This window comes from Mustela putorius, unplaced genomic scaffold (assembly GCF_011764305.1).
Source record: "Mustela putorius furo isolate JIRA1106 unplaced genomic scaffold, ASM1176430v1.1 tig00001118_pilon_pilon_pilon, whole genome shotgun sequence".
In the NCBI taxonomy this organism is placed as follows: domain Eukaryota; kingdom Metazoa; phylum Chordata; class Mammalia; order Carnivora; family Mustelidae; genus Mustela; species Mustela putorius.
The window spans coordinates 2,326,850-2,448,745 of NW_025421577.1; the positions used below are offsets into that span (position 1 = coordinate 2,326,850).

Below are 121,896 nucleotides of genomic sequence, written 5' to 3' on the forward strand. Positions count from 1 at the left end.
TTCAACTTTTTTGACTTTTAATTTTTTATTTTTTATAAACATATATTTTTATCCCCAGGGGTATAGGTCTGTGAATCACCAGGTTTACACACTTCACAGCACTCACCAAAGCACATACCCTCCCCAATGTCCATAATCCCACCCCCTTCTCCCAAACCCCTCCCCCCAGCAACCCTCAGTTTGTTTTGTGAGATTAAGAGTCACTTATGGTTTGTCTCCCTCCAATAAAACTAACAAGAGGGGCACTTTGGTGGCTCAGTCAGTTAAGTGTCTGCTTTTGGCTTAGGTCACGATCCCAGAGTCCTGGGATCAAGTCCCGCATTGTCTCTCTGCTCAGCTGGAAGCCTGCTTCTCCCTCTCCTGTGCCCCCTGCTTGTGTGCTCTCTCACTCTCTCTCTCTCAAATAAATAAAATATTTTTAAAAATAAAACTAACAAGAATTAGAATATTATATTTACCATTCTAATTATCTTCTCTTTTGAATTTCTAAAATTGCTTCTTTTATTTTTTGTCTGGAGAATTTATTTTAGCCACTTATGGACAGACTTACTAGATATTCAAGAAGACACACACAAAAAATGGAAATATATTCCATGTTCATGGATTGGAAGAATTAATATTATTAAAACTTCCATACTGTCCAAAGCAATCTACATAGTTAATGCACTCTCTATCAAAATTCCAATATCACTTTTCATAGAAACAAAACAGCCTTAAAATTTGTATGAAACCCCAAAAGACTCTGAATAGCCAAAGTAATCTTGAGAAGGTTGGAGATATTATACTCCCTGATTTCAAACTGTAGTACAAAGATATAGTAATCAAAAAAATATGGTATTGACATAAGAACAAATAGATCAATGGAACCAAGTAGAAAGTCCAGAAATAAACCCGCACATATACAACCAATTGATTTATGACAAAGATATCAGGAATATACACTGGGAAAAAGTCTTTTCAATAAACCGTATTGGGAAAACTTGACAGCCACATGCCAAAGAATGAAACTGAACACTGTCTTACACCACATACAAAAATTAACTCAAAATGTAACTATATATATATATATACACATACATATATATGTATGTATATATATACATATATATACATTTGTTTTTGAGACCAAAAACAAAGAGAATAGAAGCAAAAACTGGGAAGTGACATTATATTAAACTAATAAGCTTTTTCACAGCAAAGGAAACCATCAACAAAACAAAAAGGTAATATACAAAATGGAAGAAATTTGCAAATTGTATATATAATAAGAAGTTCATATCTGAAATACATAAAGAACTTATACAACTCAACTGCAAAAAACCCAAACAGTCTAATTAAAAATGGGCAAAAGATCTAAATAGACATTTTCCCAAAAGAGACATACAGATGGTCAACAGGTACATGAAATGGTGCTCAATATCACTAATAATCAAGGAAATGTAAAATCAAAATGTAATCAAAATAAAAAATGTAAATCAAAACCCCAATAAGATATCACCTCACCGCTATGAGAGTGGATGTTATCACTAAAAGACAAGAAACAATAAGTGTTGTCAAGGATGTAGAAAAAAGGGAACAGTCGTGCACTGTTTGTGCAAATGTTAATTGGTGTGGCCACTAAAGAAAACTTTTATGGAGAGTCCTCAGAAAATAAAAAATTAAAAAAAAATAACTACCATATGATCACACCAATTCCACTTCTGGGTATTTATCTGAAGAAAATGAAAATATAAACCCAAAGAGATATATGCTTTCCTATATTCATTATAGCATTATTTTCAATAGGAGAGATGCAGAAGCAACTTAAGTGTCCATCAATAGATGAATGGATAGAGATGTGAGATAGATATATCATACATGTATTATATATATAGAATGAAATATTATTTATCCATAAAGACAGAACGAAATCTTGCCCTTTGAGGGAACATGGATGCATCCAGAGAACATTATGCTAAGTGAAACATGAAATAAGTTAACATTAAATAAGTTAGAGAAGACAAATACTATATAATTTCACTTTTATATGGAATTTAAAACAACAAACTCATGGATAGAGAAAAAATTGGTGGTTGCTGAAGACAGGGCAGGGAAGTGTGGGTGAAGTGCATAAAGAGTGTTAAAATGTACAAATTTCCAACTAATAGAATAAATAGGTCATGGGGCTATAATGTACAACATGGTGAATATAGTTAATAATACTGTATTGTATATTTGAAAGTTGCTAAGAGAGTAGATCTTAAAAGTTCTCACTGCTAGAAGAAAAACTTATAGCAAGGTATGGTGACTTATTGTGATAATTTTGCAATATATACAAGTATTGAATCATTAAGTTGTACACCTGAAACCAATATGTAATATATCAATTATATCTTTTAAAAAGAGACAGACTTGCTAAGGATATTTGTTTTTCTTGTTTTCCTTTGTTAAAAATATTTTTTATTGCTTAATCATTCCTGAAATATATTTTGACACTATATATAATTTGTGATGGACCGTTCTTTTCTTTCCATACCTGAAAAAATGTTATGTGACCTTCTGTCCTCCAGGCTTTAAATGAGAAATTCATTCTCATTCAATATAGCTTGTCATTCAAACAGACAGTGAATTTCCCAAGTAACTAATGTGCCATTTCTCTCTATCTGTTGTCTCCCCACCCCCACCCTGATGACACTAGGAAAAGGAGGGAAATGGAATGCCAACTAGCTCTGCCTCTCAGCACTTTTTTCTGCCTCAATGATGCCAGGTGTGAGAGGAGGCTCATTAAATCACTTGATCTCACTAATACAGAAGAGGATAGAACCCTACTTCCCACTACTTCATTCAGTCTCTCTTTTGTCATGTTGGTGTGGAGGTTCAGGCCCTTAATGGGCCTTGATGACACCAGAGGTAGGAGGAAGCGATGTGCTTATTACCTCTGACATGCAGCATCTTGTTTGGTCTTTTTGATGTTGGGTTTTTGTAAAGGCTGAGTTCCTCACAAGCTCCACTAATTCCATATGTATGCACAGGGGACAGGAGTGAAGACTTCTGGAGATGGCCTCATTAAACCTCACCATTTCTAGATAGAAGAGAAGGATCAGAGCACCATGTAGTTCTGACAGGTAGGGGATGGAAGATCAATTGCCCACAAGGTCCCACAAAAATCATCTGACTGGGAAATTGGAGCATCACTTGCTTCTGTGAGAAAGAGGGATTGATTGAAAGATCAACTCCCCACTTGGCTCTCCGAATTCTTACAGGAGACAATGCAGCTTTTCTGTAGGTGTTGGCTGGAATAAAGCAGGTATCAGAAGATTATCTGTTGTTAGGGTCTTGGAGGAGACTTTTCTCAGAGTGCCTTTTGTCTATGCCTGTGGTTTTATTTTGGAGACTATTGCAACACCCTGTCTGGGATACATGGGAGCTATTAACAAAATCCAGTAAAATCCAATAAAAAACCCAACAAGAAAAGATCCAAGATCCCTTCCATGGTCCAATTTCTTCTTTCCACCTTTCAGAGTCTCCCTATGCTTGTTGGTGTGTGTAAAAGCTAAAGATTTTTTTCATTGTAAAAGGTAGAACATGGGAGGAGTGTGGATCCTCCTTCTTGATGGACTGGAAGTCTCCAACACCATTTTTCTACTGTTAATTATACATTGTTTTAGGTTCCCCCACTTCTGATATCCTCAGTCCCATTTTTTAGCCTCCTATTGACATGAACATGAATCAACAAACAGATTATACATACCTCAAATATATTTTCATATGGATAGATACCTTAAAATATATACTTGCATTCTGTGTGTTTTGTGTGTGTGTTTAGTACATTTACGTTAATGATAATGTGTTATGTAGATCATTGGGCTTTTAGTTTACTCATTCACAATTAATTTTGAAAATATTGTATGAATCAATGACTAAAATTCTTTTATTGCTGTATAACACAGCAGAAGAGGAAAAATGTGCTTTATTTATACATTGAAAATTGATATTCAATATGTATTTGATTTTTTCTTATTTAAATAAGAATATCCTTATAAATATTCCTTATAAATATTTATAAATATTTATATCCTTATATCCTTATAAATATTCTTATAAATATTCCCTTGAGTATTATTCTGAGTATGTTTCTGGATATAGAAGTGAAATTGGTGGGCTGTGGGACATGTATATATGCAATTTTATAGGATACGGTAGCATTTTTCTTCAAAGGAGTGGGTGGTTACACTCTGGTCACGTGCTTTTGCCAGACTTTTTGGTTTATGCTTAATTTTAATAATCTAAAGGCTGTATCCTTTTAAAATTTGCATTTTTCTGATTTCTAGTGGATGGGTCAACTTTTTATGCACAAATCATTAAGTTGTCTTGGTGTACACAACCATTTTATATGTAACTTTCCCATTTTCCTTTTCATGTGAGAGGCATATTTGTTTGTTGTAGTTAATGGGTTCCAGGAGGTTTCTGTGTGTGTGTAAATATAACCTCAGTATATGAATATAGTGTATTTCCCCTGGTCTATCATCTGCTTTATATACTTGTTTATAATGTCTCCTTCTTTCAATGTCTTTGTCTTTTTTTTTATAATTTGCATAAGTTTTTATTGAAGTACAATATATTACATACAAATTGTTTTCTCATATAGAGTCAGGTCATTATTTTCCCATTGTCATATAGTTTTTATTGTATGACTACAGTACAACTATTTTTATATTACTATTAATGTTTGTCAAAAGTTTTGGGGATTTTTAATATTGTTTCTACAAACTGTCTTGGACATACTTTTCCAAAGTGATTTTATTACACACTCTATTATTAGTGTATCAGAGTCTGTGTGTGTAAATATTCCAAGTATTCTAAGGTTCTCACTATTATATCTTAAAATAAATCCTACCTTGTTAAAACTTTTGTTTTTTCTATAAGCTTTGTTAATTTTGGTTTAGTAGGATTTTTGTTTAGGATATCTGCATCTACATTCAAGATGGAATATAATAAATATCTATATTATATATAGATATTAAATATAGTGGCTAGTACATTTCTTTCTTGAGTTTGATATCAAGTTAATAACTTCAAAAGTATTTTATTGATCTTCATTTTTCTATCCTATTTCTAGCCCTTGAATGTTGGGCAGAATTAACATAAAATATTTTGGGACAAGTTTATATTTTGAATTATCTTAGTGAGGAATTTTATTAATTCTCTTTTTTTAATAAATGAGAAACATTAAATTTATCTTTCCCCCATATTTTCCTAGAAAATTGTCCATTTTATCTAAGTTTTTAAAATTTAAGGTATGAATTTCTTAGAGAAAAAATCTTAAATGAAGAGATAATAGAGCCCTTAAATAAATGGGTGTTCTAGAATAGAAGAGCATTTGTTTGCATAGAGTGGAAATGTGATTTCACATTATTCATGGACTAATACTGGAATTTATTAATGGAGATTTGAATATATAATTGTCATTTACCAATACCATTTCTAAAACACATGGCAGACTAGCACTTTTGTGATTTATAGATTTGAATGTTTTGTTTCCGCAAGCTAAATATAAGTTGATATTTGATCAAAGTGTATCTGGGATTGCAATTAGATCTGTGTGGAAAATGAGAGAATTATGCAGATATAAATAAGAGCATTTCAATATGAATAAAATTACAAAGGCAGGTTTGCATTGATAAATCATAATCATTTCCAGCATTTGACATGCCGGAGTCATCTCTTACTGGGCTGCTATCCCAAATAAGCATTCTTAGAAAAAGAAAGGAATGGTTATTTCCTGAATACACACACACACGGTGGGGGGGGGGGGAGTCAGTGATCTAAGACATTATTTAAGAAAAATTACATTAGAGGTTTGTGATGAAAGTTAAAATTCTGCCTGTGAAAAAATACTAATTAAAAAATACTGAAAATGAGACAAGTCTTCCTCAATGAACGGAAGAAAAATCTAGGCTCTCTGTAACCTCTGAGCCCTTTTTTCTCATTTGAAAAATAATAATTTATGCTAAAAGATGTTTTTTATTTTAAATTTTGAAAATCTGTGACAATGAAATTATATTGAATCTAAAATATTTAAGATCAAAATATATTTGGACTTTCTAGAGGATTTTGCATTTGTAGAAGAAAGAAGTGAGTATTAGTACATAGGATTTCATGAAATAGGAGCTAGGGACACTGGCTGATAAAACATAGAATACTATAAAACTTCTGGGCTGTTGTGTACCTGAGTGGCTCAATTGGTTAAGCATCTGATGGACTCAGGTCATGGTCTCAGGGTTCTTGTGCTCTCTCTCTCCCTCAAATAAATAAAAAACAACTTCTGGGCTGCACAATGTGAACTACTACCACATATCTAATTCAAATTAACCTATCTGCCACGAACTGGTTCCCTGGTTGTATTAAAAGGTATTACTTTTCTTTCTTTTTTTTTTTTTTTCTTCTTTTTTTAGGCAGAGAGGGAGGAGGAAGCAGGTTCCCTGCTCAGCAGAGAGCCCCATGCGGGACTTGATCCCAGGACTCTGATATCATGACCTGAGCTGAGGGCAGAGGCTTAACCCACTGAGCCACCCAGGCAGCTCCAAAAGGTATTAATTTTTAACCTGAAATCAATGCCAGTTAGAAAACAATCCAGAGCATAGCTTAAAGTTGCATAACCTCACCATTTCCTATGTGCTCCCCCAAGTCTTTCATTCTTCCCTTCCTGACATTATCTTTCGTAATGGAATTACTGAATGCTCTGTCTTACAGTGTTGCACATCATGTAAACTATGAATCCAACTATGGCTACACAAAAAATGAGCAAAACCCCACCTCTGCCACCCATGTATAATTACCAAATTTCTGTGGTGTTCAAGGCAGTCCTATTTCATTTCCTAATTTATCTCATCCCAATTTGTAGGCTCTAAGTTTGTTTGAGGCTTTTAAGAGACCTCTTTTAGTTATTGAGATAACAACCAGACCAACGAGAAATCACTGAGAATATGGGAGATTTGCAAATAACCTTAAATGACTTGACAAAATAGACATTTTTAGAATGCACATCAAACACTGCTTAATGCATATTCTTTTCAAATGCATGTGGAACACTCATAAAAATAGACCACATTTTGGGCTATAAACATCAACAATTAGAAAATATTGAAATCATTCAAGTACTTCCTCTAATTTTATAGAAATTAAAGTAGAAATCAGTAATGAAAAGTTAATGAGAAAATGCCCAAATATGTGGAAACTAAGCAAACATAAGATAATCTGAGCCTAAGAAGTAGAAGAGAAATAAGATAATATTTTGAATTTTTATAGAGCAATGGAAATATGACATGATGGAATTTTGAAGTGAAGCCAAATGAGTTGGCAAAAAAGAAACTTATACCTACAAAAACACATATTAGAAAAATGGAAAGCTTAAAATCAACCTAGTTTTAACTAAGAAGTTAGAAAAATAACAACAAAATTATTTTAAAAATCTGGAAAGAAGAAAATAGTAGACATGAATTACAAATCAATGAAGTTTAATTTCTACTGCTGGCCATGTTACTGACCTTGCATCAAAAAGAAATAGGAGGGACGCCTGAGTGGCTCAGATGGTTAAGCAGCTGCCTTCGGCTGGGGTCGTGATCCCGGCATCCTGGGATCGAGTCCCACATCAGGCTCCTTGCTCCGCGGGGAGCCTGCTTCTCCCTCTGCCTCTGCCCGCCACTCTGTCTGCCTGTGCTCACTCTCGCTCTCTCTCTCTGACAAAATAAATAAAATATTTAAAAAAAAATAAAAGAAAGAAATAGGAAACTGGATGCTATACATGAAACTGCAATTTCCAGGCATTAGGATACAGCAAAGGATTATCATTATAAAATAAAATGCAATCAAATGAGGTCATGTTTATGATGCACTTGACAATTCTGTAAGTACATAAAGATGGGGAGACAGAACCAAGGAGAGCTCTTTACTATTGCACAAATGAGTAAAATAGATTAGAGTTTCAGGATGATGAGTTAGGTGGAATTTACAGGGAGTAATATGGGAGAGGAGAGAGCTATATGGAGAAACTTCTCCAGAAATTTATATAAAAGTTCCCTCGAATCTGTTACTAAAGAATTATCTGCAGATATGTTGTGTGAAATCCAGCAGACCAGGCAAAGTACTTCTGAGAGCTGTAAACTAAGGAATTCCAATCCACCAGAAAGGAGAGACCTCATGAAATGCCCAGGCCATTCAGTAGAGGCACCAGAGAGCTCATTCCTTAGTAGGAGAGCTATTGTACCCTAGAGTAAAGGCTAATTTACACCTGTCCTAACAGCTTAAAAATAAAGCTTACAATTATTGAGATGATTTATAAGTTAGTTAATTTTCTGCCAAAACAAATTTAATACATAAAATCACTCAACAAAATTTTAGTTACAGTTTTCAGCATCTAATACAAATTACTAAGCCTGAAAAGAAGCGGGAACATGACTCATAACCAAGAGAAATATCAGTCAGTAAAAACAAATGCAGAGAGGATAACATTGATGGATGGGCAAACAACAGTTCTAAAAGAACTATATAAACATATGTAAGGGTTTAGAGAAAAAAACAATATATTAAAAAGTCAAGTAGAACATTCAAAAACATCTATCACAAATGAAAAATGCAGTCTCTCAAATGAAAAAAAAAGTACTTGATAAAATTAATAGCAGATTAGACATTGCATAAGGAAAAAAGATATCTGAGTTTCAAGATATACAAATGGGGGGGTGCCTGAGGGGCTCAGTGGGTTAAGCCCCTGCCTTTGGCTTGGGTTGTGATCCCAGGGTCCTGCGATCGGGCCCCACATTGGAGTCTCTCTGCTCAGCGGGGAGCCTGCTCCCCCCACCCCCACTCTATCTCTCTGCCTGTCTCTCTGCCTACTTGTGATCTCTGTCTGTCAAATAAATAAATGAAATCTTTAAAATAATGTATAAATGGAAAATATCCAAATTGAATTGCAAAGAATAAAAAGAGTAAAAAATTAAACAGTTACCAGTGATCCCATTTTCAGGCAATAAATACGTATAAAATTTGAGTCGCAGTGGGAGTGTTAGAAAAAAATACACTTGAAATATTAACAATTTTTACCAAATTTGATGAAAATTAGAAATCCACAATTTAATGATCACCAAATGGATTAACTACAAAGAAAAACAGACCAAAGAATATCATAATCAAATTGTGTGAAAACAACTGAAGCCAACAAAAAAAGAAACACAATAGAAAGAGAGAGAGAGAGAGAGAAAAAAAGAATAAAAGAAAAAAAAAAGAATGAACAGTACTCTTAAAAGAAGCAAAGCAATCCAGAATATTATGGAACCACATGTGACTTTTTTGCCAGCACTTTTTTGGCTTTTCACCTCACAATTTAATATGACAGAACATATCCTTCAAAAATAAAAGTGAAATAAGGATATTTTTATTCAAACAGAAGTTTAGAGGAATTGGTAGTGGATCTGAACTACAAGAAATGAAACAAGAATTTCTTTAGGGGTGGGGTACCTGGATGGCTGTCAGTTAAGCAGTCAACTCTTGATTCAGCTCAGGTCATGATCTCAGGGACCTGGGACTGAGTCCTACATTGGGCTCCCTGCTCAATGGGTAGTCTGCTTCTTCTCTCTCTGCCCCCCCTGCTCTCTCACTCATCCCTCTCTCAAATAAATAAATAAAAATCTTAAAAAAAAAAAAAGAAGCCAAAGGCCATTTCTTTTAATAAACACAACATGATAAAAACCAACAAGACAATATTGTATATCTTCAAAATTATATATATCATGGTCTCTCCTTATCCATGGGGGTATATCTCAGGGCCCCCAGTGGATGTCTGAAACTGAAGATAGTACCAAATCCTACATATACTGTGTGTTTTTTTTTTTTTTTACCATACATACCTATGAAAAAGTTTAATTTATAAATTAGAGATAGTAAGATATTAACAATAACAAATAGTAAAATATGGCACATATAATAATCTATTGTAATAAAAGATACATAAATATCTTATTCTCTCAAAGTGTTTTATTATACTGTACTCACCCTTACTCTTCTGGTGATGTGAGATGATAAAATAAATGCCTATATGGTGAGATGAAATGAGGTGAATGACATAAGAATTGTGACATAGCATTAGGCTATGATTGACCTTCTGACCATATGTGAGAAGGGGGATCACCTGCTTCTAGACCACAGTTTACTGAGGGTAACCAAAACCACAGAAAGCAATGCTATTAGATAAGGGGGGGGACTACTTATCTGTAGACATATATATAGAGAGAGATATGTAAATATAAACATAAAATATATATTTATATAAATATATTCATAAACATATACAGATAAATATGTATATTTATATAAAAATATACATGTATCAAAATATATAATACATATAAATATGTAATATATTTTATATATATCTATACACTTTGAGATATTTGTGTCTCCATAAACACTGCAGATGTGAATTTCTGAACATTAATAAAGAAGCAGCAGCAGTTGGATAATAATGTTCCCCAAAATTGATGCATATTAAAATATTTTCTCTAATTTAGAACTATTCCTGTCTTTCAAAACCACTAGCTCTGCTACAGTAAAAGAAATTAAAAACCAGAGAATAATTGACTGGTTCTTAAAGACTATGACCTCCATAAATAAAATCTCCTGCCTAAGAAGGAGGAGCAAAGTACTGAAGTATTTATTAGTCTGGACAAAGGAGGATAATACAGGAATTCAATACACTGGCTTAATTACCAACATCTACACTGATTATTCCCCTCAGCCAACTCTGCCTCATTTCCTCCTGTCTACCATGATTTTCAGGGACATTACCCCAGGAACAGATGAAGCAAAGGAAGTGATGTAGATAGTGCTGGAGATTATGGAAAACAGTGAGCTGCACAGTGGGTCTAGAACATATAGGTTGCGCCACTGATGAGAGCTTGTATCTGTAGAAAGGGAATCCATTCTACTGAGCAGGAAGAGATGAATTAGGACACAAAGAGAGAGATGGTTAAAAAACATTCTAATGTCAGGGAATGATTGTTAAAATCCACCACAAAACAGATCCCAAAGAAGCTGATTTTTCTACCACCTGAGGAGACTGTGGATCAAGAAGGCACTGACTTTGGAAGCCACCTGCCAAACCTAAAACAATGCTGCCTTGGTCGGCCATGATCCATGCAAAAAAAGAGAAAAAGGATACATGCTGTGATCTCCTTCTAGCAGCTCAGTTTCAAATTATAGACTTGGGTTTATGCATCTCCAAACAAATCTGGGCCCCTGGCCACAAGAGAATCGTTAGAAATCCTAATTGCAGGTTTTAGCTTTAAAATTTGTCTTCAAAAGAAATCCTAGAAAGCACTTGAACTCAATGTTTAATGAAGCAATTTAAAGACCCTGGAAGCATCACCAAGGAATTCAACAACAAAAGTTTGCAAAAATTTTAGGGTCCATTTATATATTTGTTAGAGTGGACTGTAGTAGCACATAAAGGAAGTAGCTCCACACAATGGAAGTTATTTCTAGATTATGTAATAGACAGGAAGCTAAGTTTACAACAGATATCAATAACTATGTGTACATTAGTTCTGATAGAGACCTAAACATGTTAGTCTATAAACAATAGCTCAATATAATAGGAGACGTTTTACTTATTTTAACAGATCAGGATAGTTCTAGATTTATAGGAACTCTGCAATTTCCCATACGTGTGTCTTCTGGTCTTTCATGTGTTATTTCTATCTCAGCCAACTGAAAGAGAGAGAGAGATGGAGAAGCACATGTTGGAAAGATTTATGGGCTGGAAAGACCTGGGAGGTATAGAGCAGTTTTGCTCACAAAGTGTTGCTTAGAAATCACTGATTTGGCCACAAGGACTACAAAGGGGATTGGCACATTTGTTTTAGCAATGTGTGCAGAAAAAAAATGGAAATGGATTTCAATAAAGCTAGTAATCTCTGCCAAAATATAAAGAAGGATTTGTGCAGTTGGCCAGTTCAAGAACAGTTTAAATGGACAACGTGAAGGTTGCAGTGAATAGCTTAGGAAAGGCTGGAAATGCATAATTAGTAGGAAATATATGATTATAAATAAATTTACAGATGAACCTAGCAAAGAATATGGCTTTTGATGGGCACTATCATCAGCTAGAATTATAAAGCACTTAAAACTTATGGAAATTATTAAAGACTTAATCACAACTCATACAATTAAAAATCCACAATTACTAATGCTATAGTGAAATTTATAATACCCTACTCAGTGTTTTGTTTGAGCCTAAGGACAGTTTTCAGATGAATCTGGTTGGGTTAACTTCTGTTGGGTGAGGAGCCTAAGAAGGAGAAGATAAATGGCAGGCAGGACCTTGAGATCATGACCTGAGCTGAAATCAAGAGTTGGACACTCAAGGAACTAAGCCACATGGGCATGCCTAAAAGTTCCTCTAAAGAAATAAAGACTCTAAGAAACACTGAAGGGAAAAAAAAAGAAAAAGGCTGATTATATCCACTGTAGAAGCACTTCTTTACAATTATAAATGAAATTGTATGTTGGGGTCAACGTTTGAAAAGTAAAATTCTGCAGAAATTTTCTAAGATAATTCCACTACAAAAATATTATCTTATAGATATAGCTATATGTGATAAAAGATGACAAGATATTTTTATTATATCATCATTAATAGCAATAACTAAAAACAACCTAAAATATCCAACAGTATGGCATTAGCTCAAAAGATTATGGTAATAATGCAATGGAATTCTATGCAATAATAGCAATTATATAACAAAAAGCAGGTCTGTATGCACTAAAGTGGAAAGGTACGGAATACTGTGCACATATGATTCCATCATGTATCTATCTTTAGTGTTTTAGAGAAAATACATGCAAATATATCCAAATATATGCATGAAAACTATGGAGACAGTAAAAATATCAGTGGGTGCGGTGCGGGGGGATAGGCAGGAATGAATGGGTAAGGCACAGAGGATTTTTAGGGCAGTGAAAACACTCTGTATGATACAAAAATGTGTGATAGATAGCATATGATATAATAATGACAAAATGATAGGTGTCATTATACATTTGTTCAAATTCATAGAATATACAACACCAAGAGTAAGCTGTAAGGTAAACTGTGGGCTCTATGATTATGATGTGTCCAAGTGGGTTAATTGATTGTAACAAATGTACCACAGGGTAACAAATGTACCAAGGGATACTGCTAATGGGGAAAGCCATGCATATGGGAATTTAGATGGTTTATAGGACGTTTTTGTACCTACTTTTCAATGTTGTCCTGGCCCTTAAATGGCTCCAAAAAATTAAATCTTAATAATAAAAAATAAGTGTGTGCTATTTATATTAAAAATTAAAAATGTTAATTGAAACAGATTTTGGTGTATTTAACTGTAAAGTGTGTAGAACAGTCTTGTGATTGCCTTGAAAGGTGTTCTCTAAGACATTGGCTTTTCCTTCTTTCCTTTTTTTTTTCCTTTGAGAGAGAGAGACTATGGGGTGTGAAGGGGCAGAGGGAGAGAATGAGAGAGAGAGAGAGAGAGAGAATCTGAAGCAGGCTCCGTGCCCAGTGTGAAGCCCAACACAGGGCTCAAGCTCACCACCCTGAACTGAAATCATGAGTTGAATGTTTAACCGACTGAGCCACCTAGGCACTCCAGTTTTTCCTTATTTTCTAATGGAAATTGCTATATATAACTCTCTTCTTTCATTGCCACCTTTGGGTAAGCTATATTTTCATAAGAAAATATGTTTTCACAGAATTGTGTGAATTAGTCTCTTGTGATCTGTAAAATTTCTCTTGTCTTTATTTATTTTTTCTTTGTGTTTATTTCTATATCAAAATTTCTTACTGCATATTTTCAACTATTTGTCATTTTGCTTGTGATTTATTACTTTTATTGTTTTTTTAAGGACCTAAGCAGTTATATATTCTATTATACAGTTATGTATTTAAATTTACTAAATTTTTCTTCAATTTATATTAATTTCCTTTTGGTGCCATCAGTTTTGGTTTTATATTTTCCTTCACATTTTTAATCCAACTCTTAATTTGTTAATTTTCATGTTCTTATAAGTAACTATTTCATACTACAACTTTTCTTCAGGTACTGTAGTAGTTGTGCTCCATAGGTTTTCTATGTAGTATTTTCAATATTATTGTTTCCTTAGAATTCCTTTTTGATTTAAAACATTATTTAAGAGGGAAATAGAGCTCTATATTTTAAACATCCAAGTTGAAGAAAATTTTTTATTTTCTATTTTTTTATTTCCATTGTGGTCAGAGAATATGTTATATTATTTATACTATTGGGGTTTATTGAAGTTTCTTTTTGACTTGATATATTATTAGCTTATATAAATAGTCCTTGTAATCTTGAAGCAAAGTCTTTGTTTCTCTAATCAGAATAAGATGTTCTATATAAACCCATTACACTGCATTCTTTTTTGCTTTGGATTGTCAATAGTTTTTTGTTTTTTTTGTTGTTGTTGTTTGTTTGTTTTTTTCCTCTGCTTGATTTAACTTGACCCCAGAGGGGTTAAGAAAATTTAAAACTTGTGTTATTACTATCAGTTTTTTCTTGAATCTCCTGTAATGTGTTTCCTAACATTGCTGCTCATTTGTTGCATAGATATTTCTAATAGTAATATCTTTTGTCTTGAATCAAGTCTTTTGGTACTAGGAAATATCCATTTTAGATACTTTGGTGTGAATATGCTAGTAATTCATTGTGTTTCCATTTAAATACTGCTTTTATATATTGTCTTCTTCACCATTGCTCAACTTGTAATTTTTGCTTTTTTGATTATATTGTTTTAGGGTGTCTACCAAAGAATTGGGTTTTGCTCTTGGGTCTAATCTGAGAATCTTCATATTTTAATGGGTAAATGCTATGGACTGAATGTTGCATAGTCCCACCGCTCCCTCACCCGGATTTATATGTTGAAGCCTTAACCCCCAATGTGATGGTATTAGTGGGTAGAGGCTTTGGAAGGTAATTAGGTTTAGATGAAACTGAAGGTAGAATCCCGGTGATGGGATTACTGCCTTTTGGAAGAAACACCAGAGACTTAGCTCTCCTCTGTGAAAATGAAAGCAGAAGGCAGTCATCTGCAAGCCAGGAAGAGAGCCTTCACTAGGAACCCAGTCAGAATATCTTGATCTTAGACTTCTCAGCCTCCAAACTGTATGAAATAAATAACTATTTATTTATATATTTACTACTCAGTCTATATTATTTTGCTATAGCAGCTTGAGCAGACTAAAACTTTTTAAAATTGTATTTACTGATATGACAAACATGATTATTAGTTCTGTCATATTATTTTATATTATATTTTCAGTTTATATGCATATATGTGTACATGCATGAATGACTAATGAATCAAAACATAAAATATTTCCCATTTAGTCTCTCTTTTAAAATTTGTAACCTGTTCTGGTGATAATTTCTATGCGTATTTTTTACATTTATTTCATTATTTCCCTGTTTAGCTTATAGCCTTACATCATTAGTTTCCCCTTTTCGATCCTTTTATTTTACCACCCAATTTAGGAAGACAGTACCTTCTCTTCTTTTTATTCTTAATTATGCTTACTATTTGATTTGTCAGTTTTAAATATCATTGAATATTTACCTTTGCACCAATGAACAAGCTTTTTCTGCTATCCACTGATTCTGTCATTGTTGAGTCATACATTTTTTTCTTTAATTGTCAATTAAGTTCCTTTATGTATCTTACACTTTCACAATTGAGTAGAATTAGTGTAAAGTAAATGTCAATAAAATTAGACATGCTGTGTGGCCACTTAATCCTCAGTTTCCTCAGTGGTCAGATGGAGCACTCAGCTCCTTTAACGTGTTGACGTGAGGATTAAGTAAGGCTTCTGGAGAAGAAAATGGTCCAGCATTAGCAGGCTAAACAAATCTTAGTTTCTCATTCATTCTAAATTACTGATTATAAGCCCTAGTAGATTCACTTTATGAAGATTTATTCCATAATAGCATAAATTTTGGCATATAAACAGAAGTGATTCAATATATATTTACACAAATTTGTGATGTAATATATCACAACCAAATATTTTCCTGTCAATAATATTCTTGTTTCTCAGAACACAGCATGTATGTTAGCACATTTTAGTACACCTAATTTTTTTTTTAACCCATTACAGGAGAAAATACTGGGAAGACATTTCAGAGTCCTATGTACCAAAGTAATCATTAAGTTCACAAAGATGCTATCACACTGTTTCCCTTGTATTATTTATTACTCTGTTATGCAATATATCTTTTATTAAATTCAATAAATTCTGGTTTGTTGAAGTCAAATATAGTTCTAACTTTTCTTGATCTATTTTGCTACTCCCAGCTTAGATTTTATTCTAATTCTAATTCCTGTATCTCCTTAAAGTGAAGTAAGAGCCTTTTCAGTATCAAGTTAAAAGATCACTAAATGAAAAATAACTCACAAAACAGTCTTATGGACAATAATAAAGTCTTCCTTGGTAAGTCACATTAACATTGTCTTTCAATAAAAGGCTTATGCAACTCTGCCTCTTTCCATGTTGTCTGTGTTTCCTCCCAATAGGAAGAGAGTATTTCTGCTCCATTGTCTTGTCATGTTACTTACTTGGACCAATAGAAATTTTCCTGGAAGATGCCGTATATTAATTCAGAGCAGAAACTAAGAGTCATCTGTCACTTCCATGATGTCTTGCTATTTTCCCTCTACCATGACAGAAGCATGACACAGATAGGGCTCCTCCTACAGCCTGGGACCTGTGCTGGGAGGATGTTATCATGGTAGCTGATACACCACAACCTCTATATAATGTGAATAAGAAATAAATGTCTGTTTCAAATCACTGATATGGATCAGAAAACCTGATACAGTTCCTATAAACATCAGTGCTGAAATTCCTATCTAGTAACTGAGTGTTAGTCCTTGTAACAAGACCAAATTGGGGATTTGGTATCACTTGATGTATTTCCCTCAAGTCCCACATTGAGAAATTCCCCCATCTGGCCTATAACCACTCATAAAAAGTATACAATCCTTGTCTCAGTATACTCTGAATCTGGAGATGACTCTAAATGCAGACACTTCTGACCTTCTACCATGTTCTATTTTAGCTCCACCATTTTAACTTCTTGTGTCTTCAGTGATACACAAATTTGAAGATCTTGGAGCCATGCTCTTGCTAGCATGAAGTGAAGGAGGTAATAATCCCAGCATTCTTTCTAATGATCAGATTTTGTCTGACTAACACACTTTAAAACAAAACAAAACAAAACAAAACAAAAAAAACACCTCTTCAAAATGTCCTCCATTTCTTTCCATTCCGACCCATTATATCCTTTATATATCCTTGACCTGTTACATCCTTTATCATGCTGAATAGTCCAAGGGTCAAGGAACCAGTTCCTGAAATATTCCCTTTTAATTTCTTCATATAGAAAACTCTCTCAAACTCTTTTTGGGAATGAATAGCTATCATACTGAAACCAATGCAAGGACAGTCCTGCCTTAAAATCCATTTAGGTGAAATAATGATGGACTTCATTTCCAAACTGAGATATTGCCAGCATTTTTAATTTGAATTTTGACCACCCATTTTAGTTAGAAAATATCTACAAGCATCCAAATAAAATCTTCCAGAATAATTTATCCAGGATTTATCGTAGTAATTAAAAAATATTTGGAATATGTGGAATATGAAGCAATTTATTTTTATTTAATTGTATGCAGCTTAAAAGTTTACCAAAACTGGGGTGCCTGGGTGGCTCCATTCTTAAGCGTCTGCCTTTGGCTCAGGTCATGATCCCAGGGTCTTGGGATTGAGCCCCACATCAGGCTCCCTGCTCGTGTTCCCTCTCTTGCTGTGTATCTCTCTGTTAAATAAATAAATAAATAAAATCTTAAAAAAAAAAAAAAAGGTTTACTGAAACTTCCAAGCTATGGTAAGCATAGTATTTCATACTGAAAAATGTATGCATCTAATGAGAGTCTTATAGTACTTAGCCTCTCTCCTTCAATCTTCTGGCAAATCAAGGTGGCAAGAAAAAAACAAGGAAATACAATTGTTAGGCTTAATCAGATGGTTTCCAAATAATATCTTTTCTAATGAAAAGATCTGACTATACATTATCATTTGACTATAAAATAATAATCACTTAGGAGAAAGCTAGAGAAAACAGAAAAAGACATCACCACCAATTTAGCTAATAATATGTTATTTTGGTGTATTTATCTCCCATAACATCTTAAGATACCTCAAAGATTTAAAACCATCCCATATATCTAAATATTTCATTTTATATCCTCATTAAAAAAATTCAACATTTAACTAAATGTCTTCCTTTGCTTTTTCACAGCTTCATAAGGGTCATTTGGAAAAGTTGTGCACTAGCCATTACACTATCAGTGGCCTGTTTGTTTAGTTGTTTCGTAATTTGACCACATTTCACCTTTTAAATTACAGAATATTATCTATTAAAAATTATAAATCTTAAATCCATCAGAAAAACATCAACTAGAAATGGAACCATAAACATCTGATTTTGAGGAATTCCTGAAAGTATGAAAGGAGATCAATACAGAAGCAAACAATAAGATCAGTACAGAAGCAAAGCTGCATGAAGGCCTGAGCATAAATATATGCAAGAGAAGACCATACAGAGGTAGAAAATAGAGCAACTAAAGCCCAGAGGAGGTATGATCTATGGAAATCTCCAACAGAAATGTCCCACAATAAGGAAGCTGTTCTGTTCCTCTTCTTTCTCTCCCCAAGGACTGTGGATTTGGATGTTGGAACCAGAGTCTGATCACTTTCCCAGATAATCATACATTTCAGAAAGAGAGAGAAACAGTATGCCCAGAATATATATCAAATGAGGAAACATATCTAACCCCTTTCTTCCAATACCTTGAGCAGACCCTCAAGCGATACATTTCATGTATAAAGATAATCAGAAACATTTCTTCAAACAAAAGTTAAAATCTGAGAAAGTAATATGGTTAAGAGAAAACTTGAAATTAAGTACAATTATATATGCTGAGAAGAATTTTATATAATTTTATACATAATAAGCTTACATAAAAATAATTGTATGTTCTGAAATAGGACCAATTAAAACTAAGAGGAGACCTTTGAAATTCAAAATCAATTTGCAATAAACTAAAACAAAACAAACAAAAAAGGAGATGCACATAAAAAGTGAATAAAACCAGGGATTAACACTAATGAAGTAAGATATTGAAATTATGAGACAAATGGACATAGAAATACATCAAAAGGGTCCAATTTCTTTTACAAGGAATGAGTTCTAGAGTGTGAGAAAAGAGAATGAATCAAACACAGGAAGAATGGAAAGTATTACATGGAGCACTGGGTGTGGTGCATAAACAAGGAATTCTGGAACACTAAAAAGAAATAAAATAAAATAAAATAAAAAGAAGGGAAGGGATGGAGGGAGGGAGAGAGGAAGGAAAAAATAGAGCATTCTTAAGAGCAGAATTGAAATCAATCTTCAGTCTGTTATAGGCTCACCAAGTGCTGAGAAGAATGAATGAAAATAAAATTAATAATAGTAATAAGAAGAAGAGGAGAAGGGAGTTGGGGGAAATTGGAAGAGGAGGTGAACCATGAGAGACTGGACTCTGCAAAACAATTTGAGGGGTTTGAAGTGGCGGCGGGGGGCGGGGAAGTCAGGGGAACCAGGTGGTGGGTATTAGAGAGGGCACGGATTGCATGGAGCACTGGGTGTGGTGCAAAAATAATGAATACTGTTATGCTGAAAATAAATAAAAAATAAATTTAAAAAACTAAAAAAAAAAAAAAAGAACAATAATAATAGTAATAATAATAGCTAGCAACATCCTGGAGTAATTCTGAACTCCAATTAAAAGAAAATCTGTAACACTTTGAATCTGGCCATACAAGAATGCTAATGAATTTTCATCATCATATTTCTCATTAGTAGTACATGATTTCAGAAGAAGAAAAATTAGCAATATTTTTAGGTTCTGAAGGTGTATCTTGTGTTCTGTTAAACAATTGCTCAAGCACAGTGGGAAAAAAAGAAGTTAAAAAGGTAATGACTCTGTAAACAATCTTAAAACCTTTAAATACTTTCTGATTAAAAATCCAACAAACAAGGGCCAGTAAAATAGTTATTGCTATACACCTACTATAATGGACAAAATGACAACACCAAATACTGTCGAAGCTGTTGAGCAACAAGAACTCTTATTCACTACTGTTGGGAATACAAAATGGTAGTCACTTTGGAACAGTTGGGTGGTTTCTCACAAACTAAGCATACTTTTGCCAAATAATTCAGTGACTGTACTTCTTTGTATGTACCCAAAGTTGTTGAAAACTTATATCCTGAAGAAGTCCTCTGCTTTCAATGTCTCATGTGATTAGATTGGGCCTACTTGGATAATCCAGGATAATCTTATTTTAAGGTTCATTAGCTTAACTACATTGGAAAATCCCTTGTCCATGTAACTTAACACATTCACAGGTTCAGGAGCTTAAGACCTAGGCATCTTTAGGGGGCTATTATTCTGACTACCACGGTCTACCCTGAGGCCTGTAAGTTCCACATCAAACCCACACACAAAGTACATTCATTCCATCTAAAAATCACATTTAAGTATCATCAATTCCAATTCCCCAAGTCTCAACATCTAAATCACTGAAATCATCTGTGGATGAATCATTCTTAGGAGGCCATTATTCCATCTACTACATTTCTTCAGTTGTGAATCGTCATGAATCTTACAATTCAGATAGGAAAACAGACACTGGACTATTAGTTCTAAAAAAGAACAAGTATGCTAAAAAACATAAATACCAGTTTATATGGAAGCATAAATTAGAAGAGCCTAATATAATATGGAGAGCCATAGAAAACAAAGTAAGTTTATCTCCAGTATCTGAGACCTAAAAGAACAGTGGATATAGCTAAGTGAAGTGGCTCGGTAAAATAGTAATGGGTGGGGGGAAAAATAGAGATGTAGGGCATCCATAAGAAGGTTGTTTTTGTAAACCAGGTAAGAGTGGGCATTAACTTGTGGTAGCAGAAGTAGGAATACAGAACAGTAGATATTTAAGATTTGGAACTATATGTAGAAATTACATGTAATTTATTGATTATAGGTTGGAGAATGAATCTAAGGATGAATAAGAGTCAACAAGGACCTCCAAGTTCTGGCATAACAGCAGATGACAGAAGTACAAATTTCTGAGCAAGGGTTCAAGAGATGATGAGATCCATTTTGGAATTTTTGAGATTTGAAATCTCTGTAAGACATCCAAGTGAAGACATAAGATAGGTGGTTAAACAGGTCTGTGGCTTGCTTGCAAGAGGGGTCTTGCTGGAGATTTGATTGGGGATCATAATGTAAGTGATAATTAAAAACACAATAAGATGAATAAAACAAACACAAAAGGAAATACCAATGATTTCAATGACCTTGAAAAGGCTTTAGAATAAAAAGAAAGAGGTAAGCAGAGGACAAGCATTCAAGGAACATCAATACATAAAGACACTAAATGGTGGGCACCTCGGTGGTTCATTCATTTGAATGACTGACACTTAGTTTCATTTCAAACCGTGATCTTAAGGTCTTGAACTCAGGGTCATCTTGTGGGGCTTCATGCTTAGGACAGAGTCTGCTTAAGACTCTCCCTCTGTCCTTCCCCACAACCTACCCCTAAGCTCACTCTCTCTCTCAAATTAAAAAAAAAAAAAAAAAAAAAAAATCTTAAAAAAAAAAAGACACTAAAGGAGGAGCTAAGAAAAGTAACAAGAATGACTAGGATAATGTGGTAGGATGAAAAACAGGGCTTGATATTAGCCCAGATTTTGAGTCAGCATAAACAAGAAAATACATCCTAAGTAGGGGGCCAACATGTGGAATTTGCTATTATTGAACTGATAGTGGACATGAGGGTGTGCTGGGAGTTGAAAGAAGCATGAATATTAAGTAAGGAATGGTTACAGATTCCAGAGTTTGTATTTGACTTGGTAAATAATTAGGCAAAATATAGATCCCTACATACAAAATAATCTAGTGAAAACTAATGTTTATTATTTAGATTAATTTAACAGGTAATAATAAATGTCTGGGTTTATGTAAGAGATGTACAGTGTCAACAAGATTGTTCATGTTTTTCTTTTCATACTTTTCCAACAAAAATAATATTGTTAATTTGTCACACTGATGTACATCATTATATAAAAAAGTCTCAATCTCTAAAACCTAAAAATTACAGTGAATATTTAATTGTTAAATTTTCTGTTGATTGATACTCCTCATAAATAAACCAAGTATTGAACATAGAGTTAATCTGAAATATTTTATATAGGGTAATTAGTAAAGTTTCCTATAAATAAAATGAGTTTACAGTAGTTCCATCTGTGGAAAACTGAGTTTCAAGCTATTGCATTTTTGCCCTGAGAACAGGACAACAGATCTTCAAACAACAGCAATAATGATGAGTTCTGCTAACTGGTTTCTGCCAAGGCTTGCTTTATTTCAAAATTCTTCCTGATTACATAAAGTTCTTCACAGGATGAGCCATCTGGCAATTTCTCTGAATTTCTCACTGGGTTGATGGCAGAAAATAAGAACAGAGCCAATTCTCAGAGAACACAAAGGAAGCATGTCTAGATTGCCATGGCAGATTTTTACATCAATGCCAAGAATCTCTGCATAGATGCCAGGTAGGATATTACCACTGAAATCTGATTTAACTATCAAGAGACATCCGACACCGAGCTTACTAATTATGCCTTTGCTAATTGAAATTTGCAAATCGCCATCATCTGCATAATTAAAAAACTTCTCAACCATGTACTGATTCACAAAAACAAAATATTGGTACTGATACATGTATTATTAAACTTGTGGCAAACTTATTTTAGGAAATAAAAACATAGGATTATTAATTTTATCAATCTAATAATTTTTTAAAAATATTATATTTATTTATTTGAGAGGGGAGGGGTAGAACAGAGGGAGAGGAAGAAAGAGAATTTCAAGCAGACTCCATGCTGAGCATGGAACCCAATGTGGGACTCCATCCCATGACCCTGAAATCATGACCTGAGCTGAAATGAAGAGTTCATCACTTAACTGACTGAGTCACCCAGTCACGTCTCTAACGTAGGTTTAGATAAGCATAACACAATGGCAATGTAAGAATAGGCATAAAATGAAAATTTGTTTTAAAGTAAGAAAGTTACTTCATTTTTAGATGGAGTTCTATAAAAAAAAGAACAATGAAAGTATGAACTTTTTAAAAGTTCAAATGGGATAAATTTATACTTCATCCCAACCCTATAAACCTCCTAATAATAGATAAATAGAAATAATCCATTTTTATCTCCAATTAAAGTATTGAATTGAACTGTCGTAGCTGTTTTGTTGTTTATGCATGTTAAAGCCTACTATGGATCAGATGTTAGGAAAATGCTAGAAATACAAAGAATAAAGAAACAGATTCCAACTCTAGAAATTGTCAGAAACCAACATAGAAGACAGAGAAATAAATAGCATGCATCAAATATTACACTTTTTCTATCTATGGAGGAAAATACATTTATAGTATAATTTTCTTCAATCTTAATTAGACATGTCATTTAACAGGCAATGTTCATTAGATTTAACAAAATCTTTGGTTTCTTAGCTGTGGAGTTTCTTGAATGTACATATTCCACACATGCATTCAACCACACCCAGAGCTCTTTGAGATTGGCTGCTAACACAGAGTTGATATTCAATTAATTATTCTCTGATATTCATAAGTGAAAACAATGTGTGTTTTTTTAGATAAATTCCCTGCTTCCTTATTAATTTCATGCAATTTTATGTTTCCATTTCATGTCTGCAGGGGGGAACTAAGAGTAATACTAGCTGTGAACTTCAGAATCCAGCTTGATCATTAGTGTCAAGGTTACTTTCTACTTCTCCTCCCTGCCATCTCCAGAGGGTGGTGATGGGGTGCTTTTGTGATTCCAGGCAGTTGCAGCAGTTCTAGGGATTATATTAACTCATGAAAAATTCAGAGAAAATGAACTATTTTTCATATTGTTTCATTTTAGGAATAAGTAAGCTTTTCCAAAGTCCCTCCTTCGATTAACTTTCGTGTCTTATTAGTCAGGATTTTGTCCTATTCCACAACCCTAAACCACTTACTCATGAGACTTTGGGTTACCTCAGTGAACTGAATTCTTAATTTGGGATGATATGGATGTCTTGAGATTCAATCATTCTGACTCATTCAGAGTTAAATTTTAATCACTTTGCTTCATTCAGAGATTTGAAGGCTAAGAATTTTCATAATAAGAAATTCATTCTAACAGAGAGCTGGTGTGCACAAACTTGGCAGAACGTTCATGTTTAACCATTGGGGGATATGGCTTGCATTTGGATACAACATAGTGCATATTATTAGTTAAATCCACTAGCCCAGTGTTCCCCAACAGAGGATGCCTCTGGAAAAAAAAAAAAAAAAAAAGGAAGGGAGGGGTCCAAATGCCAGTGCCTTCAAGATGCGGCTTTTGGCACTGACAACATTGAGGGACCATAGATTAAAGTCTCATAAGGTTTTGATGGGTAGTATTTTCTAATGCAGACACTTTTAAAGCCTATTGGATAATGAAGGTGTAATTTTGCACCAGAAACAGCAGAGATCCAAGTGATTGTTGCTGATAGGAAAATAAAACAAAGAAACAGAAAGACAAAAGAAACACCACATTGCCTATGGTAGTATAGGCAAACGACCCTTAGAAGATTGATTGCACTTTGAAAATTCAGGAAATTTGATAGATACAGGCAAAGCCAGAAAAAAATATTAAGTATTTTATTAATAATATATTTTATCTCTCATCTTCAGCCTGGAAAAATATAAACTATAAAGGACAATTAGTGAAACAGTTTTTTAGAAAATGGCAATGAACTTGGTTTTGAAAATATGGGCATTATTGTGTCATTTACACATTTAATAATTTAATCACTTAATATAATAAAGGCACAAAAATGGCTAATTCATGGCATTCCCTAACATTTATTTTAAAGTGTGCATTCTAACAAAAAGACACATAGATCACATAGATCAATGGAACAGAGTAGAGAGCCCAGATATGGACCCTCAACTTCACGGTCAAATAATCTACAAAGCAGGAAAATACATGCAGTGGAAAAGAAGATTTTCTCTTCAATAGATAGTGCTGAGAAAATTGGACAGCCATGTACAGAAGAATGAAACACAACCATTCTCTTACACCATACACTAAGATAAACTCAAAATGAATGAAAGACCTCCATGTGAGAGAGGAACCCATCAAAGTCCTACAGGAGAATATAGGGAGTGACCTCTTTGACATGAGTCACAACAACTTCTTTCAAGACACATCTCCAAAAGTAAGGGAAACAAAAGGGAAAATGAACTTTTGGGACTTCATCAAGAAAAAAAGCTTCTGCACAACAAAGGAAATAGTCAATGAAACAAAGAGGCAATCCACAGAATGGAAGAAGATATTCACAAATGACACTACAGAGAAAAGACTGATATGCAAGATCTATTAAGAACTTCTCAAACTCAACATCCATAATAATCAAGTCAAAAAATGGGCAGAAGACATGAACAGACACATGAAAAAATGTTCATCATCACTAGCCATCAGGGAGATTCAAATCAAATCCACATTATACCAGTTAGAATGAAAAAATTAACAAGACAAGAAACAACAAATGTTGGAGAGGATGAGGAGAAAGGGGAACCCTCTTACACCATTGGTGAGAATGCAAGTTGGTGCAGCCACTTTGGAAAACAGTGTGGAGATTCCTCAACAAATTAAAAATAGAGCTACCCTATGACCCAACAATTGCACTACTGGGTATTTACCCCAAAGATACAGATGTAATGAAAAGAAGGGCCATATGTACCCAATGTCATAGCAGCCATGTCCACCATGCCCTCCAAAAGACAAGTAAAGAAGATGTGGTCCATATATGCAATGGAATATTACTCAGCCATCAGAAAGGATGAATACCCAACTTTTGCATCAACAAGGTTGGGACTGGAGGAAATTATGCTGAGTGAAATAAGTCAGGCAGAGAAAGTCAATTATCATATGGTTTCACTTACTTGTGAACATAAGGAATACCATGGAGGACATTAGGAGAAGAAAAGGAAAAGGAAAGGGGGGAAAACAAAAGGGGAGAAGAATTATGAGAGACTGCGGGCTTGGAGAAACAAACTGAGGATTTTAGAGGGGAGGAGAGTGGGGGGATGGATGAGCCTTGTGGTGAGTATTAAGGAGGGTACATATTGCATGGAGCATTGGGTATTATATGTAAACAATGAATCACGGGACACTACATCAAAAACTAATGATGCATTGTATGGTGACTAACATAGCACAATAAAAAAATGCATTCTAGGTGACATGATTGTTAATTTTTTTCAGTATATGAAAGAAATTCTCCTAAACTCAGATACACACACACATAAAAACAATGTTTACCACATAGTGTATCACAAATAATATTTCATCCTGGTTGTTTCACAAATAAGATTCTATTTCACTTATTTTCAAGATGGAATTTCTTCCTTGATGTTAGGAAAACTCATTTGATTGTATTTCATATTACTAAAATAATTGGTAATAACTTTTTTCATTTCATGTTATTTCATTTTATTTAATTTTTATTTTATTTTATTTTATTTCTTTTCCATGTTCCAAAACTCATTGTTTATGCACCACACCCAGTGTGCCATGCAGTACATACCTTCAATAATACCCACCACCAGGCTCACCCAACCTCCCAAGCACCCCCACTCCAAAACCCTGTTTGTTTCTCAAAGTCCACAATTTCTCATGATTTTTCTCTCCCTCCAATTTCTCCCAAATCACTTCTTCTCTCCATCTCCCACTGTCCTCTGTGTTACTGGTTTATTCATGAACAGCCAAAACCTATTGAAATATGCATCTGTATTTTTAAAGTGCACTTGTGTAACTACTGATTTCAGAATCACAATTTCTTACTAGAACAAGAATTTAATTTCATCTAAGTCCTAATGTTGGTCTCACTAAATCCTTGATTGATTGGAGTAAATTTGTTTATGGAACAACTGGCTTTATCTGACTCTCTGAAACCAGTTCATATTCACTTGGGGATTAATTCATGCTATCTCACTGTCTTGTTATTTTTTTGTTCTTCCTCAACTGCAGCCTCTGAGGGGCTAGACCCCACTGGCTGCCACTGAAGAATTAGAAATGAGAAAATACAAGGAGATGGTTTCTTATTAACAATGCCTTGGTTGTTTCCCTCGATTCCCCTCTTGTCCCTCTTAAATTCAATTATTCCAACTGTTGCTCAAACAGCCTTATAACTGCATGTGAACCCAGGCACACCCTTTCCCCACACTCTCTCCAAAGTTCCTACCAAAGCCTCATATTCTTCCCATTGTCTATCTTGTTTCTCTCACCTATTCACAGAGCTCATGTGTCCAGCCTTCAGGTGATTCTTTAAAGGTCCCAAGCACATTTTCACTTTGAGGCTTTTGAATTCACTATTGGTCCACTGCTACCTCATTGTTATATGACACTTCACTTGTTTTTTTTCATATTTCTGTCCAGCTGCCTTCTTCTCAGAAAGAACTCTTTGATTTTTTATAGTAGCCATGCCTACCATTATAGTCCTCTTTATTCTTTATTGTCATTGTCCTAGCATTTAACTGATACTACATTGTGAAATTATTGACTTATTTACTTTTCTCTTTCCCACTAGAATGTGTTCTATGAGGTTGGAATCTTTATAGATTTACTACACTGCTATATCTCAAGCAACTAAAACACCACCAACATACAAAATACATCTAGGGATATATGATGAACTCAAAGGGACATATGCTCTGATCTGCGAGCTAAAAATGGCTACTGGGGACAACAGGTATTATGTTGCTCTGCTAAGGTTTCCATAACAAAATACCACCAACTGGGGAGTTTAAACAACAGAAATTTATTTTCTCAGGGTACCTGGGTGGCTCCGTCAGTTAAGCATCCGATTCTTGATTGTGGCTCAGGTCATGATCTGAGGGTCGTGAAATGGAGCCCTGCATCAGGCTCTACACTGAGTGGGGAGCCTGCCTGAGATGCTCTCTCCCCCTCTCCCTCTGCCACCCACCCCTCCTGCTTATGTGCACATGTTCTCTCTCTCTCGCTCTCTCTCATAAAATAAAATAAAATAAAATAGATTAAATGAATAAATAAAATAAAAGTTATTTTCTCACAATTCTGGAGGAGAAGGTCAAAATTCAGTTCCTGGAAAATTCATTTTCCAGTGAGGACTCTCTTCCTGCTTGCTGACAGCTGCCTTCTTGTTGTTTTCTCACATGATCTCTGTGTGTGCAGAGAGATTATAGGAGTCTCTGCCATTTCTTATAAATGTACCAATCTTAAGAGAGTAGAACCCATCCTTATTATCTCATTTAATTTTACCTTCTTAAAGACACTCTCCCTAAATATAGTCACATTGTGGGGTTAGGAGTTCAACATATAAATTCCAGAGGAAATGCAATTTAGTCCATAAAAGGTGGTAAAAAAGATGGCAAAGAAAGACTTATTTCATACTAGAAAGTTTGAATTTAACTTTAGGTGTTTCTCTAAGATCCATATCACTGTGTTTACTGGATCAATTATTAATCCACTTGATTTCTTTGATACCAAGTCTTTCCCCCCTATTTTCCCTTTCTATTTTTGTTTTCTTTTATTACAAGACTCACATAACTTTTCTAGTGTTAACTTTAAGACTTGAAATACTCTGTTATCTTTAAGGAAGTTTATGTGAATTATAAATCTAAAGTATTTGAAATGTGTGACTTAATTCCTATGGAAAAGTTGTGCTCTTCTTGCTACTTACCATTTTTATGGTTAAATATGGCAGAAGAAGTGTTTGATCTGGGTAGACACCATTTCAAATTAATAACTAAAATAGAGGGAAAAGAGTACCAAGATGAATGAGTTCTGAAGATCTAATGTGTACCATAGACACTATTGTTGGGAATGATGTATTTCATAATTGAAATTTGCTAAGAGAGTTGAACTTAAATGTTCTTAACAACAACAAAAAAGTAAATATGTAAAGTGACAGATGTGTTAATTAACTTGATAGGGGGATCTTTTCACAGTACATACATAAATCAAATCATGTGGTACATTTTAAGTAACTTACAACTGCATTTGTCAGTTATACCTCAACAAAGCTGGAGACAAAATTTAAAAGCATAATAGGAAACTAAAATAGGAGAATAAAATTTGGGATAATTGGAACTGTGTCATGTGTATACACTGAAGAGAAATACTAAGTAGCTCAGGGATGACTTATAAGTTGTTCCCAACTCTATCACATTTAATGTTCTTAGGCTAAAAGAAAATGTTTACAGAATGAAACTTACCTACATACATATGACTTTAGGGACATCAATATAATTCCCAAATTATTGCATAAAGGAGAAAGGAAAAAAATAACTTATAAAAAGGATTGTGTTTTCAATATGTAAATGCTAGAGAAGACTACAAGGAATGATAATGAAGATCACAGAGCTTGCCCTTATAGAACCTATCACTATAAATGCAACAGCTATAAGTACATTATTGCATAGAAATGTTTTGTTCCAGAATCAAAAACATTCATGGCATCATATTATTTTTCCAAGTGGTGACTATTTCTCAATAAAGTTCTAATGAAATGAATTGTACTTTTCTCTCAATTTGTGGGGTGTTTGTATTCTTGGAAAGCTCAGATTGCATTAAGCTATACCCAAATGTTTTCTGGTAGGTAGATCAGCCAGTGGGAAAAAAGGATAAATTTGTAAGTGAGTAATGAGGTTTAACATGCACAATGAAATTCACTGTTTTAAAGCATACAGTTCCATGAATTTGGATAAAAATGTACAGGCAGGTAACTAACAAAATAACCAGAATATTTACTAAGCACCTTAAATTCTCTCCTGGCACTTGGCAGTCAATCTCCTCCAAAATCTAGCTGCCATAATCACTACTTTGTTTTCTGTTGTTCTAAGTTTATCTATTCCAGAAAGTCATATGAATGGAATAATGCATAAGGTACCATTTTGTTGCTGGCTTTTTGCATTTAGCATTAATCATTTGAGGTTCATTAATTTTGCTGCTTTTATCAATATTTCATTTTTTATTTCAAGTAGTTTTCCACTTTACACCCAGGAATGAGACTGATTTTCCATCATCCCAAGAGTGAATAAAGTTGATGAATTCTCTGAGGAATGAGGAAGATACAGTTTAAGAACTACACTGGAGTTAACAGTCTCTTTCTTTAGGGCTGCTTCCATGGACTGTAAAATGACAACCCTGGTGTGGTTTGTCTGTTCACAGTAAATGCACCCTCGCAATCCTCCAGATTTGTGAACCACAGCCAATATTCTAACATGTTCACACCACACCACATTTTCCAGGCAGCTCTGCAGACAACAGAATCCCCAGAAATTAGTTAAAAAAATATTCAGACCTTCTTCCACTCATGCTTTCAAGGAGTAGCATGTCAATATAAATGGACTCAACAGTCTATCTCCCTGCATGAATCATACCTTCAAATGGAGGGGGGTCCCAAGGCACTCATTCGGAATTTTGAAGATTTTGTTTCACCTTTATTTCTCTTATCTCCTAAAAAAAAATCTCTTATACCTCTGCTGGATAAATTGACAAATAATTTCTCAAGAAATTGCATGAAAGTCTGAATTTTTAGCTACTGTTCTTTGGGAAGCCATGTGAGAAAATGTAAAATATCCCACTAACTTTGTCATAAGTTTTCTGCTGTTAAGCAGCTTTTCTGAACATTTCAATGAGCTAGCTTTGGGACAAGGAAAAATTGTGTAAGTAGCTTCTTGCCCAAAATATCTGGTGCTTCTTCATGTAGACCATCAGTTGTTACAGGACCTCCATCAAATATAAAGTTATGGCAAAAGTATTCTGATAAGAAATGCTTATCAATCTTGGAAAAGTCACTCCCCATAAAAAATGCTCTACTCAAATCCAAGATTTTAACAGTAAGATCCACTGTTCTTTAATGTTTTTCTTTGTCTAGATGAATTCCACTGATTTCAAAGTCAAACATAGTCAGTTCCACCACTCAGTTGGTTTCTGGATAAAAGGAATCCCCAAGTCTTTTAATCAGTTGGTAATTTTCACAAACTCTGATATAACTCTACATTTGTGCTTAACTTTTCTCCCTGGTGCCAGTACACCTGCAAAGTTCATCTGCTTCGGGTGAGCAACTTTCACAAAATCAGCCACTCTGCATGAGGAATCAATCCCAGAGGGCATCTGAGGAGCAGAGTGTAGGGCCCAGGCAATGCAGAGAATGCATGCTCCACCAGCAATCCTTTCTTGAGGCTTTTTCCTGTGCAATTTGAAATATATCCGGGGTAGTGAGCTCAGAGACTCCAAAAGGACCCCCTATGCTTGGCGAACATGTCCAGGCAATCGTCCTGGGGCTTGAAATTGAAGACAGTATCCAACAAGGACTAGCTGGTGCTAACCCCTCTGGCTGGGATCCTGGCTCTGAGGCTGCCAAGGCTTCAGGAGCTCACCATTGTGTCCATGTCCTGAGCTGACTTTCCCAGCTTTATCTCCACCCCCACTCCCACCTCAGCACTGCAGGACCAGTCTTGATTTCCTTGACTTTTGCTTTTTATTTTCTTTTTCCTGCTAGCTTTGGTTTAAATTGGCGACTGTTTTGCTAACTTCTTAAATAACACATTAAGATCATTATGTTGAATTTTTTTTTCATTCTAACATAAACATCATTTTAAATTTCTATCTAAGTACTCCTGTAGTTATATTCTACCACACTCAGTTTTCATTTCTCAATAACTTCAGGGGTTTTTTGTTGTTGTTGTTGTTGTTTGTTTTAAGTTTTTCCAGGCTTTTCTTCTCTGACCCACTGGTTATTTTAAGGCATGCTATTTAATTTCCATATATATTGGCATTTTCCAAATATATTATTGATCCTGTTGTGGTCAGAAAACACACTTTGTTTTTAAAGTTGTTGAGATTTTGTTCTGATCCAGAATTGGTCTATTAGTGAATTTTTTATGTGCAATTTAAAATAATGTATTTTCTGGTTCTTCAAAAATACAAAAAAAATTGTCACACTTCTAGCACTACTGACAAAGAAATGAGTAAAGACATAAACTAATGATATCAGGAATGAAACAGGATGTCACCACAGACCCTGCAAACAGCCAAGGGATAATATGGTAATGCGGAGAACAGCTGAACACAGATATACTGGACAACTTACATAAAATGGAGCAATTCCTTAAAAAAAAAAAAAAAAAAAAAACCTATCACAACTAACCAAATATGAAATAGGCAATTTGCATAGCCCTATAACTATTCAGGAAAATGAATTCATAATTTAAAAACTCTCCCCCCAAAAAGTAATCTTCAGGCTCAGATAGTTTCACTGGATTTCTACCAAGTCATTAACAAAGAATGAACATCGGTGCTACATAATCCCTTCCAGAAGATGAAAGAGGAGGGAATATCTTCCAATTCATTTTATAAAGCTAGTATTACATTAGTTCCAAACCCAGACAAACATAGTACCAGGAAGAGAAAAAGAAACAATCAAAGAAGCGAAATTACAGAAAAATATCCCTTGTGATACAGACGAAAAATCCTTAATAAAGTATTTTCAAATTGAGTGTGGAAATATATAAAAGCCTGACTAAGTGGGATTCATTTCTGAGAAGCAATTCTTGAGCAATATTTGATAATCAAACAACATAATCCACATATTAACGACATGAATGAGAGAAAACACGATCATATCAATTGGTGGAATAAAACCACTTGGTAAAATTTAAGCTATTCATGTTAAAAACGCCCAGATAAAAAGGAATAGAGGGGAACTCACTCACTTAGAAAAATAGAATCTACAAAAACCCTGTAGCTAACATCCTACTTAATGATGAAAGTTGGAGTACTTTCCCTCTAGGATTAGGACAAGGTAAGGATGTCTGCTCTCAGCACTTTATTCAACCTAATGCTGGAAGATCTAGCCAGTGCAATAAGCTGAGGACAAAATAAATAAATAAATAAATAAATAATAAAGAAAGAAACAAAAGGCATACATATCATAAAAGAAGAAACAAAACTATCATTACTCAGAGGAAACACAATTATTTCTGTATAAAAGTCTAAGAAATATATTTTTTTAAAAAACCTTCCTAAAGCTAATAATTAAATTAAGATGGCAATACTGTAATGGTTAATTTTAGATGCCAACTTGACTAGGCTAAGGAATGCCCAGATAGTAAAACAGTATTTCCGGGTACATCTGTGCAGTGTTTCAGAAAGACATTAACGTTTGAATGAGCAGGCTCAGTGAAGAAGATTCACCCTCAACAGTGCAGGTGGACATCATCCAATTCCTTGAGGAGCTGTACAGAGCAAAACAGTGAGGGAATTCTCTTACTTTTCCTGAGCTGAGAATTCTACCTTCTCCTGCCCTGGGACAACAGACTTCCTACTTCTTTGGCTTCCAGACTCAGGACTCACAATGATTACACCACTGGTTCTCTAGCTTCTAGACTGGAGATGTCAAACTGTGTGTGGGCTTTCTCTCAGCCTCCTAAGTCTCCCTCTCTCTCTCACTCTTTCTTTCTCTCTCTCTCTCTCTCTATGTATATATATATATATATATATATATATATACACATACACACAGATAATACAGTAATATATATGTACTTACATTGTTATATAGTCAAATATATATGATTACATAATTATAGATAGATAGATACATAGATATAGATATAGTTACATATTTCTCTACATATAGCCATACATAGTTACATATATAGTTATGCATAGCTACATTCTTGTATAAAGTTCATATATAGTAAAACTTCTCTGGAGAACCATTAGAAAATACCATTTGAAATCACTAAAAAAAAATAAAGAAAATGCTTAGGTCTAAATCCAACAAAACATATATGCTGAAATCTACAAAGTGCTGATGAAATAAATCAAAGGAGATCTAAATAAATAGATATATTGTATTCATTAATAGGCAGTCCAACATAACAAAGATGTCAATTTCTTACTTATTAATATAAAGTTTTAAGGCAATTCCTAAGAAAGTCCCATCAAAGCTTTGGGTAGATATAGACAAGCTTATTTTAAAAATTATGTAATATTGCAAAAGAACTAAAATAGGTAAAACAATTGTGGAAAAGTAAGAATTAAGAGAGCTGGAACTGGCTACCTCATTCAGGATCTTTTAGGGAGGTACAGAAATCAAGACTTTGTGATATTGGTGGAGTGATAAGACACACAGACAGGTACAACAGAAGAGAGAACCCAAAAACATACCCACATAAATATGCCCCATTGATTTTTGACAAATGTGCAAAACCAAAAACAGTTTAGTGGAATAAAGATAGCCTTTTCAATAAATGGTATTGAATCAACTGCATACCCACAGACAAACAATGAACCTCAACTTATTTCACAATTTACACAAAAATTACCTCAAAATGTATCAGACTTATGTGTGAAATATAAAACAATGAAACTTATTGGTTAAAAAAATAGGACAAAATCTTTAGGATCTAGGAGGAGGCAAGTAATTCTTAGACTTGACACCAAAATGGGATATATTAAAGAAAAAGCTGATGAATAGGGCATCATCAAAATTAAAAATGTTTGCTCTATGAAGATCCTATGAAAAGAATGAAAAAAGTACATACATGTTGAGAGACTATATCTGCAAAATACATATCTATCACATACCTGACAAAAGGCTAGTATCCAGAATAAAACATTTTTTAAAGAAAGCTATTATGATCTAACAGTGGAAAAAAATAACAACAATCCAAGTAGAAAATAGGTAAAAGCAATGGACAGCTATTTCACCGTAGAGGATATAGAGATGACAAACAAGCATTAGGAGACACAAATTAAAACCATAGGAGGTACCATGGCACACCTATCAGTATGGCTAAAATAAAAATAGCCCCAGCAAATACTGGCTGAGATCCAGAACAACCGGATCACACATGTGTTGCCTGTGGGAATGTGAATTGATACAGCCACTCTGGGAAACAGCTTGGCAGTGTCTTTCACAAGCTAGACCTGTACTTACTGTAAAACCTAGTAATTTCCGTGTGGGCAATTTATCAAGAATAATGATATTTTATACTCAAACAAAAATCTCAGCATATTGTGAGAGTATCTTTATTCGTAAGAACCAAAAACTGCTAAAAGCTCAATGGGTTCTTGTCTTTCAATGGGCTTATGATTAGACAAACTGTGGTACAACCATATCATGAAGTATCACTCATTAATCCATCAATCAATAAATAGAGACCTTTAATACACAATCTAGATGACATTCCGGAGAATTATGATGAGTGAGAAAAAAATCCAAACCAGGAAATTTACACAGTATATGATGATATTTTAGGAATGCAGGACAGATTCCTGGTTCCCAGGGGATAAGAAGTGGATTCAGAGGAGATGTGAGCTGTAACTACAGATAGGAATGTATTAATAATGAACTAATCTTGTGGTGATTGCAATGCTCTGTACCCTGGCTGTCTAAGAACAATATGTAGGAGAGATCTTTTGCTCTAGGTGGACAAGATGTTACCTAAGGTCACATTAGGGAATGCGTATGTGGGATCTCTTCATCTTGGATCACACAACTGCATGTGAATGTACAATTACTAAAAATAATTTTAAAAACAGCTTAATTTTAAAGTATTAATGTTCAGGAAACAGGCCCTCCCAAACTGATAATGTTGTTCATTAAACACCAAACAAATTTTATGAAAAACAATTCGACGCCGTATTTCAAGAGTATCTTAAATCTTCCTACCCATTTCCTCAAGCATCAGTTTCTAAGGATTTGACACTATATATAAACACATTATGTTATGGCTAAAGTCCCCATTATTAAAAGTAAGTGAGCTAATGAGATTTATGGGCACAAATTCTTTAGTCACTTATCATAGCAAAAACAACCAAAAAGAAACTACCAAAATGCCCAAATACAGAAAACTAACAAAATAAATTAAGTCTACATAAAATAAATACATCCATATATTTGCATGGTGCAAACAAGTGGGTAAAGCAAATTGTAAGATGGTATGTTTTATGTAATTTTAATTCTGTACTAACAATAGTTAATGTGTTATTAATAATTATTAATATTTATTAATATCTCATCTAAATATACCAACAAATATTGTTTTCTTGACCAAACCATAGTCAGGCCTAAACTTAACCGTAGGTCCATGTGTGCACAGTTGAAAATCCAGTTCTAGCAAGAACCCTGTTAAGTTAGTTGAAGCAGAACCCCCCTATTCTCAATATTGATCACCCTAGATATCGGTCAGGTTCTTTCTCCTCTACCACACACAGGTAATATCTGATCTCCCTGGCCTATTGGCCCCAAAGAAGCCTGTTGGGTTGACTTAGCCAGAATCCCTTTCACGTTTCACCCTTGGTATTTGCTCTTACTAATTTTCCATTCACTGAACCCTACCCTGCTCCTGGGCTATAAATTCCCAATTACTCATCCTTTTTTGGAGTTGAACCCAATCTCTATAGCTGTACCTTCCATCTTCCTCAACTTTCACCACCCTCTTTAAATTCTGTAGTCAGGATGAGCTAGCTCTCCAGTGTTTTCAGAGGCTGCTCTTGTTTTCTCCTTCTTGTACTGTTCACAATTGGCAATTACGTGTTCATTTCTTGCTTCATTTATTATTTTCACTCCCTTACTGAATTATAATTTCCATGAGTGCTTAGTACAGTCTAACATATTGTGTGTTCCCCGTAAATATATTTTTAAAAATAACAAATGAACTGTAACGAGAAGAGACCATACCAATTAAATTAAGACTAGATGTTAATTAGGAGGATAATGGAATTACCTAGAACATGTGTGCAATATTGAATAATTGCAGACTTACAAAGTTATTTTACAGTGATTCTCTATTTTAAAATATTATTATATTTGATTCATTTCCTTAAAGTTAAATCCATCAGAATTAAATAAGTTTTGCTATAAAAGGGGCCTGTTCTATTAATAAAGTGCAATTGCTTTGATTTAAAATAGTGGTTGATGGTCTCTGGGTCTGTGTACAAATTCAATATTAAATCTAAATTTAGAAACATTTCATTAATTGATGCCATATGAGGTTTATAAAAGCTATTTTGAAATTTGTCCCACATATCTCACCTCTTTTTTTTTTTTTAAAGAGTTATTTATTTATTTATTTATTTGACAGAGAGAAATCACAAGTAGATGGAGAGGCAGGCAGAGAGAGAGAGACGGGGGGAAGCAGGCTCCCCGCTGAGCAGAGAGCCCGATGCGGGACTCAATCCCAGGACCCTGAGAACATGACCTGAGCCGAAGGCAGCGGCTTAACCCACTGAGCCACCCAGGCGCCCCATATCTCACCTCTTATTTGACTTTCTGTCACTGAGTTGTGAAAACGAAAACTAAAAAACAAACTAAGAAGGTAAGAATTTCACCACTATGTTCTTATTGAAAAACCTTACATATATTTTTTTTTAACTTCAATCCCTGACATTTAGCTTACTAGCACAGCCTGTTCACCTTGGAGACAAGGTAAGAAAATTAAAATCTAACTGTATGGTACAGAAAATGCCATTTTCATATTAGTATAGCACACCAAAAGAGTGATTTTTAAATTCCTTTTCAAAACCACAAGGTTACAGTATATTTACCAAATAGACATGGCACTATTAAGAGGCCTCATAATGCTACAAAATACATGGTGCAATTATGACCCGTAATGATTATTTGCAGGTGGAGGGACACAAGCCTTCAGTCCATAGGAGTGTCCAGGCTAAATGTCATATTCTAGATCAGAGTATTTCTCACATCATTGCTCCCAACAAGAACATACATTAGATTTTTAAGAAAGGGGGAAGAGGTGGAGCCCTAGAACTCACCCACAGATAGGATCATGAACTCTGCCAAGAGCATGCAAAGAGCTTACATAATAAGAGAATGCCTGGGGTGCCTGGGTGGCTCAGTGAGTTAAACCCTCTGCCTTCAGCTTAGGTCATGATCCCGAGGTACTGGGATCAAGCCCCGCGTTGGCCTCTGCTCAGCGAAGAGCCTGTTTCCTCCTCTCTCTCTTCCTGCCTCTCTGCCTACTTGTGATCTCTGTCAAATAAATAAATAAAATCTTTAAAAAAAGAAAGAATGCCAGCTACATGAGCTAGGGGATACCAGATCAAGCTGGAAGCTGGCTAAGGGGACACAAGATGGTCAACAGTAAAGAAGACTTTCCCTCCTCTTACTAGCACAAGTCCATATATATAAGAGTTGGAGATAGAGCTGGTACCTCCTATAGTTGCAACAAATGATTGAATTTTATATAATTGTTTTTAAAACAGAGGACTGGCCCTGATCTGTAGTATTTGAGAAACAAGACAGAGGAACATAGGGGAAGGGAGGGAAAAATGAAACAAGATGAAACCAGAGAGGGAGCCAAACCAAACAAAGACTCTTAATCTCAGGAAATAAACCGAAGGTTGCTGGGGTTGGAGGGATGGGGTGGCTGGGTGATGGACACTGGGAGGGTATGGTGAGCACTGTGAATTGTGTAAAACTGATGATCCACAGACCTGTAGCCCTGAAACAAATAATACCTTATATGTTGATTTAAAAAAAAAAAAAAAAAGAGGATCATAGAGGAAGGGAGGGAAAAATAAAATAAGATGAAATCAGAGATGAAGACAAACTATGAGACTCAACTACAGGACACTACCCGAGGGCTGCTGGAGGGGAGATGAGGGGATGGAGTAACTGGGTGATGGGCATTAAGGAGGCCATGTGATGTGATGAACACTGGGTGTTATATGCAGCTGATAAAATACTGAAATCTGCATCTGAAACCAAGGACACAGTATATGTTAACTAATTGAATTTAAATGAAGTAAGTGAAAAATAAAAGATACTATAATTGTTTCTTATCCTTATGATTCTGAACTGGGGCAATTTAAATCACAAGTTCCTAGGGACAGGAAACTTAAATCAGGAACATAATGTTTTTAAAGTATTGGAGTCCAAGACTGCCACTTTGATTCTGAAAGATGAGTCATGGTTTTGACTGGAATGATTGCTCCTAACCATCGATAGGAAGCTATTGAAATTCTAGTTGCAGTGATACCAGAGGCAGAAAGATGTGTTGAAGACACATTTGGGTTGTCTGCACATCTTCATTCCTTGCTAACCAATCCTGACCAACTTCTTCCATTTTCAAGCATACTGTGGGAGCACCATATGTGTTTCATACAATGACCCTAAGTGAGTGGACTGCACACGGGCAAAAGATCAACACAAAGGCACTGAAGATCTTGGCAAGGTCGAGAAGGCATAGTAAACACAGAATCTGGAGCATACCGCCTGCCATGAAGATAGATATAATATGAAAGTGATGCTAAATAAAAGTGATTATTTAGTGACTCAGAAATAAACTAAGCAGCTTCCTGGGCCAGGAGCAAGATCAAAATATTGAAGAAAGAATAAGGATATTTTGCCCATGAAAAATCAAGATCTAATGTCACCATAAGACACTATGGTATTGGCACAGGGACAAAGAGACCAATGAGACAGAGCATGAAGGCCATACCAAACTACCCACCAATGGAATCCTGACACATGACATAAGTGGCTCTACAGAATAGCACTAAAATGATGAACTCGTTGGATGTCTGGGAGGCTCAGTTGGCTAAGCATCTGCCTTCTGTTCAGGTCATGAACCCAGAATACTGGGACTGAGTCCCATATCGGGCTCCTTGCTTAACCCTCTGCCGGCTGCTCCCCCTGCTTGTGTTCTCTTTCTGACAAATAAATAAGTAAAATATTTGAAAAATTAAAATAAAATAAAATAATGAACTTGTCAATAACTGGCTATAAGCAATTGATTGTTCTTTTTTTTTTAATTACCTCCTATAATAGGAAATATAAAGCCAGTTTAGAATAAGTATGTAAATGAAAGCAATATTCTACATCTCTTAAGAGAAAATGTGCGAGAACATGTCATTCGTCTTGGATAGGTTAAGATGTATACAGGTACAAAACATATAAACCATAAAAGTAAAACTCAATAAATATGACTACATTAAAACATAAAATGTATGTCTACAGAAAGATACCATTAAAAGAGCTAAAAAGACAAGCTGTGGAAGAAGAAATTATTTTTAAAACATAAGGAAACAATCAAGACAGTACACTAAGAATTTTAATAAATAAACAGATGCATTTTTATTGAAAATAAAGAAAAATAACTCGCTAAAGAAACAGGACAATTCACAAAAAAAGAAACTAAATGGCTACTGCCATGTGGAAAGATGCTCAAGCTTCCTAATATTCAGGGAAATATGCAAGTAAAAAATCTCATTAATGAAATGTATATAATTTTAAAAATCTGGCAACATCAAGAATTATTGAGACCATGAATAGTGACTTCTAAAATGACATCCTCAAGCAAGGCTGAGGATGTGACTGGGAGGGGAAGAAACGTGTAAATATCATGAAACCAATTATGGAAGATGATGAGCCCCTGATCCAGATGCTAAGTCAGTTTATAAAGCCTTCAGAGTAACAAGTGATATGGGGTAAGAGATTTCATTTAAAGCACTTGTTTGTGTGTATATATATATATATATATATATATATTATATATATATTTATATATAAATTTATATAAATATATTATATATCTCATATATGTTTCTATATATTATGTATTACATATATGTGTGTGTTTGTGTGTGTGTGTGTCTGTGTGTGTATATTTCTCAGACTTCCTCAAAATTGCCCCAAAGAAAGATTTGCACAAGTCTTTCATTAGCATGGAAAAAAAAGAGACTTTGAGATGCTTGGAACCCAGCTTGGTGCTGATCATTAAGGCAAAAAAAGAGAACCAAATTTTCCAAAAGTGTGAGTAGTGACAGTCCCTGTAAAGGATGAGATTTTAAACTCTGGCTACTTTACAGAATGTCTCAGATCTTCAGGGTAAGACTGCACATTGCACAAATTTTTGGAAAAGAATAATCCTGGGATGATATTAAAAGTTCTGGTCCAGGGCGCCTGGGTGGCTCAGTGGGTTAAGCCGCTGCCTTTGGCTCAGGTCATGATCTCTGGGTCCTGGGATCGAGTCCTGCATTGGGCTCTCTGCTCAGCAGGGAGCCTGCTTCCTCCTCTCTCTCTCTGCCTGCCTCTCTGCCTACTTGTGATCTCTCTCTGTCAAATAAATAAATAAAATTTAAAAAAAAAATAAAAAAAGTTCCGGTCCAGTTACTCAAGATCTTGATGACATGAGCAAGTTCGAATCTTCCTAAGTAAACATTCTTTTATTATCCAGTCTTCCAGCTTTTTAAAGGGCTGTGTCTTACTTTCTTAGCAGTCTCTTCTATTTCATAGTTCCAACTCTTACTTTAAATTGGGTGACCATAAAATTAGTATTCCTTTATAGAATCTCGTTCCTCACTTCAAACCGCATCGCCGACTGTTGGACATCTCCATACACAAGTCTACCTCAGATTAGTCCAACAGAACTTCAAAGATGATGGAAATGTTCTCTGTGATTATCAGTAGCATAACTACTAGCCACTGAATGTGTCTACAGCAACTGAGGGACTGAATTTATTTATTTTACTTTGATTTAATTTAAGTTTAAATAACCACATGTTGCTGCTGTATTGGACAGCCCCAATGCCCCTGAGAGAAGAAAGCTACCCTATAATGGTTCATTTGCCAAGAATTAATTTCTCCAATTCTTTGGAACCCCTCGATCCTTGACAGTACTCCTGGGTAGCTTCATCATTTTTCCCAGAGAAACGCTCAATCAACCTCTATTGTCAAATGGTGTAAACTAAGAATTGACAGATACATTATATAGCAATCAGCACTTAATATTTTTTTGTTTTTTTTTAAGAAAAGCATTTAGTATTTACTACATCAAACATGTTTTTCCTTGCCAAAAGATATAGGACTATTTAACATATTTTTTTTCCTCTTTCACAAGCACTGTAGCTTAGATGCCAACGAGCTCCAACTCTCAAAGGAAAATTCTAATCAACATATCCAAAGGTAAAATGAAATCTACATTACACCAAAAGTGAGCACATAATTTCTTGATGTGCGCTTAATTTTCTCTGCAGGTAGATGATAGAGTAGAAACATAAAAATCAATTAGCTATTGTTTGTGAATGGATAATTATAGACTGGTTGCCTTGAACTTGTTCATGCAAGAGAAAATTAAAAGAAAAACATGTTGCACCACTTTAAAACAAAATGTCAGGATGAAAAGCTGACTGAGAGGAAAATTGGACCACATTGAGTGGTTACTATTCATGAATATATATGAAGTACTATTGTTACTGTCGGTTTGCATAATGAGTAACTTGTTTCCAATGCTTAATTTTATATAAAAATTTCTTATAATTTAACAACATACAGAGCATTAACACCATTAATTTTCTTCATTAATACTGTCACATATAATGTTAACATTCTCACATTATGGTGAGATAATGTTCCCAAGATCACCTCTCTGACATCAGTTGGATCAAGGTCAGAAATAAGAATTTCACGACATCAGTACGATTATATAGTTAGATATTTAAAAGGATATTTAACAACCAGCTCTCTACAGCTGGCCGATGTCCAAGGACATATTCATTTCTTTCCCTTTTCATCAGATTCCTTCAGGTCTGCTTTGACATGAAGCCGAAAGCACACGTCCCTTATGTCACCGTGCCCTGCCTTCAAATTAATATATGTAAAAAGCACATCATGAAAAAATATAGTCCAACAGAAAATATGGTTTATAATGGGCTTTGACTCAGATCTAAACCCCAACATCCTAAACACCCTCACTACCCCCAAATACATAAAATAAACCTACAAATAGAAAGACTAGGTACTCAACATACATACATTATCTCTTTCTTTTCATTCTTATGAAAGGAGCTACTTCAAAATAATAAGTGTCATCTAAACTGTTAGTAAAGTCCTCTCAATAAAGAATTGGACATTAAATCAGGATAACTACAATACCAGGCACTAAAATAGGAAATAAGCAGATGTCAGAGAAATAAATTAATTACTGTTTCAAACCTTCTTTATAATCTCAATGATGTATAAGTTTTCCCCAATTTAATCATTTGACAAGGAAGAGAGTTTATAAATAAATAATGGAAGTTTAAATAATGAAAAAAGGGATACCTTTTTTCCCTAGTAGAATTCTAAGGCTAAAAATATAAAAACAAGGAAAAACAAGCATGAGTATTAAAAACTAAGGCACAGAGTAGTCAAAATACAATAACTTCCAAGAAATTCTATGGGATACCATACAGATGGAAACAAATACAGAAATTTGCTCTCTGAGAGGAGGAAGACCTTGGGAAAAACACTTTATGCTCTGTAAATGAGCTCTCCGTCTATTTTATTATTAAAGCTATATTTCTTTCTTCGAAGAAATTGGGAAAATTAATATGTAGATTCCTACATTGCCTGAAAAATTATTACACTACCTACATAGCATGTTATTTGAAAGTTAACTAAATTATTTTTTCTGACATAATCTGTACCTAGTAAATTTTGGATGGCATTCATTACAACCCGATTAGCATATATTTATTAGACTATCCAAATAGTCTACTTGTAATTGATTTTTTGCAGGCTTTATTTTTGGGGAGTAGCCGTTTAGATTCACAGCAAAATTGAAAGATACAATGATTTACCATACACCCCCACTCCCACACAGGCATGGTCTCCCCCATTACAAGAAGCCCCACCAGAGCAGTGTATTTGTTGCAATTGGTGAACTTCCACTGGCCCATGATAATTACCCTAAGTCCGTAATGTATCTGAAAATTCACTCTTGGTTTGGAAATTTTTGGTTTAAACAAATGTATAATGAATTATGATGGTATCATAAGCTTTTTTCACTGCCCTAAAAGTGCTCCACTTACTTCTTCCTACTCCACCAACCTCTGAAAACCAATGATTTTTTTTTTTTTACTGTCTCTTGTTAGTTTTGCCTTTTATGGTTGGAAACATGGAATGTAGCCTTCTTAGATAGGCTTCTTTCATGTAGTAACATGCACTTAAGTTCCTTCCATGTCTTTTCATGACTTGAAAATTCATTTCTTTTTGGCACTGGATAATACTCGATTGTCTGAATGTGCCGAGGCTCGTTTATCTACTTACCTACTAAAACACACCTTGGTTGCTTCCAAATCTTGGCATTTACGAATAAAACTTTGATAAACATGTATGTGTAGGTATTTGTAGGGATGCAAGTTTTCCACTCCTTTGGGTAAATGCTAAGTAAGATGACTGCAGAGTCACAAGGTCATTTCACAATAACAAATCAAATTGTCTTCCCAAATAGCTATACCGTTTTCCATTTCTACCAGCAATGAATGCGCATTCCTGTTGCCCTACATCCTCGCCAAGCATTTTGTGTTGTCAGTCGTCCAGATTTTCAGCATTCTAATAGCTGTATAGCAGTATTTCATTGTTTTAATTTGCATTTTCTCCAATGACATATAATATGAAACATCATTTCATATGCTATTTGCCACCTGTATATTCTCTTCGGTGAGGTGTCTGTTCATATCTTTGGTCAATTTGAGGGCCATTGTTTGTCTTCTTATTGTTGAATAAAATTCCTTTATGAGCTATGTTCTTACAAATACTTTCTCCCAGTCTATGGTTTGTCTTCTTTTGACATTGTCTTTCACAAAGGTCAAGTTTTTCATTTTAATTGTGCCTAGCTCATCCATTCTTCCTTTCACAGATCATGCCATCAGTGTTGTATATAAAAAGATAGCACCATACCCAAGGTCTTCGAAGATTTTCCTGTTCTGAGAGTTTTGTAGTTTTGCATTTTATGTTTAGGTCTATGATTCATTTTGAGTTTTTTAGTGAAATATAAGGTCTGCACCTGTATTAATTATTTTGCATGTGAATGTTAAATTGTCCCTGCATCATTTGTTGAAAAGACTATTTCTCCATTGTATTGGCTTTGCTCCTTTGACAAAGATCAGTTCACTGTATTTATATGGGTCTATTTCTCTATTCTGTTCTACTGATCTTTTTGTATAATTTTTTTTTACAAATTCTGCACTGTATTGATTACTGTAGCTTTATAGTAAGTTTTGGAGTCAGGTGATGCTAGCTCTCTGTTTTTCTTCAAAATTGTGTTGGCTATTCTGTATCTTTTGCCTCTCTATATAAATCTTAGAATCAATTTTTTAATATCCACAAAATACTGTAATTTTGATTGACATTGTGTTGAACATACAGATCAATTTAGGAGGAACTCACCTGTTGATAATATTTAACATTCCTAACCATAAACATAGAATATTTCTCCATTTTAGTTTTTCTTTGATTTCAGTCATAAGGGTTTTATAGTTTTCCTCACAAATATCCTGTATACATATTATTAGATATATACTTAAATACTTCATTTTTGGGGTGTTAATGGAAATGTTGTCATGTTTTTAATTTCAAATCCCACTTATTCATTGCAAGTATATGGAAAAGCAGTTGAATTTTGTATATTAACCACATATCTGGAAACCTTGCTGTAATTATTTATTAGTTCCAGGAGTTGGTGGGTTTTTTTTTTTTTTTTGTCAATTCTTTCACATTTTCTACAAATGATCGTATATGGTCTTATTTCTCCCTTCCCCATCTTTATGCCTTTTTTTCCCTTTTCATATCTTATTACATAGTTAACCCCCCAATACAATGTTGAAAAGTAGTGAGAATGGACATCCTTGTCTCATACTTGATGTTAGTAGGAAAGTTTAGAATTTCTCATCATTAAGTATAATGTGATCTGTAGTTTTTTGTAGAGATTATTTATCACATTGAACAAGTTTCCTTTTGTTCCTAGTTTACTGATAGTTTTTATCATGAATGGATATTGACTTTCTTTGAATATTATTTCTGCACCTCTTGATATAATCTGTTATTCTTTCTCCCTTTTGGTTTACATTAATTGATAGTTGAAAGTTGAACCAGAGTTACATACTGGGAATAAAACTAGATGTAGTGTATAATTCTTTTACTTTGTTGAGAATTTTTGCATCTATATGCATGTTTTTTTTCCTTAATTATGCTAGGTAAAAGCTTATTGATTTCTATTGACCTTTTTGAAGAACAAGCTTTTGGTTTCATCGATTTTTTTTTTAATTTCCGATTTCTAATTTTATTGATTTCTGCTTTTATTCTTATTATTTTCTTCTCTTTTGATTTAATTTGCCCTTCTTTTTAGTTTCCCAAGGAGGATAATTAGATCATTGATTTTTGGGTCTTTCTTCTTTTCTAACATATGTATTTAATGCTATAAATATCTCTCTAAGCGCTGGTTATGCTACATACCACAAACTTCGGTATATTGTATTTCATTTTCATTAAGTTAAATACCTTTCCTTTAAAATTTATCTTCATATTTTTTTCTTGGATCTATGTGTTGTTTAAAAGCATGTTGTTTAATTTCCATTTATTTTGGGATTTTCCATTTATGTTTCTGTTATTTATAGTTTAATTCCATTGTTGTCTGAGGTCAGACATTGTATGCTTTTTTATTCCTCCAAATCTGTTAAAGTGTGTTTTGTGGACCAGAATGTGGTATATCCTGCCAAATATTTTCATATATTTGGATATTGCTGTTCTACGATAAAATAGTCAACAGATGGAAACTATATCAAATGATTGAAGGTAGTTATGAGTTCAGCTATGTCCTTACTGATTTTTCTGCCCACCAGATTCATCCCTATCTGATATAGGGATATTGAAATCTCTAACTGCAGTTCTACTAGTTTTTACATCATATAGTTTGATGTCCTGCTGTTTGGCTTATACAAGTTGAGCATATTCTGTCTTCTTGGAGAATTAACCCTTTTGTCATTATATAGTCCTCTTCTTTATTTTAGTTAATTTTCCTTGCTTTGAGATCTGCTCTTTAAGAAAATAATATATCTACTCCTACATTTTTTTTGATTAGTGTTAAGTATGACATATTTTTCTCCATTCCCTTACTTTTAATCTATATGTGTCTTTATATATAACATGACTTTCTTGTACATAACGTATAGGTGGGACTTGTATTTTGATCCACTATTACAGTCTTTGTATTTCAATAAGTACACTTAGATGATTAACATTCAAAGTGATTATTGATACAGTTGCATTAATATCTACCATATTTATTGCTGTTCTGTATTTGTTGTTCTTGTTCTGTTCCTATTTTTGTCTTCCAATCTTTTTCTTTTCATCATTTTAATTAAACATTTATATAATTACATTTTCTCTTCTTTCTTAGTATGTTATTATTATTATTATTTTAGTTTTAGTAGTAGCCTAAATTTGCAATATATATTACCACTAATCAAAGTCACTTTTTTTTTAAGTCTGCTTTCAAATAACCCTGTAACAGTTCACATGTAGTTTGAGGACCTTATTATAACAAAATAATCCTAATTCCTCCCCCTTCATCCCTGTATTATTTCCATCATTGGTTTCACTCATATACACACACACATATATATGTATACATACACACACACACACATAAATACATAATGAAATGCATTATTGCTATTACTATTTTAAACTGTTATCTATTACATCAGCTAGGAATATATAAAATAAAAATTTTTATTTTACCTTCACACATTTCCTCTTCAATATCCTTCATTTCATTATGTAGATCCAAGTTTCTTATATCATTTTCCTTCTCTCAAAAAACCTCCTTTTATGAACAAGACCAACTTTGCAAGGTAGGTCTACTGACAACAAATTTCCTCAATTTTTGTTTGAAAAAGTCATTATTTCTACTTCACTTCTGAAAGATAATTTCATAAGGTACAAAATTGTAGGTTCCTTTCTTTCTCCTCTTAACACTAAATATTCCACTCCACTCTCATTTCTTATCTTACATGCCTGGTTTCTGAGGCATGTAATTCTTACCTTTGTCTGTTCCTGTATAAGTAAGATGGTCTTTCTCTTCTGGCTTTTTTCAGGATTTGTTCTTTTTCTTTGATTTTCTATAGTTTGGAAATGATATAACCAGTTGTGTTTGTTGTAACAACAACAACCAGTTGTTCTCTAAACTTCTTGAATCTGTGGTTGAGTGTCTGACATTATTTGGGGAAGTTCTCAGTCATTACTGTTTCAAATGTGACTTGTTTCTTTTTCTCCTTGTCATTCTTTGGGTACTCCCATTACGTGTTTGTTACATGTTTTGTAATTGTCTTGCAGTTCCTCCTTATTCAGATGTTTTGTCTTTGTTCTCTTTGCTTTTTGGTTTTCAAGTATTCTGTTAATATATTCTTTAGCTTGGAAATTTCTTCCTCAGCTGTGTCCAGTCTACTAATAAGCCCATCTAAAACATTCTTCATTTCTGTTACAGTGGTTTTGAGCACTAGAATTTCTTTCTTTTTTCTTTTTTAACAACTTTATTTATTTATCTGACAGCCAGTGAGAGAGAGTGAGCACAAGCAGGGGAAGCAGCAGGTGGAGAGAGAGGGAGAAGCAGAACCCCTGCTGAGCAGGGAGCCTGATGTCAGGCTCCATCCCAGGGTTCTGGGATCATGACCTGAGCTGAAGGCAGACAATTAACCAACTGAGCCACCCAGGAGCCTCAAGTACTTGAATTTCTTTTTGATTCTTTCTTAAGATTCCCATCTCTCAGGTTACATGGCTCATCTGTTTTTCCATTCTGTTTACTTTATCCATTAGAGCCCTTGGGCTATTCATCATAGTTGCTTTAAATTCCCTGTCTTTCAATTCAAATACCTCTTTCATGTCTGGTTTTGATGCTTGCTTTGTCTCCTCAAACTGTGGTTTTTACCTTCTAGTATATCTTGTAATTTCTTCTTTTTTTTAAAGATTTTATTTATTTATTTGACAGAGATCACAAGGAGACATAGAGGCAGGCAGACAGAGAGAGGAGGAAGCAAACTCCCTGCTGAGCAGAGAGTCCAATGTGGGGTTCGATCCCAGGACCCTGAGATCATGTCCTGTGATGAAGGCAGAGGCTTAACCCACTAAGCCACCCAGCCACCCCATAATGTTTTCTTAATAGCCAGAAATGCCATACCACATAATCAGAACTGCTATAAATAGAATTACAATGATGTGGTGGTAAGGTGTGTAAAGAGAGGAAGCCCTATGGTTATGTCTCAATCTTTTAGGGAGATTAGTGGATGGTGAACTTCACAGGTATTTCTCAGTTTTTGTTTTTCTACCTCTCTATGAGGGATAAGATGGCTCAGATGGGTTGAAATTGGATATTTTCCTTATTTCTAGACAACTGGGCTCTGATAATACACTAGCAGGTGAGGCCTTAGTTAACTAGTTTCTTCTGGTTAAGAAGAAGAGAGTGCTCTGGTATATTTTGAAATAGATCCTTTCTTCCTTCTCCCCTTTTGGAGGCATCAGGGGATTTTTTTCTCCCAATATTTACCATAAGAATCTGGTTAGGCTCCTGGGGTGTAAATCTCACAATAATGTAGGCAGGCACCCTTCTCTGACTAGGTATCCTGGGAGTTTTAACTCTCAAACTTGTCCATACTGAGCTTCCAATAGTGTTTCAACTACAGTTGAGATTTTCCTGTCTTGGCACTAATTCCTGTGGTGGCTTCTATTTGTAAGTCTCTATTTCAGAAAGCTATCACTCTTTGTATTTGCATGTTGTCTCTCCAGTACTGGGTGCAATGGTCTACCCTCTGTACTTATCTCTCTTACGGATCCAAGAAAAGTTGCCAACTCTTCAGTCTGTTCCATTTTTCACTCTTTGTTAGGACAGAGTGGCAACTTCCAAGTGTCTTATATGTAGAATCAGAAAACAGAATTTTATGTCTTATTAGTAAATTACTTTTGCCTGGAAAAAAATCATTATTTCATCAAGATTAAGAAAAGGGGTTTTTCATGGAATTACCATTTTGAGCAAAATCTATCCTATTATGATTTGTAATTATGTGTGCATTTGAGTGTGCATTTTTAAATTTTTGATATATCTTCACAAAGTTTCTACTATATTGTTCTTCTTATGAACTACATAGTTTTGATTGTTACTTTTGTATTTGTTTTCTGATTACTTAATGACTAGAACTATATGGAATATATGTCGATCTATTTAGCTTCTCCCAGAACAAACCCCCATTATAATGGGTGGCTGTTGTCAAAGTATACATATACACTTACCTTTGGGGCTGTCAGTCAGTATATTTCCATTCTCTCTCCCCCAGCCATTGTGTTATTTTTGGCATTCATATTACATCTACAAGTGTTATACTCTTTGCAATTCATTGTTATTGTATTATTCAAAATCATTTCACTTGCAAATGATGTAAACCCAAATTAAACCAAGTTGGGCAAATACTAAAAGGAAGGAGAAATATACTGTCTTCTGTACTAAAATGATAAGAGTAACCAGAGGGCAGATCTAGCTGCATACAGAATCTCACATGCTCTCAGAATATTCTCCCTTCAACTCTCATCTCATTCTCTAAATTTCTCCATGCACATGGACTTTTGACCAAGAAATATGGATATATATATTCTTACATGTTCCAGAACTGAAAGAGAGCTTTTCCTGCTCTGTATGTAATAATAGAATCTTGAAAAAATACTAAATGCTTAATTTAAAGATACCCATTTGTGCACCAATAATTTTAGCCAATTAGATACAGGTGTGCTACTCACAATAGTCACAACTTTATAGAGACTAGAAAAAAAATTACAACTATCTTTATTCACAGATATATGATCCTATGTGAAGAAATCTACAAAAAGGCTACTAAAACTAGTAAATGACCTTTATAAGTTTGCAGAATACAAGGTCAAAATACAAAAATGATTGGTTTTCTGCATTAGAAAAGGAAATGTAAAATTAAAATATAAAACATACCATTTAAATAACATTAAAAAGTGTAAAATATTTACAGATATATTTGTCAGGAGGTACACAAGATCTGTACACCAAAAACTATCAACACTGCACAGAGATTAAAGAACAAAGTAAGCGGAGAGATCTATGCCATCATGGATTCAGAAACTCAATATTGTTAATATGTTTATTCTTGCACAAACCAACCTAAAAATTTAATACAATGACAGTCAAAATCCTAGACTGCATTTGGTAGAAATAAATAGGCTGATTTTAAAATTAGTGTGGAAATTCAATAGACCAAAAATAGCAAAAACAAATTAGAAAAAGAAAATAAACTGTAGAACACCATCATCACTCATTTCAAGAAATATTTTAAAGTTATTATAATCAAGCAAATTATGGAATAAAAACACACAGATAGATAAATGGCATGAAACAAAGTTCAGAAATGGATCCATTCAAAGTGTTTGATTTTGACAGAAGTCCCAAGGAATTAAATGGAGAAAGGATAATGTTTCTGATAAACTATGTTATGCTATTAGATATTCATATGCCACAAAGAAAATGAAAATCCTTAGCTCTTACTTTTAACAGTAAATAAAAACTACTGCATATACCTACATATAGTTGTTGAACCTATAAAACTTCTGGAAGAAAATATATAAGAAAATCCAAGTGACTCTGGGGTTTTGTACATATTTATTAAATAGGGCGCTGCAACAAACAATTTTACCTTCTAAAGGAAAATAACCAATAAACCCTTCAAAATGAAAAAAAAAAAAACCTCTTTAGAACATAATTACAAATAAGAAAAGGCAATCCACAAATAGGTAACAGTTAAAAACATAAATCTGACAAAGGATTTATATCCAGAATATATTTTAAAAATACTCCTACATAACAAAAATATTATCTAAAAAACAATTTTTATATTGATAGAAGATTTAAAAGATACAAAATTTAAATATGCTGGTAGCAAATACATGAAAATTTATTTATCATTAGTTACAGGAAAATTCAAATTAAAATGACAGTGAGATGTCCACCAGAATGACAAAATGTAAAAGTGCTGATTTCAACAGTTAAAAATAAGTCAATGTGATCCACTGTTTCAACAAACTAAGGAAAAATCACACATAGATTGATAGAAGGCATAATGGCTGAAAGTGTGCCAAAACTTTGGCAGACACCAATCTTCAAAGGTGTGATGACAAGAGATTGCAAAGGCAACACTAAAAATACCTATGCAAAGCCATGTACAAGAAACAGAAGAAAGACCAGTGTGTATAGAGGGCAATGATAAAGAGAACGATGATAGAAAATTGAATCAGAGAGACACATAATGGAGCTGATTTATCTGGGGCCTCACTAGCCATGCTAATGATTTTGAATTTTATCCCCAGTGAGGCAGTAGCCATTGGAAATTATTGAGGAGGAGAGTGACATTATATGGCACAGGGTGAGGGTTAATTTGTCCAAGAACGATCCTGCATGCTGACCTCCTAGGAAAGGAGCTGGCTTCTTAGAGAGCTCCATGGAGACTAGCTACGGCCTCATGAATAAAAAAATTAATCCCAGCCAACAACAAGACTTGCCTCAAAAGGCCCTCAGCTTCTCTCCAACCACTAGTGATGAGACAGCAAATCATGCTACTAGCTTATGTCATCATACAGCTGTCACCATGAGGTTGCATCACTGGTCTTTCATCATGGTGGAACTTGGGCTTCTGTAATGTGAGTTGGAAGAATAGGGCTAGAGCCAAAGATTTTCCATGCAATCTTACTACCGAATTTCAGTCCCTGGTCAAGTCATGAGAGAGAATGTCCATTAAAAGCCACAGGGCCAACATCACTCTCCCTAGGTCTCATGCCCATCCACATTAGATTACTATGACTTTGCTATAATGCACTGGGCAGCAAGGACCCCACACTCCTGCTCTTGGCTCAGGGAGTTCTCCTCAATAAGAGATACTTGTAATTGTCTTTTGTTTTCTAGACACTGGCTTAATTAAAAGAAAAAAAAATTCTACTCTGGTTGCTATGTTAAGAATAAACTGTATGGCAGCAGGAACATAATTAGGGATATAAATTTGAAACCTGTTCCAAAACTCCAAGAGATGAAGATGTAAGAGAATTTGTCAGATTCGAAGTTTGTGTTGAAGCAGAACCAGATTTCCTGGCTGACTGAATGTATGGCATGAGAGAAAGAGGTCGACTTTGATTCTAAGGTAGAGGCACTGATAATACTAGATGATTTAGAAAAATGGGGGATCAGGACTATGGTACAGCCTCCCTGAGTAAAGATATCCAAAGATCCAACCCTTTAATTCAGCAACAGCCTTTTACAAGGACTGTATTTCATCCAATGTCAATCTCTGCCACATGTTAAAATGAAAAGAATGCTAACCATCTCTAACAATGTTAACAATAGCGATTATCATAGAGACCCAATAATTAAGAAATTTGAGCTACACATGTAGGCAGAGTTTGTATTTCCAGAAAAGCCAGCAGCATTGAATAATGCACAAAGCAGTTTCTATATCAAAAAAGAAGCATATATTTGCCTATAATATTCTTTTGCTTTCATCTTCACATATATACTTCCTAAGAGTTGTTTATACTAAATTTGCTACTTCTTTTCTTCCTATTTCCCTTGAAACTTCTTGAAGATTTCTATTAATGCTTGCCACTCAGCTGAAATGGATTCTTGTCAAAGGAACCAACTTCTCTGAGAAATTCAAAAGACAAATTTGAATATAACTTATTTCTTTAGGTCCCAAGAGAACCATTTCCTCCACTTGAAAATTGCTCTCTGTCCTTGACTTCTATAAATGGTATCCTAATCTGGTTTAATCATTGGCCTTTTTTTTCTCTCAATCTACATAACTCCTTTTCCCCTGTTAATTTGTGTCTCAATTTTTTAAAAGATTTATTTATTTGTGTTTTAAAGATCGTATTTATTGATGTGTCAGAGAGAGAGAGCACAAGCAAGGGGAGCAGTGGGCGGAGGGAGCAGCAGGCTCCCCACTGAGCAAGGAGACCAATGCAGGATTCGATCCCAGGACCCTGGGATCATGATCTGAGTCAAAGGCAGACACTTAACCAACCGAGCCACCTACCCACCCAAAAGATTTGACTTATTTATTTTAGAGAGACAGAGCATGAGCAGGTGGGGCAGAGGGAGAAGAAGAGAGAATCCCAAGCAGACCCTGTGCTGAGTGCAGGACCCAAATCCAGAGCTCTGTCTCATGACCCTGAGATCATGACCTGAGCCAACACCAAGAGTCCAACGCTCAACAGACTGCCCAGCCACCACAATTTACACCTCAAATCTAATGATAAACGAATCTGTTTGAGTATGTAGCTATCTTCTCCTGATTTTTAGAAACATACATCAAATTGCATGTCTACTGGATGCCTCTGTACCCAGTGCCCAAAATGGAACTCTTCATTCTTACCCCAACTTATTACTACTAGGCCTGAGTTCATATTTTGAATAGCATAAGTATTTATATGCCTAGGAAGCCATATAACCTTGAAGTTTTAAAAATTTTCTTCTCATTCCTACAACCATTTCCTGGTGACCTGTTTATCTCTTGAATCCATACTTAATTTTATCACCATTATTATCTCTCCCTGGATTATATATAATTATTTTAGTGATTTTAACTGTATCCAGTATAGAGCTATGTCCAATACATTTTCATTGGATGAATGCATAATAGAATAAATTATATTTACCTAATCTAATTTTATTCTTTTAAGATTTTATTTATTTATTTGACATAGAGAGAGATCATAAGTAGGCAGAGTGTCAGGCGGGGGACGGGGGGGTGGAAGCAGCCTCCCTGCCAAGCAGAGAGCCCTATGAAGGGCTTGATCCCAGGACCCTGGGATCATGACCTGGGCGGAAGACAGCGATTTAATCCACTGAGCCACCCAGGTGCCCCTTACCTAATCTAATTTTAGACCTTATCTTGCAGATCAAGATAATGGGTAAGGCTAGGAGTAGAGGTTTCCTAAGGTTTAGAGTCCAGCTTAATTTAACAATAGACATGGCTGAAAGATTCCTATCTTTAAGAGATTTTAAAAAGGTTTTAAAAGGCAGGAAAGAGCTACGGAGACTGTCTAGAGCAAGTTTAGAAGCCAAGTTTCAGTGACTTGGTTTAAGTTGAAAAACACTGGGAATAAGTGAGAAACAGGAAATACTGAGAAACAAGAGGAAAAGGGATTTGAGAAATTTTGTTCTTTAATATAAATTTAACTTTATTATTCCACTTGCTGGTGTTCTTAGAAAGTACCAGAAAGATTTTAAATTGTTTGGTAATTATATTTGGATGCCACTCTGGTTTGTCTTTGAATGCTGTCCTGGATCAAGATGGAGCCACAACATAGCCCCAGCTTTAGTCAGTTTACAAATGAATGAGTGTAAAATCTTCCAGATCACATCTATGACTCCAGTCTTGAAATTTTCTAAATCCGTTTTGACAGTCAGAATGGTACCTTTTCAGCACAACCTTAGCCAAGTTAATTCTCTGCTTTAAAATCTTTGATGGCTTCATTTTTTAGAATAAAATCCTTACCACCATTCAGATCTACGCCCTACTTTCCTCTTCTAATGATATAGCCCCTATCTGACATAACTCTCTTTTTCTCCCACAAATAAATTGAGGGTTTTTTGCATGTTCTGAATCATTTTTTTAAACATCTCTTTGTTTTCTAATAATGTATACACTATGTTCTTTATTCACTCAATTTTGAATATCCTCATACTACCCACTTCCACCTACCAACCCCGCTCCTATTTATCTTTCAAGACTCAACTCAGACTTCTTCCATCTCATTGACCATTGTCTTACCCAGATCTTTTTCTTTTTTTTTTTTTGACAGAGAGAGAAATAGTGAGAGAGGGAACACAAGCAGGGGGAGTGGAAGAGGGAGAGAAGCAGGTTTCCCATTGAGCAGGGACCCTGATGCAAGGGTAGATCCAGAGACCCTGGGATCATGACCTGAGCCAAAGGCAGATGCTTAATGACTGAACCACCCAGGCACTCCTGTCTTACACAGATCTTGCTACAAATACTCAGAAGTCTCTCTTCTGTGTCCTGATGGTAAGATAATCTTACCAAGCAATGATTATGCAATTATTAAGCAGTGATTACCTTGAATATATTTTATATTTTATATTATATATTATATCATATATCATATCATATCATATCATATCATATCATATTATTGTGAGAATCTCAGAGCTTATCCTAGTGCTATCGTTTTAATGTTTGTGTCTTCCCCAAATTCGTAGGTTTTAATCCTAATGTCCAAAGTGATAGTATTAGGAGATGGGGCCTTTGGGAGGTCCTTAGTTCATGAGGATTAAGCCCTAATAAATGGAATTAGTGCACTTATAAAGGAGACACCACAGAGCTCACTGATCCCTTTCACCATATCAGGACATAACAGGCAGTCAGCAGTCTGTAACCCAGAAAAGAACTTTCATAAGAACATGACCTTGCTGGAAGCTGATCTTGGACTTCTAACTTTTAGAACTATGAGAAATAAATGAAGCCATCCAGTCTGTGGTATTTTGTTATAGCAGTATGAATGGACTAAGGTACCCAATGATGTCTTAGTAACCATTTAATAAATATTTGTTTAATGAGTACATATCACTTCATTTACTAAATTTACTGTAAAAATACAAAAATAAAATGCCGATTATATTTGCAATGCAGTATTCATGCCTAACTTAATGCCCAAGAAGAAAAAGTCAAGATGACTCAACTATAAAATATAAGAATAAAGCAAGAAGAAATTCTTTAAATCAGTAACAATGTTTAAGAATTCCATATATTGGGACGCCTGGGTGGCTCAGTTGGTTGGACGACTGCCTTTGGCTCAGGTCATGATCCCGGAGTCCCGGGATCGAGTCCCGCATCGGGCTCCCAGCTGCTTCTCCCTCTGACCTTCTCCTTGCTCATGCTCTCTCTCACTGTCTCTCTCTCTCTCTCTCTCAAATAAATAAATAAAATCTTTAAAAAAAAAAGAATTCCATATATTTACAATACCCTTTCCAATATACTTAGAATCATTTGTCATCATTTAGAGAAAAGAATATTATATGTAATAAAAATGTAAAGGCAGCATCAAGTTCAAAGTGAATGTTTTTTTATTGGAAAAGTTTGTTAATATATTCTGTGTGAGTCTTTGCTTGATTCTCAACTCACTAAACTTGTATTTTATCTTCTCTCCAATGATATGGTATTTGACTCAGTGTAAAGACTTGTGATCATTTATTTGATTGCAACCATCTGTTCACTAAAAGTCATTTATCTCTCTCAGGATTTAGAATGATATCTACAGATTCCTAGGGTGCCCTCTTTCTTTTCCCTTGAGGGAAATTACTTTGTCTTGATTGCCTGTTTCTTTTTTATTCTCTCCTGGGTTTTGTCCTAAATCAACCCTGTCTATGGGGAGTTCAAAGGCAGCAATTATAAAGCTTGAGTCTAAGAATTACCACAGACAGCATATCAGAGAAAATGATTATGTGTGTTCAGATGCCTATTGGGACTTCTCATGGACTTTCAGCCTTTTAAATTTCCATGCAAAAGCAATAGCATACAGAAAAATCAAACACTATAATATGGCTTTCTCTAGATAAAATATTGAAGTGGTAAGAAGAAATCTGAGAATTTACCATAATGGGCAGATAGTGTATACTCACTACAATGCAAGGTAATTTACTAGTATAATCTATTAAGCTCTCAAGACAAATCAGAGTTAGGCATTTTTGAGCTATTTTTAAAGTAAGAAAATCGAAGATCACTGACTTGCCCAAGAAGCCCCACTTAGTAGCAGAATTGAATTTAAACCCCGGTCTGGAAAACTTCAAAACATGTTCTTCTGTAAGAAACTCATATGGGCATAGAGCATCATTAGCATACTTTAAACTTAGTCTTTAAAGTTCTCTTTCAACTTGGTAATTTGTAAGTTCTGTGATTATCAGAGTAGAGACAGGGAAGTATTAGATATGTCTTCGTATTGCAAGGTGTTTATAGTCTCATTGAGAAGACAGGATATGAACCTGGGTTAAACATTTAATTTAAAAAGTTGTAATGAAAATTTAAAGGCACAAAACTTTTTCCACTTTTTTTTCCTCCAATTTTTAAAGCTGGAGGGTAAATCCCATTCAGTTATTCCTGGATAACACTAGAATTCATTATAAGCATCAAAGTCAAGCAGTATTTTCTTCCAACTTTGTTCATCCTTTAAAAACAGTTTGGCTTTTCTGTGTCATTAATATTTCTATATAATTTTGTAACAAATCTAATAATTTCCAAAAAGATTCCTCTTGGAACTACAGATGGAATTCTTTGGAACTTATAGATCAATTTGAAATTAAATTACACTTTAAAAATATTGAGCCTTCCAATTTGTTAACACAATGAATGTTATTATCATTTGCTTAGATTTCCTTTATACCTGTCAGCAATTTTCAGTGGTTTTAGTAAAGAGGTCTTACATACTCCTTATCCCTAAGTATTCTATGTTTTTTGGCACCATCATCTCTTACAGTTTTATAGATTTTTAAAAAATTTTCTATATACACAACTAGGCACTGTACCTTTTTTTCTTGCAATGACTAAGATGACCAGTATAAATAAGACTGAATAAAAATGTGGGAATGGGCATGAGCATCCTGGCTTCATTCTCAATCTTTAGGTAAAGTTCTAACATTTTCATAGGACAGGGAGTTTTTTACAATAGTGTCATGAAACCAGCATAAGCCCCAAACCAAAATCTGACAAAGACAGTAACAGATATAAAAATTATCAACATCCTAGGACATGCTATATCCTGTTTTGACAAATGTCTACAGGCAGGAAACCAAGGCCAGCTTAAGGCTCAGTGGATGTCTTTCCCTTCCTCAGAGTTCACAGCCCTGAGCTGCCTATTGTCCAAAATCAAAAAGAATCAACAGAAGTTATTCCATCATGGACAGAAGAGAAAATCTCCAGAAATGCTTTTCTTTCTTTCTTTCTTTTTTTTTTTTTTTAAGATTTTATTTATTTGTCAGAGAGAGGGAAAACACAAGCAGGGGGAGTGGCAGAACAGAGGGGACTCCCCCCCCACCTTGAGCAGGCAGCCCATGCGAGGCTTGATCCCAGGATCCTGGGACCATGAGCTGAGCTGACAGCAGATTAACTGACTGAGCCACCCAAGCACCACATGTTTTTCTTTTTCTTTTTCTTTTAACTTGGTCCCCCATCAAAACCTACCAAGTTTATATTTTCTGGGCACTCAAATAGGCTCTTGAATTATAGTCACTATAAAAATCAGCATATTTTAAGCCTGTTTTCTGATGTATAACCATCTTACAAAATGAGCTTCACTTTTATCTAAGTGCTGAAAAAGACTTAATGTAATCCAGCCATTTTGATTGGCCATCCATCAAATGGAGGCTTATCATAGTTGTTGAGGAGATCCGTCAAAGTTTGTACACTATGAAATGTTTAATTCAAATTATTAAAGTACAATACAATTGCCTCTTATTCTATGGTGAGAAATAAAGTGTGTTTTTCTAATGGAATCGTATAGCATTTATTTTTATGTGGCAGTGTGTGTGTTGAGAAAATGTATTGGTTCACAAGAGTATTAAAAGATTGTTTTTTTTCCACTATTCTCAAATTATACATTTATTTAAATTACAGAATTTGTAAAGGCTTTCCATGTAATTTAGATAGGCTTTCTCAGAAGTTTTCATGATTAATATAAAAACACATACAGATCAAGTTTCCTTTGTGCCAGAATTGTTCAAAATTCCAAACTTTCTCTGTATCTCAAATATTGAGGTAATCTGAACATACAGTTCCTTTCAATTTAAAAATGCTCTCTCTATAATGAGCACAGGGTAGGGGAAAATAGCACAAACTTTTAAGTTCTTCAGAGAAAGCTCTGAAATAATGCATTTCTTCTATTTTTTTTTCCATTTTCAAAGGGTGAACTGTATTGCCATGTACCTCTTAACTAATAAATGTGCTTGGTTATACAATATACACTGCAAGAAAATAATTTGACTTTCCCTTAGTTCTTGCTATTAAGTTTTGTTTTTGAGATCCTTGGATAAAATTGTTAACATCTCTTTGTCTATACCACACTGTACAGAAACACACACAAACAAATGAGCTTTAGTTTATTTCTTAATGACTTTCCTGGAGCACTGTATATCAAATTACATTTGTTTATCTATGGGGAGAGAAAATAATAATGGGTCATTTCATTAGTTATTGTTCCTCTTTGCATTAGTCATGCCAGACATTAATTATCTTATTCAGTGATGCTTCTTTTATATTAAAATATTATACACCTCAGAGTATGTCTGTAATTTAAATCCTTTATTTTTTTTAAAGATTTTATTTATTTATTTGACAGAGATCACAAGTAGGCAGAGAGGCAGGCAGAGAGAGAGGGGGAAGCAGGCTCCCTGCTGAGCAGAGAGCCCAATAGGGGGCTAAATCCCAGGACACTGAGATCATGACCTGACCTGACTGGAAGGCCAAGGCTTAACCCATTGAGCCACTCAAGTGCCCCTTAAATCCTTAATATTAAAAAAAGTCTTGGTGAATCAATGCCTCTAATATTTTAAATATTTCTTAATTTCCAATAAGCTGAATAATCTCAACAGAATGTTAGTCCCTCATAAAGAAGATGCTTGGTGGGATGCCTGGGTGGCTCAGTGGGTTAAGCCTCTGTCTTCGGCTCAGGTCATATCCCAGGGTCCTGGGATCCAATCCCACATCAGGCTCCTTGCTCAGCAGGGAGCCTGCTTCTTTCTTTGCCTTTGCCGGCCACTCTGCCTACTTGTACTCTCTCTCTCTGACAATAAATAAATAAATAGGATGCTTGGTAAAGCTGACCATGGCATAGCAAATAGCAAGCAGCTGAAATTCCCGTATCTTGCAAATTTTCAAGAATATGATTATTCGAAGGATGATTTTAGTAGAAACCATTGAATATGCCCTCTGAATTTTATTTGAACTTGGTCCAGCCATGACATTTGATCTCATCAACAGTGAGACCACATTTCCAAACTGTGGTTGCTGAATGCTCTTAACATAATGGTTACTAAGGATGGAATTGAGATTCCTGAGATATGTGAGAGCTTTGGCTCCTTTCAAGAGGAAATTGTCAGTGCTACTGCGGTGTGGGGTAAGCTCTTGCAGACAAGAAGTTCACATCTGACGTCACTAATGACCTTCAGAATTAAGCATAGAAATAAAAATAAATTTTATTTTAAATTCTATGCATGTTTTTATTCTTTCCCTCCTCTAGTGTACATTCCGTAATAGCAGTTATTCGCTATTTTTCCTGGTAAGTTTTGGGATCTGAGGCTAACCTAAGAAATGCAGAAATTAACCCGTTCTTAGATAAGGTACTATGTATACGGATGGGTACATTTAAAGACCTGAGCCACAGGTGAAGTTATATTAAGATAATGCACTTCTGTTTCAGAAGACCAGACAGACTCCTATACGAACTGAATCCACAACCTGGTTCAGCCAAACACAGGAAAAATCTCAGTGTATTTCAGAATAATGTCCACTGTACACCATGTTTGATTTACTGTGCTTGTGACAGGAACAGATTGCATCTACTGGAGTAGCATTAAAATCTCCAAGGCCTTAGAAAAGCGCTATATGTGAAATCTACCCTTTACTCCCAAATATGCCCCCCACACCCATAAAGGCCTTTTCCATACAACTCTGAAATATAAAGTTGACACAGGACATCTTGAGGACTGTGCACATGTGAAGGAGTAATGTGGGAGAATAAGAGAAATCCTATCTGATTTACCACAGAAACATTCTAAAGGGGAGTTACCAAGTTATGGTTTCAACTCTGATACGTGAAACATGAGTTGTGTCACTCTTATCCTTATAATAAGAGAAAACTGAACTAAAAATTGGTGAATTTTCTTGGACTTATCAGATAACTCAAGACAGGATAAGTTGGCCATCTTTAATTCCAGAAAGAATTGTGAATCAGAGTCGCAGAAATGATCTGCTTACTCGAAGCAGAAGTCACAAGAACCATGAGCAGGTAAGAACACTTAAATGGTAGTTTTGGAGACTCCTCAAGGCTGAGTGAGATTGGTAGAAGAGGCCTGTCTTAGGGGTTTCCCACGATTTTGTGGATTTTGACTCAAGGAATTCAACAGGTTCTCACAGTGAAGATCCTGAAAGACAATGTCATGGTTCTGGCAGAGGGAACAGAAAATTAACATTTGAAGTACAACCAGAGCATTCCTAAAAATAGAAGCTTACTCTCCAAGGAAAAAGACTTTACCAGAGCCTTATTACACCTGATATGTTATTTACTTGATTCATGTCCCCACCAGGCTTTCTGTCTAACCTTAGGAGGCAGAAAGTGGTTTGGTACTGGACTCGTGAGCCAAACTGCCTACTAAAAGTATCTATAAACTACAATATCTGTATCAGATTCTTAGTTTTTAAAATTCATAAAACCTACACAGCAACAGAAAATTACAAAAAGACAATCCCAATGTCATTCATTTTAGCCTTAATAAAATGTTTTTAACATGGAATAATACAAACAGTATATAGACCTTAAGATGTAGAAAAGGACTGAGATTGTTTTAGATCACTCTCTAGATGTACCTCCCCAGTAAAGTAACCACTAGCCACATGTGGGTATTGAACACTTGAAATGTGTCTAGTCCAAAGTGAGATATTTGTAAATAGCACTAGATTATGAAGACTTAGTAAAAAAAAAAGTAAAATGGACATTTTATATTTTATATTATTTTATATTTTGTATTTTATATTTCATATTGATTATATGCTCAAATAATAATATTTTGGATATGTAGTGTTAAATAATAATATTTAAATTGATGTTAAATAGTAGAATACTGAATAATGCATATGTGGCTCTCATTATATTTCATTCGGACAGCCACTCTAGAAGGACGAAAACACAAAACTCCTGATCAGCCATACTTTTATCAGTAATATAATGAGTCATCTGATGACTTACAATAAAATGTGATAGATTAACTCAAAATATTTTTTTAGCTTATTGACATCATTTCACTGATCTTTTTTTCCAACAAGCTGAATTTTTCTATGAGTCTTGGCATTGGGAAGACACAAATCAGAAAACACCATTGTGAATCTGTCAGAATTTTAATTCAAAAGCAGCATGCATGAGTATTGTCTGGAATAATAATTTTTTGAATTTTAACTTTAGCTATACCAATAGATAACAATCATTAAATGTAAAAGACTGAAACATTTATCAAAATTAGTACAGCTGGTAATTTCCATTTCATTAAAATGTATGTGTTTCCATTTGTAAAGTTTCTTAAACTCTCTGAGATCCATGAAACCTTTCAAAGTTTATAGATGGAGATCATGAACTCAGTAAAATTTTTTTAACATTTTGTGGATTTGTTGATTTTTCTGTTCTGGAGAGAAGAGTCACAGATTTTGTCAGTTTTCCAAAGTACTCAATGATACAAAAAAAAAAAAATTGACTTCCTACTGTAGAGCTAGCTTAATTTCTTTACAGGAGTTTGACATCTTTTTGGTTGAGATAAAGACTAGCATAAATTTCTTCAATTTAGTCTCAGCTAATACATTTTTTTAGTTTCTGAGTTTTAAGAAATTAACTGGAAGTATTGAAAGACAATAAATCCTTGGAGTATAGAGTGAGGGACTGATTTTTAATCTGAAAATGACAGCAAATTTATTTGGTTTCAATCACATTTGACATTTTCTATATATCTGTTCTCTATAGTGGAAGAGTTAAGCCCTTCCTGAAGAGCAGTTGTTGTAAAAGGAACCCTCATGCATTATTGGTGGGAATGCAAACTGGGGCAGCCACTGTGGAAGGCAGTATGGAAGGTCCTCAAAAAGTTTAAAGTAGAACTAACCTAGGATCCAATAATCACACTACTGGGTATTTATCCAAAGAATATGAAAACACTAATTCAAAAAGATACATGTACCCCTATGTTTAAAGACAAATACCATATGATTTCACTCATATGTGGAATTTAAGAAACAAAACAAATGAACAAAAGAAAAATGAAAGAGACACAAACAATAGACTCTTAATTATAGAGAATAACCTGATGGTTATCAGAGAGAAGGTGGGTGGATGGGAGAATGGGCTAAAGAGGGGAAGGTGATTAAAAGTACCCTTATCATGAAGAGCACTGAATAACATACAGAAATGTTGAATCACTATATTTTACACCTGAAACCAATAAAACACTCTATGTTAACTATGCTGGAATTATCATTTTAAAACAAATAAAGAAGAATAGTTGAGTCTAAATTGTCAAAATTTAGCTGAATTAATTTTGTATGAGGGCAGTCATCAAATTTTATCCAAAAGGAACTTCCTTGTTGGTATTCTCAGACATCATTAACTTCATAGACACACAAGCTAATACAGAGTAAAACATCCCTTCAGCTCTATAAAAATAAAAACAAACAACTCTCCACTCTGTTCCTGCAGTCTTTAGCATATGAAACAGTGATTTCCCTATCACAGGAGCCAGATTTGCTTTAGAGAACACTAATTTCATGAATTTGCCCCCAAACTTGCTATAGTCTGAAAACACAACCCTTAAACAACAGAACAGTGCAAAATCTTGAAAAAACTAGACGATATTTTTTTTAATAAAAGCTCAAAGTTTTATTTGGTCTTATGTCTATGCCAGCATAATAAAATGGTCAAAGCTCAGTGCAGCAATTGCAAAAATCTGAACCCCAAAAGTGTGTGTATTAGTAAATAATGGATTTTTTAGATTCCGAAGTATTCCCACAATGTAACAATAACTCAAATTATTTTAGGATTGGAAGCAAAGAGCCACTGGCTACACAAGATACAGGATAGGCAGGGAGTCAGCTGAGTCTTGTGGCACTAACAATTCCAGGCACAAGCTTGGGCTAGAGTGGAGTCTTGAAGAGTCATGGCTGGGAGGCACCATGTACATACTATATTACCCATAGATCAAGGGAGTCCAGAAGAGAGACCAGAGGTTGGACTAGGGGTTGGGATAGACTCCAGAAGACTCAGTACAAGGAGTATGCTCTGTACTTTAGAGATGTTTTTGATATGTAGCTCTCTCTACAGGAAAGCCATAAACTTTGACCATAAAACATAATTCCAGTGTCTCAAAGGCTATATTCATGCTGATACTGATTTATTGTATGTCTGTTTCACTACCATTTTCTTAAGAGTGAAGAGTAGAGATTCCAGTAAATGAATTAATAAATGTTTAAAATTTTTTCTTAGTTTTAATTTCTAGTTGGCAAATTTTAATAGCATAACTCACATAAACAAATGTTCCTTGAGGTGCCCAGTAAATTTTCAGAGTATAAAGAACTCCTGAATCAAAAAATTTCGAGAATCATTATCCTACATTAACACATTAAAAATAGAGAAACACAATCTTCTCAAAGGGCATTTAAAATTCATTTTATACAATTCAACATTTTTCTAGCAAAGAAAAATGCAGAAGTTATTGTTAATAATAATTATCACAGATTCAGTCAAGCTATACTCACATATGCAAAGAAAAGTTTCTACCTGATTGAATAATCTGAAAATTTACACTTCCAAATCAAGGATAATTTGGTCTTTTCAAGTTTAATTGTCACTTTCCATACAAATAGTCAATATAGACAGCATCCAAGACTCATCTTCTTATTGGTTGTTGAATTAGAGAGTCTTTTTGATGACTCTCTCTCCTGAGTTAAGTGCTTTAAAAATCCACTTTTCCTTCCTCCTTCCCAAAGAGTATCCAGTTATGAAGATGTCCACTCTCTCTCTATGGACCCATAGGGTGTCTCACAGTTTCTGCCACAGTCTCCATCTGGCCTGTTACCTTGGTTGGCAACTCCCAAGTGCAGCCGATCCCACTGGAAATTTTGAATGGTTATATTGGGATACAGTATCCAATTGCTTGTCCTAGCCATTTCCTCATGCTTTCAGGGTCCTCTTCTCTATGATTAGGCCTCTGGGTGTCCAAAGTCCATTCTCAGAACTTGTGCATTTTTCTCACTAGGGTAAGCAGAAACTTATGGATCCTCTCACATCATGTCCAAGCCATGTGTACCAAGGAGTTCCTCTTCAGACTCTGCAATGAGGTCCCAAATGGCCCTCATCTCTGCACCACCATGCCCACTCCCTGTTGGAAATTGCACTGGGCCAAAGTCTTGAGAAGCAGAACAGTGGAAACAATATTCTTCAACATTTATTTAGATGTTTCTAAAGCAATACTTTCTCATCAATGATCAATTTCAAGGAGTAGGTAGAGGAACTCAAAATCTAGTTTATTAATCACTGTCCTCTGCTATCTCTGCAGAATGTTTGTATTCTGCAGAATGTTTGATAATTCTGTTTGATATATGTTTGATAGCATTTGAATGTTTGAAAATTCAAACATTACACTTGCCATCTCTTGGGTCTAGAGAGACAAATCCCCTTTCAGTTTTACTGTGACCACCCTTGACTCCCACTTCTTCCATCTTGATTCCACTTTCCCTGATAAGCTCTCATATGAATAACAGAAGACAAATCAGTACTCATTTCAAAAATCTTACACATATGTAAATTTTTATATAGAGAGAACTTCTATTTTTTAATAAAACATGGAATAGATATCTTCAGAAATCTATAGCAGACATTATATTGAATAATAAAATGTTAGAAACATTTAAAGTAATGTCAAGGAAAAAAATATGGATGCTCAAGATCATCTGTAAAAGTCAATAATTGCCAGCAATTTCTGTGTAACAATCTTAAGACATTAAAATAAAAGAGATATAAATATCAGAATGAAAGAGACATAACAAATATCTTTATGGCAATGTTATTATTGCTGGTTTGGAATAACCAAGAGAAGTGTCTGCCACATTTGTAGATTTGTTAGAACTTCCAATAAAGTCGTCTTCTATAAAATAATAAATAAATATAAGAAAACCAGTAGCTTTAGGGGTGCCTGGGTGACTCAGTGGGTTAAGCCTCCACCTTCGGCTCAGGTCATGATCTCAGGGTCCTGGGATTGAGCCCGGCATCGGACTCTCTCTGCTCGGCAGGGAGCCTGCTTCCCCCTCTCTCTCTGTCTGCCTCTCTGCCTGCTTGTGATCTCTGTCTGTCAAATAAATAAATAAAATCTTAAAAAAAAAAAAAGAAAAGGAAACAAGTAGCTTTAGGATACCTTAAAAAAACAAGTGAATTAAATAAAGTTCACAACAGCAATTAAACATCAACAATACAAGTTAAAACACTTTGCTCCCTCTTTCATTTCTCCCTTTCCTCTCATTTCTCAGAAGCTATAGCTAACCAGCTGGAAAAGAAAAGCAAAGAAAGAAACCAAAAGTCAAAGAGCAGATATCTGCTTATCAATTATCCTTTCTTGCAGTACCTATCTGGGGATGGTAGATATATTTAAAATTAATTTCAAAGATTTCATTATATAATGGTACCAATTTAATTTGTGAAATGAAATGCTTTAATTTATAACATGAAGACATATGACATGTGAGTACAAAATTCAACCACCATCATAGTTTTCATCCAGGGCAAATGGAAAAAAAATTCTATGGCATGTATTTGAAAGAGACTGGGAAGACAAAACTAAGTTGCTTTGTGGTTTCATTTATGAGTAAAGCTAGTTTAACTTGCTGGTAATATAAATTAATAGACATGTATGTCTTTCAATGTCTGACTTTCTTGAGTCATAAAATAAATTATGTACAATGTGTTTTATATAAGTAAGTTATTCAAATTATGATCTTTGCTTTGGCATATGTTTGGAAAATTCAAAAGCAATTTTTAAAAATTGTAAAATTCTGATGTTAAAATGTACATATGCATGGTGTACTAACCAAAAGGAATTCTAAGCACTTTCACAGTATAATGCTGGTTATTTTAAATAGTGAAAAACATAATTGTAATAGGAAGTCATCCACTTGCACAACTTTAAGATACTCACAGTATTATGTATATCTGCAAAATCTTATAATGCTGAGCTCAATTGCCATGAACCCTGTCAAATCTTTTTCCTAAGCTCCCAAATAAAATTCACTGCTTCCTTTTTTTCACTTTAAATAATGCCTCCATTTGGGATACTTCAGTGAAATTAGATATCTCTTCTATTAGATAGGTTAAGCTCCTTAAGGACAGGATAATTTCCTCTTCATTGTTGTATTCTATGTGCTTTGTATATGTTAGATACCTTTTAAAAGAATGATGCATAATAATTCTGTTGAAAGAAATATATATCTCAGAATTCTGAGCCATAAATTTTTCTTTACTGCTGTAAATGTTTATGATGTTTATCTAAATTTACTACATTGCTTTTTGCTATTACCTCATTTAACATGTTTTATTACACAAATTCTTATTATCTGCATGACCTATACCTAAAAATCATCAAGAATTATTTCTTTTGAGAGAGGGGAACAATAGTGGCAAGCCTTACTTGTCCCATGAATACAACTGGATAACTATCAGATCATCCCAAATACTCCGGAATTCAATCAAGACTGGAAGAATAAACTCCACAACTAAAGGCAGAGAAGAGGCCACATTAAAGAGGGTGGGAAGTGTGGAGACATAGCTAGGAGAGAAAGGGATCATGTCTGCTATGGTGGGAAGGGAGCTGCGGTTGTGGAGAAGAACAAACAGACTAGCACACAGGACAGTACATTAGGAAGATGATTCCCCATAGCAACTGGCTTGGAAAACAAGAAGGCCTGAATTTCATTAGTTCTTGCAACCAGCAGGGCTTAAAGCCTGGAGTTTTAAAGGTCAGAGTGCTTGGCTCTGGGAGAGCACAGAAGACATTGGGCTGCTGATGGAGAAAAGGCAGGGCAAACAGCCTGTGGACTACAGCATGGAAACAGTGAACCGAAGAGCACATGGGGTGCACAGTGGGGAGGTTATTTATTCATCTTGGAGCATGTCTCAGAGAGGCAGTGTTCACAAAGAGACACTTCCAGGAACAAATGAACTAGAAGGTGTCATTTCCTTCTCCCAGCCTTCAGCAATAAATAGGACCACCTGCAGGAACCATCACAAGGCTGACACTGGCTACCTAACTTGGTTAGGCAAAGCCCCACCCTCCATACTCAGGAAGAGTCACCCTTCCCAGGCATACTTTTCTCAGTTCCAGTGTAGAAGACAGGCCCAAACCCCTGCCGATACTGCATCTTCCAACTCAGGAGTTATCCAAGGCCTTGGTTTTGGTGGTGGCAGTGACAAGTCTCATTTTACAAGCAGACCAGAGCACACCTAGTAAGAACTCATCATGTTCAGACCAAGGACCAAACACTTCCCACAATAGACAAAGAAAGCCTCTGCAGGTGACTGGCCTGAAAATAACATATACAGGACATGACAGCAGAAAGCAAGAAAAAGAAATCTCAAACAACCTAACCTTACACCTAAAGGAGCTAGAAAAAGAACAACAAATGAAGCTTAAAGCCAGCAGAAGGAAAGAAATAATAGAGATTAGACCAGAAATAAATGATATAGAAACTAAAAAAGCAATAGGACAATCAATGTAACCAGGAGTTGATTTTTTGGAGGAAAAAAAAAGTCAATAAAATTGATAAACCCTTAGGCAGACTTAACAAGAAAAAAAGAATAAGAAAGGACCAAAATAAATAAAATCACAAATGAAAGAGGAGACATTAACAACCAACACCACAGATACACAAACAATTATAAGAGAATATTGTAAAAAACTATATGCCAACAAACTGGACAACCTAGAAGAAATGAAAACATTCCTAGAAATATATAACTTACAAAACTGAAATAGAAAGCAATCAAAAAATCTGAACAGACCAATTACCAGCAAAGAAATTGAATCAGTAATCAAAAAACTTCCAACAAACAAAAGTCCAGGACCAGATGACTTCACAGGAGGAATTCTACTAAACATTTAAAGAGTTAATACCTATTCTTCTCAAGTTATTCCAAAAAATAGAAAAGGAAGGGAAACTTCCAAATTCATTCTATGAGGGTAGTATTATCCTAATACCAGAACCAGATAAAGACACCCACCTCCCCCACACACACACAAAGAAAAAGGAACTACAAGCCATTATCTCTGATGAACATAGATGCAAAAATCCTTAACAAAATACCAGGAAACCAACTTAAAAAAAATACATTAAAAAAAATCATTCACTACAATCAAGTAGGATTTATTTCTGGGTTGTAAGGGTGGTTCAGTATTCTCAAATGAATTAACATGATACACCACATCAATAAGAGAAATGAAAAGAACCATAGGATCATTTAAATAGGTGCAGATAAGGCATTTGACAAGGTACAGCATCCATTCATTATAAAAAACTTCAACAAAGTAGGTATAGAGGACACATACCTCAACACAATAAAGGCCATAAATGAATAACTCACAGTTAACATCATCCTTAATGGGGAAAAATTGAGGACCTTTCTTGTAAGGACAAGAACAACACAAGGATGTCCACTCTCACAACTTCTATTCAGTGTAGAACTGGAAGTCCTAGCCTTAGCAATCAGACAACAACAGGAAATAACAGTCAAATAAGTAAGGAAAAAGTAAAACTTCCACTATTTGCAGATTATGTGGTACTATCATGAAAAACCTGAAAGATTCCACTAAAAAACTGTTAGAATTGATAAATAAAATCAGTAAAGCTGTAGGATACAAAATCAACCACAGAAATCTGTGGCATTTCTATACACCAATAATGAAGCAACAGAAAAAGAAATTAAGAAAATAATCCCATTTACAATTGCACCAAAAATAAGATACATAGGAATAAACCAAACCAAAGGTAAAAGATCTGCACTCTGAAAAGATCTGCACACTGATGAAAAAAATTGAAGACAACACAAAGAAATGGAAAGACATCATGCTCATGGATTGAAAAAATAAATATTGCTAAAATGTCTAACTACCCGAAGCAATCTACACATTTAATGCAATCTCTATTAAAATATCAATTGCAGGGGCGCCTGGGTGGCTCAGTGGGTTAAAGCCTCTGCCTTCGGCTCAGGTCATGATCCCAGGGTCCTGGGATCGAGCCCCGCATCGGGCTCTCTGCTCCGCGGGGAGCCTGCTTCCTCCCCTCTCTCTCTGCCTGCCTCTCTGCCTGCTTGTGATCTCTGTCTGTCAAATAAATAAATAAAATCTCTAAAAAAATATATATCAATTGCATTTTTCACAGGTTTAGAATAAGCAACACTAAAATTTGTATGGAACCATGAAAGACTCCAAATAGCCAAAGGAGGTTTGAAAAAAAAAAAAAATGGAGGTATCACAATTCCAGACTTCAAGGTATATTACAAAGTTGTAGTAATCCAAACAATATTGGCACAAAAATGAACACACAGATCAATGAAACAGAACAGAAAATCCAGAAATAAACTCACAGTTATATGGTCAGTAAATCTTCAACAAAGCAAGAAAGACTATCCAATAGGAATGTGTTTTTAACAAATGGTTTTGAACAAATTGGACAGCAGCATGCTGAAGAATGAAATTAGACACTTTCTTATACCATACACAAAAAATAACTTCAAAATGTACTAAAGATCTAAATGTGAGACCTGAAACCTTAAAAACCCTACAAGAGAGCACAGGCTGTAATTTCTTTGATATTAGCCATTGCAACTTATTTCTAGATATGTCTCTTGAGGCAACGGAAACAAAAGCAAAAATAAACTACTGGGATTACATTAAAAAAAAAAAAGTCTTCTGCACAGGAAAAAAAAACACCAAAAAAACTAAAAGGCAACCTACAGAATGGAAGAAGATATTTTCAAATGATGTAGCCAGTAAAGGGTTTGTATCAAACTCAACACTCAAAAAACAAATAATCCAAATAAAAATGAGCAGAAGACATGAATGCTTTTTTTTTTTCCAGAGAAGACATATGGAGGGTCAACAGACACATGAAAAGATATACATCATCATTTGCAATCACAGAAATACAAATCAAAACTGCAATGAGATATCACTTCACACCTGTCAGGATGGCTAAAATCAACAACACGGGAAACAACAGGTGCTGGTGAATATGTGGAGGAAAAGGAGCCCTTGTGCACTGTTGGTGGGAATGCGAAGTGGGGCACCCACTATAGAGAGTGTGAAGGTTCTTCAAAAAAGTCAAAACAGAACTATACTAGGCTCTAGCAATCACACTGCTGTGTGTATTTACTCAAAGAATACAAAACACTAATTCAAAGGGATACATGCACCCCTATGTTTATAGAAGCATTATTTACAATGGCCAGGTCATGGAAGCAGCCCAAATGTACATCAATTGATGAATGGATAAAGAAGACTGACTTATAGAATGTAAGTCAGCAATAAAAAGAACAAAATTTTGCCATTTGCAGTGACATGCATGAAGCTAGATAATATTATGCTAAGTGAAATAAGTCAGAGAAAGATAAATATGTGATTTCACTCATGTGGAATTTAAGAAACAAAATAAATGAGCAAAGGAAAAAAAAAGAGAGAAACAAAAAAACAGACTCTTAATTATAGAGAATAAATCAATGGTCACCAGAAGGAGGTACATAGCAGGATGGGTGAAACAGTTGATGAGGATGAAGGAGGGAACTTGTGGTGGTGAGCCCTGACTGAGGGATCAAAATAAAAACTTCAAATAAATAAAAATTTTTAAAAAGAATAGACAACTTTGAAAAAAGAAAAAAAAAGGAATGATCCCTTTTGCTTCTGTCTTCAGTTACATTTACATAAACTAGAAAAACTGCTATAGTATGTATATTAAAAATTACAAAGGATTTGAGTGACATTGTTATTACACATATTGTAATAAAAATATAATGTAATTTAAATTTCTAAAACTGAGTAGTAGAAATTTTAAAACATTTGCCATTCATGTCATGAAAAATGAGTAAAGATTTATTTTGAAAAAAATAAAGCAGTCATAAATTGGTGTACTGATTGATAACAAAGCCAGTATTTTATTTTATTTTATTTAAGATTTTATTTATTTGACAGACAGAGATCACAAGTAGGCAGAGAGGCAGGCAGAGAGAGGGTGAGGCAGGCTCCCTGCCAAGCAGAGAACCCGATGTGGGGCTCGATCCCAGGACTCTGGGACCATGACCTGAGCTGAAGGCAGAGGTTTTAACACACTGAGCCACCCAGGCACCCCACAAAGCCAGTATTTTAAGGAAAACAAGATAATGGTTTAACATATTCCAACTGAATTTTAAATCTTATAAATAAAATATAAGTAAGTAGGAAGGAAATTAATATGTTAAAGTGAAAGGAAAACAGTATATATATGACAGAAGCAAACTAAAAGCCACAATGTAGTTATCTGGTAGATACTCTCTAATTTCACAGTGTACCATGAAATGATCTATACACAGTCTGTCTCATAACGTACTCCATTGCCTCAATTTGGCATCATGTAAGAAATACAGATGGTACATGAAATACAGATGGTGTATATACCCTATTTTCTTCCTTTTAATGATGTCTATGTCCTCTTCTTGGAATGCAAAATTTACAACATATACGAGATGCATTTTATGTGCATCTTTACCTCCTTCTTTCCTGCCCCCTAATTTCCCTTCTTTCCCTCCCTCCCTGTTTCTTTCCTTCTTTCCTTCCTTCCTTCCTTCTACCCTTGACCTTTATGATTCATGAGAGATATGTTCATCTCAAGCCCAGAAATCTTTTTTGATGGATGTAAGTCAGTAACAGTGGTTCAACTGACCTTACCAAAGGTTGGTTTAAAAGATGCTATGGGAGGGGTGCCCAGTTGGCTCAGTTGCGTAAGCATCTGCCTTTGGCTCAGGTCATGATCCCAGGGTCCTGGGATTGAGTCTCGCATTGGGGCTCCCTGTTCAGTGGGAAGGCTACTTCTCCCTCTCCTTCTGTTCCTCCACGCTGTTCATGATCCCTCTCAAATAAATAAATAAAATTCTTAAAAAATGCTATGGGACACCATTTTGGCTAATGAGACAAAAGGTAACTTCTGACAAACTTCTAGAAAATGTGCCTTTGCTCTTACTAATTAAAGAAGAGTCCCTTTTAAAACCTTGGATATTATAGAGACTAAATGAGATAGTCTGACACAAATGAATAAGTGTAGGATAATCTGACATAAAACAGCAAAGAAAAAGATTTTGAAAGTCTGGGTTCCTGAGACCACAATTGAACCATGGTGTCTTCAGTCAGCTGCTGTGACCAAATACCATAGACTATGTAACTTAAACAATACACACTGATTTTTCCCAGTTTTGGGGGCTAGATGTCCGGTAAGTGTCCTCCTCCTGGTTTGTAGACAGTTGTCTTCCCATTGTATCCTCACTTGCCAGAGGGAGAGGAAAAAAATAAGCTTCTCATCTCTTGCCATAAGGATGCTAATGCCATCATGAGGACAGAAAAGGAGAGCCCTCCCAAAGGCCTCGTTTCTAAATACCATTACATTGGGAATTGGGGTTTCAGCATATGAATTTTGCGAGGCCACAAACATTCCAGCTGTAGCACATGGATTCAACATATCCTAGCGCTCCCCTAATTCTGGACTACTTCTTTTTTTTCTTTTTTTTTTTAAGATTTTATTTATTTGACAGACAGGGATCACAAGTAGGCAAAAAGACAGGCAGAAAGAGGGGAAAGCAGACTCCCTGCTGAGCAGAGAGCCAGATGCAAGGTTCCATCCCAGGACCTCGAGATCATGACCTGAGCCGAAGGCAGACGCTTTCACTGAGCCACCCAGGTGCCCCAATCCTGGACTTCTTATTTGAGAGACTAGTTCTCCTTTTTGTGCAAAAATCTGAATCTGAGATGTTAACATATAACTGAAAAGATACAAGATATAAAACAATTCTACGATCACATTATGAATGATAACACCTGTGAAGGTCGATGCTATAAATCTCATAGTGAGTGTATTGTGCTTTCTTGTATCCATCTTCACTGAGTATTCCTTGAAATACATCATGTATTAAGAATGCCATTTCTTTTCTTGGTAATTTTCAGACTTTCTTGGTAAAATTACTGTTTTACATTTTTCGCTATTTCTTAAAAGTGAAATATAGTATGTATTCTGTGTCGGCAAGTACAGAGAGCACACTCCTACAACTCATTGTACAACTCAACAAACCAAGTAATCATGTAACTACAACTCAAATCAGAGAAGAATGCCAGAGCCCTGGAAGCCTCCTCCATCCCCACATCGAAGCACAACCCTGACTTCTAACAGCAGAGATTAGCTTTACTTATTTTAGAACTTGTGATAAGTGGAATTACAAGGAATGCAGTATTTTTATTAGATCATTTCTTTCATAAGAAGTATGGTTCTAAGATTCATGCATTTTTGTAAGTAGTTGCTGATTACCCATTTTTTTTTTTTGCTGTACAGAATTTTAATATGAATATACAATTATTTACCAATTTTAACATTGATAGACATTTATTAAAAAAGCATCATTAAAAATGTGAATATTCAAGCCACAGACCAGTGAAATGTATTTGAAATACATAAAGCTGACTGAGATCTTACATCCAGAATATATAGAGAATCTATGGCCATACCACCCTGAACAGACCCAACCTTGTCAGAATACATGAAGATTCCCCAGAATTTGATAAAAAAGATAACCAAGAAATAAAATGTACAAGAGACTTACAAGTGCTGTACAATGGATAATGTCCAAGCCTTCAATAAAAACCTGTAAAGATTATTTTTATTAGTAGTAATCCAAAAAGGGCACATTAAAGCATAATTAAATTCCACTATACAATGTCCCAGAATGGCAAAAACAAACGAAAAAACAAAAAGAAAAGCAAGGTCATGACAATACCAAGTATTATCAAACAAGTTTAGAAACAGAAGTTCTTACTTAGACTGTATGAAACTGGAATTGGCAAATAGTACAATATCTTGGAAAATATTTCCCTTGATCTTCTAAGCTTTAGCATTTCAATATTCTATGATCTGAAATTTTCATGCATAGGTATACTCTCACTTGGTGGTGATTTGTTTCAGAGGACATGTGTATGAGTATTTTTAGCAGAATCAATCTGATTTATCTTTAAAAAAAATTGGAAATTAGGGGGAAGCAAGATGGTGGGGGAGTAGAAGACCTAAATTTTGTCTAGTGCCAGGAATTCATCTAGACAGTTATCAAACCATTCTGAACACCTACAAACTCAACAGGAGATCAAAGAGAGAAATACCAGCAATTCTAGGAACAGAAAAGTGACCACTTTCTGGAAGGTAAGGCATGTGAAATGAATCCAAGGTGACATATAGGAAGCTAAACCATGGGGGGATTGGTCAGCTCCCAGCAAGCGGTAGAGAAGCTGAGAACAATAACAAAACTTTTAGAAGTCTTCTTCACAGGGGAACATTGCTCCAGAGGCTAAGTGGGGGTGAAGCCCTCATGGGGACAGTGTGGTCTCAGGACCAGTGGGATCACAGAAAGACCAGGGGTGCCCAAATGTGGCAGAGCTCCCGAGGTATCAGAGTGGGGAAGCTGGCTGTAAAGATCGAGCAGAGGAAAGGCTCTCAGCTCAAGGTTACCTTAAACCATGATCCGAGTCACAGTCGGGCTGTTGCTCTTCCAGCAGGGACCCCACAAGTGGCAGATCCAGGGAGACTCACCTTCCTCCCCGAGGTGGAGTGGCACTGGAGCAGGTGCGGGAATCTCCTACGTTTGGAGACTCCAAACGGAGCCAAGCGCCAGAGACAGAAACACTCGGTCACAGGCCGGGTGAGCACAGAGCGGGGCCAGAGACCAGAGAGACAGGAGGAATTGACTGCTTTTCTCTGAGGGCACACTGAGGGGTGAGGCCCCGAGCTCTCGGCTCCTCCAGGCTGGACGTTGGAAGGCCGCCATTTTCATTCCCGTCCTCCAGAGCCCTATGGAAAGCGTTCAGGGAACAAAATCTCCTGAGAGCAAACTGAGCAGAGTACTTAGCCCAGCCCCTGGCAAGGGCAACGCAATTCTGCCTTGGGCAAGCACACTTGAAAATCACTGCTACACGTCCCTCCCCAAGAAGATCAGCAAGACTGTCCAGCCAAGACAAAGTGCACCAATGAATGAGAACTGCAAAATTTCAGAGTTAGGGCAATATAGCACATAGAATTCATGGCTTTTATCCCACGATTCTTTAGTCTTTCAAAGTTAATTTTTTAATTTTATTTTTTCTTATTCTATTTTTTAAATTTTTCCTCTTTCCCATTTTAACCTTGTTTATTGTATCTTATTAATACCTTTTTAAAAATCTTTTAAAATTTTCATTGTTACAGTCATATTCTATCCCTTCATTGTAGTTAACCTTATTTTTTGTATACATGTAAGTTTTTCTTCCTTTAAAATTTTGGTATAGAGTTTCTTCTAACAGATCAAAATATGGCCTAAATCTAACGTAGGGTGTTATTTTAGTCTCCAGCCTAATCACATTTTCTTTTTTCTTTTTTCAACTAACATCTTATCAATCCCTTTTTTTTTTTTAAGATTTTATTTATTTGTCAGAGAGAGAGGGAGAGAGCGAGCGAGCACAGGCAGACAGAGAGGCAGGCAGAGGCAGAGGAAGAAGCAGGCTCCCTGCCGAGCAAGGAGCCCGATGTGGGACTTGATCCCAGGACCCTGGGATCATGACCTGAGCCAAAGGCAACTGCTTAACCAACTGAGCCACCCAGGCATCCCTTATCAATCCCTTTTTTTTAATATTTTTAAATTTTCATCTTTACAGTCATAATCTATTATGTTTAGCCATGTTTACCTCAATCATGTTTACCCTTATTTTTGTATATATGTAAGTTTTTCTTTCTTTAAAATTTGGGGAGGCAGTTTCTTCTAACAGACCAAAATCAAGTGTGTGGCTCTGTTCTATTCAGCAGTCAAATATCATATCTATATATCTATATGTCTCTATATATCTATATGTATCATATCTATATCTCTAATCATATATATATATTTTTTTCTTTTCATTTCTTTCCTTTTTTTTCTTCTTCCCCCAGTTTTGGGTCTCTTTCTGATTATTTTCCTGGAGTCCTTGCTACCCTTTTAGTATTTTCTTCTCTCATTCATGTATTCTTCTCTGAATAAAATGACAAGGTGGAAAAATCCACCTCAAAAAAAAAAAAGAACAAGTGTTCTACCATACCAACTACCATAATGACCCATTATGCTGTCTGCAAGAAACTCATTTTATTTTATTTTTATTTTTTATAATTTTATTTATTTATTTGACAGACAGAGATCACAGGTAGGCAGAGAGGCAGGCAGAGAGAGAGGAAGGGAAGCAGGCTCCCTGCTGAGCAGAGAGCCCAATGCAGGGCTTGATCCCAGGACTCTGGGATCACGATCTGATCCAAAGGCAGAGGCTTTAACCCACTGAGCCACCCAGGCACCCAAGAAACTCATTTTAGACCTAAATATACCTCCAGATTTAAAGTGAGGGGATGGAAAACAATCTACCATGCTAAAGGACAGCTGAAGAAAGCTGGGGTGGCAATCCTTATATCAGATAAATTAGATTTTAAGCCAAAGACTATAATAAGAGATGAGGAAGAACACTATGTTATATGTAAAGGCTCTGTCCAACAAGAAGACCTAACAATTGTAAATATATATGCCCCTAACATGGGAGCAGCCAACTACATAAGGCAATTAATAACAAAATCAAAGAAACACATCAACAACAATACAATAATAAAAGGGGATTCAAACACCCTCCTCACTGAAATGGACAGATCATCTAAGCAAAAGATCAACAAGGAAAAAAAAGCTTTAAATGACATACTGGGCAAGATGGACATCACCAATATATTCAGAACATTCCATCCAAAGCAAAAGAATATACATTCTTCTCCAGTGCACATGGAACATTTTCCAGAATAGATCACATCCTGGGTCACAAATCGGGTCTCAATGGGTATCAAAAGATTGGGATCATTCCCTGCATATTTTCAGACCACAATGCTTTGAAAGTAGAACTCAACCACAAGGGGAAAGTTGGAAAGAACTCAAATACATGGAGGTTAAAGAGCATCCTACTAAAGAATGAATGGGTCAACCAGGAAATTAAAGAAGAATTTTCAAAATGCATGGAAACAAATGAAAATGAAAACACAACTGTTCAAAATCACTGGGATGCAGCAAAAGGGGTCCTGAGAAGAAAGTATATAGCAATACAAGCCCTTTTCAAGAAATAAGAAAGATCTCAAATACCCAACCTAACCCTACACCTAAAGGAGCTGGAGAAAGAACAATAAATAAAGCCTAAATTCAGCAGGAGAAGAGTAAGAGTAAAGCTCAGACCAGAAATCAATGAGATAAAAACCAAAAGAGCAGTAGAACATATCAACGAAACTAGGAACTGGTTCTTTGAAAGAATTAATAAGATTGATAACACCAAATAAGTACAAACAATTATAAGAATATATTCTTAGGGTGGCTGGGTGATAGACATTGGGGAGGGTATGTGCTGTGGTGAGTGCTGTGGTGAGTGATGTGGTGACTGATGATTCACAAAAAAGAACATATTATTAGCAAGTATATGCCAACAAATTAGACATTCCATTCTTTTACAAAGGAAGCCTAGGATGCCTGAGTTGAGCATTCAACTCTTGGTTTCAGCCAGGTCATGATCTCAGGGTTATGGAAACCTGAGCTCAAGAAGTTTGTCTGCTCGATGATTCTTTCCATCTCCCTTTGCCCCTCCCTCTGCTCATGTGCTCTCTCTCTTTAAAATAAATAAATAAACCTTTAAAAAACAAAATTAAAAGGAAGCCCAACTTTGAACCCTTGTCTTAATTTAATATAATGTAAACTTATACACAGGGGTTAAATCTCCTCAGAAAAAGTAAATGAAATGGTTAGTTAAATACAAAGGAAACTAATCTTGCAGGAAGCCAGGTGAGAGTGGAAATAAAGAAAGTTGCAGGAATTTTTTTTAAATCTAAATTGAAAAAGTTAAAAAAATCACACCGAGAAGATTCTCATGCATGGGGAGAACATGTGACAATTTCAATAGTATCCAAAATATTACACCAGGACATAGGTTCAAAAAAATTGCCATTAGTATTTCTGTTGTAGCCTCCAAGGAACAGAGAAATCTTGCTTCTAAACTATTATTTTTAAATGGTAATATAGACACTTGTTTTATTTACTCATCTTGCTAACACTTATTTACCATGATGGTCTTTTGGAGAGTGGAAGGGTATATGACAAGGAATAGGTTTGTTTGGTTGTATATTCTAGTTGAAGAAAAATATTCATAAACAACTTTGCTACAAAGCAGTAACAAAGTAACTGTTATGCAAGATGTTAAGAGCCATGGGGATAAAAGAAGGGAAAGGTGACTGACTCCTGGTTGGTGTGATCAAAGAAGACCTCATAAGAAAAGTCACATTCGAGGGAGTCCGGAAAGATAATAAGATTTCAACCCTCAGAGCTCTCAGGGTGCAGACAGTCTCATAAGGATAAAGAATACTTTGAACCGAAGCCTTAAAGCAGAAATGTAACCAAGGAATGATGAAGAGATCCCCTTGAGTGCACAGCAGAGTGTTTGAAGGATTGTAATGAGTGGCTAAATTAAAGGGTGACAGCAAGGCTAGATTTTTAGAATGTTTAAATCTGGATTGAAGATTTCTTTATAAATTTTGTAGAAAATATTAATTTTAATTTGACTAGTTTATTTTATCTAGAAGTTGTTATAAGTTGTCAGATTTGAAGAGTTGAGATTGGATGACATTATCATACATTAGCCAAATGATGCTTCACAAAAGTACCTTCCATTAATTCTAACTGTATCATGGACTGAACATTATAACATCAGAGACCCAATCAAAGCTTAAAGGCCACCTGACAATTCAATGCTAAGAGGAGGAAAACCCCAGGGGGAGCTAATTGGATATGACAATAGATCAGCAAAAATATTAGTACATTTTCCAAAATATTTGTTTTTTTTTCTAAGATTTTACTTAATTATTTTAGAGAGAGAGAGCATAAGCAGGGAAAGTGGCAGAGGGAGAGGGAAAAGCAGATCACCCTACCAAGCAGGGAGCTCGATGTGGGGTTTAGTCCCAGGACCCTGGGATCATGACCCGAGCCAAAGGCAGCCTCTTAATGACTGAACCACTGAGGCACCCCATTTTCCAAAAAAAATTAGTTTTGATTTGCAATCATCACTTTTATTGATGAAGTTTGCCTTTCAGATATAAACTAATAGGGGCGCCTGGGTGGCTCGGTCATTAAGCGTCTTCCTTCAGCTCAGGTCATGATCCCAGGGTACTGGGATTGAGCCCCACACAGGGCTCCCTGCTTGTTGGGAAGCCTGCTTCTACCTCTCCACTCCCCTGCTGGTGTTCCCTCTCTCACTGTGTCTCTGTCAAATAAATAAAATCTTAAAAAAATATATATGTAAGCTAATAAAAGTATAAAGCCATTGCAAATAGCTGGGTATTGAAAATACTGCATACTTAACCATTTTTAAAAATTCTTCTTTCATATTTTAATATCAAAATATACTGGCATAGTAACACATGCTACTTATTTAATACACATGCTGAGCTTTTAACTAATAGTAGTACTCAATCAGAAAAGTTTAGAAATTCTTGTAATGTATAAGACATTACAAGAATTACACATATCAAGAATGTGGGTTGTGGTTCAAGCCATGGAGATAGAGGTGATTTTCAGTGGAGGGTGTGACAGAGTTTCTTTCAAGAAAAAAATCTTAAGAGACATCCTCATTTATTCTACAATTTCATCTACATTAACATATTTTTCTATAACCACTCAGACTCCAAAGTTGATTTTTTTGGTGAATTAGAGTTGAGAGGGGGAAAAAATAAATCAAATAAAGTAGAATGTAGTCCCTAAAGATAACGACATTAAATCAGAGCATGCAGATAAGAATTTTTAAGTGTTATTCATAAGAGGCCATTACTGTAAAGATGTACACATTAAATTCTGCTCAATTTAAAGACAGGGACGTATTAGCACTATTAAGGTCAATTTAATTAAAACTGGAAAAAAAAAATCACACATGCTAAAGATTCCATACTCCATTTCAGCGGCCCTGATCACAACTGCATTAGAGAAATTCTTTGGTCTATTTTCAGAGAAATATTTTCTCAGCTATAGAATTGGTTGCTTTAAAAATGTATGAACTACAGGGTTTTGATTCCTTTGAAATGCCATTGTAAGCAAACCTCTTTTCTTCATCCTATGATAGTCAACAAAGATTTTTTTAAAAATATAAATTATTTGCTAGAACATACACTAGATGAATCATCATGTCATTTATACTATAGTTTCAAATATTTTCTTTTTTATATTGCCAGGTTACTACTGATAAGGACAAGATAGCACTTTTCTTTAAAATTGTGCTAAAAGAAAGAAATAAAATCAAGGTGTGATTTCTGTAAAATTAATTTAGAAGAGTTGCAGCTACTGAAATAGGCAACATAAAAGAGAGCATTGCAAAATCGACATGGATTAAGACTTTCTTGTCTTCATCGGTTTATACTTTAAGTTAACCTTTCAAGCCTTCTTCCAATTTAGATCAGTCTAGAGAACACACAGGAAAGCTGAATACATTACGTAAGTAAACAAAAGAATGAAATTAGTATTTAAAGGATTTTATAGCCAAAGAGATAATACCACTAACTGCTCAAATTTGAAGGTTATTTGAAATAATCAAATATTTTAAAATTTGATCATGTTTATAATTGAAAAAAATTCTTAACAAGAAAAATTTTGCTTATTTATTTCAGAGAGAGAAAGAGCATGAGTGGGGGCAGGGGGTGTGCAGAGGGAGAAGGAGAAGCAGACTCCCAACTGAGCAGGGAGCCCTATAGGAGGCTTGATCCGAAGACCCTAGGATCATGACCAGAGCCAAATGTAGATGCTTAACTGACTCAGGCACTCAAACTGAAAGAAATTCTTAAATCATCTTCCTCAATGATGAATTTAACTAATCAACTCATGACAAATTTGAGCAAAACCTGAAAAAAAATTCTATATGTTTATTTCTAGGAAAGACTCATAAATAGGATAACAACAGTAAGCTGTAAGGAATATTTATAAAACAGAGTAAGTGCAGGTAACAATTGTTAAAATAGAATACTCTCTTAGAAAATCAATCCTTTACTTGTGTATAATTACTATTTGAAGTAAGTGTGTCCAACCAACATTCATTCTGCATCAACATGGGGTCTTAGTAAATCAAACTGGAAATTGAAAATATAATTAGAAGACACTGAGCTTTTTGACAGATGTTCAAAAAAGATACTATTGAACGAGTTCAATGATTCTGACAAACCCTGACCAAATATTTTGAAATACTTACAGAGCAGCAAGGAAGCAGAAATTAAAGAAGAAAGCAACTATGTATGTATTTACTAAGCAAGCACAAGCTAAGAATATACTAGAGGCTTTAGTTTGATTCATTTACCCTTTCACAAATCTATGAAGAGACTATTCCAGGGGCACATGCTTGGCTCATTTGATAGACCATGCAACTCGATCTTGGGGTCGTGAGTTCCAACCCCATGTGGGGTGTAGAGATTTCTTTAAAAAAAAGGGAGAGAAAATATTCCACCTGACACCATAATACATGAGAAGGTCAGAAATGAAAATAATAAAAAGCATGCTTCTTCACAGGAGAGTTTGCAGTTTGGTTAGGCATGAAGAGACATGACCTGACGTGTTTAAGATGGTGAGAATGGACACATAGTTCCCAGCGGAAGGAGGAGGGAGGAAATGGGAATAGTGGGACCAAGGAACCATGACTACATTTGTTCAGCTGTGGTGAATTACAATGAAACTCAAGACAGAACATTTCAAGATTCAGAGGACCCCCTACCCTGTTTTACAGAGTAGGCAGCATAAACCAACAGGCATACCAAGTATTACTCACGTAAGAGGAACTCAGAGATTCTATTCTAATTTCACAGTATCTCTGAATTTCACTCTTAGTCCAAGTGGAAGAGATTGTATTTGATAGAAGCGAGACATCAGAAAGTCTTAAGAAGTTTCTAGAGTGTAGGAGAAACACCAATGACGAGAAAGAATTAGTATCTATAACTACTATTTGCTTCCTTATAGGAACCCAAAATGGGTCTCAGGTTTACTTAAGTATAACTGTTATGATTAGTGTATATTTTCCTAATTGTTTTTTCCAGTTTGTTAGAATAAAATCAACAGAATTTCCTGGCTTTACCTTTAAGGTATTGATGTGGGATCTTTTGTTTCATTGTTTTGTTTTTTTGTTTTGATTTTGGGGTTTTTTTTCATTGTGGTTTTTTTGTTTTGTTTGTTTGTTTGTTTGTTTTTTAACTGTGTCAATTTTGCCAAGCTGAGATGACATTTTCCACATATCCCTCCTCATATAGTTCTGGGTTAAGGCTGACCACAGGAGAAGTCAGCAGATGTGTAAGGCAGGAGGGAAGCAAAACTCCCACGCGTTGTTGCTGTTGGCTGGCTCACCTCAGTGACACAGGACAGCCAGGTCCTCAACCCTCCACCTCCCACTTCAAGGCTACCCATCAGCAAAAGCAGAGCCCACAGTCCTGCACAGTTTCTGTCCCCAGGTCCCTCTTTCATCTCTGGTTGGTGACTTTTCTCTAACCTACCAACCATTCCCATTCAGAATTCATTTCCCTGACTTCTCCCATAATTGCAGGAGGTCTTGACCTCATAATGAATATTTTATTCCATAGTATATACCAGATCTTACGAGATATAGGCATAAGATGAAGAGGTTTTATTTTTCTAGCTGAACTAAGAGTTTAAGTTCTACTTTTCTATTAGTCAAACTGCTTTCAAAATGAACTCAGCATTCATTTAAATGCCATTTTAGAATACTTTCCTCCATAATGGAACACTTTATATTGAGAAGATGTTAATTAAAATAATATAAGTTGTAACATGTTTTCTTCTGATAAGGGCTGACTCTGCTAAACAAAAAATTTGGCCATGACTATTCACCACATTATTTGAGTCTATTACAGTGGTTTTGATCTGTTCTTTGTTTTGTGGTTTATCTCCTCTACTGTGCTTCATTCCTTTTTAACGTATGGGCCTTCAAATAATCTGAAATTCATTCTGACAGGAAGATGTTTGAAATGACGGACAGGTCACCACTGAGCCACTAGAGGTAACAGCCATTTCTTATATCTGGTGTCACTTCCTGAGGAAGTTGGAAGAAGGAGGAGGAGCAGGAGAAAGAGGAGGAGGGGGAAGAGGACGGGCAGGACAAGGGGGAGGGAAGTCAAGGGGGAAGGGAAGCATGACAGGGAAGGGGAGGAGAAGAAGAAGAAGAAGAACAGCAACAAAAAAGATAGCATTTCAGGGTGCCTGAGTGGCTCAGTGGCTTAAAGTCTCTGCCTTTGGCTCAGGTCATGATCTCACGGTCCTGGGATCGAGCCCCGTATCCTGGGATCGAGCCCCGTATCGGGCTCTCTGCTCAGCGGGGAGCCTGCTTCCTCCTCTCTCTCTCTCTCTCTTTGCCTGCCTCTCTGCCTACTTGTGAGCTCTGTCTGTCAAATAAATAAATAAAATCTTAAAAAAAAAAAAAGAGAGAGCATTTAAAACAAATACCATATGCCATAACATGTATTTTTTAGATGTAAATTCACTTAGTCTTCTCTATCATTGAGCACATAGAAGTTGACATTATTCTTAAACATGAGGAGCTGAGATCTCAAAGACATTTTAAAATTGCTTGCAAGTCATTGCAGCTCCTAAGTGGCAGAGAAAATATCTGAAGCCAAATCTGCCCATTTTCAAAGACTAGATTCTTCACACCAGACTTCTGTCCTTCTCTTCACGAATGACCTGTTTTCCTCTTTTCTTTTAAATATTTTATTTATTTATTTGAGAGAGAAGGAGAGCACTAGAAGGAGGGGAGGAGCAGAGGGAGAGGGAGAAGCAGACTCTCCAATGAGCCAGGAGCCTGATGCAGTGCTCGATCCCAGGACCCTGAGATCATGACCTGAGCCCAAGGCAGATGTTCAAGTGACTGAGCCACCCAGGTGCCCCTCATCTGGTTTTCTTTATTTCAAAACCCATTCTTTTTGTGAGAAAAATTTAACATACACCACAATAGAACATGCTTTCTTTGTGTCTGTGTGTGTATCCCTGCATGTTAGTGATGTCAAGCTAATACATGAACTGTTTTGTATGGCTACCTTAAAATATTTTTTTCAAAGTTATTAAATCTGACAGGGCTGTTTTGGTCATCTAAAAGCAAAAACCAATGACAACAAAACAGAAAAGCATCGAGAGAACGTTGGAAGTTGGGTCTCCAGCCCAGAGTGGATCCTTGATAGAATGAAAAAATTCCAGCAATGCTTCCTCAACTCAGCCACCTTGGAAATAGGACAAGAACCATCTATCTCATGACATTACAGTATTTCACTTGTCATACATTTTAAGAGCAAAAAACAGAGAGAGATGTGTATTGGCTCTAGTCCCAGTTTAAAATGGGTTTGCCCACTCATTCCTAAAAGCACTCATATAAATGCTGTCAGCCAGTCCACTCAGCCACTCGCATTGATAAGCTTTGTTTACTGAGAGGTTGTGATCTATGGGGCTGGGGAAGACGTGTCTTTTGCCGTTCCCTTTTTACATTTCCAAAGTATTGAAATGTAGATTAAGAGATGGAAAGTGTCATTCCTCTTTTATGCTTTCACGCCCACGGACCAATTTCCCCGAAATGCTTTTGTCATGACAAAAACTGACGGCAATTTTGATGTTTCAAATAGAAAAGTTTAGAATATGAGAGTTTGAACATGAAAGAGAAAATGCTGAAATCTATGATTAATTGAATCAGCAAAGATACAAAGCTTGAGCATGAGTGAGAAATGATAAATTTATCTTATAATTTAGCAACAGATAGCTAATAAGAAACCTGTCCTATCTAATTCTCTCAGTGGGAGGAGATTATTCAATCAAATAATCTGGCATTTCTCCCTGAAATAGCCACTCTCCTTAATTTAAAGCAGCAAAATTCAGGGGCCGCTGGGTGGCTCAATGGGTTAAAGCCTCTGCCTTTGGCTCAGGTCACGACCCCAGGGTCTTGGGATGGAGCCCCGCATCTCTCCGCTCAGAGGGAGCCTGCTTCCCCCTCTCTCTCTGCCTAGTTGTGATCTCTCTTTGTCAAATAAATAAATAAAACCTTAAAAAAAAAATTCAGAACGCAGCTGGGAAGTCCTAGCTTATTTTGCATCGTAACCTGACAATTCAGTTAACTCTTTACTCCTTCCTTCTATAAGCATCTCTGCTATTTTATTCAGGCGTGTGGGCATGTGTGTACAAGTGTCTCTGTCTAACCTATGAGTTGAGTAGTTAGAATTTTGGAGCTGTAGTTTGAGAGGAGAGAATGAACAAAGTTGATGGGATGCCTCACATATATTCACACTAACTAGAAAGAACTAACTTCCAACTGGGGAGATCTGATAAATATAGTCAGAAAACGGGCTACAGGCATAGGAAATGCTAAGGCTTGTCCCCACTGCCTGGAAATCTCCTCAGTCCCTTCACCGGACCTCAACTCAGAAACAATTTCTTCAGAGGCACTTTCTCCATGTTCCCTGAGGTCTCCTGAGTCTGTTAATTCGCTTTGTTGCATAATCCTTTCTCATAATTTTCTCAGTTCAGAGGACAATTTGAACAAAATGGGGAAGGCTTGTGGGCAGACAATGTTTTGGGTCTTTGCCCCATTGTATCTCCAGTGACCAGAGACCAGCCCTGCGGTTAGAAAATGTTCAGTGCTCCTAAATGTATGTTGAAACAATGCTCAGATGAGTAACTAATCTACAGTTAATAAATGGTACAATCCAGCCAGCAATTTAAATTTGCTTGTCATGAAAGACAAGGGCAGAAATGCTAAGAGAAGCTAGAGGTGTATAACACTCTTTTACAGTGCAAAAGCAAACTTGATATTCCCTGACACTAAATGGTAAGAAAACTTACATGACACACTAGAGAAGCCAAATTGACTTTAGTATTAAGGTTGCTACTTTTGTATTTCTGAAGGGCTTGGTACCTCAGACTCACTGTATGAGAAAGTCAAGGTTGGGGTTGGGGAGGGAGATTGCAATGCAGATCAGCCCGGGTACATATTTGATTTACTGACCTGCTGGTCTTTTCTGACCTTATCAAGGGTTGCTTGGGGTTCCTGGGTGGCTCAGTCAGTTAAGCTCTTGACGCTTGATTTCAGCTCAGGTCATGATCTCAGTGTCCTGAGATGAAGCCTTGACTGGGGCTAGATGCTGAGTGTGGAGCCTGCTTGGAATTCTCTCTCTCCCTCCCCCGAATAAATAAATAAATAAATAAATAAATAAATAAATAAATAGATAAATAAATAAATAAAAATTAAAAAGTGTTGCTCAGTGGAGTGATCTCTAGCAGAAAGATCAAAGATTGATAATAATAATAGTATCTTCCTCATATCATTGTTATGAGGATTACAAGATTTTTGAAAGTTCAAGTTGTCTAGTTCTTGGAGTATAATAAACTCACAATAAATAAGTTCACAAAAATACAGTTCTTTTTATCAAACTAAAGACTTTGTGGATATTTTCCAAAATGGAAGTTAGATACCATCATCACGATGATGTTCTTGTCATTTTTATTATTCCAATGTTGCCAGGGTGTTTGTCTTTTAAAGGGTGGGATTGTGCCTCGGATGTGTTGCTCCAAAAATCATATAATCACTGAGTAATAATGTGCGACATTTAAAGTAAAGTGTGTGAAAATCTGTCTAAACAAGCTAAGCTGATTAGGCTAATTTGCTGAGAATAAAAAACACAAAAAAGAAGCCACAGATTTGAAAAATAAACAATATGTATGTTATTTTATACATATGCTGATGATAGAAAATTTGGACAATATTCACAGGAAGAAAGAATGATGTTTTTCTCTCAGATAATGGGATTGTATAATAAACAATTTTTTAAACTAGAGTCCCTTCTGTGTGGTTTACCTTTCAGGATATGCAAAAAGAAGTGGATGATATATTTTCTGAAATACAATGTGATATACAATATTGAGCCTAAAACAGATTTTTCTCTTTTCTTAGTTTGAAAACTAACTCACTAGAGATTGTTCCAGTATACAGAAAATAGGAAAAGCTGTTTGCATTATGTATAGATTATTGATATCTGGTAATAGGCACAGATAACATTTGGTTGACATCAAATATAGGTAATTAGAAATTACTGCTGTCAATTCTATAAAAGTATCTTCTATTACCTCAATTTGAAGATCTTTTCAGCATTTATTTAATTTTGACAAGCTCTAGGGATGCCTGGGTGGCTCACTCAATTAAGTGTCTGCCTTGGGTTCAGGTCATGATCCCAGGGTCCTGGGATTGAGCCCCAAGGCAGTGTTCTGCTTCTCCATCTGCCTCTGTCCCTCCCCCCACTAGTGTGCGCTCGCTCTCTCTCTCTCTCTCTCTTAATCTCTCTGAAATAAATGAACAAAATCTTTAAAAAAGAAAAAAATTTAGAGACGCCTTAGTTGAAAACAAAAAGCAAACATATTTTTAAGTATCAATCAAATCCTATATATCCATTAGTAAGACAATTTTAAGTTTATAACTAAGAGTCTTTTTTTTTTTAAAGATTTTATTTATGTATTTGACAGACAGAGATCACAAGCAGGCGGAGGCAGGCAGAGAGAGAGGGGGAAGCAGGCTCCCCGCTGAGCAGAGAGCCCTACTTGGGGCTCAATCCTGAGACCTGGGGTCATGACCTAAGCCGAAGGCAGAGGCGTTAACCCACTGAGCCACCCAGGCGCCTCATAACTAAGAGTCTTAAAGGAAGTAAAAACTATTAGGAAAAGAATTTTTAAATTAAAACTGCTGGATAATCCATAAATTCTTTATGAATTAACTCAACATGAAATTCAATGGACAAATATAATTTTATCTTCAATATTAAATTATGCCAAAAAGAGATTCTTTCTTCATAAAATTACTTGCATCTTCCAAAAGCATTTCCATTAAAATTAACTGGGAAAAACAAGAAACGCTAATAATGGTCTTGAATTTTAAACGTGATGGTTGCCTCTTGTCACATGCTCACAGTCAGGTAATGAAGGACTTCTGGGTTTTTTAAGGTCATTGCCTTGTACACGGAATAGTCACACTGGAGAAACAGTGTCAAGGTTCTATGTGTTATGCTAGTGTTGCTCAGAAGTGTGGGATTGCTGATAATATTTTCTTGTAGAAGTAAATCTAGCATTGTCCTTTGAGACCCAAACCCAGGAACGTGGGCAGTCATCTATAAAGAAATAAGAGCAGCAAGCTGGAAAAGGGGCTTGAACCAATTTCTGTTCTTCCCACACTTTAAGGCAATGTGAATCAAGAGTTCATTAAAAATGAAAAATCTCAGCAGGTATTCTGATAATAGTTCCGGCTACAACTTTTATTTTACTAGTAGAAAACACAAACGAATTTGCCCAACATAGTTAAAAAATCAAGTTCCTCTTGTCTCTGTCCTCTGATTTCATTATCACATTTTTCTTCTCTAGCTGAAAAGATCCTACATCCTATCTTGCCATTCTTATTTTCAAGCAACATTTTGTATTTAAAATGTTATTAACAGATTGTTATAAAAACAACCCCAGGCCACTATATATATATATATATATATATATATATATATATATATACTATACACACACACACACATTTATATATATTTCAGCAACTAAAAATGATGGATGAAAAATGGCACCATCCAACCACAAGAAACTTTATAAAAATGTTAAGTATTAGTATTCTGAGTTTTATTAGACAGCCACTGACGAATGTTTAATATAGTTGAAAGTCAAATGTTAAGATATGTATATGTATACAATAAAAACTGTTATTAACTGTATGTTGTATTGAGACCAATGGAGAAGTCTCACTACAGTTGCACAACTTCTTGCTTGATTGCTTAGATAAATTTTAAAAATGGCAAGTAACAGCTGCTGGAGCTACTGAACTTGACTCTATATTCATGACCCTTTTTTCCTTCTTCTTCTGCATATAATGTGGATAGAATTGCAACCTGCAGCGTTAGACATCCATTACAACTACTTTGAACATGCTACATGTTATTTTTTAGCAAAGAGACACGATATTTTAAAAGGTTCAGCTGAAACACTGAAGTGTGATTACCAAAATTCTTTCTGTCTGAACACCATTATTGCTTGATAGTTCAGCTGGTGAAAGACATCTAAATCCTTGAATGTGAGCTTGTTGTTTGGTTTGTTAATGGACTGGTTGAAAAAGAAGGGTAGCACAAAATCTACTAGGATAAGACTAGAGAATGCTCGGGAGTTCAGAGGAATGTGAAAACATTGTAAGAGGGTAGCAGAGGGGGAATACATTAATAGAGAATGTCACACCCTCTGCAAGATGGCAGCCTGGGGTTTGCATCCCAGTTAAGGCCAATGAGCTGTGGGAAACATGGGAGCTCCAACAGAGTAACACACAGGGGCAAAGACAAAAGTTGGGACATCACCCGTACCTGACTTTTAGAAGCTAGATCCATAAAAAGGGCCTGGAGTAATCTCTTGGTAAGTATAGTTTATAACACAATAAGGAAAGTGTTAATCAAGTTGGTTAGGAAAGGGCCCTATCATTTGATGACACTCAATTAAGGGCAAGGGAATACAATTTCTGCTTTTATAGTCCTACTCAGTTTTTGGCTTTATTTATATTTTATACTTAATTACACAATTACTATGAGTTCATTATAGTACAAAAATCATGTAATACAATCACGAAGGAATAAATTTTGTTTACATGCCACCCGTTTTCTTTATTTATTAAGATACATAATTGGGAGCCTGGATATATACAATTAGGTAATTTCTTCTCATTTCGTAACAAGTTAATTTTTTCTATATCAATAAATACAACACATATACACAAATTATTATCCTTATTCTCATTTATGTTTTTGATTACTTTTGAATTGGAAGTCATCATATATAATTAAGAATCATTTACACCCTAATTTTTTTTTAATTTTGTGTGTACTTTATTTCTGTGTGTAAGACCTCTTGAAGGAAGGCATCAATTTCTGTTTAAGATGCAGATGTTTTCCAAACTGAGGGTTTGGTGAGTGCTGTGAAGTGTGTAAACCTGGCGATTCACAGACCTGTACCCCTGGGGATAAAAATATATTATATGTTTATAAAAAATAAAAAATGTTTTAAAAAGATGCAGATGTTTTCATTTTTTTCTTAATTTTTGACATGTATTTGAATGTATGAATTAGAAAGTTTCACTTACTGGAGTTTAATCTATATACCTTTACTGTTTTGTCTTTGAGTTTATTCTTCAAAATCCTTCCCCACCACACTGACATTTCTCTTAATTATGGTTACAGCTTCTCTCTTTGCATTTAAATATTTGGTCTATACAGAATTTATTTGAGTAAATGATGTGAGAGAAACTGAACTATTAAATGATTTAGTTTATTTTTCCAAGTTGATAAAAGCAATAATATAATCCTGCATATTGATTAGAGATGCTCCTTTATTAATGATCAGAACTTTACATTTAGAAAATCTGTTTTACCCCTCTCTACTGGAAATTTATTTGGCACCCACCTATTTTATTCCTTCTATTAAAGTGACGTAATATCTGGGAGGTCAATTTACATTACAAAATTTTTCAAAAACAATTTTTTTTAATTTTCAAAAAATTTCCTGGCTATTCTGTCTTTATTTTTCCACACCGATATGAGAATTATTTTTTACAGAAAAGGAAAATCTTGCTAGTTTGATCCAAATTTCATCAAATCCCAGGTGAGTTAAATTGTTATGCATATATTGAATTACCATATTCCTCAGCAAAACTTGGTAATTGTTTCTTTAGAAATTCTAAACAATTCCTGTTTTACTATTTCTATATATTTTATAATTTTGTTGTGATCTCTTTTGTAACTGATTGCAGTTTTATTAATATCTGGTGGTCTATTTAGTTTTTATTGTTGGAAGCAGTTGATGTTTCTTTAAGGAAATCACTTAAAATTATTCTTTTCACATGTGGAACAAAGTTATGTATGTAGGGAAGGATGACATTAATATAAGTATAGGTATGAATTTAGATTTTTCAATTATATATATAGTTATAAATCAATACAAAAATCTTAACCATTTAGATTCTATGATTGATATATGAAAGATAAGTTTTTTAATAGTTTCTATTTTTAATATACTTCACAATTCTGCTTGATTTTATTTAAAAAATTCTTAATTTGGCAAATCATCAAGGGATGGCTGCATTAAAGAGCAGTAATAATAAAAAATTCTTTATTTCTGTAGCCAGCACTTGTAAGTGATACATGAGTTATATTTGACTTTACTTATTGCATTGTTTTGTTCTTTTCATTATTTTCCTTCCATTATTTCATAATTTTTCTATGATATTAACTATGACTGCTAGTGTTAAATTTCTTCTGCTTTCCAGAGTGTGCTTACAGGTGTTTTGGCTTCTGTTAATAATTATATTTCACATTTTCATAGGTATTTATTATCTGAAGCTATGTACACTTTAGAATCAAATATAAACCAGTTATACCCTGGTGAATTATATAAACATCAAGTCCTTCTTTAGTCTATGTTGGGCTCATACCACCTGTTACTTCCTTTTCAAATGTTTTGTTTGTAAATTACTATTCCATACAATGTTACATTATATAAAACTTCTATGGAGAAAAATTTTATGTTTGCCTTCTTTTAGCAGTGACACCTATAACAGTCATGTCATCTTATTTCTCTTTTAAATTATATAATCCACATAGACCACCTTTCTAAGCCTTGCCTTTCTTGTTCTTACCTATACTTGACAAATCTTCAGTTCCTTTTTTGTAGGCTTAAAAACTATGCTATGTATTAGAACTTTCTGTAGCTTTTATACACAGAAAAATGCAATTAAAATTCTCTGAATTTTAATGTTTTTTAAATTTCGTTAATGTAGTTCCATTGATTTTAAGAAACTGATTTGTAGAAACCTGAAGCTATCACTTTTTTCTTAGGTTTATGCAAAGTATAACATTTCTTTAGTGTTCTACTGTCCTTCCATTCCTCCCTTCTTTTAGAATATTTCTTCAATATTTTTCTTTTTTTTTTTTAAAGATTTTATTTATTTGTTTGTCAGAGAGAAAGGGAGAGTGAGCGAGCACAGGCAGACAGAATGGCAGGCAGAGGGAGAAGCAGGCCCCCTGCCGAGCAAGGAGCCCGATGTGGGACTCGATCCCAAGACGCTGGGATCATGACCTGAGCCGAAGGCAGCTGCTTAACCAACTGAGCCACCCAGGAGTCCCAATATTTTTCTTTTTAAGAGAGTAAAAGGAGAGACATACACGTGTCGTGGAGAGGCAGAGAAAGAGGGAATCTTAGGCAGGCTCCACACCCAGCACAGCAAGGAGACTTATCTGGGGCTCGATCTCACCCCCCTGAGATCACGACCTGAGCTGAAATCAAGAGTCCCATGCTTAACTGACTAAGCACCCCTGGCGCTCTGAGGATATTTTAATAGTACCCTCTTTTGTAAAAGTCTGTCTTCCTAAAAGACAGTGTCCCTGGGTATAGGATTCTAATTCAAAGTTATCATTCCACTATCTCTTGGCTGTGTCATTATTGCTAAGAAACAAATCATCACACTAACTGCCCCTTTTTCTGGTGACTTTTAAGATCTTCTCTTTAATTAGAGAATCTTCTGTATTTCAGTGTTATGTCTCTGGGTACAGATTTCTGTTTGTTATTCCTGTTTGGGAATCACAGGGTTTCTGAAATGAAGGACCTGCGCCTTCCATCAATGCGGGGAACAATATCAGTCATTTTGTATTTTGAAAATCTCATCTCTTCTGTTCTTTAGATCATCTTCTTTGGCCTGTTGTTCATCTTTTATATATGAAAAAATTTGGACCTTGTATCAAAATATTTCTTGGTCTCTTCTCTATTTTAATTTTCCTTTCCTTCACATTTCCCAGCACCTCTTTGTCACTTATCTTAGGTTTTCTAGTTTTCAGTTGTCTTAATCCAGTTCACTCTCTTCCCACTCTCTTCCCAAGTCAACCGTGCTCCCCACTGATTGACTTTTTTTTTTTTAGATTATTTATTCATTTTAGAGAAAGAAATTGCCTGAGAGGAGAAGGGGCAGAAGAGAGAGAGCAGAAATAGACTCCCCACTGAGTGGAGAGCCTGTTGTAGGACTCATCTGTGGACTAGAGATCGTAACATGAGCTGAAACCCAGAGTTGGACGATTAACCAAGCAAGCCACCCAGGCACCCCTTATTGGTTTTTGAAAATCAATTTTTAGTTTTTAATTTCTGAAAAGACTATTTGCTTTTAATTAAACAAGCTTGGTCACATTAATGGATTTTTTTATCATAATTTATTTTTATGGTTTATTTTAACAAAAAAAGAAACACCATTATATTCATTATATATAAATTTCCTTATCTGCATTGTACACGTTGTTGGTTTTGTTGATGACCATTTTTTCCCTTATATATTAAAAAGTTTTCAATTACAAGTTTTTCTTGCCAGTTTATTTAGAATATGTTTTTAAAGATTTTATTTTATTTATTTGACAGAGAGAGATCACAAGTAGGCAGAGAGAGAGAGGAGGAAGCAGGCTCCCTGCTGAACAGAGAGCCTGATTCGGGACTCGATCCCAGGACCCTGAGATCATGACCTGATCCGAAGGCAGCGGCTTAACCCACTGAGCCACCCAGGCGCCCCTAGAATTTTTTTTAAATTTTTTATTTTTTATAAACATATATTTTTATCCCCAGAGGTACAGGTCTGTGAATCGCCAGGTTCACACACTTCACAGCACTCACCAAAGCACATACCCTCCCCAATGTCCATAACCCCACCACCCTTCTCCCAACCCCCTTCCCCCCAGCAATCCTCAATTTGTTTTGTGAGATTAAGAGTCACTTATGGTTTGTCTCCCTCCCAATCCCATCTTGTTTCATTGATTCTTCTCCTACCCACTTAAGCCCCCATGTTGCATCACCACTTCCTCCTATCAGGGAGATCATATGATAGTTGTCTTTCTCCGCTTAACTTATTTTGCTAACCATGATATGCTCTAGTTCCATCCATGTTGTTGCAAATGGCAAGATTTCATTTCTTTTGATGGCTGCATAGTATTCCATTGTGTATATATACCACATCTTCTTTATTTTGAGGTGTGTTTTTAAAATGCATCCTTCAAAGAAGATTTTAGTTTTCTTTTGTTAATTTCCTAAAAGCACTTACCAGATGGGAAGAATGAGAATATATATTTTAGCTTGGGATTTTTGTGGCCACATAGGTAATATGAATTGCCCTAAATGCAAGTAAGATTAGGCTTCTGTTTAGAAGTTTCCAAGGGAAAATTTTTTTCCTACTCTATTTAGAGCCAAGGTTAAGATAATTATAGATCCCACCATTGTCCTTTGTAAAGGTTTTTTTGTGTTTTGTTTTTGGTTTTTCCATCTGGTCAGCTCACAGGGAATGTTATCAACTTTCAGTGGTTCCAGAATTACTGAATGGATTTCCCATTTGCTCTTCCGTTCTCTGATTCTTTAGTCTAGTAATACCTAGATTCTTTTTTTTTTAAAGATTTTATTTATTTATTGGAAAGAGTGAGAGAGTGCACAGAGGGAGATCAAGAGGGAGAAGCAGAATCCCCACTGAGCAGGGAGCCCGATGTGGGGCTCAATCCCAGGACCCCGGGATCATGACCCAAGCCGAAGGCAGCCATTTAGTGAACTGAGCGACCAAGGCGCCCCTAGTAATATCTAGACCCTGCGTCAACAGAAATAAGCAATATGTCCCAGGCAAGCAATAGCTCCAAGACTTTCTTGCACCAATGAATTTGTCACTTCTGAAGAATTTCTTTTCTTCCACACCAGCTCAGTCATGTATTTAGGAAAATGTATTTTCATACCTCAACCAGCATTTCTAGCTGTGTGCCCAGAGAAGGGGGTTCTCTAATCATTTCATCCACAGTATTTGAAAAACAGTAAATCAATTTAGTTCTTTACACCCAAAAGTATTCATATATTTCTTTTCTTATGTTTTTCCTGATTATTTACTTCACATGTTCTCGGGGATTATCAAGGTAGAGTCTCACTTAATTGCATTCAACATGAATAATAGGGATAGAGTTTAGATACACATTTAAAAATAAATAATAGTGGTTTTAACAGGCTTAATAAAGGCAGAGTTTATCTCTGTCATGTAATATGGGTGTTCTAAGACAGGTATAGTGCTTTAAATATCACTGGAGACCTAGGATTCTCCACACTAGATTTCTTCCTCATAGTCCCAGGTGACTGTGCTAACTCCAGCTATCATATTGGCATTGAACCCAACAGAAAGATATAACATGGAGACACTGCCTCTCTTAAGACTTGTCAGAAGTGGGGAGCCTGAGTGGCTCAGTGGGTTAAAGCCTCTGCTTTCAGCTCAGGTCATGATCTCAGGGTCCTGGGATTGAGCCTCAAGTCAGGCTCTCTGCTCAGCAGGGAGCCTGGTTCCCTTCCCTTCTCTCTGCCTGCCTCTCTGCCTATTTGTGATCTCTGTCTTTCAAATGAATAAAAAAAAAAAAAAAAAAAAAAAAAAAAACCTTAAAAAAAAAAAGGCTTGTCAGAAGTTATACATACCACCCCTACTTATGTGCCACTGACTGTGACCAGAACACTGTCACTTTGCAACATTTATCTTCAAGGTAACTTGGAAAATACCAGCTTTATACTGGGTAGTTACATGCCCAATTTATATTCTAAGTTCCTATTAGTGAAAAAAGATAAAAAGAAATTGGGGAAGAACCCTTGACCTCTCATACAATATATCCATCCATAAGCACTGATCCTTACACAGGGACCATACTGATTTTCACCCCCAAAGAGGCAATTCCCAAGTTGTCAGTTACCAAGCTTCTTCTAAGAATAGGATACCTAGGGGTGTTCGTTTTTTTTCCCTCAAGCCAAGATATGACCTCGTATGGCCTGATTATTTATAAATGGTGAGTATAAACCCTGAGAGTAATCACAATTAAAGTTTCCAAATAATAAACAACTAGCAGGTCAATAGCAATCACCAAACCTTCCTTAATAACACCAAGAATGATTTCCTTTACTTGCTGTACATTACATTCTTAAGCTTGTTCAGCTGCCAACACCTGATTCTGTTTTAAGGGTGGGGGCTCCTTTTCATCTGCAGCACCAGTCTCTGTCTTTGAGAGACTGTTCTACTGTTCTTTTTCTGAAGATGTCCATCCTAAAGCATCCAGAGTTTCCTGTGACCTACAGATTTGGGACCCCTCCCCCCAAACTGATTATCTTAAAGGATGAGTTTTCACTACTCTTTATAGGTGAGGCACATGAATTTTCACTCACTTTAGTTATTTTCAAAACCTGTTGATTTGTTTGCTTGGTCCAAGGTACAAGAAACCACAGCCAGGCATGTTTGTTTAGACAAACCTAAAAGCCTAAAAGCCAATCTTACACCTTCTAGATCCTGAAGTCTTAGCCCATTTTTCTTTCCTCGAAGAAGCTAGATCATGTATTTCTAAGACAACAGTTTTGGGTAGAAAGACAATACACTCACTTGGTCTTTACCTCTAGGAGGCTTGCATAATGGGAAGAGAACTCTTAACCATGGAAGTGCCTTCTGCCAAGGCTGTACCTACAGAGCCACCACTGGGAAGAAGGAAGGGGTGAAGGAGAATATTTTCTGCAGAATCTTCCCTGAAGGTCTCTTGTATTGTACCTCCCACGGCCACTTCATCACGTTAGATCGATCCCATCTCTATGACGCCATCCCCTTTTAATAGAGCCAGTAAAATTCGTCCTATATGCCAAAAGAATACCTGAGAGGTCTATTACACTAAACGGGGGAGAAAAACATTCCAAGAGCTCTACCTGTTATCGTATGACTTCTTTGTTTTTAGTTCAGTTAAGAGCTTGGATTACAAGACAACACCTGAGTTCAAACCTGCATCTGTTACTTTCCTCTGGCAGGTTTGTTTCAAATGAGGATGATACTATTGCCTATGTCCTAGGGTTGTCACAAGAATAACAACAAATACAATTATGTTAGCAGAGTGTCTGGCATGTAAGTACAGAGCCCTATAAATATTACATAAAATTATACTAAATTATAAGCTTATAATAACAATGATAATGATTATATTATTTGTCCTGCATCCCTTAGATTTACCCTCAGATTTACAGTGCAATGAAACTGAAGACCATATTTCCAGTCAATTCTCTGTATCCTTATATATTTAATAACTACTATGTACTGGACCCTGCTCAAGGCACTGGTTGAAGCAGTAGATAAACAAAAATCCTCCTCTAATGGAACTTAAAGTAGTCTCCAAGGAGCCTGATTCCCTGTAACATTCCAATGGGAATCATAATGTCCCAATCCACTGGATAGATACAGCAAATGAAGAACTACAATCTCCCAAGATGCACTGCTCTCAGCATTTTTCCTGAAGACATATGCCTGCCTTTCCTCAAGAGATTACGCTCCCAGAATAAACCCTCAGTTGTCTGATGGCCATCGTCTTTGCCTGGACTGAAAAACATTTCCCCAGGTAAGCAACACAGGTTGGAGTTCATCCTGTGTGAGTAAGCCTGATGACATACGGTGAAGGAGATACTTAGTGTCCTCCTACCTGTTTCAGGTAGACTCGGTTTCATGAAGCAGATTCAAAGTACACTATGTGCTCGAGTCTTAGAAGATTATACTCACTCCAGATCTGTCTACCTTATAATTACTGTCAAAGCTTCCAAGATTCTGGCTGTAGGTGTTCTGCCAGTCTTTACTTTCTGTACTTTGGAATTTTTTTTCTCTTGCCCCCTATGACTTCGGAAGAATTTTAATCAGAATTTTAGAGAGAATACATGCGGCGCTGCTAAGTGCGCACCATTCAAATCAGATACAGCCACCATTTTTCAATCATTTCTTCATTTTCCTAAACATGTTATAATTTTCATTGTTAATTTGACTTGATCTTCTCCCTATAATATTTTAGCACTTTATTTTGCTTTTTAATATCATAAAGAATTCTAACCAGACTTACTTATACAACATCCTTAACATCTATATAATTTTAAGATCTGGTTAAAATATTCTTTTCAGAACATAATTTTATGTTACTGTTTCTTACTATATCTACCACCTTATATTTACATTATTAAATGCATTAAATCTATTACAAAAATTATACCTAACCACCCAAAAATATATTTCTTGGACTTCTTCTTCTTCTTTTCTTTTTTTTTTTTTTAATGACTTCGAATATATTTTTAAAGTATTTTAAAATAATGTTTATTGATAGTATGGGTTTTTGGTGAGAAAAAAAGGGATCCAATATTAACCTGAGTGCTGGAGCATATTTCCCAGCATCCTTAGAGACTGTATTGTGTTACGGACACACAGCAAATGTGGCCCTGGAATTACGTCCCAAGAAAAGCCTTTCACGCCATTCTCCTCCCTGGCATCTAGAATAAGCCTGGATCCCCAGATGACTAAGCTGAGACAAGAGTCTCTTCTCTCACCACTGCTGGAACTTCTTACAAACAAGACATAAACTTCTGTTATGGAAACCCGTTTAATTTTGTGATTGTTTTTTAAATTTTTTAAACATTTTTTTAAGATTTTATTTATGTATTTGACAGAGAGAGATCACAAGTAGGCAGAGAGGCAGGCAGGAAGCAGGCTCCCTGCCGAGCAGAGAGACTGATGCGGGGGGTTTGATCCCAGGACCCCCCTGAGACCATGACCTGAGCTGAAGGCAGGGGATTTAACTCACTAAGCCACCTAGGAGCCCCTGTTTTTTGTTTTGTTGTTGTTGTTGTTGTTGTTTTACAGTAGTAAAGTTAATCTGACTGATTCAAAAACCAAGTACAGTGATCTCCTTTCTATATTATCTCCTAAGAAAGGGTGAAGCAAGTCTCAATGATTGGGTGCACAGCAAAAGGAAAAACTATTACAGTATTCATCTCTCCTCTTTGTTATTCTATCCCCTTTGGGTTTCCTCCTTTTTACTAGGATTCACTTGAGGATGAGCTTCCTCAGAGCTTTCGACTCATCACAACTGTGACCCCCAAATTAAGGAAAGGACCTAGGGCCCAGACTTTTGGGTTTGAGTCTTCTTTGTTTCTCCTTTGGCTGAGTCCCTAAAATATAACAAAATTTGTCATGAATTTATCTTACTTCTCCCATTAGAAGCCCCAGTGCTTGATTTATCTAATGAGTGATAACATTAGGTTGTTGAAGAGAGCAATGAAATTTAGAACACCCTTCATGGGGACTCAGGTACACTACTTCCAATGGGGCTATACATACATAGGACTCTATAATGTGTTTATGGTTGTGTTTTTATTTTTATTTTCTGCTGTATAACCAAACTCTTTCCATTACAATGACCAAAAATATACTGACATGGTAATAACTTAGGGATTTGCAAAGGTACATTCATATTTCTTTCATTACTTAAGTAATAATACAAATGACATAACATTTCCAAGACATACAACCATCATTCAATTTATAGATGATCTCTTGTCTGTGTCGGTTCTCAAAATCTCCCCAAAAGACTCATCTCCCTTGTAAAGGGAGTAGTGGCTGGCCAAAGGTCTTCAGTCAAAAAGAAAAAAATCAGAATTTTGTTATGAATAATATTTAGGTCCTGATCTCTTCACTGAAAGGGACATTCTAGCCACAAAACGGTAATAAGATCCCAAACAATATCCAAAATCATCATCGTGAGAAAATGAAAGTTTTTGAGACCTACAGAATATTGCATGTGATAAAAATCCCAACCTTTTCAGCATAATACAACCTCCTTACAAAACTGCCAGAGGGTAAAACAAAACAAAACAAAACAAAACAAAAACCCTTAGTGTGGATGGCTGAGGCTGAATCAGACAGGCATTCTTCAATCTTAATTATGTATGTCCCCAATAATCTCTCTATTTGAGATTACATATAGATAGATAGATAGATAGATAGAAAGATACATATATACATAAAAAATATATAAGCATATATAATATACAAATATTATATATACATATAGATAGATATGTACATAAACATATATAAACATATATGTGTGTGTATATATATATATTCTGTTGTTCATGAAATTAGAATGTGCATTAAGGATTTTAACTCCACAACAATAGTGGCCAATAGCAATTCATAACCTATATGAACGTTTCTCCAGATCCAAGAGCTAGAGCTTAACCTCCTTGTTTATGCACATAAAACAGCTTAAATAAAGGTTGATATTCCTGCAGCAATTGTTCTTGGCACACCAATGAATTGAGAGGTTCTAATGTTGATCAAAATGCATTACCCATAACTAACTGAGCATTTTAAAAAACTCCATTAATTTTAAATTACCACTGTTGGCTTATAAAGTGCGAGGCTTAATAGGAGATCTTTATTCGTGCTTATGCTCTCAATGGAATGGAATTGTTTATAATACATGTTGTGGTACACAGCAAAAGCAACTGAAGAGTCCATAGAGAATATAGTGGAAGATTGCCATGAAAAACAAACAGTATTTTTACCTTCATGCATTAAGATAAGATTTTACCTTCATGCTTGAGATACTGAAAATACTAGAAAATGCTATCTAAATACAGAAGGTAATTCAAACATAAACAACGTGGCCCCAGTCTTGAGGAAAAAAAACAAAACAAAAACAATTTTGGCTAATATCAGGAAGTGTGTCCATTTTCCTGGCCAAGACAGCCACTTGATTGTGCCTGCAGAGGGTACATGAGCTAGATTTTATTGGTAGCTGTAAGATTGCGGCAATCCTGAATAGTCATTCCATACCTTGGACATTTCATACAAATTGAGGAATTTCATCTCTGTTGTTGAGGATGTAGCTGGTTCACGCCTCACCAGCTGTACTAATAGTCTACGCAAAGCCATGAAGAAAGGATACAGTTCTGAGCCAGATCCAAAGGACATCAGAGCTCCTCAGGATAGAATTATCCTGTTGCTCATTCACAATTTTATTAATATGTGCTTACGATTATCTTAGAATCTCTGAATATTTTGAAAACCTCAAATCCAAAAAGACCATTGCAGTAACCATGGCAGAGAAACTACTGGACTGTATTTTTTTTTAAGAGTTAATACATACAAGTACTCACTTTATTAGAATGATCATAAAGGAATTTTGTAAAACATGAGCATTTGATAAAAAATTTTATTACCTCCATCTTCTATATTTTTAGGAGAAATACAGCACACAAATAATACTATGAACTCAAATAAGCCAAGCTCACAGAAGATCTTGAATAATATTCCTTTGGCCAGGACTTTTGACCTTCATGTTAACGACCATTGTACATTAGTGGTTTCCAGATTTCACACACTAAACTCTATGAAATGACAACGGGAAGACTTATTATGGTCTAAGAATAGCAGTAGTCATCACTGATTCTGCCTTGACTCTTGAAAATCTGGCTATGTATTTTTTAAAGGCTGAGTCAATATAATTCTTATTATCTCCAGATATAAATTTCTTTTCTTTAACACCTATCTTCAAAACGTATCTGTGTATGTCTTCAAAATTAAGTCTTCTGAAAGATATACTACAGAAAGTCTTCTTTGAAAATGCTCTAGAAAAGATACAAGTCATCCTGACAAACATTTGGGTAGCTAAATTACAAGGTGAATCCTGGAACTGATTCACTATAGTGTAAAATGAAGGCCAAAGCACAAACGTAAACACATATATTAATAGAAAAGAACAGAAAGTCAAGAAATAAACCCCCGATTATATGGTCAATTAATCTTCAACAAAGAAGGCAAGAATACAATGGGAAAAAGACAGTCTTTTCAACAAACAGTGTTGGGAAACTGGACACCTACATGCCAAAGAATGAAATTGGACCACTTTTTTATACCATCCGCAAAAATAAACTCACAATGGATTAAGAATGTGAGACCTGAATCCTGAAAAATCCCTAAAAGTACTAGAAGAGAGCACAGGTAACGACTCTGATATCAGCCATAAGGATATCTTTCTTGTATGTATCTCCTAAAGCAAGTGAAATAAAAAGCAAAAAATAAACTATTAGGACTGCATCAATATAAAAATCTTCTGCACAGCAACAGAAAGACCAACAAAACAAAAACACAACCTACCAAATGTCAGAAGATATTTGTAAAAGACATATCTGATAAAGGGTTAGTATCCAAAATACATGAAGAACTTACATAATTCAACACATGAAAAATGAATAAAACAATTAAAAAATGGACAGAAGACATGAATAGACATTTCTCCAAAGAACACATAGAGATGGCCAACAGACACATGAAAAGATGCTCAACATCATTCATCATTAGGGAAATGCAAATCAAAACCACAGTGAGCTACTACTTTATACCTATCAGAATGACTAATATCAAAAACACGAGAAACCACTAGTGTTGGCAAGGATGTGGAGAAAAAGTAAGCTTTACACGCTTTTTTGTAGGAAGGCAAACTGTTACAGCCACTGTGGAAGATGTTGTTCAGGTTCCCCCAAAAAGATTAAAAATAGAACTACTTAATGATCCAGTAATTGCACTGCTAGGTATTTACCCAAAGAGTACAAAAACACTAGTTCATATGTACCCCTATGTTTATGGCAACATTCTTTTTTTTTTTTTTAAGATTTTATTTATTTATTCGGGAGAGAGGGAGAGAGAGCATGGCTGGGGGAGCAGCAAGCAGAGAGAGAGGAAGAAGCAGGGTCCCCACTGAGCAAGGAGCCTGATGTGGGACTCAATCCTAAGACCCTGGAATCATGAGCCCAACTAAAGGCAGATGCTTAGCCGACTGAGCCACCCAGGTACCCCTACTGTAGCATTCGTTACAATAGCCAAATTATGGAAGCAGCCCAAGTGTCCGTTGACTGACGAATGGATACATATACATATATATAATGGAATATATATAATATAATACATATAACATATAAACTGTATATTATATATAATTAATTATTTATGTGCTATATATATTATACACACACATATATAATGGAATATTATCCAGACATAAAAAGGAGTGAAATCTTCTCATTTGCAACAACATAGATGGACTCAGAGAGTATAATGCTAAGTGAAATAAGCCAGTCAGAGAAAGATAAATACTACATGATTTCACTCATATGCGGAATTTAAGAAATAAAACAAAGCAAAGGAAAAAAAAAAAAAGACAAGCAAAAAAAAGGACTCTTAACTATAGAGAACAAATAGATGGTCACCGGAGGGGAGGTGGCCTGGGGAGGGGGGAGATAGGTGAAGGCAATTAAGGGCCCACATTTTGATGAGCACTGAGTAATATGTGGACTTGCTGAATCATTATATTATACACCTGAAATCAATATAGTACTGTATGTTAACTACAGGGAATTAAAATTCTAAAAATAAATAAAAAATCAACATACACAAAAAATTGAAGGCCAAAGAAATTGTGTCAAAGATAACACTCATATTTTTAACCCAAGCAATTAGTGGGATGAAGTCATCTTTAAACAGTATGGAAAAAATAAAGATAAAGTAGGATTAGTGCAGTTTAAAAGTAGAAAAATTATCTAGTGTTCACTACTGAGCCTGTTACATTAGAATGGATTTTAGACATCCAATTTCAAAATGCTGAGTTAAACGTATGAGTCTGCAGTTCAGAAAAAATTTTAGGGTAGACGTATAATTTAGGAGTTGTCGTTATTTTTCCGTAGGGTTTTTCTATCTATTAATTAATTTATCTATGTATCTATCATCTGTAGTATATCTGCTGTGAACTGAATATTTGTGTGCCCCCAGGACTCATATGTTGAAACGTAATCCTCAACAGGATGATATTTGGAGATGGGGCTCTGGGAGGTATTTAGATCATAAGAGTAGAGCCTCATGATAGAATTAGTGCTCTTTTATTTTTTAAGATTTTATTTATTTATTTGAGAGAGAAAGTACGTGCACGGGGGAGAGGGAGAGGGAGAAGCAGACTCCTCACTGAACAGAGTGCCTGACATGGGCCTTGATCCCAGGACCCTGAAATCACGACCTGAGCCAAAGATGGATTCTTACCCAACTGAGCCATCCAGGTACCCCAGTTAGTGCTCTTGTAAGAAGAAACATGAGCAAGCTTCCTTCTTCTCCCTCTCTTCATCATGTGAAAAAAGCAAGATAGCCTCCATCTGTAAACCAGGTACAAAGTAAGCCAGCACCTTGATCTTGGATTTCTCAGTCTTCAGAACTGTGAGAAATAAATTGCTGTTTGAGTCATCCAACTGATGCTATTTTTGTTATAGCTCCCCAAACAGACTAAGATATTGTCCATCTTTCAACCACCTATGCATTTAGATATAGAGATCTATTTCTTCAGCCAAAATCAACTCTCCTGAAACTTGATCTCAAGGAACCAGCCGAGGTAGGGATACCATTTTGCCAGAAGTCATCTGCTAAGTCAAAGACTAGTTAAAACTGTAGTTGAGAACTCCTGAATTTTCCTTATTTTATTAAATGTTATCTTCAGTTGTCAAGTACATAAAACTATGCACACATTTACACACACACATAAAAACACGCATGGACCAAAGTAACGGGAGTGAGAATAAATAGAAAATTAAAAAGCCTGGCTTTCCTGTAACTAGAGAGAATCATGCATATGCTGTTCCTAATTCTAAGAAACAAAATGACCACTATCTTCCAAGCACAATTAGACAATAAGACTTGTGAAAATGATCCACACATGTAGCATGAGGTAGCATCAGGAGGACCCCAAATATTGATCAACGTGTCTTCATATTTTCAAGATTCCTCTCATCGAATTGTAAGATGCTTTTCATTGCCCAGACTGTCTGAGGTACCACGTTTAAAGCACTTTACCCATCACAAGTTTCATTAAACTATGCACATACATATATAGAGTTAAGTGAGTGTTTGAGAAGGGCTAACAGCAAGTCTAAATGCTTCTTCTGTGAAAATAATGACTTAACTCTACTAGCACAATTTCCCTGCAAACCTGATGGTTTAAGGTAACTGCAGCCCCTAAGTTCTGTTACTAAGCAGTGATGTTTATTGCAAAAATAATTCATATTTGATGAACTGCATTTGGGTTTGCAGGGCTGGGAGTGAGCTATTAAAACCTATCAAGGACCCCAGGCTTCATGTGACATGGTCTTCTATTCAAGACTTCTCTTCTACAGAACTGACATTAAGTTGGAGCTAGCCCCAAGGAAAGAGTGGCAGAAGCTTGAGTAAAGCAACCCCCTTCTGCTGAGGCAATTCCCTGGAGACGATTCCTCTGTGAGCTGCAAACAGGCAGCTTTCCCAGCAGCTGGAGAAATGAGTGTGTGACCCTGAAGGGAAGCTGAGCAGAGGAACACTGGGTCCCCTGCAGCACCCTTCATGAGAGTGGATACTAAATCCATGTTTATTGAATTAATAATGGTTAGATAGTCTTAAGACGTATCATTTCGTGATTGTGAAATGACCCATACGGTCATGTTTGACACAGTTTCCCAAACACCTGTGCCACGGCATATGGATTACAAGTGTCCATTTATGGATTCCCTCAGGCATCGGGACAGCTGGCTGGAAGTCATGGATCAGAGCTATGATTCGGTGACATTGGGCCATGAGGAGCCTTCTCCACCAACTATATTCGGTGGACTTTAGAATATTTCATTTTCTGTGTGTTTCATTACATGGCAAAGGTTGAGAAGCACAGAGACACTGAAAATGAAAGTAGAGGAAATATGCTGAGGATTCTTTAAGGCATGAGACTATACCATTTTACTTACAGAAAGTGACAGGACATACACTTTCCTTTTACTAATGGAAGGCCATGACTTATATGTGAAAGAAGAAGAACTAAGGTGATTCTCCTTAAAGTTTAAATCACAGTAAGTAACCACATGTGGCTATAATCCTTTTCCAATTGAAACACAAGGCACACCCAGCATCTTTTATTCAAAGAGCTCCATCTGGTTTAGGGGTTTCTCTTTCTGTGAGTCAGCAGGCCTGGGGATAAGGGACCCTTTGACTCCTGTTCTGAAGCACAGTGGAGAGTCAGAAAACTTAGCCAAATTCATTTTCATAATCCATAGCTGAAAACTAAGAGAAATCCAGGAAGAAACTCAACTATGATAACTTAATATGCTTTCAAATCATTTCTGAAATCTATTCATTTAAAGTGTACTAAAGTAACTAAATGACAGTTCAGAGAACAGCCTTCATTTATGACAACTCACAGAGAAAATCCAAAGGACTCCTGTATTTGCCTTTCCTAAGGACTAGCCTCATAATTTGCTATATAATTAAAACCACTTCTTAACCTGGCTGTGTTTACCTCCCAAGGTTCTACGCGTTTTAAGAAGATATTCTTTACAATGAAAAAGAATGTCTCTAGGGTGAACATTTGCAATTTCAGTTAACCATAAACTTATTTTCCAAGTTTAGGATATGCCTGTGACTCTGTGTTACCCAGGATGCAATCCTGGAGTATACTGTCCAGAGCTATGGCTCTATGTATGGCTGGAAACTAGACAAGACTGGAAGGTCATTCTCTACCTTCAATGCACCAAGTCATCTACACTGTGTGTCTCAAGAGTGTGTTATAACAGCTCTACAAAGATGTTTCCGATGTTGAAAGACCTCTGCCACCCATATCTGTTTAAAATCTAAAAATGAGAGTGTAAGACATTCAAGAAAGAGAACGTGGTGGCACACCACACTCTAGCAAATCTGATGAAGAAAGGATGATGAGGGCTATGGATATACTATTTGACACCTCTCCAGTGCTGTTTCAGATTCTCATTTTATTCTGTTTTTGAAGCCCTTGACGCTTTGCTCATCTCTAGCTGCTGAGGAGGAGATCCACTCATCAGGCATGCTGAAAGATGCCAATACTGACCAATGGAAGATGGAGGAAGCAGACAGGAAATTCTCTCTCCATTTCCCCTTCTACATCCATTTTGGAGCACGGTGTTTTCTCGATAGCCTATCTGCTGCTGTTGCAAGTAATAGGGAAAGTTTGTGTCTTTCTGTGAAACAAGGGCCTCTAGGTGTAATGCTTACACCTTTATTTTTCACTCCTCCTCGCCCTATTTTCTTTTTTGCTGTTCTGACATTTCTCAATAAAGTGTCACTACTCAAAAAAAAAAAAATCCTGAAAAAATGTATTCTGTATTGTCTATTACTGAAATAGAACAAAAGTAGACTAAATCATTGTACTTTAGTCAGATTACTTTGGGACTTCTTTAAAAAAAAAAAGCAGAGGAATAAGAGGTATTCCATTTGGCCAATAGCCAAACCTGCATCACTAAGAATCTTCACTCTAAAATGAAGTGGTGAGACTTGATCTCTCAATCTCTTCCAGCATCCACTTTTATATTAAAAATGTGGTCAAACTTGAAGATTCAGGATTCTTAAGAACTGTTTTCAGAACTTAATTAGAAGAATGCTTGAAAAATTGTATTTTGTATTCTTGATGTAGTATCTCCTCATAAAATTACAAGAAATCTTAAGGGAAATAATATATTTATATGGTTCAAACTAGGAAAAGCAAAGGAGTTTACAACCTTATCTCTTGTAAAACAGTTCTGCCAAGGTAGCTGATAAAATGTGAAGATTGCTGAAAGTGCAGGCATATTTGGACTTTGGTTGTATAGTTAAAATTCCATGTGTGACTAATATAGGAAAATATTCCCCTTAAAAGAGAAGAGACAGAAATAGGAATCTTGTGAGACCTTGGCTGAGATAGGGTCTTCAAAATAAGAGAGTATTTTTGAGTATAGGTAATCTCCATGTTGTCTTACTTTGATTGACTTCTGATTTGTTTTTTTATTTTTAAGATTTTATTTATTTGTCAGATAGATAGAGAAAGCACCAACAGAGGGAATAGCAGTCAGAGAGAGAAGCAGGTTCCCTTCTGAGCAAGGAGCATGATGTGGGACTCAATCCCAAGACCCTGGGATCATGACCTGAGCTGAAGGCAGAGGCTTAACCCACTGAGCCATCCAGGTGTCCCTGTTTTTTGTTTGTTTGTTTCTTTGTTTGTTTTTTAATTCCATTATGGCAGAAAACCACACAGTAATTATCAAATTAATGTTTCTAACTTTCCAAAACCACCTAGTTTGGATTCCCATGTTGCCATAAAATCACATCTTCCTATTTCAACCCAAACTGCCATAGAATATTTACTATTCAATTTTTTATGAACTAACAATATAAAAAAAATGTAACAACCTAATAGTCTTTCTTCTACCCACAGAAATCCTGGGTTAAATACAAAAGGAATATTTTTTTTAATATAGCAGAAAAAACATTTTTGAAAAGAAAAGAGAATTTGTTAAATCTCAAAACCCAGGGTAGATTTGCAGTCTGAGAGAAGTAGGTCCAGAAACAGGACATGATGACTGGATGTCTGGGTTATCCTGTGGTAAGTGATATAAGAGCTTTTCCCTGGACCCAGGCAAAATTGGACTTTAGAATTGAGACATCTGCACAACATAGAAAGCCTAGAAGACTTCTCTCTCTAGGGCAGGGAATCAAAAGGAACCCACCTGAGGTCAAGATAAGAGTAGAAAGTTTGGCTTTAACTTGAAATCAGGGTATAGGAAAGATATAACCTCTGCCTGGTGCAAGACCTGAACCCCAAACTGTCACATTCCCTTTGTTTAGATATCTATAAGCCCCTAAATAATATAAAAAGACCTAACAGATCACTTTTTGGTGAAAGCCACCAAGCACCTGCTGGAAAAAAATGTGAAATTACTCTCTAGGAACAGTTAATGCTATAGTTTATGAGATAACTCCAGGACAGGAAGAAGAAACTGAAGATGAGCTGGCAGCAAAAAAATTAAATAATGCCCATGGCTAAACACTCTACCATGAAGAAAAGAACTCAAGCACAACATATATGAAGATTAACCCCCAGGAGAACTAAAATAGAACAATTTTATTGTGATGTCAAAATTGCTTAGGACTATTAGCAACATATGAAGAAGAGAAGTCATGATGGAAGAACCAAACTATAAACAAAAGAATAGGTAAATTTGAGAAACATAAAATCCGGGACTTAAAAATCTCAACAACTGAGTTAGCTAATTACACCCGGGGAGGGGGTGGGGTGTGTTGGCACGAGGGAGGGGATTGATAAAAATTTAAGAAAGAAGTGAGAAAAATACCCAAATTTTTTAATATAGAAATAAAGTAATATAAAATATGAAAGATTATTACATGAAAGTATTAAGAAAAATCAGTGTTTTAAGACAACATGAATTTCTATATAGCATATCCAAAAGATTACAGAGGTAAATTATTAGAATAAATAATAGACACTTAATAGTTTTCCAAATACAAAGTAATCACAAAATTAATAGCTATCCTTTACAGTAGCCAAAAGAAAAAGAAAAAAGTCAACCAGGCAAGCTAACTCTAAAAAGTAGAGTTTAGTTTGAGATGATGGAAAGTTCTTATGATGGTCGTGCAATAGTGTGAATGTATTCAGTGCCACTAAACTTGGACACTTAAAAATTGTTTAAATGGTCAATTTTTATGTATACTTTATGACAATAAGAATAGTTTTTATATGCTAGGGAGAAATAACTGAAAATGCCAGGTAATTAAATAAAAATACACAAACTTTTTAAATAAAATTATAAATTTCTACTGAAATAAATAAATGAGAATTTCATCATAGAATTAAACCATGTTCATAAATGGAACAATTCTACTGTAAAGACACACAGTGCCATCATTTAACACTTAACATTCTTTGCTTTGTCATAAAATCAATATTAATCTCAGCAGTAACTCTTGGAGAGTTTTAAAAATCGGAGGAAATCTTAAAAACATATAGTCCAATGCCCCTATTTTATAGAAGGAACAATTAAGCGTTGACTCTGAAATACGAGGTACATGTAAGCATATGTTCATGCCTCATCTACTCAGTGTATTGTAGAATTGTGCACTATAATACACTGCAGAGTTCAGTGTAATGTACTCTAGAGTTACATATATTGATTATTATCACTAAAGTCTACTTGGTTTCCTTTAGTTTTCTTACTCATTAGACACAAATTACATTTAAATCTCTTACTAATGAGAATATCCTAATACTTTTGCACCTGTAAATATTCAGATTAAGCTAAATATATTTATTTAGCAAAGATGAATGGCTGTCACCAATATAATCATAATTTGGAAGCATAATAACAAAAGTGAAATGCATTTTAATAAATAAGTAATTATAATTCTGGATTAAAGAAAATGATATTCTGTTCCAATCTGTGCCATTAAATAAATAGCTTTGTGGTTTAGAACAAATGATTCAATCTCCCTTGTCTTCATTTTCTTCATTGGCAAAATTTCTAAGCTGAAAACAATCTGGTCCTTTATCATTTAAACACAATTTTTCTGCATGTAAGCTTCTTATAACTTTTCATATGATTTATCACTCCTTTTTTATCTCCTATTGAGTAGGTAATATTGTTTTGCCCCATTTAGAAGCAAAGACTGTTTTGCCAAGGTGGCACACACTGAGTTTCCAATCCACTATGATATTGTGTAATGTTTTCTGTCTCCTTAAGAGAATTTTTATTGAGTTCTAGGGATTTTACATTGTTTTAGACACTTTCTATGAACCACAACAAACATCTGCTTTTGAATTCATTCTAAAACACTTGAAAAAAATTTACTGTAACATGTGATTATAGTTTTAAAATGAATGACTCAGGACAACCCATAAGAAAAGCAATATGAAGGAACACCTGTGTGGCTGTTCAGTTAAGCCTCCGACTCTTGATTTTGGCTCATATTGTGATTTCAGGGTTTTGGAATTAAGCCCTGGCCCCATGTCAGCTCCCTGCTCAGCAGGAAATCTGTTTCTCTCCTTTCCCCTCTGCCCCTCCCCTGCTCACTCTCTCTCAAATAAATAAATAAATAAATTTTAAAAAGTAGAGCCATATACAAATCCAGAGTCCATACAAGTTCTTCTAAATGAAACTGAAGTATTTTTGGAGGCTTTTTATTTGAGGTATGCACAATAAGGAAGGAAATAAAAATGACACAAGAAATAATATAATAATATAATATTATTAATAATAGTATTAATATTAAAATATTAATATTTTAATGTATATTAAAATCAAGGCGAAAACCCATATTCAATGTATGAGCGATAAAATTTGAAAATCAACTCTAAAATTCAGGGCCTAACAAATTACAAGAAACACAGATTAACATTTTATTTTTTATTTTTATGTTTTTTGGTTTTTTTTTTTTTACTTTTTTTAAAGTTTTAGTTTATTTTTTCAGTGTGGTCATTAAGAGTAGATTTGAAAATTTTTAACAGTCACTCAATAAATATAGAATAATAGGGGTGCCTGGGTGGTTCAGTCAGTTAAGTGTCTGACTCTTTGTTTCAGCTCAGATCATGACCTCATGGGTCGTGAGATGGAGCCCAGGGTCCAGTTCTGTGCTCAGTGTGGAGTCAGCTTGAAGATTCTCTTCTCTACCCCTCCCCACTTGGTGCATGCTCTCTCTTTCTAAAATAAGTAAATAAATCTTAAAAAAAAAAAATAGGGATACCTGAGTAGCTCAGTCAGTTAAGCATCTTCCTTTGGCTCAGGTCATGCTCCCAGGATCCCAGGATCATGTCTTACACTGGGCTCCTTGCTCAGCAGGGAGCCTGCTTCTCCTTCTGCCTGTCATTCCCTCTGCTTGTGCTCGGTCTCTCTCTCTCTCTCTCTCTGACAAATAAACAAATAAATAAATAAAAATTAAAATAAAATAAATATACCATGATCTCAGAACTAAGTAGCAAGAATTGGGTAGGTAATTGGTGAAGTCCAGAAGACTCTTATCATCAGGGAATTTGCAGTCCCGTTGGGGAACAGAGAGGAAATTTTGATGCATTATAAATGGGAAGATTAAAATGTCCTGTTGGAGCATATGACACAGGTATTGAATTCATTACTGAGGAACAGGAAAAATAAAGAATCGAGGGATAGGAAGAAAGACAGTAATTTGGGCATGGGATAATGATTGTGCCCCAGGTAGAATAAGCAGACTATAAGAAGATCTGGAGATAGAAGGCAGCAGCGCAACTGAGGACTTCCAAAAAGTCCAATGTGGCACTTGCATAGAGTAAAAAGGTTAAGAGAAGAAAATAAATAAATAAAAAGCAATAGTCATCAATGAATATTTATTAATTCCTTCAAATTCAAAAGTGGCTCTAAAAGAAATTCTAAAAAATTCCCCTAGTCTATATCCCACTTACTTTGGATACTTGGAGTTTTTTTTTTTTTTCCTCTGTGGTAAAACACAAATGTTTGTTATTTTTACCACCACCACCATCATCATCATTGTCCCATCACTATCACAATCATCATCATCCCCACCGTCGACACCATCATCATCCCCACCGTCGTCACCATCATCGTCATCCCCACCGTCGTCACCATCATCGTCATCCCCACCGTCATCACCATCGTCATCCCCACCGTCGTCACCATCATCGTGATCCCCACCGTCGTCACCATCATCGCCATCCCCACCGTCGTCACCATCGTCACCATCATCGTCATCCACACCGTCCTCACCATCATCTTCATCCCCACCGTCGTCACCATCGTCATCCCCACCATCGTCACCATCGTCATCCCCACCGTCGTCACCATCGTCATCCCCACCGTCGTCACCATCATCGTCATCCCCACCGTCATCACCATCGTCACCATCATCGTCATCCACACCGTCCTCACCATCATCGTCATCCACACCGTCCTCACCATCATCTTCATCCCCACCGTCGTCACCATCGTCATCCCCACCGTCGTCACCATCGTCATCCCCACCGTCCTCACCATCATCGTCATCCCCACCGTCCTCACCATCATCGTCATCCCCACCGTCCTCACCATCATCGTCATCCCCACCGTCGTCACCATCGTCACCATCATCGTCATCCACACCGTCCTCACCATCATCTTCATCCCCCACCGTCGTCACCATCGTCATCCCCACCGTCGTCACCATCGTCATCCCCACCGTCCTCACCATCATCGTCATCCCCCACCGTCCTCACCATCATCGTCATCCCCACCGTCCTCACCATCATCGTCATCCCCACCGTCGTCACCATCATCGTCATCCCCACCGTCATCACCATCGTCATCCCCACCGTCGTCACCATCATCGTGATCCCCACCGTCGTCACCATCATCGCCATCCCCACCGTCGTCACCATCGTCACCATCATCGTCATCCACACCGTCCTCACCATCATCTTCATCCCCACCGTCGTCACCATCGTCATCCCCACCATCGTCACCATCGTCATCCCCACCGTCGTCACCATCGTCATCCCCACCGTCGTCACCATCATCGTCATCCCCACCGTCATCACCATCGTCACCATCATCGTCATCCACACCGTCCTCACCATCATCGTCATCCACACCGTCCTCACCATCATCTTCATCCCCACCGTCGTCACCATCGTCATCCCCACCGTCGTCACCATCATCGTCATCCCCACCGTCCTCACCATCATCGTCATCCCCACCGTCCTCACCATCATCGTCATCCCCACCGTCGTCACCATCGTCACCATCATCGTCATCCACACCGTCCTCACCATCATCTTCATCCCCACCGTCGTCACCATCGTCATCCCCACCGTCGTCACCATCGTCATCCCCACCGTCCTCACCATCATCGTCATCCCCACCGTCCTCACCATCATCGTCATCCCCACCGTCGTCACCATCATCATCATCCCATCGTCTTCATCACCATCACCACCACCATCATAACTTTAAACTAGGATATATACATCTTTAGAAAAAATGTTTAGGTAAATATAAAGAAAAAAAAAAATCACATTTCAATGTGAGCGCAACCTAGTACTTGTCTACAGCCTTAGAATGTTTTTAAGGAGCTACAAGAATGCGGCCTGCATTCATAAATGCTTGAAGAGGATAATCTAATTTTTAGAAGGAAATATGTTCATTATCAAGGAAAATGAGCACATGGCTAATAATAAATGAAAATAATAAATCCCAATGAATAAAAATAATAAATTCCAATGAATAAAAATAACAAATATTTGGCATTATTAACAAATTTCCTTGTAAAACCTCCCCATGTTTGTGTCTTTCACTTCCCTTGTACTCCTACTTGACACTCCTCCGTGGACTCTGTTTGGTTCCATCCTCCAGGATTTATCTCTTCCCATGGTGTATATTTCCACTAGTAATCTTTTGTTTTTCTTTCCTTGCAATTGAAAATAGACTGACAACTTCTAAATTGACTTCCTCATAAACAACTTCATCCCTGTTATATATGATCTTGTATGAGTAACTGAACAGTGGACATCTTCATTTTTTTTAAAGTTTACAGCTACTGGATGCTGACAAATCCAATTTTTATATCACCAATTTAAATTCTTTGATGACTTTTCCATTATTCATTCAAGTCAGAAGGATTATAGTTTGTCCTTATTCCATCCATCATCTATTCTCATTCTTAGAATCTACCTGGTTCATAAGGCAGACCGATTATTTTTCCTTAAACCTGTGAATTCTTCTCTTCCCGGCTCCCTATAATTATAATTTTTCCAAAGCTTGTTAGTCTTCCTGGATAAATCACACACATTCACCAATCTCTTTTCCACATCTCAACAGAATGATTTTTTCAAAATGTAATTATAACAACAAGCTCTGAAAAAAGGTACTTAAAATCTGTATTGCCTCCCCAAAACCTTAAAGATAAAATAACAAACATTTAACATAGTACTTAACTGACTTACTGATAAAATTTCTATCTTAAGTTAAACAATAGCAAGTTAAAGTTCCTGTTGCTCACTTTACTACTGTTTAGTCTTGTAAAACTTCATTCCTAAAGAGGCTAACCGATAAGTGTTTGGATCTTTGTACCTTTTACTTGGGAACATTTTTTTCATCTGATAGCATCTGTTAATTCTTTAAATTTCATATTCACATTCACATTTGAGAAATTTTTTAATACCTAAAATCTGGAATAAGATTCTCCTACCATGAAATCCTAAAGGATTTGATTATCTGTTAGCTTTGTTGTCTTCTTATAATTTGCACACTTTGAAAGCTATGGTTTTATAAGCTATACTAGAAACTCTTTAAATATTTATAGAAAAAAATCAGTTAAGTTTAGAGTTTCAGACTCAGTACAGAAACAAAAGCATTAGGAGTTCACTTTCTTAAACCTCTGAATCTGGCAACCATCCCCTATGAGTTAGGCAGGAAACGTGTATTTATTTGACTTTTTAAGTGAAGGAACAAAACCTCAGAGAGATTAAGCAACTTTTCTGCAGACGTACAAGTTGTGTGGTATGTTCTCATTATCCTTAAGCTAAACAGAAAATGGGCAGGAGGAATACAGTAGGGATACAGGTATGTCATGCTGAGTGAAGTTTGATTCAGTTCAAGAAAATTTATTGAAAGCCTGTGTTTAAAGCTATGTATTTTGGCAATACCTTTTTAAATTTTGAAGTAAGTTAGATTTATGAAGGAGGTGTGAAGTGTTCATGGAGCTCACATATTCCCTTCCCCAGGATTCCCTTCAAGTTAGCAATGTATATAACAAAGCAACAATTATCATTCACAACATTATGAACTAAGCTAAAAAATATTATTCAAATTTCACTATTTTTCCCTCATAATGTACTTTCCTTTTTTCTGTCCCAGAACCCAATCTAGTCTTTCACATTTCATTCTAATCTGAGCCAGCTCCTATTGACTTTGACAATCTTTGACAATTGTGATGAGTACTGATATTTTGTGGAATATATGTCAATTTGAATTTTTCTGAAATTGAGTAATACCTTTTCTTGAAATACAAAAGAAATTTGCCTCCATTTTCAGAGGGACACTATGATCTCAAAAAACATTGACCATGATAAGCACCCATTTTTCAAAACTCTCTAGTTTTTACACATTATGACAACACTATTCAAAAAACCAAAGTACATTGAGTTTTTATACGTATGCATTAAAATCTGGGAGAAAATCTACTTAGATTTTAAGAGAGGTTGTTTCTTATATATTTCGAAACTGTAGGCAGTTTTTCCTTTATTATTATTTATGTGGCACGCAAAATTGTTTACTATGTTGTGCAGTCTTTTTTGTAACCTATAAATAAAACAAAACTTTAAAAATATATTTCCAATTTCCCCATTATAGCATCTACACCTGTGATATTCCACATGATAGCCATGAGACACATCTGGCTATTTAAATTTAGATTAATTAAAATTAAAAAATTTAGTTCATCATTTAAACTGGTCACATTTCAAGGGCCGAAGAGTAATATGAGGCTAGATGCTGTATATTGGACAGTAGAGATTACAGAACAGGCTAGTCATCATAGAATGTCCTATTGAGCAATACTATCCCTGGACCACAACTGTAGGAGACAGTCTTTGAAATACACAGAGACATTTTTTTTTCTGTATTGTTGCTAGAGATTAAATGTTTGCATTTTCCCGAAAGTTCACAGGTTGAAACCTAATCCCCAGTGTGATGATATCTTAAGGTGGGGCCTTTGGAAAGTGGTTATTGCATGAGGGTGGCCAGTGCCCTGGTCATAAAAGGGAACCGAGAGGGTTTACAGCCCCTTCCGCCATATGAGGACACAGCAAGAAGACAGCGTTTAAGAAAGTGGGCTCTCACCAAACACTAAATCTGCCAGTCTCCCTCTTGGACTTCCCAGCCTCTATACCTGTGAGAGATTTCTCTTGCTTATAAACCATCTAGTCTATGGTATTTTTGTAGCAGCTTGAGCAGAAGACAGTTGTCCTCCTAAATTAGGAAACAATGTTAATTTTGTTAATAACTACACAGATCTCTCAACTTTAAGTTATTCTGCTTTCTTCTGTCATTTATAAATATAATTTAGTCAACAATCCCTTGCTTACCTTAGGCAATAGTAGAAATAACATGTATATTGGCACTTACATGGAGAGAATGCTATTTTAGTTCCTTACTTATTTGTCTTATCAAATCCTCACAACTCCATGAATTAGGTACTAAGAAATTCCCATTTCCACAAGAGGAAACTGAAGAAGAGAGTTCTCCAGAGTCACACAGCCAAGGAATGATATGTTCAGGATTTGTCCCTGTTCGTTCTTTTTTTTTTTTTTTTTTTAATAAACATATAATATATTTTTATCCCCAGGGGTACAGGTCTGTGAATCGCCAGGTTTACACACTTCACAGCACTCACCAAAGCACATACCCTCCCCAATGTCAATAACCCCACCCCCCTTCTCCCAGCCCCCCTCCCCCCAGCAACCCTCAGTTTGTTTTGTGAGATTAAGAGTCACTTATGGTTTGTCTCCCTCCCAATCCCATCTTGTTTCATTGATTCTTCTCCTACCCCCTTAAGCCCCCATGTTGCATCACCACTTCCTGTTCTTGATCGTTTTCCTACGCTGAACCAGCCGGAGCGCCAATTTCTTTCTTTTTTTCCTTCTACATTGGATTACTATTTCAAATTTCTATATATCCTCTGGGAAATTCCTAAAATGAGCACCAGATGTAATATATTTGGGAGATGTAGTAATCGATAAAAACCAAAGTTATGATTAGTTATCACCCTAGATATTCTAAGGAATATTTTTTAATACTGTAAGTGTTCACTTAGTTTTAACAGATCTGAGAAGGTTTAGAGAAATTAAGTTTTGAGCACGTAGTAGTTTTATTTAGGTAGGTACTGAAGGGTTGCTTTGAAACAGTCTTCAAGAGAAGTAAAAAAAAACAAGTGATATTGTTCTTTCTGACTAAAGGGAACTAGAGAATGAGGATCCGTTCTAGAGTCCATTAAAGAAGGCTGTGATTTGTTGCATGTTTCCGTGTATTGTTATTTCTTTTTTTTTTTTTAAGATTTTATTTATTTATTTGACAGACAGAGATCACAAGTAGGCAGAGAGGCAGAGAGAGAGAGAGGGAAGCAGGCTTCCTGCGAAGCAGAGAGCCCGATGCGGGGCTCGATCCCAGGACCCTGAGATCATGACCCGAGCGGAAGGCAGCAGCCCAAACCACTGAGCCACCCAGGTGCCCCTCTTTTTTTTTTTAAGATTCGGAAGGAGAGAGAGAGAAAGAGCAGGGCAGTAGCAGAGGGAAAGGGAGACAATCTCAAGCAGACTCAGCAGCTGAGCACAGAGCCTGATATGGGGCTTGATCCCATGGGTCTCCATCCCATGACCCTGAGATCATGACCTGAGCTGAAACCAAGAGTCGGACTCTTAACTAACTGAGCCACACAGGCACTCCTGTTATTTCCTTTGTAAATGAAAATGCATTCTCGTCCTCAGGTACAGACTTGATTTTAGCATTCCCCAAAGTTAAGGTGACATCTAACTCATTTATTAAAAGGGTATCCAACCAGATCTTGAAGAGAAAATGTCACTGACATATCTGCCATATCCGATTAATGGAAGCGATAGTGGAGACATGTGAACTGGAAAATGATAATTAATGTTAGTGATAATTCACCTTACTGTGCCATACATTAATAAAATGTTTTAAGGGTGCCTGAGTGGCTTGGTCAGTTAAGTGTGGGACTCTTGATTTCAACTCAGGTCATGATCTCAGGATCGTGGAATGGAGCCCCCTCTTGGGCTCTGTGATGAGTGTGGTGCCTGCTTGGGATTCTCTCTCTCCCCCAACTCATACACTCCCTTTCTCTCTCTCTCTCTAAAGAAAAAAAAAAAAAAGATAAATTAATAAAATATTTTATTTTTTTAAACATTACTGATTTTTTGAGAGACCTTATGAGCAGGGGAGGTACAGAGAGAGAGGAAGTGAGAATCTCAAGCAGACTCCCTGCTGAGTGCAGACACCTCTCCCCCCCAGTGAAGACCTCTATCCCAGGACCCCGAGATCATGATCTGAGCTGAAATCAAGAGTCAAAGGCTTAACCAACTGAGCCACCCAGGTGCTCCTTAATTTAAATCTTTTAAAACCCTACCCCCTAAGTCATTTTCATTTTATTAAAGCTGTAGACCTCTCAAACGCTCAAAATGATTTCACTCCCATTTCTATAGGGTGTTCTTACATTAGATTCTTGAACTCCCCAAAAGTGCTCATATTCAGAAATGTTAATTTCATCTGTTCCGGTGGGTATTTCAAAATTCATGACGTTCCATCTCTGGGTGAGTACGGTACCTTTCCCTCCTTCTTCTGTTCTGCACTTAATTTGTACTTTCCGTACTTGGTTAATTTCCTCCTCTAATCTCTTCTCTGCATTTATTTTCTTCCTCCTCCAACTAACCTCCTGATACACTGTAAGTATCTACTGGTTTTTATCTTACAGCCACTGCACTTAACTCGCTAGGTCGCCTGCTTTCTGCCAACTACTGATGGAGCTCATCTCCTCCCATCCCTCTGCCCCTCCAAAGTAATCCAGGAGACACAAAGTGCTTGCTCAGCCAGTTAAACCAGGACATCAATTTTTAGCGCTCAATAATGAAACGGGCTGACTCTGCAAGGGAACTATAAGGAATTGCCCTGCTAACCCTTGCACAGCTCATCTACATTTATTGATGATAGCACATTATGTCATACCATTTTCTTGGAGAAGAGTATAGAAACACTGGTGCTCCAATTTTAGGCAACAGAATTAAATGCTATATAAGCCATATAAAATCAGGGATTTTATTATTGCATCATTAATGACTACCCTCTCACTCTATGAATATAAATAATATTTAATCATTA

The 121,896-nt window shown here is 35.7% G+C and overlaps 1 protein-coding gene and 1 pseudogene across 1 annotated transcript; one reads left to right on the top strand and one right to left on the bottom strand.

Moving 5' to 3' along the window:
• Window positions 1-30,365: 30,365 nt before the first annotated feature.
• On the bottom strand, window positions 30,366-115,153 carry LOC123393982 (annotated as a pseudogene).
• Window positions 115,152-118,414, top strand: LOC123393983 (putative protein TPRXL; the record flags this gene model as incomplete). The annotated part of the gene is given in 4 exon segments (XM_045087342.1): window positions 115,152-115,209; window positions 115,212-115,311; window positions 115,357-115,902; window positions 118,360-118,414. Coding segments are annotated over 4 exon segments (759 nt in total), but the record flags the coding sequence as incomplete, so codon positions are not given.
• Window positions 118,415-121,896: the final 3,482 nt, after the last annotated feature.